Below are 144,179 nucleotides of genomic sequence, written 5' to 3' on the forward strand. Positions count from 1 at the left end.
CCAAAACATACGTTTTTCATATTGAGTGAGGCATGGTGCATGGGGGCTTAATTAAAATAAAATGCAAATAATTTTAATTTTTTGCTTCAGTAGCTGTCTGTCCGATTACGAAGTCTTGTAAACGGTTGGCCCTGACTATTTTTGTACGCAATCTGACTGCATAGCAACAACAACAAAGAATGAAATGGAAATTTTCATTAACGCAATTAATTAATTAAGTCCCCAGCAACTATAAAACCTACGAAACCAAAGCACAAGTATAACTGTTCTGTGTGTGGAAGTATGACTCAACGTACGCATCTGGCACGGTTCTTCTTCAAAAACACAAGAAATTTTAAATATCATTTATACTGAATTAATTAAAGAAAATAAAAATACCATAATTACTCAAGAGAACCAGAATTACACTCTAATCCAAGAACACAAGCCAGATGCTTTGTTGACTGAACCTGTAATGACGCATTATTTAAAACATGGAAATAATGAAAAATAAATCAAGTTTCGTTACCTTCATATATTGACCAAAATCACTCTAATCATTAAAATATATCTCCACACCGACTCGCTATTACCACATCTCAACAAGAACTTTTCTGTATCACATCTCAGCAAGCACTCCCTACTAGCACATCTGAACACGAACTAACTACTACGAGTCCTGGACAAGCACTGCCCACTACGACATCTCAATAATCACTGCCAGTGGAGGCGGCGGAACAATGCTCTCTAGCGATCTCTGGCGCTGTGGCTCAGTGTAGCCACCTTTCATATGCCCTTCCTCCACGGGCTAGAATTTGATGGTATTTTTGCCAGCATTGGTGGTGAAAATACCACCAAATTCGTCAAAAAAAATACAGACAAAAATAAAAGATAATATTAATACGTAAATATCATATAACTAGATAAAATTTTGGCTTTGCACTGACCTTTCAATAACCTATTATATAGAATACAGTAAGCAATACGAATTCTTTCATACATGTGACTTTACATAATAGTTTACACAAGTATTATGTGGTTAAACAGTTCAATCAATAGCGTCAGCAATGACGAATATGTGCAAGTAAGAGTCTCATAATTTTTCACTAACAGTAATTCACAAAAATCAGTTTATACAAATATTCACATAAACGCTTTCCATAGCTCAAGAATAAGCAGTTGACAGTTCCAGCAGTAGCACCCAGCAATGGTCAACAGGTGCAAAACCAACAAGTGACATTTTTTTTAGTAGAAACAGTCCATCAGTGGCACCCAGCAATGATGAGCAGGTGCAGACATCAACAAGTAACACCATTTCAGTAGAAGCAGTTCCATTAGTGGCACCAGCAATGTTGAGCAGGTGCACACAGCAACAAGTGACATCATTTCAGTAGAAGCAGTCCATCAGTGGCACCCAGCAATGTTGAGCAGGTGCAGACATCAACAAGTAACACCATTTCAGTATAAGCAGTTCCATTAGTGGCACCAGCAATGTTGAGCAGGTGCAGACATCAACAGGTGACATCTTTTCAGTAGAATCAGTCCATCAGTGGCACCCAGCAATGTTGAGCAGGTGCAGACAGCAACAGGTGACATCTTTTCAGTAGAAACAGTCCATCAGTGGCACCCAGCAATGTTAAGCAGGTGCAGACATCAACAAGTAACACCATTTCAGTAGAAGCAGTCCATCAGTGGCACCCAATAATGTTGACCAGTTGCAGACAGCAAGAAGCAACATCATTTCAGTAGAAGCAGTCCATCAGTGGTACCCAGCAATGTTGAGCAGGTACACACAGCAACAAGTCACATTTCTCAGCAGAAGCAGTTCCATAAAATTCAGTATCACTGATCACACTGTTCATCAGAGTTTATAAGCAGAAATTAAACATGTCCTAGTGGCACCAATCATGTAGAAAAGGTACAAGTAACAGTCCATAATTTTTACAATCACTGATCACACAGTTCATCAGCAGAAATTAAACATGACTAAATGTCACACATCATGTCGAAAAGTGCAGCACCATCACTAATCAGACAGTTCAGGCATGAACAATAGTTTGAATACACATACAATGCTTTTACACTAAACATACAAATCATAACAAACACACAAATGATATCAGATAATTGTCCTATTAACTATTACAATACACAAATACCAGTAAACCTATAATATTTATGGGTGTCAGTGCAAGCCACTACCAACAAATAAAATAATATTTAGGAGATAGGTGGGTAGGATTAGGAAAGGAAAACACACAAAACACACTCACTCATCTTTCATCCACATTAAGTACTACTGTGTAATTGAATAGTGTTAACTGTGTAAATGTAACTCTGTCCAAGATTTGATGTTCATCATGTGTACCAAGTAGTAGTGGCAGCAATGTATAACAGTCAATAATAGTTAAGTCAACGTCATAGTCATCATGTCAAGACCAATGTTTGCCAAGCCAGATCAAAATGTACGGTTGCTGAACAACTGTCAGTGAGCCAAGATATGCACATGCTTCCTCTCTCAAAAAAAAGTATATACTGCTTAGTGATTTGACAAAGTGTGTGTGTAGACAATCTTCCTTCTACTTGAGTGTTCTAGTCTGCCATCTTCATCCTCCTTGTTCCATATGGACCAACAAAAAAAAATATGCTCCTCACTTACTTTACCTCTTATCCACCAAAACTCCAATAATCATCAGCATAATCTCAATACTTCACTAATACCTCTTCAACACGTCGATACATATAAACCTTATCATCAATATCATTTACCTTACCTCTTGTCCACGAAAACTCCAATAATCATCACTTAATCTTAATACTTCAATAATACCTCTTCACTACGTCGATATATATAAACCTCAGCACCAATATCATTTCACTTCCATAACAACTCTTTCCTCTAGTCAGTCTCTTCGAACAAGTACAGACAAAATCCTAGTGCAACTTCAATTCATCATCCCATACAATCCGAAGACACAGTGTCTACACACAACCTCTGTGTAATCCATCTGACCCAAATTTTCTACTCATTATAAATTATAAGATACATTTTGGTTCCTTGTCCATCATTAAATAAAAGAAATGCATACATGACCTCTAACAGACTTAGTTCGAATAACTCTCAGTAATTAATTACGATTACGGAGTGTGAATGATCATAATATTTCACAGTGTGTACACCACTTCAAGAATCATGGCAGAAGCAAACATGTGGAGTATTTCTTGTGTCAAGTGTCACTTCCTATTTCAATTACTCACGAAAAATGCAGTGTAATAACTGTCGATGGTCTAAACCTAGTGTTGGTATGTCATGTCGTTATCTTCCTTCCTATTAGCATAAATTTATACAGCTTCCATAAAACCTCCAGCTCATGTGACTTCTATGAAGTTTCTCGTACTAATGTCGTTCGTCGAATTATAGCAGTTCATTTTCTTATCTTAAAAATATAAAGCACTGAGCGTAAGCAAAACATGCAATAGCGAGTAAATATACCAGTAGAGAACAGAATGTCAACAAGTGGATGCAGCACAATCCCTACAACGAGGCTCTGCCAAGCAAACAATCTATAATTAATACCACAGTGTAACCTAAACTCTATGTTCGTACACAGTATATCAGCATTTCTATACTCTAAATTAAAGAGTAGTTATGACAACAAAACAGAAGTGTGTAAATATGCAATCCATACGCACAGCAGCAAACATATATCTTACGTAATAAACAAGTCATTAGCATCATTCAGCATACGCAAATAAATGTTCATATGTAATCTTAATAAGTAAACATGAAGGCGCAAGCAGATAAATCACAAAGTGTAACCTACATACCTAACTACAGTCAGCACAATTAATCAGGTGACAATTATAATTTAAATAAATAAGCACAGCAGGCACATAATAGAAAAATATGACATCAGTGAAAAAGCAGTGCAGCCAAGCGATGCATAATATATACAAATAACAAGCCTGTTCATTAATCAATCATCGTCAAAATCAGTTAATGTGCGTAAGCACGTCGCTTCACAAGTAAATTCATAGAACACGAAATTTAGCACAAAGTATGAGTCACGTAATCGCAAGCAGCAAATTACGTCTAAAGTACGTACCTAAGTGGAAATATGTTACCTGAAAAATAAACTCAATTAATCGTTACCTTTTTTGTTTATTACCTTTTTTTTTTTTTAAATTACATTCTTCCTGAAATTTTCTCCATAGCAAGTCCTCTTAACGTCGAACACACACAGAATTTACCTGAAGGTCTCAAATACTTTATACAACCGTATCCTGAAAAATACTGAACGTTAATAACATAATTTATAAAGTCACCATAGCTTTATACAGAATTTATTCGGAGAATTTAGACTGTGTATTTGTTTACGGCTGTCAGTGCATTCGCACTGAGCGCTCGATCAGCTGTAGGCGCGTGACGTAGGAAGTAATTGTTTGCGGTCAACGACTGCCTTGTGCGGCGCGCAGACTGACTGTTGCTTTGAGTATGTGCCGCCGCCACAACACAGCGCGGTATCCTTGTATTCTCCGTGTGTTTACGTAGCTGTTAGTTTCTCACAAGTACGTCATTCCACAAAAATCTTAACGTTGCCTGTTGACATAATTTGCATTTGGCAAGAACAGATCGAATACGTTTTTCCATATTACTGAAGTAGCAATTTTCTCGTAATTTATGAAAGCATTTTCTGGGACCAAAATGTGCATAACTGAAATGTGTAAACGAGGTGTGGCCAAATCATTCAATCTAACAAAGCGTCTAAGAAAATTACAGACACCAAGGAAAATACGAACATCACGTTTTGTGGAAGGAACAGCATAATTACGAATAGCGTCTAGTTTTTCTGGATCAGGAAGAATACCTTCTGTAGAAATAATGTGACCGAGAAATTTCACCTGAGAACGACCAAATTCAGATTTTTCCAAGTTCACTGTCATGCCAACTCGTGCAAAAATACGTAATAATGAATCCAAAATTTTGTTATGCTCACTCCAAGAACGTTTAGCAATAAGAATATCGTCAACATATGAAGTAATATTGTCACGAAGATAAACAGGTAAAATTTCATTTAAGCTACGAATGAATGCTGCTGAAGATACAGTAAGTCCAAACGGTAATTTCCGAAACTGGTAACAGTTACCAAAGGCTAAAAAGGCAGTATATTTTCTACAATCAGGGTGGAGTTCTATTTGCCAAAAACTTGCGCGCAAATCAATCGTGGATAAAACTTTAATTCCATGGAAATGTTGAAGAAGTTCATCTAAATTTTGTGGACGGTCAGTTTCAGGAATAATAATATTATTTATCTGTCTGGAATCCAGAACCAAACGAATTGACCCATCCTTTTTAAGAACAACGTGTAATGGGCTGGTATAAGGGCTGACTGCTGGCTCAATAATGCCCTGATCTAACATGTATTGAAGTTCATTCTTAACCTTGTCTCTGTAAGCCAAAGGAATAGCGTACGTTTTCCCGCGAAATGGTGTGTGTTCTTTTACTTTAAATAAATATTGTAAGCCTTGTATAGTTCCTGTGTGATGACTAAACACTGTAGCATGTGAAGTCAAAATATGGTGCAGCTCTTCTCTTGCAACGTCATCTGGCACTTCAGCTTTTTTAACCTTTTCATTAATTAATTCTTCGCTATTAATTATATCCTCCATCGCGTCCCTGTATCTATTGTCATTGTCATGAATAAACACACTGTCGTCATAATGCTCAACGAAAACATCAGAAGTAAGAAACCTTAAACATTTTGTATCTGATTCAGATCTTGCTAAACACTCGAAAAATTTCAAACATTTCGGCATTCCGGCAACAATCAAATTCACACTTCCTTCTTTAAAGTTCAAAATTGCCTTATGTGTGTTAAGAAACTCCATACCTAATATAATCTGTGTACTGAGTAATGGAACAATAATAAAATTAGCAGACAATTCGTATCCGTGACAAATGAAATTTAGGTTGGTCTGTTGTTTAACTTCCACACCTTTTCCAGAAATCGCTCCTCGAATTGTAGTTTTAGAAATAGGTAACACAGGACAGGCAATAGTTCTTTCACATATACGAAAAACTGATTCACTAATGACGTTCAATGGGCTCCCAGAATCTAAAACTGCAGTGAACTTATTCTTACCCACACATACTTCAATAACAGGATGTAAAAATGCGTCTACATTATTTTCCTTTTCGCCTAGCAAAATGTCTCTCATATCTTCCAGGCGTACGTAGTGTAAAGTTGTAGTGTCATTACTTTCTGAACCGTCTATATTGCTGCCAGAAGCCGAAGCTGCTAGTCATTGTCGATTGTTTGCGTCACGTCTTTGATTATTCCCGACATTTCGCGGATCAATTTCTACTATTTCCACTTGTCTCTCTGAATTTCTGTCACGCGGAGGATGCCAATTAGGTCCTTCCTGTCTGTTAGATGCAAATTCTTGGTTGTGTCTGTTATTAAAATTTCTGTTTTCCTCTCTGTCTGCATAACTACTTCTTGTATAATTTCGACTGTCACTTCTGAAATTATTGTTAGACCTACTACCCTGGTTATTTCTGTAGTAAGAGTTTCTATTATTGTATGAATAATTTCTGTCTTGATGATACCGATTACTGTTTCCGTATGATTGATCATTCCGGTAAGAATTACCGTTATTATAATTGTCTGTGTAATTTCTGTTAGAACGTCTGTTATTGTCATAGGGCTGGTATCTATTGTCCTGTCTGTTACGTCTGTCATTCTCAAAATTACCCATATGACGCCCGTTCCGATCACTATCCCTTTTCTCTGAAAATCTATCGTAATTACTGTTACTGAAAAAATTACAAGAAGTCCCGTCGTCGTTTTCATACTCAAGTTCTTGTAACAAAGTCTTAAAAGTCTCAATGTCGTCTTTACATCTTCCAGCTAAAGCAATTTGTCTTATAGATTGTGGCAGCTTAGTTAAACAAATGCGAATTAATTCAGTCGGGCTATAAGGGTTGGACAGGAACTGATTCTTTCGAATCATGTCTTCAAAGTATTCTGCCGGCGTGCGGAACTCAGACTGTTTAAAATTACGCTGCATAATCAGACTATGTTTGACTCTGTCTTGTGTGTTTTCGGACCAATATGCCGATAGAAATGCATGATAAAAATCATTTAGATTATTACAATCTCTAATGAGTGCGCGCATCCGCGTCGCCGGTTCGTTTTCTAAATATCCACACATAAATTCCAGTTTGTGACTTAGTGGCCAATTTGGTGGGAGTGCGTACATAAATTGATCTAACCATGCACATGGATGTATGTCATTCTTAGAATTGCGGAAGATTTTAAATTTCCGAACAGTCAAAAAGTGTTTATAGTCAAAGTTTTCGCCTCGTGGCGACAAAGACCTACCGCGTCTGTCCCAGTTTGAATGTCGATTATTGTCAAGTTCGCGCGCCTGGCGCTCTCTTGTTGCGTCCCGTAAGTGAAACAAATTATCTTCTTCAAACCCCTCTGGTATCTGTGATTCTAAATTTCTTTTGCCGTCTTTTCCTACGATTTCGCCTTCAATTTGTTTGACTTGCTTTTTTAATGCCTCAAATTCCCTTTTCACGCGTTCATTAAATTTTCCCTGATTGTCAACATGTTTATTTATGTTCTGGTACTCTTCGGTCTCTGCAAATGGTAATGGAGCTGTATCATCCGAATCTCTGTCCCCATGTAAACTAAGATTTGTCAATTTATCTGAAATCTCCTCAACTCTTTCCGATAAGTCACCTATTTTTTCTTTCTATTTACTTACGTCTTCCGTAAGTGTCGCGACTCGGGTTTCAGTATTGACACATTTGGTAGTTAACTGTCCATATTGTTGTGTTAGGTTATTTAATCTGTCATTTGGTACGGATTCCTCGATTCTCTCAAATATTTCTTCCTTATCGTGTGCACGTTGTAAATTTAACTCTGAAAATTTTTGTACTATCACGCGATCTCTTTCCTCCTGTTCTCTATCCTGTTCCCTTTGTCTAATCTCTACTGCAATTAATCTATTATTGTGAGCATTCAAAATCGGTTGTACTTCTTCTCTGATTTCTTTCTTTAATTCATCTTTCATATTTTTGAAACATGTCCCTATTCGTGAATCTAACCGTGTTTCCATTGTTCCCATCTCAGTTTTAATTGTTCCTATTTCTGTTTTAAATTCAGATCGAAACTGCTCCATTGTTCCCATACCAGTTGTAATTATTCCTATTTGTGATCCCTGTGAGTCTAACCGTGTTGCTAAAGTTCCTATCTCTGTTTTAATTGTTTCCAGTCGTGCTCCCAAATTTAATATAGCACTCATCAACTGCTCCGTAATAGCCGGTTCGAAATTCTTTTCGCCCCCAACATTTCCCGCGAAACCAACTTCTTTCGTCATGGCTGTAAAGCTATCTGTGTTCGATACTATTTCAGAATCTTCTGTCGTTAATCTCGGATTCTGTGAATTTTCTGATTGAGAAAAATTTTGAAATGGTTCCGGACTATTTTCCCGACTTATTACATTGTTTTCCACTTCATTATCCATCATACTGTTTTCCTCTGTTGGCGAGTTCGCCATGTTAACAATTTCGCCATTCTCACTATCCATCATTTTCGCCTTTTTCATTGATCGCGTAATCATTTACAAAACATACAAAACTCGTCACTGTACGGAAATTATACACAATGACTCTTTATCTCCAACAATACCATTCACTCGAAATGTTTCCCTCAAACAAGATTAACGAACAATTGAAATAATTGCACTAAATCGTCAAACGCGTATACAAGACAACAATCAAATTCAGAGAAAAAAAAATACCATTAGAAGAATGACAATTACCAAATCTACACATGCAAAATAGACTACAATTACTAAACTACAAATTACTACAACAATACTACTGTCTACTATTTTTACAATCAGAAGAATTCCAAGGGACGATCCGAAGCAGCGGTCGCCACGTGCATGGGGGCTTAATTAAAATAAAATGCAAATAATTTTAATTTTTTGCTTCAGTAGCTGTCTGTCCGATTACGAAGTCTCGTAAACGGTTGGCCCTGACTATTTTTGTACGCAATCTGACTGCATAGCAACAACAACAAAGAATGAAATGGAAATTTTCATTAACACAATTAATTAATTAAGTCCCCAGCAACTATAAAACCTACGAAACCAAAGCACAAGTATAACTGTTCTGTGTGTGGAAGTATGACTCAACGTACGCATCTGGCACGGTTCTTCTTCAACAACACAAGAAATTTTAAATATCATTTATACTGAATTAATTAAAGAAAATAAAAATACCATAATTACTCAAGAGAACCAGAATTACACTCTAATCCAAGAACACAAGCCAGATACTTTGTTGACTGAACCTGTAATGACGCATTATTTAAAACATGGAAATAATGAAAAATAAATCAAGTTTCGTTACCTTCATATATTGACCAAAATCACTCTAATCATTACAATATATCTCCACACCGACTCGCTATTACCACATCCCAACAAGAACTTTTCAGTATCACATCTCAGCATGCACTCCCTACTAGCACATCTGAACACGAACTGACTACTACGAGTCCTGGACAAGCACTGCCCACTACGACATCTCAATAATCACTGCCAGTGGAGGCGGCGGAACAATGCTCTCTAGCGATCTCTGGCGCTGTGGCTCAGTGTAGCCACCTTTCAATGGTTTCGCCTCTCCGGTTACGTGAATAGCCAGAATAGTGGTGTGTGGACTACGGAGAATCCGCATGAATTTAAGGTGTCCCCGCGGCGTCATCAAAAGGCTGGTGTTTGGTGCGCAGTGACTCGTAAACACATCATTGGGCCGATCTTCTTTCTGGACACCATAAATTCTGAATATTACTGCACCTGCATTCTGGAGACCTTCCTAGGTGAACTGAATGAGAACGAAATTGAGAACGCCTGGCTCCAACAGGATGGGGCGACTGCACATACCGCCCACAAGGCGATGAACTTTTTAAAGGACATTTTCGGTGACCGCATCATCTCTCGAGGACTCTGCCCTCCATGTTCACCCGAATTGGCTCCACCGGATTGGTTTCTATGAGGTACGTTGAAGAAAAAGCCCTATGAAGGCAATCCGTACACCAGACAAGAACTCCAAGCTTCACTGACACGTCACATTCGGAACATTACTCCCGATGTTCTGCACAACGTCTTCAAGAACGTACAGTAATGTGTGCAACTGTGTCATCAAGTTCAAGCGGCTCACTTCCGGCATCTCTTATAGCTTCGATTACTTTAACACGGCGCCGGCCGGAGTGGCCGAGCGGTTCTAGGCGCTTCAGTCTGGAACTGCGCGACCGCTACGGTCGCAGGTTCGAATCCTGCCTCGGGCATGGATGTGTGTGATGTCCTTAGGTTAGTTAGGCTTCAGTAGTTCTAAGTTCTAGGGGACTGATGACCTCAGATGTTAAGTCCCATAGTGCTCAGAGCCATTTAAACCATTTTAAACTTTAACACGGCAAGCTGTGAATTGCATAGTTACTCATTGAACGACCTGTACATCTTCTTTACTCCCCAAGCCACCTTAAGGTGTGCGGCAGTGTCCTTTCGGTACCACCATCTAACCCCGCTTCCCTGTTTCATTCGCGAAAGGCGCATAAGAAGAATCCTTCTCGGTAAACTTCCGTATTAGCTTTATTTTCTGGGACTCTCTGTGTACATTTCGCGAGACGTGTGTGGGGGAATAAATATGTTGCGCAACACTTCCCGGAAAATTCTCTCCCCGAATTTCAACATTAAACCTCTCAAGCCCCTTATTTTGCTCTAAGCTCGTTATCATTATTCCTTCCACCCAGTCTTGTGGCGATATTTCATATTTGGCTGCTCAACCAACCCGGCCCCACCTAGCGAGGTGGCGCAGTGGTTAGCACACTGAAGTCGACTCGCATTCGGAAGGACGACGGTTCAGTTCCGCGTCCGGCCATCCTCCGTGATTTTCCCAAATCGCTTCAGGCAAATGCCGGGATGGTCCATTTGAAAGGTCACGGCCGACTTCCTTCCCTAATCCTATGAGACCGATGACCTCGCTGTTTGATCTCCTCCCCCAAATCAACCCAACCCAACGGCCACTGTCTGTATCCCCATCGACATCTAGATACATACTCCGCAAGCCACCACATGGTACGTCGCGGAGGACACGAACGAAAAACGACTATCTATATACCTCCGAATGGGCCCTGATTTCTCGTGTCTTAACTTCGTGGTTTCTACCCGAAATGTAGACTGGCGGCAGTAGAGTCATTATGCAGTCAGCTTCAAATTCCGGTTCTCTAAATTCTCAGTGTTTCTCGAACGGAACGTCTTCTTCCTCCACGGATTCTCATTTGAGCTCCGGCAGCATCTCCGCTGTTTTGCGTGTTGTTCGAAACCAGCGGTAACAAACCTAGCAGCCCACCTCTGAAATGCTTCGATATCTCCCTGTAATTCGACCTGATGCAGATCCCAAACAGTCGACCAGTACTCAAGAATAGGTCGCATTAGCGGCCTACATGCGGTCTCCTTTATAGATGAACCACACCTTCCCAAAATTCTCCCAATAAACCGAAGTCGACACTTCGCCTTCCATACTACAATCTCACATGCTCGTTCCATTTCATATCGCTTTACAGCATTACGCCCAGGTATGTACGCGGCTTGATTGTCAAGCAGTACGCTGCTAATGTTTATTCCAACATTACGGATTTGTTTTCCTACTCATCCCAATTAACTTAAATTCCTCTACATTTAGGGCCAGCTGCCATTCATCACACCAACTATAAATTATGTCTAAGTTGTCTTGTATCCTTCTACAGTCACTCAACTGCGACACTTCTCTTACACCACAGCATCATCTGCAAACAACAGCAGGTTGCTGCCACCCTAGAAAACAGCAGCGATCCTATCAGACTTTACTGTGGCACTACTGTCGAGGACAACGAACTGGGTTCTATTACTTAAGAAGTCTTCAAGCCACTCACATATCTAGGTACCTACTCCTTAATGCTCGTATCTTCGTTAACAGTCCGTAGTTGGGCACCGTGTCAAATGCGTTCCGGAAATCCAGACATATGGAAACCGCTGTTGCTCTTCATCCATAGTTCGCAGGATATCATATGAAAAAAGGGCAAGCTGGGTTTTGCACGATTCTTGTACAGAAGCCTCTTGGTCTAATGGAAATTTATTATATTCAAACTCAGAATATGTTCAAGAATTGTGCAGAAAACCGCTGTTAAGGATAATTTTGGGACAATTCTGCGGGTCCATTCTTTTATCCATCTTATATACAGTACTCACCTGTTTTTTTTTTTTTTTTTTTTTTCCCGAGACGCTTGGGATTTTTCACTCGGTGAGAGATTCGCGATAAATGCAAGCTAAGTAAGGGAGCCAAACTATAGAGTACTCTTTGTAAATCCGAACTGGCATTCCATTCGGACCAGGCGATTTATTTGTTTTCAACTCTTTCAGTTGTTTCTCTACTCCTGGGATGGTTATTACTATGTCGTGCATATGGAAGTCAGTTCGATGGTCCGCTTAGCGATTTTACATGGGATCAGAATTTTCTCGGATTCTCGGCCAGATCTTTTTCTAAGGAATCACTCTGGTAGTTGCTGTATGTTTCGCGCATAGATCATTTCAAAGACGCACAAATCTCTACTAACCTTTGCTTGTCCTCATTTGTTCGTTCTCTTTTGAACCAAGAATGCAACAGCCTTTGCTCATTAGCATTTCCCGAATTTCTTTGTTAAACCATGGTGGGTCTTTAACGAGCTTAATCCGCTTACGAACCACATCTGTCCCCAGAACACTATTTACAATCTGTTTAAATTTTGCCCATAATTTCTCTACGTCCATCATAATGGAAGTAAGTGATGTCAATTCCTTTTCATTGTCTTGTCGATGATACCTAGGGCATTTAGATTGATTTTCTCAGTGGTAAGTAGATTATCGAAGATTTTGGATGTAATAGGTACGAAAGATTTATCATTAACAGAAAAATGACTTATATACAAAACTATAGTAATTTTCGTTTTAAGTCTTCTTTTTATATACTTATTCCACTTAACTTGGCTCTACAGGAATTATTTTTGTACAATGACATAATTATTTTGAAACATTTTAATTGAAAATTAGGTTACAACAAATAGTTTTTGATGCTGAAGGACCACTCTCACAAATTTTACATCAAAATCGATACCCAAACGTATTATAAAAACGTATGTATGTACGTTCCACATCTCCTCCTATACAACTGGATCCATTTCAAGTATAAGTGGTACACATATCATTTACTGTCTGGAAAGAAGCGCTCTGGGATAAGAATCACCTACCTATTATAGGGGTGGAGTGGGGGTCAAAAAGAAGCGTAGCCCACGACGTGCAGATACCGCGGCTTTGTTCATCCATTATTTGGGAAGAAGAATACTTAGAGACTTCCAACAAAATTTACATATAATTTCAAACTTTCATGCAACTTTGCTCCCCGACACCCCCTACAAAATCATGAAAGGGAAAAAGATTATCGGTTACTATACATTTTCGCTGTTCATGCAGTAAAACTGTCGCATCAGGCACGACGTTTTAATTTATTACTTTCCTACCACCAGCTGTATTCACGACACATTTCGCAGACAGTATTCACATATACCACTGAATGTACTTGCAATATTATATCATTGTAAGACACATGGGTTAGGACACATTATGTTACAAACGCTGAGATGCGTTACAACGAAACTGCAGGGCGAAATTCGCTGGAGATACAGGTGAGATATGTATACGAATATGTGTGAAATATTTTGAATACATATATGTGAAATATACGTGACATAGGGGCACGGATAGAAAGCCCCTCCTTAATCCCTGGATCGATTTCAACCTTACTTGGTATACATATTACGTATTATGTGGAAAGAAATACTTTGGGGGTAAGAACCGCCAACCTCCTGTTGGGGTGGGAGTGGAGTGATGGACGGAGATTGGTGGGAAATGAGAGATAGAGAAACAGAGAGTGAGAAGGAGGAGATGGGCAGGTAGGGGGAGGAGAGGTAGATAGAGAGACGGGGGGGGGGGGGGAGGAGAGGTGGATAGAGAGACGGGGAGGAGGAGATAGAGAGATGAGAAGGATGTGATGCACAGAGAAAGGGAGAGGAGAAGATGGACAGAAAGAGAGGGAGGGGGAGATAGACAGAGCGTGTGGAGGGGGGGATGGACAGACAAAGGGGGGAGGATATGGACAGGGAAGGGGAGGAGGAGATGGACAGAAGAGAGAGAGAGAGAGGGGGGGGGGGAGGGAAGACGAAGAGATAAACAGAGAGAGACAGGGAAGACGAAGAGATAAACAGAGAGAGAGAGATTGGAGGGGGAGGGGGCAGGAGGAGATGAACTAACAGATTATTGGAATAAATACATATTGAAGTGTTCTTCCTTCTCCCTCCAAACACTGAAACACTGAGATATTTCAATAGAAAGTTTTCTCAGTAAGTACAAAGAAATTCTGTGTAACTTGAATAGTGCGGCGAGGAAGAGAAAGCCTCCACATGACGATGAATACAATAGTCTCCTTTTAGACAAAATGCCGCGAAATACTGAGTAATCGTATGTCAGCATTAATTTACAAAATAATTCATCGTCAAAAGTAAACCATGAGGCGGGGTAAATCAGACCATCGTTTGTTTACATGGCCATCTTCCGCAGCAACTGTTAAAATCTTTCACAATAGGTTATCCGTCTTTTTAATTAAATTGCAGTCACCTCAACACGGATAACCTATAGTAATAAGTCTCAGCGAGGTTTGTCATTGTAATAAAGAATAAATAATGAAATAACGCGTCAAAAATGTCCAGTCGTTGTATCACTGAAAAATCGGCCTTCAGTCCTTTCGATGCGGCTGCTGAAACATTAGAAAAATACATATAAAATTATATTCACTACACTGGAATCGAGGAATGTAAAGGCGTTTTTAAATAAATTCAATTTTCATCAAGATTACGATAATATAATCCATTTCGACCAGCAAAGGACAGTGCCACTTACGTGTTCACAATTGGACATCAGATAAAGAAAAAGCGCAGATGTGCAGAGTAAGAAATTGAAGATAGCTATTTTCATATGTCAAAAAAAAAAAAAATAGTACGACTTACAGATGCTTCTAATGGTGTGGCTCATTAATTACGGTCCCTGGCCACTATAATACAGTTGTCACTCTGTCAATATTTGTTATTTCACAGAATAAAAAAAGAAAAGAATACAATATATCGAAATAAATGTATAGTCACATGTACTTGTTCAAGTGCTTGACTCCTATATATATCCTATTTCCACATATGTAACATTTAAATACATACTCTGGATACTCATATAGTTAAATCTCTAATGACTTGTATGGATTTGTGGGTAAAAATGGCAAAATGGAAATATTGAGATCAATACCGTTGATACGAACTTACATAGCTTAAATCTATTACAGTTCGCTAAAGTTGAGAAAGGGTTTGGAAGAGAATCAGCCGCGTCCATTTAAAAAGAACTATCCCGGCGTTTGCCTTAAGTGATTTCGAAATACGACGGTAAATGTAAATCTGGATGGCTGTGTCATATCATTGCGCCACTCTCTCCACTCTTGTGGCGGTCTATGGCGAGAGTTTAAGTAGTGTAGTGGTATGCTGAAAAAATAAAGAGAGTGAGTTCCGATGCCAAAACGTCCTCTGTTGTTCTCAGATCCCATTAACGTGGCCTTTGAGCTTAGCGTTATCACTCGAAGAACTGATTACAGTCAAAAGTGTCTCTTGCTCACACTACAGGAGGCTCTGCACAGAGATTGGCGAAGAACATTGTCGCACAATTGATGATCTGGGATTTTACGTCAGCACTTCATCTTCCCCCACATGAGCCATACCTTACTTTTCGCATCACAATTGGTTTCGTGGCAATGATCAGGTGTAAGTGTATATCGAAATGAGCGCACCAGATTACCCCCTAACAGAGCAAAGAGGGTTAGACAAGTTTTAAGAGGCAAAAACGCCTACGTCCTAATTAGGTAAAAGAAGGATTTTCATACTCTAAATCTTCTTTTCGAAGTAACAAAAAAGCTATGCATAATATAGTCGACACTCTCCACAGCGAAGACGACAATGGCCATAGACGAGCCCACGGAACAAGGATGGAGACTATTAACTCAACGACAAAATTCTGCAGTAACGGTAGTGTGAATGTAATGGACACATCATAGGATTAAAAAAATCAATGGCGCTCTATGAAAAGCAATGTGATCAGATCCGTCGCCGTAGACAACAACATAATGCTGGACAGGTCAGCGTGAACGATTTGAAACAGGACGCTAACTGTAACTACAGTCGGATCCACAAACGGTGCGGTTCTCGCGGGTCGAGACACGGACGAGGATTGCTTTGTTGCAGGTTCCAAGCGATAGTTGCGGTACGCACATGCACGTGCTTTGCACCTGATGAAAGTTTGCAATCCTATATGTTGTATCTACCTTCGTATCGTCAGTAAAATGCGTGTAATAAGAGAAATATGTACTATTAGGATCGAAATTAATATGAAAGGCAAAGCAAACACTAATAAGTCGAAAATAGTAGCAATAGGAGTATAATACTACAGGGTGGCGCACGAAAAACCGTCCGCTAGTACAGACAGCCCGCCAGTTACGTACTAATTGTTGCGCGCCACGAGCAGATACAACAAACAGATAAACTCGTAATAATTAGATACAAAAAATAAAAATTAAGCTAATGTAAAGGTCTATGTTTACCTAACTGATCTGGTCTTTTACATTACATTACATTAGGAGCTGAAAATGAACTCATTGTGCTTCAATGAGGATTTGCCCGCGCCCTAACATGTTAACATAATTGTGCGCAACACTGCCGCATCAATTCTCAAAACTTCATTACGAATAATGTCCTTAAGTTTTCTAACGATATTAGGTTATTTGCGTACTTTTCCCCGACTCTCCCCCAAAGATGAAAGTCACAACTGGTTAGGTCCGGCGAAAGCGGCGGCCACAATCCTTCACTAAAGGTTCTTTCTTCTGTGACTTCGTGAAATTGACCTGCGTGAAGTGTGAGGTCGCCTAATCCTGCTGAAATACAGCATATGTACGTTCATGGGGGGGGGGGGGGGGGGGGGGGGTCAACTGTCCTTAAAATTCCTCAAATATTCGCATATACACAAGAATGTTTACTGTTGTTTCAAAAAATATACGACCCACAACCCCAATTAGTGACGCGGCACATCACACCCGATTTTTTCACAGTGAAGAGGTTCCTCATTAAGCATATAAGGACTGTTTGTTGACCAGTATCTTGGAGTTCTGGGAGTTTATATGTCTTGTCAGATGGAATCAGGCTTCATCACTCAAGAAACAATATTCCACTCTTAATTATTTGACATATCCACGTACAGTAATTCACACATTTTGTCTCATCTTCTTCCTCCAGTCCTTGGACATATTACATTATCTAGGTCTCTACCCCTGTGTGGTGTAAAACACGTGGACAAGATCTACACGGAGCGCTCACTTCCGCGTTTCCATAAATAAACTAGAAGACACGTATGCCTCCACTATTGCAATTCTTTCCTGAAGAGGATACATATTGCTGAGATATTTACTTCACGCGTCTTAACCAAGTCGCAACGGTTTTCGTATTGACAATACAAAACGTAGTTGCAATAGCTTTGAAACAACAGATGACATCAGTTTTTCGTGCGCCACCCTGTAGTATTGGCAGCAAAATATTAGTGATAGTTGCTCCTGTAGTAAAACCAAGATAGTAATGGTAATGGGTCTGCTAAAGCTAGCAGTAATAGTAGAAGTAATAGCTGTTTTCATTAATGTTGTTACATCACCAATAGCTCTACGAGATAAAATCAAATTTTAAAGATGTATGAATAGATAAAACATATAGAACATCCACGTCTCTTATTCTGTTACAGGAGAAGGAAACCATATTGGGAACGGAAAATAGTGTTACGGAAAGCCACATGTTCGACCAGTAGTTGAAGGACTAAAATAATATCGCAGAATCAACGTCAAAAACATTGAGGAAATCTTCTTGCTTTATCAGGCGAGTCGTGACGTCACGTTGTCGACGAGTATCCTACTCGTCATTTCTGTCTGAAGATCATAGCGCGAGAAGATTTCATCGATAAAGTTCGCCGAGAAAGCGTGCATTCACATGAAGAATATTGTAAATTTAGATTAAGATTTAGTCCAGAATAACAAAAATATCAAACTGAAAATGTAATATTGACTAGTAAACTGTAACTTTGAACTGCTACTGTCAATATTTTTTTCGGGAAATACTATAGTGAATGACTAAGGAAAGCAGACAATTGTTGACAAAACATAGCTCATGGAAATTGCTTCCGCCATTGAGGAATGAGGTCAGCTATTCAGAGCCAAGGATCCGGCTGCGGGGGAATGATTCTGCTAAATAAAGAAAAATTTGGTTCAAATGGCTCTGAGCACTATGGGACTTAATAACTGAGGTCATCAGTCCCCTAGAACTTAGAACTACTTAAACCTAACTAACCTAAGGACATCACACACATCCATGCCCGAGGCAGGATTCGAACCTGCGACCGTAGCAGTCGCGCGGTTCCGGACTGCAGCGCCTAGAACCGCGTGGCCACCGCGGTCGGCTAAATAAAGAAAGGAAGTCGTTTGCTGTTTGTAATTCTTCAGAGCCTGACCAGCCAAGGTATTACTGGAGACGATACATTCTTTCCTACCTACAAGCTGCGAAGCGGCTCTCGTAGTTAATCACATGGGGAGAGAGAACAAAAATAGAACAGAAGGGGGAAACAGATCTTATTTCTATATTTTTGAAATTTATGCCTGAACTCAGACCGACTAAATGCCCAGGTACTGATGAAATATCAGCTAAACATCAGGCTTATGGGAGAAGCGGGAACTGTGCAAGTTCATGAATGAAATTTATGTAACTTTGGAACTTGCAACAGATTTTAAGTTAACAGACTTCAGGAATAACAACAGCTGATAGATGTGAAAATTACATCACAAATAATCTAGCGCTATATGTGACTAAAATTTCCACAAGAATACTTTATCTGAGAATGGAAGGGAAAACTGAAAGCAAGTTAGAAGACCACTGTGGTTTTAATAGAAGTGTGAACACGTAAGAAGTAATGTTAGCATTACAATTAACAACAGAAGGCAAATTTAGGGGAAAAAATTCAAGGAAACATTCACTACATTGAAAGATTTGGAGAACGCCTTTGAAAATACGGAACAGAATAATACTTTTTTCATTCTTAGACAGCGTGGCATCAACCACAAGAACAGAAAGCTCGTCCATTCTCTTAATCTGTAACTACATACATGCTCCGCAAGGCGCCATACGGTACATGGTGCAGGGTACCTTGTACCACTGCTAGTCATTCCCTTTCTGGCTCCACTCGCAAATGGAGCGAGAGAAGAACGATAGTCTGTATCCCTCTGTACAAACCCTAATGTCTCTTATTTTATCATCGCAGTCATTACGCCAGCTGCACGTTGGTGGCTGTAGTAGAATCGTCCTGCAGTCCGTCGCAGATACCATGGAATTCCACACAATCGAGTAGTGCTCAAGAATGAGTCGCGTAAGTGTTTTATGCGCAATCTCCTTCATGTCAGCGACACTTCCCTATAATTCTCCCAAAAAACCGGAGTCGACCATTCGACCCCCGTGCAAGCTGCCTCAGGAGCTCGTTCCATTTCATGCCGTTTTGCAACGTGACGCCTAGCTATTTAATATGGCTCTGAGCACTATGGGACTTAACATCTGGGGTCATCAGTCCCCTAGAACTTAGAACTAACTAACCTAAGGACGTCACACACATCCATGTCAGAGGCAGGATTCGAACCTGCGACCGTAGCGGTCGCGCGGTTCCAGACTGGAGAGACTAGAACCGCTCGGCCACACTGGCCAGCAGCTATTTAACAGACATGACTGTGTGAAGCAGGATGCCACCACTAATACTGAACTCTAACACTGCAGGATTGTTTTTCCTACTCATCTGCATTAACTTACATTTTTCCACTTTTAGAGCAAGCTCTTTTCATTACACCAAATAGAAATTCTGTCCACGTCATCCTGTGTGCTCCTACAGTCACTCAAAGACGACACTTCACCGTACACTACGGCGTCATCAGCAAACAGTTGCGAATTGCTGCTCACACTATTCGTCAGACTGCTCAGGTTCGAAGGCCAGTTAAAAACTAATGCTTCCTATTTTTCTCTCCTCAAATAAAGTTTCTCAAGTGAAAAATTTTAATTTGGCATTATTCCGCAAAGTTTCTTCTCCAGTTCACTTTAGTAGTAACTTTCTGCGTCAACAGATGCCAGTACTGCAGTCGCTTGTAAACCGACCGACATCGATGTCCGTATTAGCGCTCTGTGATAAAATTCTTGAACGCAGGAGGTCAAACGCCTATTCGCGTTCATGAAAGATTGAAAAATGTCTACGGCGATGCAACAGTGGTTACCAGCACTATTAAACAATGGGTTCGACATAGCAGCGCAGCTGAAGGGCAAAAACACCGTTGGTTGACAAAAGGCGGAACAGCAGACCGGTTACTGCAGTGACTCCACGCTACGTTCCGCGAGTCGGTGACATCATTCGTGGTGACGGCGGTTAAATGCAGATGGTTTGTGTTGCGTAACCTCGCTCAGTAAAAGCAGTCTGATGAAGATTATTCAATAACTGGGATATTCAAAGGTTTGTGCAACTTGTGTACCAAGAACGTTAACCGACCAGAATAAAGAGAGACAACAAAAACAATTGCCCCCAACTCTTGCAGTGCTTGGACGGAGACGAGTTTCTGGAAAAAGACGAACATGAGTTCATTTTCTTGAACCAGAATCAAAGAGGCAGTCAATGGAATGACATCACACAAACTCACCGAAGAAGAAAAAGTTCAAAACTGCGCGAGCAGCAGGGGAGTTGTGGCTACAGTATTCTTCGAGGCATGGAGTGAGATCATGGTTAATTTTTCGGAGGTGTCATGCACAGTAAATTCTGTCCAGTACGTGATAACGCTCAAACAGCTTCAGCGAGTTCGCCCAACAAAAGCTATGGCGGATGTTGTTCTGCATTACAACGCAAGAATACACACCAGTCATCACACTACCGAAAAAAATGTGTAAATTGGATGGGGAGTCTTGCGTCATCCGTCATACAGACCTGACCTGGTATCATCAGACTTTTGTCTGTTCAAGCAGATCATGTGAGATTCACAGTGTAGATGGAGAGGCAGTGAAAACGTACGTCGCCAATAGCTTCAGAAGCAGGGCCGTACGTTTTACCACACTATGTTACATGGCCTCATATGCCCTTGTTAAAAGATTGACCAAAACTATAAAAATGGACGGAGGTTATATTGAAAATTAATCCTCAATGTTGTGGTTAAAACCTAAGTAGTTCCATTTTAATTCTTGGAAAATAAAAAAGAAAAAAATAGGAGGAATTTTTGATTGACCCTCATATGTAGACAACAAGAACAGTCCCATCACATTTCCCTGGGGCACTCCTGACGATACCCTTTTCTTGATGAAACACCGCCGTCTAGGACAAGTTACTGCGTTGCATTATTTAAAAAGTTTCGCGTAACTCACATACCGAGAACCAGTTCCATATACTTGAACATTGATGAATAAATAACAGACTGGAGCAGTCACCACGAAAGGAGCGGTACAAGGCGCCAAAATCAGAAAAGGTGTTGGGATGGGTTGCTTAGTTTCAGCACTGGTATTTAATTTTATGCAGGACAGTCAATGCGAAAGGTAAAAGGCCATTTTCATCTCAGAGTTGTTTGTCATGGACAGAAAATCGGCTTGGTATGGGTCGCTTATGACGTAACAGTGGTCAACGAAAGTGAACAGGATCTGACTTTAAAATTGAATTAAGGACAGCGTAAACGCAATAAAATATTTATTGGCAATGGTAACCCGTTTCACATTTTCACTGAAACAGATCACCATTGTCAATAAATATCTTATTGCAATTAATACTGTCCTTAATTCAGTTTTAAAATATTTTATCGAGGTCGTTGATATTCTCCACGAGAACTGTGCTAAAAAAATGAAAAACAGGAAAAAAGCCACATTACTGTACAGGAACTGAGTTGAGTGCTTAATGAAGTGGAGCATGTGCTAGCTAACTGCTAAAATGTGGACACAAACAAAAGGAAACCAAAGGTAAGGTGTGCGTGTAGCAAATGGACATGCTGTATGGCTAAATGTTAAACTTATACAAGAGAAATATTTAGCGTAGGCGGTGCTGTAAGGTTTGCTTCAACGTCAGTAACTGCATCATGCAGTACACCGTTAAGATATTTTTATTTTTACACGCTACTTCGGCCGCATTGTGACTACCCTCAGACCATAAAAACGTGTTTAACTGTGTCTTCCACATTTGCAGCAGCTGATCAAAATCTTGAAAGACTCCATTTTTAGCGTAACTTGTGGCATTACAGTCATGTTCTTCTGCCATCTAATGTAAGCTATCAACGCGTTTGGAAGAGTATTAGTAGAGAAGGCACTAGTGTTGTTCCAAGTGTGTAAACAGCTTCAGTTTGAATGATAATTACTGCCATTGGAAGACAGAAGAACATGATTATGATGTCAGGTTTTATACTGGAATTTAGCAGTTTGAAATGTAATTGCGTGGGGTAGCGGGGGAGGGGGCGAGGGATAAGGGTTGATAAATTTCCATTATGGTGATAGACTGTACAAATGTTTGCAAAAGCTCTCAATTCTAATTTATGTCTGAATTATGCAATACACATGTAGTGACATGTAAGTCATTATTTCATTCAGCATGTGTTGAAATTCATGAAAGCATTCAACTACATCACGTATATTTAAAATACTGGATGAATATTAGTAAAACCTAAAAACTACGGGGATGGACTCCTGACAGGGAATGGAGGGGAAAAGGTCCAATGAACATTTGTCTAGAAATGCATCATTGTCACGGTAGTTGGCGCTGACGAATGAGAGTTCCTGTGCTCACGTGCCGGGTGTTTCCTGTGTGTGGCAAGCCGTGCAACAGAATCAATGGTACGGTGTTCATGTAGGGAAATAGTCGAGATGGTGTCTACGCACGGCCAAGCAGATAGTTCAAATGGTTCAAATGGCTTTGAGCACTATGGGACTTAACTTCAGCGGTCATCAGTCCCCTAGAACTTAGAACTACTTAAACCTAACTAACCTAACGACATCACACACATCCATGCCCGAGGCAGGATTCGAGCCTGCGACCGTAGCGGTCGCGCGGTTCCAGACTGTAGCGCCTAGAACCGCTCGGCCACCCCGGCCGGCCCAAGCAGATGAAAACGGTCGAGAATCAGTATGGTTACACCAAAAGAAGTATCTTCATCGACACCGACGACTTCTCACAATATTCCGCGCCCTTTTCGGGCCTTTGTGTGATCATTAGTGCTTTCAAACAGACGAACGTGCAGGGAGGCGGCGGACTGTGAGTACACCAGATCTGGAGGACCGGATTCCACCTCTCGATCGTTTCCATCTGCTTGGCCGTATACAAACACCATCTCGGTTTGTTCCCGAAATAGATACCGGACAATTCTGCTGCTTACGGAACGCTACGTCTATCACACAGCCCGCAGCACACAAGGAACACACGGTACGTGGTCAGAGGAACTTACTTTCCGAACAACCCCCGTATATTGATCGAGTGAAGCACGAGGACGTCCTTCGACGAGCCAACGGGAAATTATTTCTAGTAAAGAACATAATGTGATAGAATGGTTGGGCGCACACGGTACCTGATGAGAAATGTCCAGATACCCCTATGTAATACGTAATTGACCGCTAGACGTCACGAAAGGCCACCAGTCTAAAAGAAGACCAGAGAGAGATAGTAACAGCAGAATGCACTGGTCAGAGGAGCCGAGCGACATCGAACATCACCTGGGTAACAAATCTGTCGGGGATATTTTAACCATTCTAAGGCTGCCAAAGTCGACTGTTCATGATGTAACTGCGAATGGAAACCCAAAAGCCAACCACGGCTAAATCAAGACCACGTAGACCTCATGTATAGGCTGACAGGGACCGTCGAACATTGCGAAGGATAGTTGTAAAAAATTAATGAAATCAGCAGAAGGAATCACTCGTGAGATCCATAGTGCTATCAGCAGTCCAAGAAGCACAATGACTGTATGTAGGTAGTTAAGAAGAATGGAGTGTAATGATCGAGGAGCTCCTCATAAGCCACACGTCTCTGCAGTCAGTGTTCAATGATGCTTGATGTGGTGTGAAGATCGACTCTGTTGGACAGTGGATGACTGGAAACGACTGATTGGGACTGATGGATCACTCTGATGGAAGGGTTTGGATTCGGTGAATTGTATGGGGGGTCTTTCGTGGTTAGGTTGTGGTGGCCTTATTGCATTTAAGAAAACGCAAAATGCGAAAGGATGTGAGCACATTTTACAACATAGTGTACTGCGACAGTAGAGTAACAGTTCAGAGACGATAATTGTATCTGCAACTCAATGCAGCCTGTCATAAAGCATCATCTGCGAGGCAATGGTTTGTGGACAATGCCATTCCCGCAATGGACTTGCCTTCCAAAACTCCCGATCTGAACCCAGTGGAACACTTTTGGGATGAGCTACAACGTTGATTTAGCTCTACACCCCTGCGTCCACTACCTTCTCTGGTTTCGGCTCATGAGGAAAATGGGCTGCCTTTCCTTCATACATGCTCGGGAATCTCACTGAAGTGTCACCAGCAGAGCCAAAGCCGTCATAAAAGAGAAGGGTGGACACATCTCATGTTAATATCCACTAATGTGTGTCCATACACTTTTTATCAGAGAGTGGTTTGCGGCACGAGTCGTGGCTGAAAGCAGTACTTCTAGTAATGGTGGAAGGAAACAATCGCAGGGGTAGGCAGATATTCAATGGTGTAGAATGCGACAGTCTCGTTGGAATGAAGAAGATAGGTGGCAAGGTACAGGAATGAGGAGCTGCCTCCAACCAACCTCATGGTCCGTGAGCAGTACGTTAACTACAGTTTAGCACGCAGCCCAAACTTTAGTACTGACGTAGGAAAGTACTGTTAGGCATGAAACTCACCTCCAGTCAAGAAGATATATCCTTGCCACCACCAAGAAAGATATTCCAGTCCTTGTTGTTGTTGTTGATTAAAATTTAGGAATGGAATCCAAACATGGGATTGACATAGAAAATATTACTACAGATGAAACTCAACAGCCACAAAGAAATATCCTTGCTTGGCACCAACAAGAAAGATATTCCATTCTTTGTTGTTGTTGTTGTTGTTACATTCTTCAGTCCAAAGATTGGTCTGATGCACTCTCCATGCTAGTCTATCCTTCCCAAGCCTCTTCAACTGTGGATAACTACAGCAACTTACATCCATCTGAACCTGCATACTGTATTTAAGCCGTGGTCTCCCACTATAATTTTTAATCTCCATATTTCCCTCCGTCATCAAACTAACAATTCGTTGATGCTTCTGGTGCCATAAATTTCATTTCCATCAGTCTCATTCAGCACCTCCAGATTAATTATTCGAGCTGCCCAACTCACCTTCAAAATTTCAGAAATTTCTATGGTTTTCTTGTCTGAACTCTTTATCGTCCGCAATCTGCTTAGTGTATTCATCTCTTGGTCTCCCTCTACGATTTTTAACCTCCATGCTGCCCTCCAATGCTAAATTTGTGATCCCTTGATACCTCAGAACATGTTCTACCAACCGGTCCCTTCTTCTTGTCAAGTTGTGCCACAAACTCCTCTTCTCCACAATTCTATTCAATACCTCCTCATTAGTTATGTAATCTACCCATCTAATCTTCAGCGTTCTTCTGTAGCACCACATTTCGAAAGCTTCTATTCTCTTCTTGTCCAAACTATTTATTGTCCATGTTTCACTTCCATACATGGCTACACTCCATACAAATACTTTCAGAAACGACTTCCTGACAGTTAAATTTATACTCGACGTTAACAAATTTCCCTTCTTCAGAAACGCTTTCCCTGCCATTGCCAGTATACTTTTATATCCTCTCTACTTCGACCATCATCAGTTATTTTGCTCCCCAAATAGCAAAACTCCTTTACTACTTTAAGTGTCTCATTTCCTAATCTAATTCCCTCAGCATCACCCGACTTAATTCGACTACATTCCATTATCCTCGTTTTGCTTTTGTTGATGTTCATATTATACCTTCCTTTCAAGACACTGTCCATTCCCTTCAACTGCTCTTCCAAGTCCTTTGCTGACTCTGACAGAATTACAATGTCATCGGCGAACCTTAACGTTTTTATTTCTTCTGCATGGACTTTAATACCTACTCCGAATTTTTCTTTTGTTTCCTTTAGTACTTGCTCAGTATACAGATTGAATAACATCGGGGACAGGCTACAACCGTGTCTCACTCCCTTCCGAACCGCTGCTTCCCTTTCATGCCCCTCGACTCTTATAACTGCCATCTGGTTTCTGTACGAAATGTAAATAGCCTTTCGCTCCCCGTATTTTACCCCTGCCACCTTTAGAATTTGAAAGAGAGTATTCAAGTCAACATTGTCAAAAGCTTTCTCTAAGTCTACAAATGCTAGAAAAGTAGGTTTGCCTTTCCTTAATCTATTTTCTAAGAAAGTCGTAGGGTCAGTATTGCCTCACTACAAAGCTACACTCCAGGCAAAACCTTCAAAAAAAACTTCCTAAGGCTTAACTTATAATCAATGTTAACAAATGTTTCTTTTTCGGAAGTGGTTTCTCGCTATTGCCAGTCTGCGTATCATATTCTCTCTACTTCTGCCTTTATCACCTACTTTGCCGCCCAAATACCAAAACGCATCTTCTAGTTTTAGTGTATCTCTTCCTAATGTAATTCCTTCATCACAGTTCGCTTTAATTCGATTACACTCAATTACCCTTGTTTCACTTTGTTTAGGTTTATCTCACAACCACTTTTCAATACAGTATCGGTGTAGTTACCTTTTTTTTGTGGTCTTTAGTCAGAAGTCTGTTTTAATGCAGCTCTTCACGCTAGTTTAACCCGTCCAAGCTCCTTCATATCTGTGTAACTAATGGCACTACTGAGCTTGTTTACTGTATTCAAGTCTTGGTCTCCCTCTGCAATTTTTACCTCCCGGACTTCCCTCCACTACCAGTTTACAATTCTTTGATGCCTCAAGGTGTGTCCTATCAACTGATCCCTCCGTTTACTCAATATGTGTCACAAATTTCGTTCCTCTCCGATTCGATTTAGTACTTTCTTAACACCCACCCAGCCAATCTTCAGAATTCTTCTGCAACATCATATTTCGAAAGCTTCAGTTTTCTTACTGTTCGAACTGTTTGTCGATCATATTTCTTTTCCTCACGAGGTTCCAAACAAATATCCTGAGGAAAGACTTCCTAACTCTTAAATGCACATTATATGTTAACAAATTTCTCCTTTTCTGAATAGTTTTTCTTTCTACTGTCAATCTACATTTTATTATCTCTCTACTTCAGCCTTTGCTATTTATTTTGCTGCCCCAATAGCAAAATTTATTGACTGCTTCCGTTGTCTCGTTTCCTCCAGTCCTAAAGATACTAATCTAGAACCTGGGAGCTCCTAAGCTTCATGCCGGATAGGTAACATACAACAAGCTAGAAGAAACACGACACTTCTAGCTGCTAAGACAGCTATATTTAGTTGTGACCTTCCATAAATATGAGTAGTTTTGGAGTCGGCAGTGCTCTCTAATGCTCTCGTGAGGCCCAGCTGCCTGAGGGCCACAGACAGCGAGAGCAAAGCGACAGGATGCAAGGGCCGGATTTGCAGACGTCTTCCGTAGCGCTCATTTCCTGTCCTGCACTTTGCATGGCCTCTGCATACAGCGGACGCAGTCCTGTACCATTCATCACCTCCTGCGCTCTCTTCTCAAGCGGGAATGATCTCAGCAGGTCAAGGACTGCCAAATCCCACGCCGTCTCTGCAGTAGCAGTTGAGAGGACATCCGCCACACACAATCAGGAAACTTCTTTATTATTGTGAGAACTTAAAATTGTTTCGTTTACGGTCATCGTTGTGGGAGAAATGGGGGTCCTCATAAATTTATCAAAGAGGGGACGGGGAAAGAGGGGAGGTAAGATTTTCACTGTGCCATTTATTACATAACTGATTCTGAGTTTGAGGTGTGTCGTGCCACGATGACTAAATTTGGTAGAAAGTACACGAAGCATATTGTATCTTACAGGTTAGATAGTTACCCATTCAGTAGTTTTTGGAGGTACGTTCCATATACGAAGCGTTGACATATTTCATTAAAGTCTGCAAAGTACGTCTGTTTACATTATTAATATATTTACGGATGCCACTTTTCAGCTAATTATCTGAAATTGTAAGAACCTCGTTTATCCGGACTAGATGGAGCTGGATGTAAAGCGGATTACCGAAAATCCTGAAATATTCTACTAAGTGTAAAAACTCTAACAGGTACTACAATATAAAAACCTTTTATTTTGCCACTAATAAGAAAGACCTTTTTGCCACTTAAACTCTACAGTTACTGCAGACTACTCACGTTTATTAACTAAAATAGTGCGTAGGTTTCTTTTGTTTCAAACTTGTGTGGCGTTTGAGAGCAGCGTGATCGCGTATGCGTTTCAATAACATCAGTTCAGCTGTAGTTGTTCCCGGGTGACGTTCTAGGTAAACCATTAAATTTTACATCTTCGGCATTATCTCCGTATGTGGAATATTAAAAGGAAAAGGAAACAAAAAATGAATCCCGATAAACCGGAAATCCAGATTAATGGCAGCCGGATAAACGACGTTCTTGTGTACCTCCTCGCACGAGTGCATGCAATGAATTAGAAAATAAAGCAACAAAATATTCACAAAATATATTTTTGTTCATGTGTGTATGATGTTACGCTGCCACTAGAGATTAAAACTCACACAGAAAAAAACCAGAACGGCTGAGAAGCATCCTGTTGGAAAACCACGACAATAACCAGCAAAAAGATGCTACATACTCAGACTAAAAAAAAAGAAAAAATTAAAACAGCGTGTTCCAGTTTTTTTTCCTACAAAGCATTACATGTTATCATATTAATGAATGTATTCCATTATCTTCGTCTCTTCTATTTTTTAACGTTCTGTGGTGTAATTAAAGTCGAATAAATACGTTTTGAAAGCAAAATCTGTTCACTGTTTGAATAGAGTGTAGTAACCCATGAGCAACATTCGACCAAATGGGTGTGGGAGTACTCCAAATAGTACAGTCATGTTGGCCGGTAGAACCAACTCTTTAATAGCCTCGGACTGAACCAAAACTGTCCTCTTCTCTCCTGTTGAACACCTTACTGTGCAGTCATGTCATCTAATTTACAGATTTTGTAACTGTGTTACTGCCTGTTGCGCTGTGTGCACCACGTAAAGATGGAGAAGGTGCTAAGTTCTGAACAAGACAACTTTTCGACCATGAAGTACTACATTTTTTTCACTCTCCCCTATCACAGAAAGTGATGTTTTCACTTTGTGGCTGAAGAAGCATAGATGAAACCAGCTGCAGTACAAGATGGCCATTCTAACAAAAGATACTAGATCGGATGGATCGGGTAGGCTTTTAGGAAGATGTGGAAGGTTCATGATCTGTGTGCTGCAGCTCGGACTTGTACTACGATTTAGCTTTCATTTAGTTATAATTAATGCAGGCAAAGTACAAAAAAGATAAATATTTTTACATAAATAGGCGCAATATTGTAACGAAAGGTTAGCCAGATTCATAACTATTTTCATTATTTGCTGTGGTGACAATGATACAATCTGTTTTGTAATTTCAAATCATTTAACTAAAATTTTTGTCACTATTATACTGATGTTGAGTACATACACCACCTGACCAAAAGACAGAAGCACTCAGGAGACTTGGCCAAATGTCAATGTAACTTCATGCATACACTGATAAGCCAAAACATTAGGAACACGGCCAACCGTGACGTTATATGCCGCCTGGTGGCGTTGTGTGCACGTGACACGGTAACAAAAGTATGTTAGCAGAGCAGACACGGACGGAGGATCACTCAAGCCAAGATATGGGCTGCAACTGCGGAAATCCATTGAGATAAGCAACTTTGACAAAGGGCAGATGCTATTAAGCAGAGCCTGCGAACGAGTATCTCGAAAACGGTGAAGCTGGTCAAATGTTCACGTGCTACTATCGTGAGCATCTACGGAAAGAGGTAGAAGGACAGTGAAATTACCACTAGGCGCTAAATGGTTGGGCGTCCACAACTCTTCACAGAACGTGGCGTTCGAAGGCTTGTCTGTTCTGTAAAGTAGGATAGATGGTGAACTGTGGCCTTTCTGCCGAAAGAGCACAATGCTGGTACATGGACAAGTGTTGCATTGTTGAACATGGCGCTCCGCAGCAGACCACTCTTACGTGTCACATTTTGACCCTACGACATCGTCAATTACGATTGCCCTGGGTATGGGATCATGCGGATTCTACCGTCGATCAAAGGAAACGTGTCGGCTCTTAGGGTGAATCACATTTTTGCTACACTAGGTCGATGGTCGTCTCCACAAACGCCGTCATTGAGGTGAACGGTGGCTCGAAACGTGCGCCGCGCCACGGATGCAGGCTGGAGGGAGCCGTATTATGCTATGGGAGAGATTGTCCTGCGCTTGAATGGGACCTGTGCTAGTAATGACACACTGGCTCTTGTGAACCACCTGAATCCCTTCATGCTAGATGTTTGCCCCGATAGTGATTCATGTTTCAGCAGTATAATTGTCCGTGTCGGAGTCAGAACCGTTGTACAGTGGTTTCAGTAGCACTACAGTGAACTCAAGTTGATGTCTCGTCGACTAATTTCGCCTGATGTAAATCCTGTGGAACTTATCCAGGTCGCTATCGGCCGCCATCATCGCGTACGCAAATCAGCGGCCCGTTATTTATGTGAATTACATGATCTGTGTGTAGACATCTAATGCCACATACTTCCACAAACTTACCAACAACCTGTCGGATTCCTAGTATGCAGACTCAGTGATGTATCTTGTTTCAAAGACAGACAAACAAGCAATTTAGCATGTGGTCATAATGTTTTGGCTCGTGAGTATATACTCACCATCAGACTTCCGAGAGTTGCAGTTCTCTTTGTCAGATAGAACATGCACCAAAGTGCATTAATGTTGTTCGTGTTCAGTGTTGACAATGGGTTTGGATGGGTTATATAAAGGTTGTGAACAGTGCCAGACATTGATGGATCACAATGAAGTACATGGAGATGTCGCATAATGTGAGAGACACCGCTTTAAGCACCTGACAGAGTTTGGAAGGGGCCTATTGTGGGTCTCCATTTGGCCCGTTGGTCGAATAATGCAATGTTCAAATTTGTAAAAAATTTGGATGTGACACAGCCCGATCTTGTACTGCCGTTGACACATTAAGAACGTATCCCTAAAATCTTAGGAAACAAGCTGGTCATGTCAGAAAACCTTAAAACTCTAACCACATTCATTTTAATGTCACTTAAAGCAGAGGGCAGATCTGTCAGCGAATCTGCCGATGCCCTCTGGTCTGAAAATAAAACACAGCCTAGTGAAATGTGGCGATCAGTGATCTGTACAGCACAAGAACCACACACAGGAGGATCCTCTCACTGGAGGGAGCAGCCATGGGTTATAGGGTTGTGGCCTATCTTAAAATGAGGGAGGAGGAGCTCATCCTGCCTGTATGTCTGGAAGGTAGTGCACTATGATCGTGTTGTGTACCTTACCATACGCAGCATATTGTCTATCACTTCCAGCCAGTCTTCTTCCCATCAACTTATGACTCTGTACCTCAACAGTGAGGTGATAGCATATAGGGGGATGGCACACTGAACTAACTGAGGATCACGACACGCCTTCTTGGCTCCTACATCTGCCCTTTCATTCCTCTTGATACCCAGCGGAAAACAACACCTTCCCCAAGCTTTGTAAATGGAGAAGGGTGTCAGAACACACGAATTTCGGAAGCACGACCCAACTCACCTGCTCCAGCGCCCTCAAGATCGCGGATAATTCGGCATCGAAGACCGTGAGGACTGGAGGCACCTGGATCTTGTGGATACTGCCTGGGGAAACAACGGAGCAATCAACAGAATTCCGGTGTTTAGACCCATTTGTGGATGCAGTTACATAGTTCTGGTGCTCAATTAAAACTTTGGAAAAAATCATACTAACAAGATAAGTAGGAGTGCAGTCTCTCCTGTACTGCACTAAATCTATAATTACTCTGGGCCTCTGCAGTAACCTGGGTGGTAATCGGTTAAAACCATGGATTTGAGCCTGTGTATGCCCCACACCACAGTATTGCAGTTCACGCTTCACACTAATTTCAAATGGTCTCATTGCTCGCAGGAAACTGGAGAAAGGGCGTTCCATAGCTGGACAAACACAGTTTGATAGGCTGGTGAATTTGGAGCAGTGAGAACCCTATATGCTTGACGCACCATGAGCTGTGGAATATTGTCCTGTAAGCACCTGTGGCCACTCTGATCCCTGCATAGTGTATAGTTTCAAGGGTCTTCAACTAAGAAGGTCTCGCTGAGCTGTATACTGTGTACCCACAGCTCGGTTGAGCCCTGTCCACCCCGCAAAACCTGTGACTATAGAACATTCAGTGTCATCTGAGCCTTTGGATTTTGGGTCCTTTAAATGTGGTAACATCAACATTTTGGAATAGAAAATGAGGCCCAGAAACCTCATAGAGTCTAAAAAGTAGAGTTGTGCCCTCCATATGCAAGTCTGGTAAATTGAAATTAATCCCCCGCCACACATACACACACACACACACACACACACGCACACACACACACACACTTATCTGCAGAAAACGTAAAACCTGTCTTTGCAGACCACTCCTCCCAACATTTTCACTGTAAGTTGCAGCTGGTGAGTCGCCATTGCAGCACTGAAGAAGGAACAGAAAACTGCAAAATAGTTCACAAATAAAGAGCATTGTACAGTACCCATTATAGTAGACGCGATACTAATTACGGCTTTGGCAAAGAGTGTGACGCTTAAAACACAACACTGCCCTGAAAAACACCATATTCCTGCACAATATGATCCGACAGCATGTCACTAACTCAGGACCTAAAAAAAGTGCTTGGATAGGAAGGACAGTACAAAGATGAGTAGACGGTCATGAAAGGCCCACTGGTGGAGTCGCCCTACAATATTGTGCCTCCAAGTAATGTCATACATCTCACTGATGTCAAAAACTATACTGATACAGTGATGGATACATAGGAAAGCCTGCTGAATAGTTGCCTGTAGCAGGGATAAGATATCGACAGTGGATCAAAATCTCCAGAATCCACATTTAGAGCAGCTAAAGAATCGGTTGGTCTCTAAAACCCAGACCAGATGACAGTTAACCATTCGTTCATGGGTCTTCCCAATCCGTTCATTATGATGATGTTCCATTAACGACTGACTGGGACACGTTCAGCCCTTTCCTGGTTTGAAGACAGGTATCAAGATGGCCTCTGTCCACGATTGAGGGAAGTGACCTATCTGCCATATCAAATTAAAACCTTCAAGGATGATTTCCTCTGACGCTGCCTGTAAATGTCGAAGCATACTGTACTGGATTTGGTAATGACTGAGTGCAGTGTTACGAGCATCAGACAGTGCCAAATCCATCCCATACATGGAGTAGTTGTAAAACTCAGAATTATTGGATCTGCATTCCAACTGGCCCCTCTCTATGGTAGCAGTGGACTCCTGGATATTGGCTGGCATTGGCAGTAGTAGTTACGAGATACTCTGCCATCGTCTGAATGATGTCTGTAGGATGTTGCTTGGGGACAACCTTGTTTCAGCTCCTCTGCTGTTGGTAAACACCTGTGTTTACTGGAAATCCTTCTGACAGCTTCACATACTTTTGTAGAATAAGTGAAATGGTTGACAGAGTCCACGTACACTTGTCATGACCTTTTCTTGCTCTCCGTAATCATGCATCAAGCTCTTGTGACTCAAAAGGCTGCAAGGTAGTCTGATGTTGGACAGCATTTAAACTATCATAGAGCAGTACACCTGACACAGATTGCTATGGGGCTGTCCACCAAAGTTCAGATTGCCTCCTAAGATGAGTTACAAGGCAGCCATTTCTGGACACTGCCTTGGTGTTCAAACACAGCCAGCTGGCTGAACAGCAGCTAGTTAGCTCTGCCAGATATCCATTTCAGTAGCTTCCTGTTTAATAATACCCCATCCTGTAAGCCGATCCACAGAGGAAAGTGGTCACTGGAATGAAGGTCATCAGTTGCTTCCCACTGAGCACAATCTGCAAGAGCTGGAGAGCAGAAAGATAGGTCAGTGGCTGAGGATGATCTGACAGCATCTGACAAGTGAGTGGGATTTCCCTTGTTGAGGATGCACAGCTTCTGAGACATCATGAGGCCCACCAAAATTCGACGCCTAGGACAAGTCGAGTTCAAGCCCCTTAATACATTATGGGCATTGAAGTCACCCAGTACGAGAAATGAACAGGGGAGTTGTTCTATAAGGTCTGTGAGAGCCTCAGAGTCTATTGCATCCTGTGAAGGTAAATACAGTGAACGGACAGTGATCTTCTGGCCCACATGGACTTCAATGGCTACTGCTTATCGGTCAATAACCAAAGGAAGAGCCGAAGGGTGATGCATGTCAGTTGGCAAACACAGTAATTCCCCCCCTTGGCTCTTTCCTCAGCGAGGTCATCCTTGTGGCGGAGGATATAGCCCCGCAGCACAGAGGCATCAGTGAACTTAAAATGTATTTCTGTTAAACATGAGTACAGGGCGTATGCCTGTGCTAGGAGTTTCAGTTCCTCCACATCACTGAATCCATTCGTGTTCCACTGTAGTACAGGAGCCATTTATCATTGTTGTTCCACTTTCAGCTTGTCTCTCTGACAGGGAGGGGAGCCTGCAATGGGTGGAGGATAAGTCTTTGGGCGATATGGTTGCACTGGGCAAACTTCACATTTCACTGGCTCTGAAGCAGAAGCAGTAGAACCATCAGATCAAATGATGTCAATATGGTCTGATAGTTTACCTCCTGTTCTCACCTGCATTTGCTTTTTTGGCCTGGAAAAGCATTGTATGAACTACCACAGCAGTGGTCATGGCAGTGCTAAACTGTTTGATAGACGCTGCGTCTGGAGGTGCTGGGAACTCTGCAATGTCAGCAATGGGGCTTTTTCTGACGTGTTTGGGGGGAGGGGGGGCTATGGGCTCTAAAATAATGCAGCTTTAAATTGCATTACAATCGCAGTATTAATGCTGACACTAACAACCTCCGTTTCTGTAGAGGCATCAGCTATCAGAAGAGACTTTTTAGGAGCTGAATCGAAAGATGTAGTGAATGTGGGAGGTTGCATGGCTTTACAGGTTTTTGACTTCACCACAGCTCCTGTGTCTTTCTTTCTTCTAGTAAGATACCACATTCCCTACTACAGACAGGGTGATCCCCACAGCGGTTGACACATTATGGAGGAGATGAAGAACTAACTTCTTCAGGAGCACCCTAACCACATTTTCCACCTCTGGCTTCACCCTTAAAACTGAGAGAAGCGTACCTGAAGCACTGGCATTTAAAACAGCACATTGAGTTGGGGATGTAGGGTCATACATTTAAGTGAACGAAATCTACCTTGATATGTCATGGAAGTTTCATGCTGTTGAAAGTACGTATAAATGAGTCTGACTTAACTAGATCACTGTTCACCCTATTCATTACATTTTGCGCATCAACAATGTCATCTTGGACCCACTCGATTTTCAATTCCTCTGTAGGAATATCTCCCAGATCTCTAGATGGCACAATACCTATGCTGTAATTCAAGGTGTTGTGTAGCTCAGTTTCAATTGCTTATTCCCTGAGGCATTTAGCTTTCTAGAGCTTCTGTACGTGTTGGGAACTAGGAGTTTCTACCAACAGTGTCCCATTTCACAATAGCTTGACAGATTTTAAAGTGCCAGCAATGCCCTCTTAAACTTATTGATTATAGAAAGGTGAAACTTTTCCAGAGTTGTGCTCTTTCCTTTTAACTGTTAAAAACACATTCTGGCTAGCTGTATGCACATTGTTACTTAATCATCTTTGAATTAATTCCTGAGTCAGGAGGACTGGCTACATATGCCCTCTTTTTGACGGAGTATTGATACCTGCCAGCAGTACACCCATTCTGCTGACAGTTGATGAGTTTAATTTCAAAGGTTTCATCTCAGTCCCACTAGCAGCTAGGGATATATGGGTCCACTCAGACAGAACCCCACGTGCCTTAGAAAGTCTTATACAACTGAGATGCGGCAGTTTCCCCAGAGGTTGCCTGCTAATGACTACTCCATCTCAACATCCATGCATCTCGTCAGTGCACAGCATACCTTGAGACCAAGGTTGTTTTAATACAGTTTTCGATCATCCTTGCAATCTAGGCAGTCAAGCCAAGATCCCCGTTGTCTGTGGCACACTAGGTTCCAATGCCATGCCATAAAATTGTCGCTGAAGCATGTCCAGAGCACAATGGGCTCTGTTCAACATCCTATGTCACTTCACATCAATGGCTGGAGACAAGCAGCAGCTGGACTAGGGAATTACCGTTCAAGGAATAGGATGCCATTTACTCAACAACACAAAGAGCTGTGTATGGAGTGGTGTCATGACTGGGAAGCATGGACTGCTGATGAATGGTGTCACATTGTGTTCAGCAATTAATTGTAGTCCTGTACTATACTGGATGACCATCATCAGTGAGCATTGCAGCAACCCATGGAGAGATCCTAATCTTTCAGTGTTTTGGAGAGGCACAGTTGTCTTACTCCTGGCGTCATGATGTGGGGAGCATTGGGTATGACTTCTGGTCACAGCTCATAGTTACTGAGGAAACTGAGATGGCACAACTGTACATCATAATATCCTGCATACTCATGTGTTATCTGTCATGCAACAGTATCATGGTGTCATATTCCAACAGGACAATGCTCGTCCACACAGGGAACATGTTTATGTGAACTATCTGTGTAATGTTGAGACTTTTCCCCCTTAGAATATGTGTGCAATCAGCTCAGTTGGTTGATTGGGGGAGGGGACCAAACAGCAAGGTCATTGGTCCCATTGGCTTATGGAAGGATGGGGAAGGAAGTTGGCGGTGCCGTATCAAAGGAACCATCCCAGAATTTGCCTGAAGTGATTTAGCGAAATGGAAAATCTAAATTAGGATGTCTGGACATAGGTTTGAACTGTCGTCCTCCTGAAAATAGGTCCAACGTGCTAACCACAGTAACACCTCACTCGGTAATCAGCTCACATTGTACCTCTGTCCCAATTCCAGTGCCCAGAATATGAAGAACTACTTACTAAAGTTGTGCACCAGTTTAGCTTAGGAGAAGACACAATGAATTTATGACACCCTAATCAACTGAGTCATTACACGCATCCAAGCCGGAGGGAGTGCAACATCATACTGATAAGGGGCGAGGGATCCCACTGACAAGTTTTTTGTAAATTTGGCTCAATTCAATTGTCACTTAAATAACATCACGTACCCACTCAACCCATGAAATTTCACTTCATTGACTCCTCTCCTTCTGAGTGCTTTACTTTTTTTTTTGTCAGGCCATGATGTTAGCCATTACAATTATGGCATTAATCAAAACAAAATCTATAAAAACAAAAACAAAGAAATTTACTGTAACAGAATTGAAAGTAATCTTCTACATGATGGACAAGAGAGCTACAGACTAAAAAATGTTTCATATTCTTCTTGTTTAAATAAAAATGTAATTTAAGCAAATGTAACTACTGTACAACTATGACACCCTGCAAGAACAAACTTCTGTTGAGGAAATGTTGTGTCAGGTTAATTAATGTCTTAAGAGTGATGACATATGCCTCCCCTACCTTACTTCAGGGTCTGTTTGCATAGGTTCAAAAATGTAGAAATTTCTTTGTTTGCAGCAGCTAGAATTTTTAATTCCTTTCTTTTTAAGAGTATAACCACTTTCAAAATAGGCCAACATAATTTCATTTCCAAATGCAGTGCATTGTATCTTTACCATACCCTGATGTGTATGTTGCTCACTCAGTCTTTTTGTGTAGCTTTTACAGTATTTTTTTAAGAAAAAAACAAATAGAGCGCTATACTTAAAAACAGTTCAGTCCAGGCTGAATTACTATCTCATTCTATAATTGTGAAGTGCTTTAAACTCACAGGGTCCATTTCCAAATTAAATACCTATCACTAAGCATATGCACTTTTTAGCTACCTCAATATTCCTCATAGGAATATTATCTCTCAATGTTGTTTGTTATTCAGTGATCACGACTGATTGTCATGATTGCCAGTGGAGAAAATGGCCTCTTCTAATATAAATAAGATGCTGTGTTACTCCAGTTGATGATACTTTCATACATAGGTTTGCATCCACAGTTTATTTTTCTCCTAACACCCTCTAAAATCTCCAATGTTTTTTGGTATACAGGAGAAAACTAATGCAGATGGAACTCTGTGTTCCAAACCATCGTCCATCAAGCCAACAGGACATTGCTTTCATAGATGACATGGCCTGTCTACGTAGCAGCTAGCTCCATCTGCTTCACTGGCAATTGTAGCAATCATTCACAATCACTGAACAGCAAACAACAATGCCAGCATTCTGCCTACAGCCCATCAGGATACAAAGTCATGTTTGCTGCCAGAGGGGTGGCCTAGTGGCAGGCAACAATGCCTGTTGCTTCAACACTCCATAGCATTTTTGGATGATGTTTCCAGACGTGGATTCCTATCCTTGATTTGTTCCTTGAGACACTCTCTACAACCCCTTGAAGTTTGTCACAGCATTTCTGGGACACCTTGTGAACTGTTCATCAGTTCAGTTAACAATTACACATCCTCCATGTTGCTGCCTCATAAGGTAATAAGCTTATTTGATTTTCTGATTGCATGTTCATGTTCCCAAATTCTAATAAATCTTTATTTCTATTTTTCCTTTACAGATCTGCTGATGGTTGCAAAGCTGAAACAAGTTATCTGTAGTCTGTACTGATATAGCAATATGTGACCAGGACTGTGAATTATACAGTGTAGAACAGACTTTCCCACAGAAAAATATATTTATTAAAACTACATTTTATTAATCATGATTTTAAAAGAACATCCCAAGACAATACAGTAAGTGTCATCTAAGAACACTGGATATTGTATTACTAGACTAGTTCGTGACTGAAGTTCCTCTGTAGCATCTCACTCTTGTAGTTCCTTGCTGAAAAGTGTTTGGATTTTCAACTAAATTGAACAATAACAGAGGTGACATCATTGATTTAAAGTTGACTTATTTCCACATTTATTGTTGTCCACACACACATATACTGGCAATGATCAGCTTCTTCTAGCAATTTAGTTCATTTATTACAAAGACCAGGCTAGTACACACGCACTTCATAATTGTTGGCAGTTGCAATTTGTTCAGAACACTCTTCTATAATGAAGTAACTCATGTCTCTGTGACATAAATCTTCACCAAATATAAGTTGAAAGAAGATGCATGATTACAAACATTTCTTAGTAATGGTTAAGAGGCTTCAGTCATCTCACAGTGAAAAATTTTATGCAGACTACTGCAGCCAGGCTACTCCAAATAGGTCCATGACATAATTGCACAAAATAATTAAGATTGTGTGAATAACTAAGACCCACATTTACATTCAGAACATTACATGTTGGCGAAATGCGAACTTTTCCATTAAGAGTAACATTGGACTGTTGACTTATTGTCTGGGAGAGGTATATAAAGACCAATGCATTAATAATTTCTGAAATCAGTAACTATATTATATTTATACATGGGTCAAATTTAATAATGGTGTCATTCTACTAAATAAAATAATTTTGTTTAACTGTATATTAGATAAATGCAAATGTAATAGACAGGTTAGCTATTTGGTAGATATTATATGCATATACACAGTGGTTTACTCAGTTTTTGTGTAGCAGTGTATTTCTCAGGTTCATAATTTTCTTAATTATTAACTTCTTAATTAGTACATTATTCAGATAGTCAATTGTATTACCTGGCTCAGAAAAATTAGAGCAACAAAAGTATAATGTGAGATCTGGAATATAAAATATATTAAAATTTCAAATGACAAAATATTTTCTGGTGATTTAAAACTTTAATTATGGATCATATTTCAGGCAATGACTTTTCAGATAAGGAAATCCAATTACTGTACAAGGTGAAATAAGGGCTTTTGAATGAGCTAGGTTTCTTTGGAAATAAACAGTTATTACATGATCATATGCCAAAGAAACACAGTCAGTTTTTAACAAAGCTGATCCATCTATGCCGTGACGAGCACTTTTAACTCTTTATGAATTATGCAAAATTGTATAATCTAACTGGATAGATAAAAAATCTGCTCAGCAAGTGGTGGCAGAACACACACATAAAAGAAGTTATGATTATGGAAGCTTTTGCAGCCAGTGGCTCCTTCTTCAGGCAGAGAGGTTGAAGGTGATGGAAGAGGTGTGAAGGAAAAGGACTGGGGAGGTCTAGGAAAAGTGGTAGATCTTGGAAAAGTCATCCAGAACTGCAGATCAGGGGAGACTTATCGGACGGGTTGAGAAGGAAAGACCTCTTGTTAACCAGTGTCTATTCTCACGATTTTCATACAAATTTTTCTGATTTTTTCCAAATTTTTTCTTTTCTTTTCTTCTGTTTTTCTATCTTTTTATCGACCCTCTGGTTATCTCTTTTGCCACCCCCACGCTTTCTAACACTCCAAACTGTCCTCCCATTATACTTTACATCCATTCTTGAGTCTTCCCTTCCCAACCCATCCGATAAGTCCCCCCTGACCCATGGTTTTGGGTGACTTTTCCAAAATCTACCCCTTTTCCTAGACATCTCTAGTCCTTTTCCTTCACCCCTCTTCCTTCCGCGTCAACTTTTCTGTGTGTGTTCTGTCACCGCTTGGTGAGTAGATTTTTTTATCTATCCATTTACACTATACTGACAAAAATGGACTGTTTCCAAAATTATTTGGGCCACACTAACCGTTTCTGCTGACATACACATTTTAAAAAATACATAAAAGTGTTAAATAACAAATAAACAGGCCAATAATAATTCTCATAGCATAGTGCAGAAGAGGAAAGGAAGAGGAAGTAAATGAAGATGAGAAGAGAGATATGATATTGTGAGAAGGATCTGACAGAGCATTGGAAGACCTAGGTGGAAACAAGGCCCCGGATTTGATTACACTCCTTCAGAATGACTAAGATTCTTGGAAGAGACAGCCATGTGTGAGGCAGGCAGAATGTCCTCATACCAAAAAGAATGGAATAATTCCATTCCAGTTCCAAAGAAGTCACATCCTTACAGGTGTGAATACTACCAAACCATTAGTTTAACATGACAGAGTTGCAAAATACTGACATGAATTACTTACAGAAGAATGGAAACAGTGATAGAAGCTGACTACATGGAAGATCATATCACCTTCTGGAGAAATGGAGAAACACTTTGGGCAGTACTGCCCCTGCAAGTTACCTTAGAAGATACTACTTGACAAGTGGATTACCACTAGAAGCACCACAACACACAAAAGGCAGGGCCCAGAATCCAGGGAACCAGCTAGCAAGAAGACACCACCCACACCTCAAAACAAGGAGGATTTTTTACAGCTAACAATACTAGATGTAAAAAAGAGGTAAGTGGTCAAGCAAGACACAATATAGTCCCTACTTCATACTTTAAATTGTTCCATCAGAATGTTCAGTCTCTTTCCAATAAACTGAATGAAATACAAATCTTGTTAAATGATATGAGTTATATTTCTGTTTTATGCTTTACTGAGCACTGGCTAAATAAAGACATGATAGAACTAGCACACCTACCTCAGTTTAAATTAGCTGCCACATTTTGTAGAGAAGTGCTAAGGTATGGTGGTAGCTGCATATATGTTCGAGAAGATATAGACTTCACTAACATAACCAAATTTGATAGCTTACCTAAAGAAAAGGACATAGAACTCTCAATAGTAGAACTGCCAACTAGAAATTCAGTTATCATCTGTGAATATAGGTCACCAGATGGTGATAAAAAAGTTTTTTATAATCATATGGAAGAGCTGTTAGAGGATTTCAACACCCTCAAAAAAATATTATCATATGTGGAGATTTCAATGTTTATTTCTCCAAACCCAGTATATTTAAAGATGAAATCAAAGACTTACTGAAGTCCTTTAACCTAAAACCAACTATAACTAACCCAACTCGTATAGCCACTACTTGTGCAACAACCATAGATCAGGTGTTTGTAAATACAGATAAATATATCTGCAACACACAGACTGCAAACATTGGTTTTAGTGATCACAATGCCCAAATACTAACACTTGCTATTCCAGGAAACACACAAGTCCATAAAACTAGAGCTATTGTCAGGAAGTTTAATAATGAAAACACAGATTACTTTTGTTCTCTCTTGAGAAGAGAAATCTGGACTGATGTTTACATTTCAAACAGCACAGATGACAAGTTTGATAAATTTATGGCCACGTACAAACATTTTTTTGAAATAGGCTTTCCTAAACATACATCACTTGTAAATTCTGTACACAAACCAAATAAATGGATCACAACAGGAATAAAAATAACATGCCAGAATAAAAGGATCTTATATGAGCACTCAAAGCAAAACACAAATCCTGTATTTATCAACTACTTTAAACAATATAAACAAATACTTAGACAAGTTATAACAAAAGCAAAGAAAATGTAAAATGACATACAAATAAAAAATTCCAGGAATAAGACTACAGCAACCTGGAGTATCATAAAAAGAGAAACAGGTACTACATCATTAGCCCACAAAAATATAGAACTTCATGAAAACAACAATAATATAATCAACCCCACAGTAGTGGCTAATAAATTTAACAACTTCTTTTCTAACGTGGCACATCACCTGATTACAAAACATTACAACTCACAACCAGACAGCAATACACTCCAGTCAGATATAAAAATTCTTACAAGAACCCTATTCATGTCTCCTACAAGACCTGAGGAATTAGCTGTCATTATAAAAAGGTTACCCAATAAGTATTCAGCAGGTACTGATGAAATACCAGATATTATTATCAAAGCAAGTGTAACATCTATCGTACAACCATTAACGGATATTTTCAATTTACCATTCGTGAGTGGTATATTCCCGAAAAATCTGAAAATGGCAAAAGTGATACAACTGTACAAGAAAGGGGACAAACATGAAGCTGCAAACTGTAGATCAGTATTGTCAGGCTTTGGCAAAATTCTTGAAAAACTATTTCTTAGAAGGCTAACAGCCTTTCTAAATAAAGTAAACATAATAAGTGATGCGCAACACGGATTCAGAACTAGCAGATCAACACAGTCAGCATCGAATTATTGGGACTCTGTGATCCGGGAAGCAGTCGAAATTAGACTTAGCGATAATAACTTCAACAGAGACAACGGCTATGCACTTAGCAACACTTGGAAGAGTGCACTGGATAAAGAAAAATCACAGAGAAAAACTTCCCACACTTTACTTCCTAATTCAAGGGATGATGCTGCGAGGAACGTACGCGCCATATCGCTGTTGCTATGACGTATTCCAGCCAATCAGAAGCCGTCCTTGGCATATAAAAGTGGGAACCTCGCTAGTTCACGACAGTCACTTTTAGCCCTGACGACGACCGTGGAGCTAGTGGTCGAAAGCTTGGAGTTTTATCCTGTATTGACGCGGCATGTACACCGAGAGATTTTTATTCAACACAGTCCGCTATTTATACCTTCTTAAATGAAATTCTAACTGCAGTAGATAATAAGCAACATGTGTCTGGCATATTTCTTGACCTTAGTAAAGCCTTTGATGTAACTGATCATAATACTCTGTTGCAGAAGCTAGGTAATTATGGAATACGAGGCCTGCCAAACAAATGGATACATTCCTACCTTCATGACCATCAACAGATCACTCAAATAAAATACAAAGACATAAAAACACAACAAATTTGTAATTTTTACAGTAATGCACAAAACATTACATATGGAGTTCCTCAAGAGTCAGTCCTTAGGCCAATTCCTTTCAGTCTTTATGTTAATGATTTGTCAGAAAAAATTACTGAAGGGGCAACAGTACATTTTGCAGATGACACAAATATCCTAATCAAATCATGTGATGAGGAAAGCCTACAAAAAAAAAACAGCTACAGGTAAAATACAAAATTTAACACAATGGTTCAGAACAAACAAGCTAATAATAAATAATGAAAAAACAGTGACAGTCAATTTCCACAATTCACAGAAACTACATCCTGCAAGACAGATTTTTAAAATTGATGGAAAAACTGCCTCATCTGTGAGTGACACAAAATTTTTAGTTATACATATTCAGCAAAAACTAAAATGGGAGACACATCTTAATCATGTACATAAAAAGTTAAACACACTTATGTATGCAGTAAGAATCCTCTCACAAAATACTAGCCATGCGTCAGTGATCACAATGTACCATGGCAGTATTCAGTCACTGCTGATGTATGGCATTATCTTTTGGGGGAACTCTGTAGGTACAAACAAAACAGTTAGGCTACAGAAAAAGATTGTTAGAATAATAAACCATGCTAAATAAAGTGACTCCTGTAGACCAATATTTAAAAATCTCAATATACTACCTCTTCCTTGCTTATATAGGTATGAAATACTAAATTTCACAAAAGGAAGTATTTTAAAAGATGGAAATATCTTCAAGTATAACTGTGATTACCACCCTCATGATACTAGGCAGAAGAATTGTTTGCATGTCAATACAGTAAGTACAAACATTTGTAAGAGAGGAGTGTATCATACTAGCATAATGCTGTACAATCACATGCCATCCTATTTGAAACAGATGCAAATTTTACAAAAGTTTAAAGTGAAACAGAAAGAGTACTTGCTTGACCAGAGCTTCTATTCTGTTTCCGAGTTTTTAGAGTACCAGAAAAGTATAGTGTAACTGCTCAAATATTCTTAACCAATCCATCATTTTATTTCATTATATTAATTTTGTCATCAATATGCAACATGTATTGAATAATTTTTAATTATTTATCTTCTCAAAATAACAATGTGTATGATGTATATACTGTACCAACCTGACTTGTCCTACACCGTTTGTGCAAAATATGTACCTAAACATGATTTACAGGACCAATAAAGAAATACAAATACAAATGCTGAAGAAAGGCAAACCTACATTATATCATTTGTAGATTCACACAAAGTGTTTGACAATATGATCTGTGCTACATTAGTTGGCATTTTTGAAGGTGTCAGGAATAAAATACAGTGATAGAAGCTGATCATGTGGAAGATCATATTACCTTCTGGAGAAATTGAGCAACACTTTGGGCAGTACTGCCCCTGTTAGTTACTTTAGAAGATACACTGAATACAGGCAAACCTACATTTATAGCATTTGTAGATTCACACAAAGTGTTTGACAATGTGGTCTGTGCTATATTATTTGACATTTTTGAAGGTGTCAGGGATAAAATACAAGGAGTGAAAGATTATTTACAACTTGTACGGAAATCAGACTGTGGCTATAACAGTTGAAGCACAGGAAAGGGAAGCAGTGGTTAGCAAGGGAATGAGAAACTATTGGAGCCTATCCTCAGTATTATTCAGTCTGTGAATTGAGCAAGCAGTAAAGAAACCAAGGGGAAATTTGAAAAGGGAATTAAAGTTCAGGGAGAAGAAATAAAGACTTTGTAGTTTGATAATGACGTTTTAATTCTTTCAGAGGTGGCAAAGGACTTGGAAGAGCAGCTGAATGGAATGGCTTGTGTCTTGAAAAGTAATTACAGGATGAACACCAACAAAAGTAAAATAAGGGTAATGGTACGTAATCAAATTAGATAAGGCAGCGCTGAGGAAATTGGATTAGGAAATTATATGCTAAAAGTACTAGATGAGTTTTGCTGTGTGGGCAGCAAAATAACTAATAAGGCTGAAGTAAAGTGGATATAAAATGAAAACTACGAATAGCAAGAAAATAATTTCTGAAAAAGGTAGATTTAGTAACAGCTAATATCAATTTAAGTGTTACGAAGTCTTTTCTGAAGGTCTTTCTCTGGAATGTAGCCACATACAGAAGCAAAATGTGGACAACAAATAGTTCGGACAAGAAGTGAATAGAAGATTTTTAAATGTGATGCTACAGAACAATGATGAAGATTAGATGGGTGAATTGTACAACTAATAAGGAAGTACTGAATCAAACTGGAGAATAAAGAAATTTATGGCATAACTTGACTAAAAGAAAGGTTCGGTTGGTAGGAGACATTCTGAGGCATCAAAGAATATTCAATTTAGAAGTGCAGGAAAGTGGGGGAAGTAAAAATTGTAGATTGAGACCTATGCATGAATGCAGTAAGCACATCAAAACATATGTAAGTTGGAGTAGTTATTTAGTGATGAAGCAGCTTGCTTGGGATAGATCAGTGTGGAATACTGCATCAAACCAGTCTTTAGAATGAAGACCACAACAACACAAAACAACATCAGTACAGCTACATTATCTGTGACCCACAAATACATCCAACTGCTCTAAATCTATACTGTAACATAGTGAGAATACTCTGATACAAAGTGAACAGGTCAGCAGAACACATGCACATGAGATGTCAAAGTTTGCATCATTTACCTGAAGACCAATGGTGAATCATAACAAATGTTCTGATTGGTCAGAGGCTGTGGCCTCAGTAGTGTACTCTATATCTGTTCACTTCAAATTTTAAAATATTGCTTCAATCAAAGTTTAAACTTCAAAATTTCTGTAATTGCACCAAAAAGTTATTAAAGAAGAGGTGTACTGCCAGAAAATTAGAGACAGAGGTATCATATATGTACAACTATCTGCACCCCATGCTGTGTGTTACTTACCATTTGTGCACTGAATTTGGCTGAAATTGTTCCAGGGGTTTAGGATGAGGTTTTCACCTGTGACTTTACCCTCCCACCCCCCCCCCCCCCACCCCCCACACACACACACACAATATATTTCAGATGTATTTAAGTATTTTGTACATATTTGTACACATATTTCACCTGTATCTCTCAGGAACTTAACTTTGGAGTGTCATTTTCACACTGCTCAGTGTTTATGATGTCATTATCTTCTGACGTATGTGTCATACAATGACATAATTTTGCAGGTACATCCATTGGTATATATGTGGCTACTGTCTGTAAAATGTATTGAAAGGAAGACTGGGTTTAATGTCCCATCGACATCAAGGTAATTTTGGACAGAGCACAAGCTCGGTTTATGTCAATGATGGGGAGGGAAACTGGCCATGTCCTTTCAAAGGAACCATCCTAGCATTTGTCTGGTACAATTTACGGAAATCATGGAAAAAAACAAATCTGGATGACCGAACACTGATTTGAACCATCGTCCTCCTGAAAGTTAGTGAAGTGTGCTAACCACTGCACCACCACAATCAGTATGTGCAATTTTAGTAACAGAAAATTATTTCTTGCAACTTTAAGATGTAATTATTAATAAAATTATACTGCTTGCAGTTAATCTTTTGAAATTATGAATCAAGAAACATAAATTAACCTAAAGTGAACAACAGTTACAGTAGTTCATTGCTATTAGCACATCACGGAGAGAACGCTGTTCACAATTATTAAATTTAGCGATCAGAAGAGCCTATGTTTCTCTAAAAAGTCTGTCCTGTGTGGAACTGGTAAACTGGCTTCTTTTTACCTTGCGGCCATATTCCATCTTGTGCACACTAGCACATTATAAGCCAGTAGAAGTGCAGTAACATACAATAGTGGTAATCATTCCAGTTTATTTGCCTGATCCCTTCCTTCAGACAAATTAACAAATGAATGTCCTCTCCTTGCAGCACACATATTTTTACATCACCAGCATCTATAATTAGCTATTTGTAGGTTTAACACGTACATTACAGTCATTGCACATTATAAAGAAAACAATCTGAATTGATACACTGCAGCAAACTCCCTATTTTATGTCGTTTTATTTCTCTTACTATCTTTTAGAAAAATCCCATCCAAAAACCTACTGTCTGCTATGTTCAAAACCTACAAAGAATTTTGCCAATGTGCATGTAGAAGATCCGAAATTTTACAGCAATTATATAAATACTACTTGAAATGTAGTGCATTAGTACTGTTTTATGTTTTTCCAACTAATTGTATTTTTCCTATTAAGTCCAATTTTTGAGAGTGATATCTAGCCAATTGTGTAAATTCATGTAATGGGAAAGTGATGAATTTGCAAGTGAGCTAATGAAGAGGATAATGTATTTTCTTGAATGTATTTAATATTTCTCGTATAGACGAATATCAATTAAATTTTTTTGTAAATTTTTTTATGAGTGTTCCATTTTGTATGATTCTTTGGATGAAATTTAAAATGTGACCTGGATACTATAGTAAACTTTGAGTGTTGAATAATTAATCTTATGTCTCTATTAAAGTAAGGACAGGATTGTTTTGTAGTTCATTTAAGTAATAGTGACTTGCCCCAGCTTCAAGTAGGTAGCACTGCATGTCATTGGCTGGAACTTGTCTGGCATAGGGGTAATTTTGTTTAAGACTCACTGTGTAGAGTTATAATTAAAATTTGGAGAAAAATACTAGGTAACTAAATACCATCACTTTCATGTAACTTAAACTGCAAGCTACTGAGCCAACAAGCCCACTTGACTGCAATAAGTTTCATACAAGCTACAGCCACTTCCTGACTACCTGACCTCAGTGCCAGTCTGAAGTGAGCTCCGTTTTCTATATGACTTTTTCCTACCTACAATCTGAATTGATACACTGCAGCAAACTCCCTATTTTATGTCGTTTTATTTCTCTTACTATCTTTTAGAAAAATCCCATCCAAAAACCTACTGTCTGCTATGTTCAAAACCTACAAAGAATTTTGCCAATGTGCACGTAGAAGATCCGAAATTTTACAGCAATTATATAAATACTACTTGAAATGTAGTGCATTAGTACAGTTTTATGTTTTTCCAACTAATTGTATTTTTCCTATTAAGTCCAATTTTTGAGAGTGATATCTAGCCAATTGTGTAAATTCATGTAATGGGAAAGTGATGAATTTGCAAGTGAGCTAATGAAGAGGATAATGTATTTTCTTGAATGTATTTAATATTTCTCGTATAGACGAATATCAATTAAATTTTTTTGTAAATTTTTTTGTAAATTTTTTTATGAGTGTTCCATTTTGTATGATTCTTTGGATGAAATTTAAAATGTGACCTGGATACTATAGTAAACTTTGAGTGTTGAATAATTAATCTTATGTCTCTATTAAAGTAAGGACAGGATTGTTTTGTAGTTCATTTAAGTAATAGTGACTTGCCCCAGCTTCAAGTAGGTAGCACTGCATGTCATTGGCTGGAACTTGTCTGGCATAGGGGTAATTTTGTTTAAGACTCACTGTGTAGAGTTATAATTAAAATTTGGAGAAAAATACTAGGTAACTAAATACCATCACTTTCATGTAACTTAAACTGCAAGCTACTGAGCCAACAAGCCCACTTGACTGCAATAAGTTTCATACAAGCTACAGCCACTTCCTGACTACCTGACCTCAGTGCCAGTCTGAAGTGAGCTCCGTTTTCTATATGACTTTTTCCTACCTTTCCCAACATAACATTGCTACAAAGTACCCTCTCCCATGTAACATAGGAATGAACCATCCTCTGACACGCAACACTGGCATGAAGAAGCTTGAGACAGGAAGGGGCTTTAATTCATCAAAGTTCAGCCAGTTTGCATGAGATAATTGTAAATTATATAAAGAAACCTTCTGGTAAGTTAATCTACTTATTAGTGAGAACAACATCCTACAGTAGTTTCTGAGATTAGCGCAACATACAAACAGAACTGAGCCGAGAGACTTCAGTATATACACAATCCATTCACATTAATGGGATCAGTGTCTATGTTCGAAGTCAGTATGCAGAAACCACACACAGATGACGGGTGGCTGCACTAGCAGTGGAAGGTGTATAAAGGTTTTCGGGGGACATGAAAAATAGTGCAGTCATTATCATAATGCAGAAACAGAGCAATTGATTTGACATCCACAAGGTCACTGTCATTGGCTTTTGGGGCAAGGGTTGAAGCATTTTGGAAATGGCTAAGTTTGTAAACAGTTCATGTGCCACCATGGTTAAAGTATACCATGCACAGCAAAACTGCACCGAGGTAACTGTGGTATGCCATGGGCCATGGATGACAAGGGTGGCCAACACCAGCAGAAATGTGTATGGGTGAGTAGACATGCAATTGAGTCTCCAGATAAACCACAGAGCTACAAACAGTGTCTCCTCAACAACCATTTCACAAGTGCTGTTGCGTATGAGCCTCCACAGCAGGCATCTCGTTCATGCACTCATACTGAATGCTACTCATCGGTGATGAAATTTGAAATTTTCAAGCCAGCACCACAACTAGACGACAACTGAGTGGCAACAGGTGGTGTTTTCTGGTGAAACACATTTTATGATCCATTATCATATGTCCATTGGTGTGTACAATATGAAATGTCTGAAAGCAAACACCCTACAACGATCATCAGAAGGGTCCAGGCTGGAGGGAGAATTATGGTCTGGGGAATGTTGCTGTTACATTCCCCTGGGTGGTCTCATCTTTCTGGATGGCACAGTGGATCAGCCCAAGTATGCATCTATCCTTGGGGACCATGTCTACCCCCACATGCAATTCAATTTTCCTCAGCACAATGACATCTACCAGCAGGGCAATGCATTGTGTCACAAAGATTGCAGTATCCTTGCATGGTTCAAAGAAAACCAGGATGAGTTTACCATATTCCCCTGGCCATACATACCTCCATCAGGTTATTCATGTCATGGACCCTCAAACGACATACCTAATGCAACTTGCCACAGCGGTGGAGTTGGCATGGCTCCACATCCCTGGCGGTACTTTCTAGAACATCAATGAAACTCTTTCTGTATGTCTTGCAGTGATCCATGCTGCAAAAAGTGGTTTTTCAGGCTTTTGACTAGTGATCACATTAATGTGTCTGGACAGTGTATATGTATAGGTAGAAGAAGTTTTTTTAGTTAAGTGTCTTTGAGAAGAGGTAATTATGAATATTTTTGTATGTGGCTGTATATTATTATGATTAAGCTTTCTTGGTGGAAAACCTAGCAAATATTTTTTCGTGCCTATGGTCAATAAGGTAAGGTAAGATAAGGTAAAGATCTGTGTTTTGGTCCAGACAGGCCAATGGAGAGCAACTGACCACCGTGTCTTCCTATGCCAAAGGTGTCATTCAGATTTGGTATGGAGGTGCATGGTGTCACCACACTGCTCTCCCAGCCGCTGTTGAGTTTAAGATAATGTGAAACTAATTACAAAGGAATCGTGTTGTGTAAGTTGATGTATAACAGAAACGTTTAGATACCTGGGGAAGGTATTTATATAGAGACGAATGTAAATTTTTTGTTGATATTTCATCTTTACTTACCTTTAGTGTAACTGAGATACTGCTATTCTTAAGTTATGTATGAAGTTAAGGATTTTTTGAGTGACTTTATTTGTGGGCAAATTTTGCCTGGATGTGATACTTTGCACATTGTATAAGTTGTGTTCCTTGAAGTGTCAGGGTAAAATTCAGAACAGACTGCTGGAGAAGTGTAAATAGAGAATGCCATTGATTGAGTATTTCCTAAAATGATACAGAGTGTGATCCTTGAGAAAATAAAGGGGCAGGTGAGATGAAATAAGGCATTTGTTTGTTGAGTGAAAGACTCCCACAATTTCCACTTGAGGACAGCATTTGACTACATACCAAAAATGAGTGGCCCGTTAGTATCGAGAAGGTGATAGGTAGACTGGACTATCAAGAGAGAAAGAGAAGGAGAAAGAACAGTGAGTTGTTGGTTGGACATTGGAAAGAAGACACATATTTATAACCAAATGTATTTCCTTGACATTACTGATAACATGGAATTAATAAATTCGATTTTGAAGTTCATGAGCAGCAGCTTCTTGTGCGCAACAAAGCTACTTAATATTCTCATCCTTTTGCAAAGGAACTAATAGTTCAATATAATACAGACATGCAGGGACTTAAGTGGTTTTGTGGGAGTTGGTGATGTGTGTTGGTTATTGTTTTTTTTTGTGTGTGTGTGTGTGTGTGTGTGTGTGTGTGTGTGTGTGTGTGTGTGTGTGTGTGTGTGTGTGTGTATGTGTGTTTGTGTGTGTGTGTTTTGATCTGGTGTATTTTGTACATTTTGCTATGCTTTTATTATAAACTGACTATAAAATTTTTTTCAAATTTTTGTACTGATGGAAGTAGGTTTACAGGTTTGGGTATAACATAAATCAACTGAATTACTTTATTGTCAACGACTGAACTCCCGAGTAGTCTGTCACAATACAGACTTAAAAAAAAATTAATACATAAAAATAAAATATGACCTAATTAAAACTTTGTAAGTGATGGGCATGACAAAACATTACTAAATGCTGTCTCTGAAAACTACTGTAGAACAGAGAGTTTGTAAGCCCACTCATGTGAGAAATACAGGGTCTGCCAGAAAAATGTATACACACTTTAAGGAACAAAAAGTATTACTTATGTGTTTATTTTACATTTAAGATTTGATCACATACGTTGTATAACCTTCAGTTTAGCACAATGTTACTTTAAATGTTCAAAATGTTCACCGTTGGCAGCTATACACACAACAGGATGACAAGTGGTTGCCGTAACTATCTCAGTCAATGTGACAATGGAGATCATTGCACATGTTGCTGTAATGTCCTGGCTAAGTTCCTCCAGCATGCATGGCTTATGTTGACAGAAATTATATTTCACAGTTCTCCACAAGTAAAAGTCCATAGGTATTAGATCTGGTGACCGTGAAGGGAACTCAGTGGGCCCTCTTTGTCCAATCCATTACCCCAGAAAATTGTCATCCAGGAAAGCTTGTATGGCTAGGTGGTAGTGTGGTGGCACCCTGTCCTGTTGGTAGAAGACCTATTCATCAGCTCCATAAAGTGCACGTATACCTGGCAAAATTGATGTGTGTAACATTTCCAAGTACACTTTGCCAGTGACGGTAGCATCAAAGAAAAAGGGTCCTACTAAGTCCCTAGATGATAGTCCACACCACACGTGAACCCCTGGTAGATTCACCAATTTATCCACATAGACATGCAGATTTTCTGGTGCCCTGTATGCACTGTTATGCCGATTCACAGTTCCATTAAGTTTAAATTGTGCCTCGTCACTCCACACTACCTTCATCACAAATCATCAGTTACCATTTGCTGATACCATTTGCAAAATTGCATTCAGCAATCAGGGTCATATCATCATCATTAGTCATGTGCAGTAATCATAGAATGTAAACTTTTTACTCTGCGGCTTCCAGAGTTCTTCGTACACTTGTACAGCTAACCCCCACATCACGTGCACATTGTGTAGCAGAGTTTTGTGGAGAATTAACAAACTTTTCCAACATGAGATCCAGTGAAGCATGACTTGCAGCAGTACTCTGTCTTCCTGATCCTCTTCTGTGAATATCACAAATCGTTCCATGCAATTCAAACTTGCCAATGGTGCATTTAATTGTTGGGCAGGTTGACGGTTCTGTTTCAAACTCCCGCCTCCACTGACTTTGCACTTCATTGGTATTATCAAACTCGAAAAGCCACTTCACAAAACATTTTTGTTGCTCGAATGTCAAGTGTGCTCCAGCCATCTTGTTTTCTCAATACCGAGATGAAAGTATCAACATCTGTTGAGCCAAAGATCATACTACAACAGACTTGGAACTCACATGATATCTCGATAGAGCCTGACAAAGAGTGTATACATTTTTCTGGTGGACTCTGCGTATTGGATCTAATGGTAACAAAATTAGATCTGACCTCTTTGAGGATGTCCACACTGAAACTAAGATCAGTGACCATGCGTTAGTCATAGCACAAATAGCTTAGCAAAATACAGAAGATGACTGAAACAAATGGAATAGTTCATATGTTCAACAAACTACATAAAGTGGAAGTAGTGTCATTTCTCAATGAGGAATCTGAAGCTTTTATCTGTGGACAGTAGAATGTTGAAGAAATTTGGGTCAAGTTTAAAGGATAGATTATCATGCACTTCACAGACACATGCCTAGCAGAACAGTTCATAATGGGAGGGACTCTTCTCAGTACACAGTCACTATAAAGAAACTTCTACAGAAAATGGAATTACTGTGTAATATATGTAAAACAAAACACATGGATACAGATCTAGAAATGTTGAATGAGACAGACTTGGCTTTTAAAAGGGCCCTCAGTGACAACCATAGTAGAATATTATTGAAAGATTTCTTGTCATACGTAAAGGCCATTAGTGTCATAAAAGTTAGTATCCAGACACTTAGAGGCTAGATAGGAACTGAAACTGAGGGTAGCAAAGAAATTCCCATGCCCATTGGTTTGAAGAAATCACAGGTCATACTCAGTGACAAGTAGGGTAGCAGAAGTGATGCACAAAACTACCATTCACTATCTTGACATATATTTGCTGTAGAATCTTTGAACATGATCTGAGTTCAAATGTAATGAAGTGCCTTGAACAGAATGATCTCCTACATACCAACCAGTACGGATTCTGAAAACACCAATCACATTAACCTAGCTCATACTTCTGTCACATGACACCCTGAAGGCTATTGATTTTTGAAAAGCATTTGACTTGGCACCACACCTACGAATTTTATCAGTATTGTCATCTGGGTATCAAGAGAAATTTCTGAGTGGAGTGAGGATTTTATGGTCCAGAGGGCACAGCATGTTACCTTGGATTGAGAATCATCAAAAGATGTAGAAGTAACTTCAGACATTCCCGGGAGATGTGAGTTGGGGTCCTTGCTGGTCATGCTGTCTACTGATGATGTTATAGACAATATTAATAGTAACCTCAAAATATCTGCAGATGTAATGAAATGTCGTCTGAAAAAGGCTGCACAAATATTCAGTCAGATCTTGAAAAGAGTTCAGAGTGGTGCATAGATTGGCATCTTGCTCTAAATATTGAGAAATGTATAATTTTGCGCTTCACAGAAAGAAAAATAATTGTGTCCTATTACTACAATATCAATGAGTCATGACTGGAATTGGCCAACTTGTACAAGCCCTTGACTGTAATTATTCACAGAGGTATGAAATAGAATGAGCACATAGGCATAAAACAGGTGGCAGGCTTTGGTTCATTGATAGAATAGTAGGGAAGTGTAGTCAGTCTACAAAGGTGATTGTTTACAAAACATTCATGTGACCTATCCTAGAGTACTGTTCGAGTGTGTGGGACCCATTCAGAATGGGACTAACGGAGGATATTGAATGTATATGAAGAATAGTAGCATTAATGGTTAAGGTTTGTTTGACCTATAGGAGAGAACCACAATGGTGCTGATAAACCTGCAATGGAAGACTCTGAAGATACACCAAACTATCCTGTGAAAGCACTTACAAAGTGTCAGGAACCAACTTTAAGTGATGAACCCAGGAATATACTATAGCCTCTTACATTTACTTCCATTCATTTAATCAAGACAAATAGACTAATTAACACTGCAATACATAGGTGTTTAAGCAGTTATTCTTCCCACATTTCATATATGAATATAACAAAAAGAAGCTCTAATAACTGGTAAAATGGAAACACCCTCTTCCATGTACTTCACAGTGGTTTGCGGAGCATAGATGTAAATATATACGTAGATGTAGGTGGCACTGGCAAGTGGACGATTCAACCAGAAAGCTGAGTTCTGTCCACACTACATTCAGAAATTTCTCTCACTGTGTTGACCTGCATTGCTAGTATACTTTCATTCAGTTCTACCTATGGTATTAACTTTCAGGGGGACTGCGGGTAAGGTGAAAAATTATTTATTCTACGGAAACATCCAATAACAATATTGTGAAAATCTGACAGCCAAGCATTTTGCAGGAGCCTCTCCAGTGGCTCAAGGATTCTTACAAATACATGCCAGTACAATTTTTAGTTAATAATAACTGTGTATTCAGGATGATCTCAACAGTTCATAGTAATAATATTAGCCTAAAAACAATTTCCATAATGACTATAAATTTACTCTGTAGAAATCATAATGATGTTTCATATTCCAGTGGAATGGACACTACACACACACACACACACACACACACACACAAAATCCTCACATATTTAAAAATAAAGTAAAATGACACATCCTTAGCCACGCTCACGATTTATAAGAACACAGGATTCAAGAAAGCAAGTTCACTGTAGTTCTAACATATTTTTTGATAGATCCTTAATTTGTCAGTATATAAAGATTTACTTTTACATGTCAGCTCCAAAGTCCACTTTGTAAAATGAAGAAACTGCACAACTGTTACTTAATCCAAAATCTTTTATTGTGTATGTAAGCTTTTATGGTATCTATGTAAGTAATTCTAAGCAACATGTGATTTCTCTCTTCCCCTCCCCCCCCCCCTCACCCTACCCTCATTATTCCATTTTAATTGTTTCATAATTTTGGCGACTTTTGATGTCGAGTCGTGATACCTGTTTTTTTTTTCAGATTTTTCTAGTTATCTTATACCCTGTTTACCTCATGACCTTGTATTGGTAAGTGATATTATTTGTAACATCTTGTTCTTTCTTTTAATTTATTTTAATTCATTTTAGAAATTTTAGCCACATAGTTCCTTATATGATATTTCAGACTTGAAGACTCCCTTGCATTGTTGCGTTACACAATATTTTCATAATTACAGTTTACACCACATGATGGAACTTTCAGTGCTCCAAAATCAGTGGTGTACACAATAAAAGAGTGTAGATCAAGCAACCGTTGTGCGGATTCTTCATTTAAAAAAATGTCAGTATATGATAACAACAGCTGAGTAGTAAAGGAAAATGAGCAGTACCTCTTTTTCACAGTAGCTGTTTTTCTCCTCACACATATAGTTATCTGGAAGTAACTGCAGTAATTATTTTTTGAGAATATTGGTGCTAAACATAATTTGTTGTTAGTATACTTGACAGAAGTAGCCAGCAGTGGTTGCTTCTGCCTGTTAATGTGTAATTGGACTATTTTCACATGCCTGAAGGCACTCCTTCATGATGTGTGATCATGATATGTGAATGAATAAATGAGCTCAGCAGTTAGAATTAGACACCAGAATAAACTATCATATAAATCATGACTGTTATAGCACATAATTTTTATTGCTAAATTATAGTTTGTTCTTTGCCTAAATGGTAACTCTTGTGCTTCTATTGTATCTATAAACAATTGAACTTTCAGTTTCGTTATTTAGAGTTTATCTAGTTTAACTATAGCAATGTTCAGGCATGTGTGTGGGATGTGATATTGCAAGCAGGCATTATTGTTTTTGTAAATCACATCACAAGTGGGAAAAATAGATGTGAACAAGTCAAAATATCTTATCTACAATGAATTGATCCTGCTCATTGCTTTAAAAGTTGACTATCAGTACAGATAAGCAGTTAATGCTGAGTATTAAAGGTATTTGTAGCTTTCTGTTTGGGCTTGAAAGACTACATTCTTGGCAGAAAATTCAGTAATTTTGTAAAAGTCTCATTTCCTATTGTTTATTCATCTGCAGCTCATCTGCTACAACATACTTAACAATTATGTGAGTATAATGATTGCTGCTGAAGAACAGCATTTGTTACAGACTGTAAGATGGATGCTTATTTACAAGTAACCTTGTTTCCTGATGTTCTAATGAGCATTTGGAGACTCAGCATTCTTACAGCTCACTGAAGAAGTGTGTCTTATTTCTGTGAAAAATTTGTCAAAACTTTGGCAGTGAAATTGAGGGGGTCAGTGCAACAGGGGTCTGACTCACTTTTTTAGATTGGAGGAAAAGCAAGTTAAAAGTTACATTACTGCGCTTTTTCTTAAAACTTGAAAAATCCAATTCTGTTGGTTGTAGTGGGTATGTTGTATGATGTTTAGTCAATTTAACTATAATCATACATGAATTTTCATGGATTAGTTTTAGATATACTTCAGTTAATGATTGTGCTACAGCACTTTTTCTTAGCTAGATCACAACTATACTGGAATTCTTTATATGTAGGAGAGGAAAAGAATTTTTTTTAATGGAAAGTTGGGCTTTTTACATGAAATGAAACAATGTTTACTGCTAACACTTTCATATAACTTTTGCAAAGAGATTTTCACAAAAAAAAAGTTCATTAATGTAGAGCCCAGTGGCAGAGGGAGTTATCCCAAACACATGAAAATGATAATTTTTTACATATAAACAACTCACTCCCTGTTCTTTATGTGATTAAAAAAACTTCTACTAAAAAGGGGCATACAAACTGCCTTGTATGTCAAAAGTGCTTACAAACTCCTATGTATCTGGTTTTGTACTTGGTGGAACCTTTGGTAACAGATGTATTATATTCCTTCATTGTTATTACTCTGTTTATTAGCTTACACATAATCAGTTAGATCAGAAAGAACATCTTCATCCCTAGCACCTCCTGTCTCACCTACCTGGCTGACTTTGGATTTATAGGCCTTGGTTTGCAATATTTTTGTGGAAGGTCAACATATTGTAGATCTAGTGTGTTTCTCTCTTCTCCTTAGTCCTTTTAGAATATTTACACAACTACATGATCTTTCTCTGAATGTTTATTTATTTATTTTTATTTATTTATTTTCTGTCCTTATAACAAAAAGTGTTTGGACATTGTCAGGAAAATTTAGATTACATTACACATATACAGTAAAGTATTTACATTATATCTAAAAACAAAGATGATGTGACTTACCGAACGAAAGCGCTGGCAGGTCGATAGACACACAAACAAACACAAACACACACACAAAATTCAAGCTTTCGCAACAAACTGTTGCCTCATCAGGAAAGAGGGAAGGAGAGGGAAAGACGAAAGGATGTGGGTTTTAGGGGAGAGGGTAAGGAGTCATTCCAATCCCGGGAGCGGAAAGACTTACCTTAGGGGGAAAAAAGGACGGGTATACACTCGCGCACACACACACACACACGTATCCATCCACACATATACATCCACATCCATCCACACATATGTGTGTGTGTGTGTGTGTCCGCGAGTGTATACCCGTCCTTTTTTCCCCCTAAGGTAAGTCTTTCCGCTCCCGGGATTGGAATGACTCCTTACCCTCTCCCCTAAAACCCACATCCTTTCGTCTTTCCCTCTCCTTCCCTCTTTCCTGATGAGGCAACAGTTTGTTGCGAAAGCTTGAATTTTGTGTGTGTGTTTGTGTTTGTTTGTGTGTCTATCGACCTGCCAGCGCTTTCGTTCGGTAAGTCACATCATCTTTGTTTTTAGATATATTTTTCCCTTGTGGAATGTTTCCCTCTATTATAAAGTATTTACATTCTTTCATAACAATATATTGATCAGACACATGTCTGTGCACATTATTTTTCAAAAGGGCACTACAAGTAGATTCCTCTATAGTGTAACACAATTTAGCTTATATTTATAATATTGCAGTACACATAATACAGTGTATAATTACATTCTTTCATACCACTGATAGATCGGAGACATTGTCTATATACACTGTTTTCCAAGATGGCACTACAACTTAAAGTCCTCTATAGAGTAACAACACTTCTCTATTAATAATTGCTTCTGTCTGCTCTTTAGCATATTTAGATTTACTTTCTTCAGTTCACAGGGTAGTGCATTGTAGAAAATTGCTTCCATTCTGTGTGGGCTGTGGTCCGTTGCCTTTTTATTTGTCACAATTCTATGAAAATTTTCCCTTCCCCGTGTATCATAGTTGTGTACGTTACTGTTTCTCATATTAAATTCAGGATTCTGTTTCACGAACATGACTGTCTGCAGTATATAATTGGAGTACACCATAAGAATTTTATATTTTCTAAATATGTCTCTACAAGGTTCTCTCTTCTTTGCCTTGGCTACCATTCTTACTGCCTTTTTTTTTTTTTTTTAATCTAAAAGGTCTATCTATATGAACTGCTGATGCCCCACCCCATATCTCAATACCATACTGAAGGTGCGGATGAATTAACCCAAAATATATTTGCCTTAAAGTATCATGGTCCAAGAAGGCTGAAACCCGTTTCAGTAGATACATGTTGCTACTGATTTTCTTGCAAATATTATCTACATGGTCTTTCCATAATAAGTGTTCATCAACAACGATGCCGAAAAATTTATGTGAATTTGGAAATGCAAGACCCAATGGGGATGTAAATACAGTATGAGTTATGGCAGCATTATAACTATGGATGAACTTCATTATTACCATTTTGTCTTTATTTACAAGAAGCTCGTTTGCTGTAAGGTATGCGGACAGAGTATTGAAACTGATCTCGGTACTGTTAGCTGCAGACTGCATATCACTGCCACAGCTGATGAAGGATATGTCATTGGCATAGCTTACAACCATGCAATTTTGGGGTTCAAATAAGTTATTTACATATACAAGGAACAGAAAAGGCCCTAGTATACTTCCTTGAGGCACGACACATTGAAGTGTCCTGAAGTTTGATTTGGTTGTTAGGAGCTGCTCATTATTTTGATAAGTTAGCTTTACACACTGTTTCCTGTCTTTTAAATAGGAGGTAAGTAGTTTCAAGGCTAGTCCTCTCAACCCATACTCTTCTAGCTTACACAGAAGAATGGTATGATTCACAGTATCAAAGGCTTTACTCATATCTAGGAAAGTGCCTATTACCTTTTCACTTTTGTCCAGCTTATTTAATATTTCATGTATAGAAGATGCTACTGCTGTTGTAGTAGATCTCCCTTTTCTAAATCCATGTTGTAGGTTGTTTAACAGTTTGTGTTTGGTGAAATATGATTCAACTTGATTTAGTATTACTCTCTCTAACAATTTGCCTAGTTCTGAGGTTAATGATATTGGCCTGTAGTTTTTAGTGTCACTTTTTAATCCCTTTTTATGCACTGGTATAATTTCAGTAATTTTCAAAAGGTCAGGGAATACTCCATTTCTGAGGGAGGTATTTGTCAAGTGAGTCAGGGGTTTCACTAATTCATCCCTGCATTCCTTTAGCAGTTTAGGTGAAATGTCATCCCAGCCACAAGACATTTTTGGTCGAAGTGCTGATATGATTGCTAGGATGTCCCTCTCAGTGACGCCGTGGATGTAAAAGGACTGGCTGGTTTTTCCAAGACTAAAATTTTGTGGCTTGGCATGAACTTCATTTGTACCAACTGTACTTAACTTTTGTATAAATTTCTCACACACCTCTTTTGGGTCATTTATTTCTTCACCATTTTCTTTTAATGTTATGTTGCTGTGTTCATAAGAATTTTGTTTCCCACTTTCTTTATGCATTATTTTCCAGGCAGTTTTGCTGATACAGCTAGAGTTTCTTATTTCAGAGGTATATTTATGTGCTTTTAGGTTAGTCAAGGACTCTCTGTATGTTTTTCTGAGCAGTTTATATTTTGTTGAGAAATATTGTAGTTTAGTATCTCTAAAAAGTATATAGCAATCTTTCATTTTCTCCCTAATTTCAATAATTTCAGAAGGGAGGTTCGCAGCTTTATGGTTTACAGCTTTATTTACTTTTTTAACTAAAGGGCAGGTTTCATTTAAAGTGTTACTGAATAACTTATAAAAACATTCCCATTTTTCATCACTACAGTTGCATTGTACACTGGTTCCCATTTTTCATTCCCTAGTGCCATCTTAAGTTTAGAGTAATTAAATTTTCTTTTATATATAACTGTATCACTTTCAGTTACATCTATGTTCCCTACATCAATTTCCATAGTAAGGGCTCTGTGACCACAAATGTAGTTTTCTAAGGTGTTTACATTTACTTTCTCTTTTCCTACATTTGTGAGAACATGGTCAATATATGTCTTCATATTTGCAGTGACTCTTGTAGGTTCTGAGTTCATTTGTTTAAAGTTATAACAGTATAATACATCCATATAGTGCAAATAGTTAACACTATAATTTAATGAGTCTATGTTGATGTCTCCAACAAGCAACAAGTGTTTTTATACATTGCTGTCCCCTCCAGCAAGTCTTATAGGCAATTTAGAAACTCCTGTTACTTCCAGGTGACCTATACAGTGCTGCTATAATAAGGCTGTTGTTTCCATACTTCAGGTTTACTGCTGCAACCTCAAATACCATTTCAGTACTCAGATCATCTATCCATTTAACTTTTTCACATTTTACATCATTTCTACTATAAATGCCTACCCCACCACTTTTGTGTGTCTTTCTTCAGTACAAGTTTATAAGTTTGTAATTTTTTAGCCTGTAACCATATGCTTCCTCTTCCTTGCATCCCAATTCACTTGCTAGGAAGAGGTGTGGCTTAGTTTCATTTACGTAAACACTCATCTGCTCTGTAAAAAAAAAAAAAAAAATAAAAAAATAAAAAAAAAAAAAAAATCATTGTCTACTTTGTGACTGAGAATTCTGTTTAAATCGTCTTTTTCTTTGATAATTTCCCATATTTTGTCACACAAGAATTTTTTGCCTTCAAAATTTAGGTTCATACCATGTCTTTTCAGTTTGCCTATATCTAATATTTTACATTTGCCAAAACGAGCACACATTTGTTTCATTTTAATGTTTGTTTTTCGAATCAACTTATTTACACGTGAATTTTACATGAGATCATACCTGCGAGGCAGCATTATAATAATGGTGTTTCGTAATTTGTGAATACTTCAAGCAGTATTTTGATGGGTAATCAACAGATAGCTTGAAGAGAATGTTGTAACTGAAAGCAACTGCATTTTTGTGCTCAGCTGATTTGCAACTAATTATTTTATCTGTTAAAAGCTTCGTGCTTACAAATATCAGTGTGTTGCGTCTCAACAACATTAATTTTTTTACCTGTCCTAGTAACTTTAATAATCTGTGACCACTTAGTAGGTGTACAAACATATTTTTGCTCCCTCTTTTTCTCCTCTATTAGCCCAAATTCCCTCTGACATGGTACATAACTATGGCCTGGAACTAGATATTTCTTTGACAATCAGGATACACAATTCATCTATCAATATCCTGTACATGTTTAGAGGAATAATTAGCTAAAGACAATATTTCTTTCATCAGCATCACACTCAGCAATATTTTCTGGCCATAGAAACATATTTACATTGTCTGTAGTACAATGAACACAAAACTTATAAGTCCCGAGCAGTCTTTCATACAAAAAAGGTGAGAGAGAGAAAATTCAGACCGAAGTATTCTTCTATCAGCATCATTCTCTGCAGCTGAAACTTTTATATATATGCAGAGGATCACAAGCCTTGCAAGTGTCAGTAGATGGGGTGGAAAAGAAGAAATTGAATTTGGTGTTACAAATCACCTTCTAAATATACCTTCTAACAATATTACAGGAATCATGTTCCTGTTTCACACAGCTAATGAAGTTTATACATAATAGAAACATTTAGGCTTTCAGGCAAGTATTTTTTGTTTGGAGCAGAAACTCTACAATAGTGAGAGTCACATAGTGGAAAACTATGTATATGATTTAGACTTATGATTAAATTGTATTTATTGTCGGATACTTTTGCCACAGCCCTGAACTAAAATGTGGCACTTCTTGTGTGTGTTCTGTTCCTGCTTTCATTTCCATTAGCATCATACCTTTTCTTAATACCTTTTATTTTCACACATCCACTTAAGAAGGCATTTTGTATACTAAACTCACCAATATTGCAGAACTGCTTGAACACTGCTTCATGTCCTTCCTTACAAATACATTTGTAACACTAGAGATTGAAAATACCACTTCAGTTGTAAATTTTCTTTATTATCACGACCGGTTTCGGGCTCTCATAAGTCCATCCTAACGTGTCGCAGCTGTGCTGTGACCCCCAAGCACCGTGGTGGATGTGTACTAGGTGCAGTGTGCTACCTATGAGCACAGAACATTTGTAACACCTATGTTCACAACCACATGGCAGACCTTGCTTACCTTCCTTGACTTTCTTGCCAGTTCTACCTATGTACTCCTCTCCTGCACTCCTTTTCTGCTTTTTAATATTTCCTGCTCATGAATTTACATTCCTTGTTCGTTTTCTTGCATGATTCCCAGAATTTTTTGTGTTATTTCAATAATTTTCAATGCTTGAGGAGTCATTTGCCATCCTGAATGTCAGCCATCTTTTTTTGTTGTTACTCGTGATTTGGTTCTCCTTCTTCAATTGTCTTTGTGAGGTTAGACAAGTGTTGCATTCACAGAGGAATGAAATATTTTTACGGCACAGATTAAAAGCTTCATAACAAGAGACATATTGTGAATTAGGCTAACCTGCTTGGTAGGAATATAGTTCATCCCAATGGCAACAATAGAGCCAGTATTTCAATTTTCACATACGCAAGGGTTAAGGAGGGATGTAATGCAAAATGTAAACATTTATTTAAAAAATCATGAGAGCATTATTTATTAATGTATAAATTTAAAATTCTGCATGTGTAAAGCAAAAGAGCTTTGTTTTAATGGAAAAATATAATAAAATATGCAGGATTAATATTTTTCCAGAAATTTGAATTTTTAATTTTGTTTTATTTTGTTTTTTATAAAAAGCCAAACTCAAATTCCAATCATGCATTTAATCTGAAAATTTTATTGCACTGTCCTGAGAAGGTTATAAGACCATTGAATTACAGTTATTAATTTATTGTACAAATTGTATCATTAACAGAGTTTTTAGTTTTGCACATCCAAAATGAACTTTTTTTTTTCTACATACACTCATCTAAAAATCATAATGTAATTGCGGGATCTCATATTTTTTAGTTCCAGGGAGACAGCAACACGTTGTGAAGAGTTCCTGAAAATTTCATAGCATTAGCACATATACTTTTTGAGAAGCAGCTTCTAATAACATAAAAAATGTAAAACAGAGAAAATGAGGTTCAATAGTTTTCTTCTCATACTTTTACATGTAATAAGCTTACCTCAATTTTAAAATCTTCCATACTGATACTCCTCACCCTCCAAGTTTCTCTTCTCTCCTCTTTGAATCTGCCTTGACTGTATTTGCAGGTAAGACACTGATCTGTTAGCTTTCTTGACCCTGCTCTCGTTGATGGTATAAAATGCTTTTGTCGTACACACAGCAGCATATCTACCAACTCTCTTCAGCACTTCAACTCTGTCATTATTTCCATTATTGCAACATAAAACTGCATCACAGACGCCTAGTTTGAGTACTTCAAGTCAACAGGATGTCCTTTTTGAGCATCTAACCCAAATTAAATTACTGAGGATTTCATTTCCATTTTGTGTCTTTCTGTGAAGACACTTCCTTAATAAGTCAGGGTTTGCAAGAAACCTGAATGTGGGCTTAATTGCATTCATAACAGGTTCTGGTAATGAGTATTTATGTGAATACTTCTCATTTCTGTTGTTGAACTTTCACCAATCATCTTTCGAACACAGATTGTGTATTGGTGTTTGGTCAGTGGATAGTTCGTGGAAAAAAATTGCCCACACAACACGCCTCATTGCCTCTAAATTATGTGTGTTTTTCCTGATAGCTCTCCCATAAAATAACTGAAGAGAATCAATTTCTTTCAGAGTAAGCCTGCTTTTTCCTCCTAGTGGTTTTCCATCCTCAAGTACTTCACCTTTCTTCTCTTTCAGCAAGTGACGAAGACTACCACCAAGCCTCTTTTGGATGTGGCCAGCACTTTTCAACTTTTCTATTGTTATATTGTACGGATTTTTTTCTGTTACAGGTGTCCCCATCACCAAAGTATTTAGTATATCTAACAACATACTGGCCCTCAGATCTGGAGAACATCCTCACAACTGCAGCACCCCCCATGCCTCCACTTGAGCCACTATAATTTTTAGAGCATGCTACTGCAAGCTTTTCTTGCCACAGTTTCTCATTGTCTTCATTGTTGGACTTTTTCTTGTTGCACACTGGTGGCAATATTTAGACATAATTTCTACATCTAAAACTTTATCTGAGTCAATACCAATGACATATGCAACTCCATACAGAGATTTGTGGCCCCTTTTCATCCAGGTCCCATCGACACACACACACAGGTCAGTAACATTTGTATGAGATTCACTGTCATGTATATCTACCCCAGGATCTATTTCTTTTTGGTTCCTCCACTGCTATCTTCATAGAAACTTTAATGGTATAGCATACAGCATCAGACATTTCTTTATTTATTTTCTTCAAGCCTTGCACAAGGTGGAGGCATGTTCAGAAAACCACACAATAAATTACCTCCTTCCCTGCCCTGTCCAAGGCATCTCAGAGCATGTGCTAATCTAAAATTGCTTTCCCAGGTACCAGTGTCAGTTTTCTTGGAGGAGGAAAATGAAAATTCAAATTACAAATTAATTTTAAATCGCTCTTCTTTATTCAACAGCAATCTTGCATTCAGTGTTTTGCAGCTAACACATGAACAAGAAAACTTTATAGCCTGGCAGAGAAGCTCTAAATCAATAAGTCTGAACCCATGTCAACATCATTCACGCACCTGTACAATTCTCCTGTCCCAAGTTTCGATGCAGAAGCTGAGAGCTTATGTTCTTCATTTTGAGCTTTCCTATTTTTTTGTTGGTAAACCGATTTCCATGAAGCCTACGTTTTCTAAACACAGTTTTTCCACCACCGATTGTGCATAAATTTTGACTTCCAAGTAAAGGTTTGTGAATTCAACATTCCACCTACTAATATGTATTAGTATTGTCAAAATGTAAATAAACCAGATGCAAGAAAGTTTTCAGGCAAAGATATAGATGTCAGCCAAAGATGTCGAAAAATATAACCTTCACACTGACAAAAATTCCGCTGAAGCATGCAGTTTCCCAAATATCAGAAAAGGAGGGGGTGGCTGCCAGAGCAGAGTTAATCAGTTTAACAATTTAAAGGCATTTCTAAAGCTGCTATCACAATAAAATTCACACACAACACAGATTAAACTGTGTAGATCAAGAAAATAATATTTTTGAAAAATCGATTTTTTGGACCAAAATCCATTACACCCCCCCCCCCCCTTCCCCCTTAAACTTCTGTTGTGCTGACCCCATAAACTACTTTTGTACCTGTTATTACAGTTATGTTTGTTGTAGCCCATTTCAAACCAGTATTAACCGCTTGTTACAACCATATAACATAAAGTACTAAATATTCTGGAATGTGTGTGGTAAGAGTTCTGTTCTACTGAAAGAAGACTGTGGAAGAGATCCGACTGCCAACTGACATAATTTTGTTATTAATTGTTTTTACAGGATAAATGTTCGCTGTCTATAGCTACATTTCCCCAGTAAAATTATCGCAGCATATATTAAGGAATGAAAATATCTAAAACATTCTAATCATTTTTCTGGACTCACTGTAACGTGTTTCTGTGTACAAATGGCATTTAAATGGATTTTTGATCGGAGAATGGGATCATAAGATAATAATACAGTAGATTACAATGAAATCTTAAAACATAATTTCACTGTTAGGTATATCAAAGAAGTCCTTAATGCTGTATAACTGATTGACTGATAGAAATCATTGGCATGAACTAAAAAATTCCCTCTCTCTCTCTCTCTCTCTGTGTTGGGGGGGGGGGGGGGGGGGGGGTTAGTTTGCCTTGAGAGAAGTCCCTTTTCTTGATACCTGCACTTCAAACTTTAACTCTAGTATTACATAAGTGAAGTCCTCTCTAATGTCAGGTATACTGTTTTTAATATCAAGTAACTAAAAACAAATTTATGAATTTATTGCTCTAGTGCACCAAGTGACTAGTCCTATAAATTGCATGAACAATACTTTTCTGCATTTTTTTAAAAATGTTAATGGTAAAACATTACAACCCACACTCAATATCTCTTTTTTCCAGACATTGTTGACATTTTCTTCCTACAGGAATTTTGGACTCAATATGTGTACCTAAAATGTTGACAGATTTAGTTCTATAATCTCTGATTTTTTTACCAGTAATTAATAGTTCTTTCTTTTATAAGCTTGAGCTATAGCATCATCACTATCAGGAGTTCATCTTTGTCTTCTCCTCTCCCGCCCCCTCCTCCTCCTCGTATTTATGATGTGGTCTTTACTTTCAGCATGTCACCAAAGCTTTCCATGAAGTTGGCACATTTTGTGATTTTCCAGCGTTTGTTTTCAATATATGATACATAGTCTTACAAAGTAGCTGCTCAGTGGTGTGTTACACCTATATCTACATAGATACTCCACAATTTGCCATATGACTCATGGCATCATTTCCTTTCCAGTTACACTCGCAAATAGAGTGAGGGAAAAACGAATGTTTATATGCCTTTTTATAAGCCCTACATGGTCCTTATATGCAATGTACATTGGAGGCAGTAGAATCATTCTGCAGTCTGCTTCAAATACTGGTTCTCTACATTTTCTCAATAGTGTTCCTCAAAAAGAATGTCACCTCCCCTCCATGGATTCCCATTTGAGTTCCTGAAGCACATCCATAACACTTGCATGTTGTTTGAACCTACCTCTAACAAATCTAGCTGCCTGCCTCTGAGTTGCTTTGATGTCTTCCTTTAATCTGACCTGATAAGATCCCAAAAAACTTGAGTAGTACTCAAGAATAGGTTGCACTAGTGTCCCATACATGACATCCTTTACAAATGAACCATGCTTTCCGAGAATTCTCCAAATAAACCGAAGCTGACCATTCACCTTCCCTATCACAATCCTCACATGCTCGTTCCATTTCATATCGTTTTGCAATGTTACACCCAGATAGTTAAATGATATGACTGTGTCAAGCACAGCACTACTAATGCTGTATCCAAACATCACAGGTTTGTTTTCCCTACTCATCCACATTAACTTATGTTTTTATACACTTAGAGCTATCTGCCACTCATCACATGAACTAAAACTTTGTCTAAGTCATCTTGTATCCTCCTATTGTTACACAACTTCAACATCTTATTGTACATCACAGCATCATCATACTGCTGCCAATCCTGTCTGCCAAAACATTTATGTATGTAGAGAATAATAGTGAACCCATCACACTTTCCTGGGACACTCCTGATGATACCCATGTGTCTGATGAACACTCACTGCAAAGGATGACTTTCTGGGTTCTATAACTTAAGACGTCTTCAAGCCACTCACATATTTGTGAACCGATTCCATAAGCTCATACCTTCTTTAACAGCCTGCAATGGGGCACTGTATCAAACACTTTCCAGAAATCTAGAAATATGGAATCCGCCTGTTCCCCTTCATCCATTGTTCGCAGCATATCAATTGAGAAAAGTGCAAGCTGGGTTTCACAGGAGCAATGCTTTCTAAAATCATGCTGATTCATAGACATAAGATTCTCAGTCTCAAGAAAATTTATTATATTTGAACTGAAGAGTGTGTTCAAGGATTCTGCAGCAAACCAGTGTTAGGTATATTTGTCTGTAATGTTGTGGGTCAGGTCCTTTTGCCTTCCTTTCTCATATACAGGAAGTCAACTGCACTTTTTTGCAGTGAATTGGGACTCTGCACTGGGCGAGAGACTTGCAATAAATGAAAGCTAGGTAAGGAGCCAATGCTGTAGAATACTCTTTGAAAAACCGAATTTGTATTCCATCCAGCCCTGCTGACTTATTTGTTTTCAACTCTTTTGGCTGTTTCTCTCTGTCAGGGATGCTCATTACTATGTCATCCATACAGGAGTCTGTTCAATGGTCAAACAATGGTATGTTTGTATGATTCTCCTGTGTGAAAGATTTCTTAAACATGAAATTTAAAATTTTGACTTCATTTTGCTATCTTCAGCTGCTACACAGACTGGTCAACAAGTGACTGGATGGAAGCCTTAGACCACTGAGCGATTTTACATAGGACCGTAATTTTCTCAGGTTCTCTACCAGATATTTTGCTAAGGTTTGATGATGGTAGTTGTATGCTTCATGCACAGATCATTTCACAGATGCACAAACCTCTACTAACCTTTGCTTTTTGTCATTTGTGCACTCTCTTTTGAACCGAGACTGCCATAGCCTCTGCTTCTCAGTATTTTCCAAATCTTGCTATTAAACCATGTTGGGTCTTTTCCATCCTTAATCCACTTACAAGGCACGTAATTCTTCAGACCATGATTTACAATCTGCCAAAACTTTGCCCATAATTCCTCTCTGTCCATCTTATTGGAACTAAATGATGTCAATTCACTGTCTAAGTGAGAAGCTAACAACTGTTTAACTGCTGCTAGCAGAAACACTCTCCTATGCTTCTTAACTGCTTTATTAACTTCTGTTACTATAGTTGCTATAATGACATCATGATCACTAATCCCCATTTCTATACTGACATTGTCAACAAGATCCAGCCTATTTGTAGCTACTATGTCTCAGATACTTCCATTGTGTGTAGTGCAGCAACTTGACATGACGTGGACTCAATAAGTCATTGGAAGACCCCTGCAGGAATATTGAGCAATGCTACCTCTATAGCCATCCATAATTGCGAAAGTGCTGCCGGTGCAGGAGTTTGTGCACAGACTGACCTCTCAACCACATTCCATAAATGTTCAATGGGATTCATATCAGGCGATCTGGGTGGCCAAATCATTCAAATTGTCCAGAATATTCTTCAAACCAATCACAAACAACTGTGGCCCTGTGACACAGTGCGTTGTCATCCATAAAAATTCCACCACTGTTTGGGAACATGAAGTCCATGAATGCCTGCAAATGGTTTCCAAGTAGTCAAACATAACCGTTTCCAGTCAATGATCAGTTCAGTTGGACCAGAGGACCCCGTCCATTCTGTGTAAACATATCCCACACCATTATGGAACCACCACCACCTTCCTTGTTGACAATTTTAGACCATGGCTTTGAGGGTTTATGCCCCACTCAGACCTAACCATCAGTTCTTAACAACTGAAATAAGAACTCATCTGACCAGATCATGGTCTTCCAGTTGTATAGGTCCAACTGAAATGGTTATGACACCAGGAAAGGCACTGCAGGTGATGTCATGCTGTTAGCAAAGGCACTCACATCGCTCATCTGCTGCCATAGCCCACTAAAGCCAAATTTTCCCGCACTGTACTACCGATAAGTTTGTCGTTTGTCCCTCATTAATTTATATAGTTATTTCATCCAGTATTGCTTGTCTGCTTGCACTGAAAACTCTGGGATAATGCTACTGCTCTCAGTCATTAAGTGAAGGATGTTGGCCATTGTGTTGTCCATGGTGAGAGGCAATCTTGAAAGCTGGTATTCTTAGCACTCTCTTGACACTGTGGATCTCAGAATATTGAATTCCCAAATGATTTCCAAAATCTCCATTGTGTGGCCATAATCACGTATGTAACCTCTTCACACGTACCACACCTGGGTACAACTGACAGCTCCACCAACACACTCCCCTTTTGTACCTTGTGTATGCGATACTACTGCCATCTCTATATGCGCCTATCACTTTTGTCATCTCAGTGTAGATTTCATGGCCAACATGAGGTGAACATTGTGTACATTTCACCAGATGATGTTGCATTCTGAGCAAGGATCTTTTTCTTCAATTCAATTACAGTGGGCTACTGATGTCAGGCTATTCTAAATGTTCTCTTACAGTAAGTAATTCTGGTTTGTCCATTTTACAGTTTATCTAACTACATTCATTTGCGTGATGTGCTGATATAAAATGTTAGTTTCAGTTAGACGGATCAGTGGCATGGTACTTTCCACATTATGATTGAATACTAGATTTCAGATTAGGCTTTGATTCTGCTTCCATACTTCTTTCTTTGTATGATTAATTAGAAGTTTTTACAGTGCCAGCAGGAGGTATTAATGTTAGTTCTGTATTACATACAAGGTAACTGGATAAACCTGTTCAGTGCTTTTCTTAGATGTGACTGGTGCAAGTGTGTTTTATTTGTATATTTCTGTTATCAATATATGTTGTAACTCTCAAAGCTTTTGTGATGACTGTAATAGACTTGAATGTAGGTCATGAACAAGAACTGTTGAAGTACTAATTCCTGTGAGGTGTGTTTGAGTTTCCTCTCATTCCAGTTCTACTCCTGTGGTGCTGCCTGTTGGTGTAGTCAGAAGTTCCCTGTTACAGAGAGAAGTTTCAAGTGATACAAGTGATGTACCTTTGATGGCATAATATGTTAAATTCTTAGAGCAGTTTCATGAAATAGGTGATCAAATATCTTCGCAATGTCACAATAAAATGCCAATAGAACAGTTTCCATGCTAAACTCTACCAGAAGTTCATTATCAAGATAAAAAATAACTTTCCCTGTAGAGAAGCCATTACAGTGGCAAACTGAGAGATGGTTTACAAATTATTGTCTGAAAACTGGATGTATATTAAATAATAACGTACTTTCTTAACAACAAAACTGTGTGATTTCTATACTCATCTTTTATAACTGGATGATAGTGTTTCACATTTAAGCCCTTCAAAAAACACCATTTGAGTAACTGATTTAAAGATAGCTCGTGAATAATCCAATCAAATTACCTCATGGAGTCTGTATGTTGCTAGCCTCATAACTATGGACAGCAGATTATTGAAATGCTCTGCTATTTTGTAAGGAATCATCATGAGCTCTAATCCATGCCCCCCAACTTTCCTCATGACATTCTGATGCCATGGAACAAGGTACTCAAGTAAATACAATGTTTCTTTATTTATTAAGAAACATGACTACCACAATGTCTCAAGAATCACGATCTCTTGTATTAGAGTAAATAAACAAACACCATCTGGATCACAACGTTTTATTACCGACTACTGATATAAATCTGCACTGAGGATCATCTTCAGGTCTATGTTGCGACAGGAAAAAGGATAATAAAGACTAAAATTACAGAAGAGTGATACTACAAACGCTATGCTCAAAGGTTGTACAAATGACAACAAAATATTAATTCACACATATGTGGCACTTCAAAGTGCAGTTTGTCAACAGTGGTTCAAAACTAATGTAAATTCATGGATATGACGGGGAAAAAATGTTTGAATAGTCAAATGACATGTGCAGTAGTCACAGATGAGTACATTAAAACAGAGTAAAAGGGATTCCTGCAGCATAAAATAAGATAATTGATAATAATTAAGAATTAAGAGACACGTTAATATAATACATTTCAGCATGTGTGATGCATTACACAGTAAAAGTAAATAAAACAAATGCAATACACAACCTCACAGTACACTGTGCATTGTCTACTTTTATTCTTGTTCATATATTTCAAAAGTCAGTGCCAACTTAACAAATATATGTAATTTGCATTGCTTGGATCTTCTGTTTGCTAAAATAAAACTTTAATTCTAGCTCAAAAGAGGATTCATGTGAAAGCTAGCAAAGTTTTCATTATTTTTTTGCCTGCCTGTCAACAACTCAATGCTTCTTATTATCAGTTTTAAAGTGGTGCAAAGACTGGTAACTTGCTTTAAACTTTCACAAATGTAAACTTCTGCACTTCACAAAATGCATAAATGTTGTATGTGACAATGATATCAGAGGGTCACAACTAACCAACATGGCCTTGCATGTTGATATTGCAAACAGTTGGAAGCAAAGGGAAACTATGGCTGTTATTTTTCCTAACAACATACAGCTTAACTGTGTGCCTTAATGATGATGGCAACATTCTCCTGGGTAAAATGTTGTGGAGGAAAGTAGTAGGAATACGGGTTTGCCACTGTGAACTGCGTGGTGAACACATTATAGTATCCAAGATAAAATAAAATGCCAACACCCACCACAAAAGTACAAGTTTATAAGTCTAATAGCTCTGCAGATGACAAAGTGATTGGAAGAATGCATGATAAGATTAAAGAAATTATTCAGATAGTTATGGGAGACTAACATTTAATTGTGATGGAGGACTGGAATTTGGTTGTATGAAAAGGAAGCGAAGGAAAAATTGTGTGGGAGAGAAATAAAGGTGGAAGCTGCTTGGTAGACCTTTGCTTTAAATTCATGTTGATTCTTAAAGTGGAGATTTTTAGTGTCAAATAAGATCATAATACACTGAACATAAAACATAGTCCATAATTTGATAATAAATTGTTGTCAGTGATACCAGTCTATAATTATACACATGTTTTATGACTACAAAAATATGAATTATGGTTTTTTCCAATGGCTTGGATACTTCCAGCAACCTAAACTAAACTGATGCTATACAAGGAGAAAGTTGCTTTGCATAATCTATTGAAAATTATACAGGTATCTCAGCAGGCTCAGTTGCCACCTCTGTTGAATGATTTTAGTTGATTTTCTATAATGTCATCAATAACCTTAATATCAGACTTTGATTTTCATCCAGTGATTGAAAGGAGACATCACAAAGCATGATTCCTCAACTTTTTAAAAATTTGGAAAACATAATTCCATATTTCAGCTGTCTCTTTGTCAACCTCCCATTTCAGTGTAAATGTGATCACTGAGAAACTGTACAGATGAGTTATGTGTATTTACTGACTTTATGTAAGATGAGAACATCTTAATATTTTTCCACCAGATTAATAAGAAAATATTTTTAACACACTGAATGCTTTTTGCTGATCTTATGATGCTCATTTTGGCTTCATTAGGCTTTTTTAAAGTAATGATTTGCCTTCATTTAAATCTGTGATGAGGTTCTCTTTGCTTTCACAGACAGTTTTTGACATAGCTCTTGAAATAAGTATACTGTACAGTCATTTTATTCATTAATCCACACACACATTCTAAATTGTAAATCTTATCATGAAGGAAAGCCTTTAGGGCTGTGGAACAAATAAATTTCTACTATTAACTGGCAGAACCATCCACTGCTTGTAAAGTGTAACAATAACCAATTACAACTTTATGTTTCCAGAATAAATTTTCACTTTGCAATGGGTGTGTTATAGTTCTCGGTATTATGAACAGTAACAGCAAAATAAATATTTAGAAATAAAATCACTGATATTCCTCTTACACTGTATAGCTGCTGTTTCCACTTAGTACTAAATATTAAGTATTTACATAATTTTACTTTCTTCAAAGAACACTTTTGGCTGTCCATAAGATGTAAAAATTAAAAACCTGTTTAATAAAAACATGTGTTAACTGGAATTTGCATCCCATGTTCAAATATTATGATAAATTATAGAAAGTACTGTTTTGCTTTAGTTTAAAAGTTTGGAGATTTCCAATATCCAGCCTCATTTTTACTGGCAACCTGCTAAAAATATTTGCACCAGTATATAGAACTTCATTGTGAGCTACAGACAGAACCACACAATCTATATGGAAATTATTTGTAACCATCATGCAGTTGCTAATTTCACAATTCATTTTACATTTTCTTGTATTGTTAACAACACATAACTCCCATCAGAAGTAAATGTATTGATATGTGACTTTAAGAATCACATGATCCCTAAGGCACTTTCTGAAAAAGGTTTGATTATCAATTTTCAAAGAATGGAAAATCCAGGATAGAATAATGACAATTATGAAAAGGATAGATTGCTACGCACCACACACAGGTGATGTTGAGTCACAGAGAGGCAGAACAAAAGGACAGCTACAGACGCGAGCTTTTAGTCAGAAAAGGCCTTCTTCTAACATAAAAAACACTATCACATTCACACAAGCACAACTCACAAACACATAATCGCTGTCTCTCACCACGAAGAGTGGAGTTGGTGGCCAGAGACAGTGGTCATTTGTGTGCGAGTTGTGCTTGTGTGAATGCATGTGTGTTTCCCACATTAGAAGAAGGCATTTTGGCCAAAAGCTCTCATTTATAGCAGTCCTTTTGTTGTGCATGTCTGTGATTCAACATCTCATCTACATATATGGTGAACTGAGGTTACCAATTTAGCACAACATTCTTATGGTATGCATCTGTAGAACAAATCTTTTTTACCTTTTGCCCCAGAAAATTATGATACAGGACAGCATTGAGGGAAAGTATGCAAAGTCTGTGCCAGCAATCCTGTCTGCACGTGAAAACAATAAGAGAGATTTCTAAGCGCAAATCAGGTAGAACTGAGCTTGCTGATGAACTTATTCTTAAGCTGGTACCAACTCAATTTTTTGTCCGTTCAGAAACATAGGATTTGCTCACAGTTTCATTTAGATCACTCCCCATTAATTGTTACTTCTAGTAGACGTACGCCTTCTTCGTTTGTTTGTTCTGTAAGGCTAAAAATTAAACTCTTTCGTGTGACATAAGTTTAATTCTATTGCTCTGATGTCTTGGCTGTATCTGGTATGTGTGTGTCTGGGGCCTTTTATTAGTATACAGTAGTTGCATTTGAAGCATAAATCATAGTTTTTAAAATTCCTGCAATGTTTTTGGTAAATCATTTACTTAGGTCAATAACAAGACTGGGCTGAGGCATGAATCTCACAAGACACAATATTTAATGTTTCCTCACTCTGAATATACTTTCAGCCCTACCTTATTTGTTATTATAATTCTTTATTCTCTGTTATAAAGATAATATGTCATAAGTTCAAGGGAGATGCCTTTAACATTACACTGGTGCCTCTATCATCCACTGGTGACAGATGATTGTAGAAGTATCAGGGATCAAATTTCATCCTGTGCAAACAGACATTTTCGTATAAATACCTCCACCATCATTCATTCATTCACACATTGTGCTATGTCAGTCCCATCATGAAGGACAGCCTTCAGGGATGTGGAACGAGTCAAGTTATACATTAACAAACAGAAGCAACCACTGCTGGCTACTTCTGTAAAGTATAACAACAACAAATTATGACTAGTGCTAGCCTAATCAAAGTGTTAAATATGTTAATTACTTGTAGATTACTATATGTATGTATGTTAGGAGAAAAACAATTACCAGTTGTCAGCTGAAATCAGCAGCTATCTAGTGTAATTAGGCAGAACTTACATTCTGCTGCATGAATGGTGCACTTTTGGCAGGTGTGATGCATAAATTCACATTGGTTTTTATGTACTTATAATTTGCTATCAACATGTACCAATGAGTACCATGACTCATCAGTTCTCCCAGTTTGGGCACCTAATGGCACTGATCCTGTGGCCATGCTCAATGGATCTGGGAGGAATATGGTTACTATACCTGTCTGAACAACCTTTTTTAGGTTTTCCATATTTTTCTAAATTGATTAAGACACATTCCCAGATAAGTCCTTTAAAACAAATGGCATTTCTGTTTTTCATCTTTGTGTGCTCCATCTCTAATGATCTCATCACTTCTGATACTCACCCCTCATCTTCCTTTTATCTTTCCCTGCAACAAGGATGGTATGGCTGCTCACAATCTTTGGCCATTCAGCATTGAACTGGTAAGTGATTTGCTATACTGCAGCTGGTCTACCCAATACTGTGTCTCACAAAATTTGATGGCAACCACTGTTATCAACACATTGTTCCCAATGGCACAGACTGTAATCACAGCAGTTTCCATGAAATTGAAATATCTGTGATGTACACTTGACACGATAGCAGTTGGAAAGCCCAGTACGAGCATGACTTGGGAGATTGGGTGACTCGTGTCAGGCACACACAATCTGAGTATAATCAAAGGCACTAGTACTGACTGATAACATACCAGTCATGTGAAATGGTGAATGTTTCATCCACTGTGTGGGTATTCTATTGACACTGGCGAGCTTCTGGATAGAAATAACCAACAGTTACAATTAAAGCTCTTTATTCGTGCACAACAAGCAGCAAAACAACACATGTTGAGCGAATACAAACACAATCCACAACAAGATTCAGAGCTCACTAAATCCTAAGATAGAGCACTCCTTATTCTGCTGTTATTGGTGATCTATAGTTGCCACAAAGCTACACCCCCCCCCTCCCCCTTCAGCCCCTAGCAGTGTGGAGCACTGGGAAAAGTAAGTGGATGTGGGTGTTGTCAAATACAAGGATGTCAAGGGCCACTAAACAGGTGTTGGCTGATCATGCAAGGAAGCATAATCAACCATACCATGGCTGGTTCGAATGGGAGGCATGGGTGGACCATTTCTTGTGGAGTTGGGGAGGTCCATGCAGGATGGGCTAGAGAAGGTATAGTCCACCATCCAGAAAGGAGGGCGGACTGGTCACCCTGCATGCATGAACTGTACTGGCATGGGAGGTGACAGTGTTGGAGTAGCAGCGAAAAGGGGGAGGCGTACCTTGAGCATCACTGTTATTCCAGCGGCATCCACCTCATCTGGAATGGGAACTGAGCAGAGGATGGTTATATGTGAAATGGGTGTGGCCTTGGGTGAAGTGCCCCTTGTACGAAGGATGAAGAGTGATCCATCTTGGAACTGTGTAAGGGAAGTTCATCATGTGGGCACCCAGAAAAATCAAATCTTGTTGGTGGCGGTCATAGGTGGCACTGAAGGAGAAAAGGGGGGGGGGGGGGATATTGTAGCTCAGGAGAAGCACTAGAGCACATTGAGGGCAGCATTTGTGATGATGGGATGTCACACACAATGTGTTTTTGAACATCAGGCAATTGATCATCACACACTGAGTCCATGTGAGGCAAGGGAGGGAAATCATAACATGCAACCACTGAGCGACTGATAGGCATAGCCTCAACACATGCACAATCAGGTTGATGCACAGGTTGAGGGGTAGTATGTACTGGTTCAGGGTCATCATGCGATGGTGTGGAACTCAACTCAAGAGGTTGTCGTGGGCAGATTGCTTGATTATCCAAGCTGGTTTAACCCACTGAAATGAAACTGTCTCACACTGGCCATTGATGAGGATGTCCACAGCATTAGCCATGAATGCCAATACCAGAGTAAGGCGACAGTAGTGCTGATTTGACAGTGTCATCCCATAACATAATAAATTCGCATGAGTCCAAGGCCAAGTGCAAGAAAACTGGTGGTAGGAGGGGGGAGGGGGGGGGGTTAGGTATACATTGTGGGGGTGGTGTACGGATCACAGCTATGTGCGACTGGACAAAGTTGACAAGAGTGGGGAGACCAGCTAGATAATTGACAAACTCAGTTGGGAGGACTAATCTCTCACCACACAGGACATCTGCAAGTGACACCTGGAAGTCTGCCTTATAATCCTTGTGGATTTGCAACATGACCCAGGGGAGACCATAGAACCATTCACTGCAGTGGCACATGAGGGCCACTTTCTGAGCCCTGTGCCAACACTCAACGAACCTGTTACTCTCAGGGTGATATGCCGTAGTGCAAAATTTATCCACGCCACAGAGTAGGCAGAGTTGTTAAATAACAGTGACTCAAACTGTCTATCTTGATCAGTTGTGATGGAAGTAGGGCACCTGAATCTAGCTATCCAGGAAGATAAAAATCTTGAGCTAGAGAATCCATGGAGGAAAAGTAAAAACTTTAAGGTTTGCCGATGACATTGTAATTCTGTCAGAGGCAGCAAAGGACTTGGAAGAGCAGTTGAACGGAATGGACAGTGTCTTGAACAGAGGACATAAAATGAACATCAACAAAAGCAAAACAAGGATAATGGAATGTAGTCGAATTAAGTCGGGTGATGCTGAGGGAATTAGATTAGGAAATGAGACACTTAAAGTAGTAAAGGAGCTTTGCTATTTGGGGAGCAAAATAACTGATGATGGTCAAAGTAGAGAGGATATAAAATGTAGACTGGCAATGGGAAGGAAAGCGTTTCTGAAGAAGAGAAATTTGTTAACATCAAGTATAGATTTAAGTGTCAGGAAGTCGTTTCTGAAAGTATTTGTATGGAGTGTAGCCATGTATGGAAGTGAAACATGGACAATAAATAGTTTGGACAAGAAGACAACAGAAGCTTTCGAAATGTGGTGCTACAGAAGAATGCTCAAGATTAGATGGGTAGATCACATAACTAATGAGGAGGTATTGAATAGGATTGGGGAGAAGAGGAGTTTGTGGCACAACTTAACTAGAAGAAGGGATCGGTTGGTAGGACATGTTCTGAGGCATCAAGGGATCACCAATTTAGTATTGGAGGGAAGCGTGGAGGGTAAAAATCATAGAGGGAGACCAAGAGATGAATACACTAAGCAGATTCAGAAGGATGTAGGCTGTGGTACGTACTGGGAGATGAAGAAGTTTGCACAGGATAGAGCAGCATGGAGAGCTGCATCAAACCAGTCTCAGGACTGAAGACCACAACAACAACATGTGACAGATAATAAGCTATCACATTTTAAAAGCCATGAATATGTCAGATGTTCTTTGTGTATAGCCAGATGAAATCCAACAGCGAAAACTTGCGTGTGTGAGTGTCAATGGCAAGTTTGCAAATGGCATCCATGAGGGGATGATGATCGGTGAAAATTGTTACATTCTCCCTTCGACGTTTGCGTGGAAATGTTTAACGGCCTCATACACTGCAAAAAGTTCTCTGTTGAAAGCTGATCACTTCCGTTGAGCCACAAATACGTTTTCTTTTTTTAAAAAAAAAAAAAACAATTAAAAAAAATGGCTTGGCTGATTTGTGTCACCAACATGTTGTTGAAGAACAGCACCTATCACAAAATCACTTGCATCTGCCGCAACAGAGATTTGAGCATGTGGCAAGGGGTGGACACATTCTAGAGCTGTCTTGAGAGCCTCAAATGCTTTTATCATACTGTCAGACCACTATATCCAGTGATTATCAGAAGTTTGTTTGCCAGCTAATGCGTCCTTAAGGGTGGCTAGGATAGCTGCCACCATCAGCAAGTTACGCCTGTAAAAACTGATGGTCCCCAAAAACCAGTGCAATTCACGAAAAGTTGCAGGGAGTGGCAGGCTGCGAATGTGGTTGATCCGATCTTGTGAAGGGCATATACCATCACAGGAGACTGTGTACCTCAGAAAGATAACAGAGGTACGTCGAAGCTGTGATTTATTGTGATTAATCTTATCTCCGTTACTTGCCAGCAAGTCCTGTATCATGACCAAAAGATGTGGCTTATGTTCCCCATCAGAGGAGGGGAAAATGAGAATATTGTCTAGGTGTGTGTAGCAGTAATAACAGTTACAGAGAAGTGAGTTGATGAAAAATTGCCAAGTTTCAGCCACATTTTTGAGGCCATATGGCATGTAACAAAATTTATGATGGTTGAAGGGGGTGATCAAGGTTGTTTTGGGTATGCCACTCTATTCCATCGGTATTTGTAAATATGCCTTGCGGCAGTCTGAAACACTGAAAATGCGTGCTCCACTTAATAGTTGGGCGAAGTCCTAAATATGTGGGATAGAATAATTGTCTATTATGGTATGCACATTAAGGCAATGATATTCACTACAGATGCGCAATGTGTCATCCTTTTTGGGAGACTAAGTATATGGGGAAAGACCAGTTACTGTCCAACAATCGAACAATGCCTACCCGCAGAAGTTCATTCACTGCAACTTTAGCCACACCTATTTTGTGTGGAGGCAGGCGATGTGCTTTATGACGCACTGGTGCACCATCTGTCTTGACAGTTTTATGTTGGCCACATGGAAAGCCCAAGCGAACAGTGCACCAGGGATGAGTTTAATAGGTAACACAACCATGCCGTCGACACAAAGTGTCAATTTATTGTCCACTTCAAGGAAAAGTTTGGATGGTGTTACATCCGCTACAGTGAATGAGAGTGGAACAATGTTAACATCAGCTCCCAAGTTGACAAGGAAATGATGACGCGAGCATAAATACAAGGCATATGGATGGCCTTGTGCAGTAGAAGGTTGAACAGGGTGCATTGTTGGTAGGCACCCTTCCTCACTGTTTCCTCATTGTCATGATCTGTGGCCCATGTGAAAAGTTTGGGAATGCACAGGGCAGTTGGCAGTTCAAGTGGCGTCTCCAAAAGTTGTGTAGAACCAGCTCAGTGGATATACTGGGTGGGGGGCTGAGCATGAGTCAGCTGGGACTTCTACTCATCCTGTGGCAGTAGCTGAGGGTAGCGGATGGGGGACATGCTCTGGCTCGGCTGCAGTCGGTGAACTTCGGTGAGAAACAGCTGGTGGTTCATGTTGCTGACTACTATGTACCTGCAGTTCATTACATTGCTCAAGCTGAGCCTGCACCTGACCTCTACCAACTGACAGAGGAAATATAGGCACTGGCACCCAACCTAAGTACGAGGGGTGTTTAAAAAGTCCGTGCAAAGTCCTAGAGACGGCACCACTGGTACGTATCCAGGTCATGTTTAGTTAGTAGCATCTTTGGAAAGAATGCACACGAAGTTTCAGCCATATTGATCTATTTCTTTGTGTTTGGGATTCATGTGATTCAAGGAAATCAAGTGATTGTCAAAAAATGGATGAAAAAGAATTTCGTGTGGTGATTAAACATTACTTTATGAAAGGAAAAAACGCCTCAGGAGACTAAAGAGAATCTTGATAAACATTACGGTGATTCTGCACCTTCGATTAGAACAGTTTATAAGTGGTTTCAAAATTTTCGGAGTGGCCATATGGGCACAAGTGATGCTGAACTTTTTGGACGCCCTGTGGAGGTTACGGCTCCAGAAATCATTGATAAAATCCATGATATGGTGATGGAAGACAGAAGAGTTAAGGGGCGTGAGATTGCTAGTGCTGTGGGCATCTCAAATGAATGGGTACATAATATTTTGCATAAACATTTTGACATGAGAAAGCTATCCGCAAGATGGGTTCCGCGATTCCTCACATTTGACCAAAAATGGAATCTGCAGGACTTTAAGCGTCGTTTCGTGACTGTGGATGAAACATGGATACTTCACTATACTCCTGAGACCAAACAACAATATAAACAATGGGGTACCAAGGGAGACTCTGCACCAAACAAGGCAAAGACCAGTCCCTCGGCCAGAAAGGTTATGGCGGCTGTCTTTTGGGATTCGCAAGGGATAATCCTCATCGACTATATGGAAAAGGGTAAAACTATTACAGGTGAATATTATTCATCGTTATTGGACCGTTTGAAAACTGAGCTGCAAGAAAAACGCCAGCGATTGGACTGCAAAAAAAGTCCTTTTCCATCATGACAATGCACCAGCACACACCTCAGCAGTTGTGGTTGCCAAATTAATGGAAATAGGATTCCAACTTGTTTCATATCTCCTCTATTCTCACAGCTTGGTTCCCTCGGACTATTATTTGTTTTCCAATTTGAAGAAATGGCTGGCAGGACAAAGATTTTATTCAAATGAGGAGGTGATTGCAGCAACTAATAGCTATTTTGAAGACTTGAACAATTCCTATTATTCGGAAGGGATCAACAAATTTGAACAGCATTGGGCAAAGTGTATAAGTCTAAAAGGAGACTATGTCGAAAAATAAAAAAGTTTACCCCAAACACGTAAGTAGTTTTTATTTTACCATAGACTTTTCAAATGCCCCTCATAGCAGACGCTGCACTGCATGAGAGAAGTAGACAGCAGTGTCAAATAATGGTGTATGCCTGGTCAGCTAATCATAGTTTACCCACGCAAGATGATGAGGTATGAGGAAGCAATTGTAGTCGTAATTCCTACAGCAGTTCAACTAACCATAACGCCCAGAGCAATAAGTCCGGCGTGACCTTTGTCGTGACATGAGTACAAAGGTGTCAACCCAGCTGGGATGGGTTCTGTCGCTTAAACTTCCATCGTAAATGATGCTGTGGATTGCGTATAGTGGCATACATGAAGGACGTTCAAAGAGGAGAGCATGAGCAGAAGTGTATTTATTACACTTGGGTGGGTTTAGCAAACAAGTCTCTAGTAAGATGGGGTGGTGATACAAATGGTTCATCAAACAAACAGACTAAGTGCTCTTGTTAATGATTCCGTGTATGTCCAGCAAGGTAAACATGTCACGGAGTTGTCCTTCTTTATCAGTAGCTGCTTCAGAAAACTGCCTGGAGGCAGAGCTTCCGCACCGTCGGTAGGGCGCAGATAGTGTGATGGTTTGGAGAAGTGACATCTGCTGGCATCGACTGTGCAGCAGTGACAGGAGCGATGTTCTGATGAAAGCCTGGTACTTGTGCTGGCACAATGTAATGCCCAGAATTCACACATTGTGTGGAGAAAGGGCCTATATTGCCACATGACAAACACATCATGGCCAACGCAGAAGAATCATGAATGGTGAAACGAAAGCAGTGGTGCTGAGATATTGTGCTGGTGATCCGTTGTCCTTGCTCTGTGCAGGATGGTTCAGCACATGATGCCAAGCAAAGCCCGATGTGGAAGTATCGACAACCGACACTGGTGGATTCCCACAGAAAGCTGCAAAATCGGAATCGGGTGCCGAGTGGCGGGGCAGAACCACAGCTGGTGTGACGCCCAAGATCTTTACTTGCCAGTGCATAAGTGGGCACATATATGGCATAGCAGGATTGGTGAGAAAGTTGGTGTAAAATGTGTGCGATGTCTGTAATGGCAGGTCACATGGGCACAGGTAAGATATGCATGTAGGCCCTGAAACTGTACCACTATGTGGTCCGTAGGAGAATGAGGAAGATACTCTGGAGAGAGGAAACTAGAGTCTCATGCAAAAGAACTTTCCTGGCAAACATAGAAACCAGTAGAAGGCATCATTGCAGGTTGTGCTGCACCTGGTGTGGCGTGACGTTAAAAAAGGTTAGAGTCATCTGTTCAGGTGGAGTAAACACTGCAGAAACAAGCGTTCTCATTGTGTGGCAGTACCAATGAAAAAATGTTGTGCTTCACAGTCAAAAGTCATTTCTGTGGTCGTGACGTCCTGTACTATTGGGAAGGTTGGATGTTGAGCCATTGTTTGAGCTGGCACGAAACCGATGATAAGTGATGCACAGATTGAAATGTATTCACACGATACACCAATGTGGGTATTCTGTCAACACTGACAAAGGTTCCAGATAGAAATAACCAACAGTTACAATTAAACACTCTTTATTTGTGCACAACAACCAGAAAAATAACACAAATCAAGCAAATACAAACACAGTCCACAAAAAGATCCAAAGCTCACTAAATCCGAAGACAGAGCACTCCTCATTCTATTTGTCATTAGCAGTCTATGGTTGCCACAACTGTAATGACAGGAGTGCTGTCTCTGCAACACAGTAGCTATCTGTCATTCAACTGCTCACCACTGCAGAGCACTGAAACTCAGATGCACTGAAGATTTTTTGGTCAGGACAAAGGCTTTGCCTGTTGCGTGTAAGAACTATTGTTCAACAAATGTCCATTAATTTAATTATTAAAATACTATATTTCTCAGACATCAGCCTTAAGAACAACCTTCATGCATGTGAAACACATAATGATAATGCCATCAGAGAGAAATAAACTATGTCTGCAAGCCTCAATAATTGTTTCACTTAATTTTTGTATGTTTCTGAGATATTAAAATGAAGAATTTACTACATTCTGTTTACATTATTGAAGTTCAATAATGTACCTAGAATTCTTTTTTAAAGGAAGGTCCTAAGTAGAAGCCCCTGGAATAACACTTTTGTAACAACAAAAACAATCAATTTTTGACAAAATAAGGTGACCAGATAGATAAAAAAAATCTACTCACCAAGCCGTGACAGAACACACACATAAAATATTATAATTAGGCAAGATTTTGGAGCCAGTGGCTCCTTTTTCAAGCAGAAAGGTTGACGGGGAAGAAAGAGGGCTGAAGGAAAAGGAATGTGAGCGGTCTAGGAAAAGGGTCTTTCCTTCTCATACCGTCCGGTAAGTCTCTCCTCACCCATGGTTCAGGGTGACTTTCCTGAAATCTTCCCCTTTTCCTAGACCTCTTCAGTCCTTTTCCTTCGTCCCTCTTCCTTCCCCTTCAACTCTTCTGCCTGAAGATGGAGCCACTGGCTCTGGAAGCTTGCTTAATTACAATCTACATCTACATATACACTCCGCTAGCCACCAAGCAGTGTGTGGTGGAGGGCACAATTCGTGCCAAAGTCATACTCCCCCCCCCTCTCTGTTCCACTCGCGGAGGATCGCGCGAGGGAAACACGACTGTCTGAACGCCTTAGTATGAGCTCTAATTTCCCTTATCTTTGAATAGTGATCATTGCGTGATTTGAAAGTTGGTGGTAATAATATATGCTCTACATCCTTGGTGAAGATCGGATTTTGGAATTTAGTGAGCACTCCCTTCCTTTGAGCGCACCGTCTATCTGCAAGTGTGTCCCACTTCAAACTTTCTATGAGATTTGTAATGCTCTCGTGATGGCTAAATGTACCAGCCACGAATCCTGCCGCTCTTCTTTGTACCTTCTCAATCTCTTGAATCAGACCCAACTGGCAAGGGTCCCATGAGACGAACAATACTCAAAGACTGGGCAAACTAACGTACTGTAAGTAATTTCCTTTGTTGAATGACTGCATCACTTCAGGATTCTACCAATAAACCGCAGTCTAGAGTTCACCTTACCCGTTACTTGTGTAATCTGATGATTCCATTTGAGATCATTTTGAATAGTCACACCCAGATACTTTATGGATGTTACTGCTTCCAAAGACTGGGTATTTATTTTGTACTCATACACTGACGGGGATTTTCGTCTTGTTATACACAGTAGGTTACACTTACTAATATTGAGAGATAACTGCCAGTCATTACACCACACACTTATTTTCTGCAAATGCTCATTGATTTGATCACAACTTTCGTGTCATACTACTTTCCTGTAGACTACAGCATCATCGGCAAACAGTCCAATGCCACTGTCAATACCATCAACCAGATCGTTTATGCAAATCATAAAAAGCAATGGACCTATTACACTGCCCTGGGGCACACCTGAAGTCACGCTTGTTTCTGTTGAAGTCACCCTACTGAGGATGACATACTGCTCCCTGTCTGTTAGAAAACTTTCTAACCAACTGTATACGTCATCGGAGACCATAAGTGAGCACTTTTTGGAGCAAGTGACAGTGCGGAACTGAGTCAAACAACTTTCAAAAGTTGAGAAATGTGGCATCAACCTGGGAGCCGGTATCTAGAGCCTGTTGTATATCATGCACAAAGAGGGCCGGCTGTTTCTCGCATGACTGCTGTTTCCTAAAACCATGCTGGTTTCTGCAGATGGGCTTCTCAGAGTCTAGATAAGTCATTATGTCTGAACACAAAATATGTTCCATGATTCTACAACAAATCGATGTCAGTGAAATTGGCCGGTAATTATGTGCATCTGATTTTCTATCCTTTTTATAGATTGCTATGACCTGGGCCTTCTTCCAGTCCCATGGAACTTTCCGCTGTTCCAACGATCTCTGATAGATGATGCATAAGAATGGTGCTATATTTGTAGCATATTATGCAAAATGAAAGCAGCTTCAGAAGGACAATGAGAGATTCTTTTAACGAATTTGAAAGCAATATTTTATCTGCAGATTCTAAAAATAATCTCAAAAATTTTGGTCGTACATAAAATCTATGAACACTGCAAATAATTCAATATCTTCTCTTGCTGACAGTATGGGTAATGTAACTAATGATAAACAGAAGGCTGTGGTTCCCATTGACTCTATCAGCAGGTGGGACTATACTAGGCATGACCTTCACCTCAACAAGAAAGGGAAGGGAAAACTGTCTGGGCTAAGAGCAAATAACTTAGGGGGGAGGGGGGGGGGTGTTGGTGCTGTCACAAATGGTAAAGTACCAGTGGTTACAAGAGACAGATCAGCAGTTTTTTAAGGCAGGGAGGGCAGAAACAAATGACATTCAGAGACCGACTGGAAATGACATTCACATTGATAAAACAGGGAGCCAGAAAGCAAATTATAATGTACACAATTCATGCAGACAGCCTCTGACTGAAACCAGAGATACTCAAAAATTGGCAGGAAAATTAGGTTCATCCAGTTGTAATTCAGCCACTGCAAAAAATCAGTTATCATTATTGCATCAGAATATCTGAGGACTAAGGGGTAAGCTTAATGAGTTGCTTATTTGTCTTAAAGAATTAGAGTTGAGCTAACCAGTTGATATTATCTGCCTCTCTGAACATCATGTGATCACTGGTATAGATATGTTAAACGTTACAGGATTCAAGACAGCTTCTTATTTCTGTAGAGAAAATATGGAGAACCGAGATGTTGCCACGTTTGTCAGAAACTGTTTTGGTTTCAAGACTAAGGATATTAATAAATTTTGCTCAGAGCCGCACTTAGAAGCTTGTGCAACAGAAGTAGTATTTCATAATGAGCCCTTTATAATAGTAGGTATATACAGATCCCCTTCAGGAAATTTTAGCCTCTTCATAAAAAATATGGAACCTCTGCTATCCCATCTCATGGTAGAAAAATGAAGAAATAGTGGTTGCTGGTGATTTTAACATGGATTTATTGAAAAACTCTGTCAATGAACAATTATTGCAGTCAGTAACACTATCATTCAATTTAGATCCTACTGTGAACTTTGATACTAGGATATGTAAATGCTCTGAGACTGCTACTGATAATATCTTTGCAGACAATTCTAGGGAAAAAAGTCATATAACAAAACCAATAGTAAATGGGCTATCTGATAATGACATGCAGCATCCCGTGTTAAATGTTGAAACTTGTCGGGATAAAAAATCTATTAAATCTGAGTCCAGGAGGATAATAAATAAGTCAAAACTTGAGAAATTCAGGAAATTGCTCAAAGACATGAACTGGATAGATGTTTACAATATTTCTGACTCAAATGGAAACTACAAAGCATTCATTAATAAAGTTACCTCCACTTTTGAAAACTGTTTTCCCCTAAAGATAACTCGTATCACACAGAAGTCAAAAAATAAACTTTGGATTACACAAGAAATAAAGATATCATGTAGGACAAAAAGGAGACTGTATCTACTACCTAGGAACAGCACTGGTGTTAGAATTGTAATGTATTACAAAGAATACAGCAAACTATTGAAGCATGTAATCCAGAAATCGAAGCAACTTTATTGTGAGAAAATGATAATTACATCAGGCAACAAAATAGAAACTGTATGGGATATAGTGAAGACAGAGACAGGTGGGGCCAAAAACGAAGAGGAACAGAAAGCTCTAAAAATAAATGAGACTTTGGTAACAAGTACATGTAGTGTTGCAAACCTCTTAAACAGGTACTTCATTTCTGTTACTGACAGCTTGGAGTTATCAGGTTCGGTGAACAGTGCAATGGAGCATCTGAGACCAGTCTTTAAAAATAACTTCAGTAAAATTGGAATGACACTCACATCTCCCAAAGAAGTAGCATCCGTCATAAAATCCTTAAAATCTAAGTATTCCAGTGGGTATGATAACATATCAACAAAGTTATTCAAAGAGTGCACATGTGAGTTGAGTTATATCTTAAGTTATTTGTGTAATCAATCTCTTATCAGCGGAACATATCCAGACTGGCTAAAATATGCTGAAGTTAAGTCTCTTTACAAGAAGGGGAATAAAGAGATACCCTCAAACCATCGATCAATTTCATTTTGCCAACTTTCTCAAAAACATTTGAAAACGTTGAGTTCAAACATCTCCTTAAGCATCTGACTGCAAATAATATATTATCCAAGTCACAGTTTGGATTTCACAGCATTCTCTTAACTAAATTAGAATATTATGGCGTCACTGGCAATGCTGCAAAATGGTTTGAGTCTTATCTATCTAAAAGGAAACAAAGGGTGTCGTTGCAAAATACCTGTGCAGTAAGCAGTCAGTCTTCATCTGGCTGGGAATTACTTACATGTGGTGTTCCTCAAGATTGCATCTCAGTTCACTGTTTTTTCTTGTGTACATTAATGACATCTCATCTGTTACGTTGCCAGATGCTAAGTTTGTTTTGTTTGCAGATGATACAAACATTGCAATAAGTAGCAAGTCAAGTACAGAATTAGAAATAGCTGCTAATCAAATTTTCACTGACATTAATAAGTGGTTTAAAGCTAATACACTGCCATTAAACTTTGAGAAGACCCACTATATGCAGTTCAGAACTTGTAAGAGGTTTCCTTCCAGCATGTGTATAACATATGAAGACATGCATATCGAAGAGGTTGACAGTGTTAAATTTCTGGGATTACAACTCGATAATAAATTCAGTTGGGAAGGGCATACCACAGAATTACTTAAGCGCCTAAACAAGTCTGTATTTGCCGTGAGAATGATGTCAGCTGTAGGAGATACAAATATAAAAAAAAAACTTGCACACATTGCTTACTTTCATTCTGTTATATCATATGGGATCATATTCTGGGGCAACTCATCACACCGAGCAAAAGTTTTTAGGGTGCAAAAGAACCATTTGTGGTGTAAATTCAAGAACATATTGTAGAAACCTGTTCAAGGAACTTTGTATTCTAACCAATGCTTCTCAGTATATTTATTACTTAATGAAATTTGTTGCAAGTAATACATCTCTATTTCCAACCAATAGCTCAATACATAGTATCAATACTAGAAATAAGAACAATCTACATAAAGACCTAAAATCCCTTACCTTGGTCCAAAAAGGGGTCCAATATTCAGGAACACACATTTTCAATAAATTGCCAGCAACTATTAAAAACTTGGTTTCAGCTAAAGCACGGTTTAAACAGAGTTTGAAAGACTTTTTGATAGGCAACTCCTTCTACTCCATAGAGACCGTTAAGCCAGCTTAAGTAAACATATCTGTTAGATTTCAGTTTTGACAGCACTTGGTCAGTCAAGATTAGGTATTTTGTGTATGATAAATTTATTAACAATGCATAACAGTGTTTCATTCTGACAGCATGTTAATTCTGTAAATATTAGCTGTTCCAGCTTACCGTATTGTATTCACCTATATCGACAATTTCCTGACAAACGATCAGGGTAGTAAGTATAATACTCAAATGTTTTATGTTATACTTCCTGACATGTTCCACACCCATGAGAATCATCTCATTTTTTGGGTCTAAGGAACAAAAACTGAATCTAATCTAATCAAAAATGCCATCCTGTGTCATTTACAGGTGTACTAATCATTCTGATTATTGTCTGAAGTGTAGAGAAATCACATTTCATCTGTAAGTGGACTCATTCAAGCAATGTTTTCTTTTATACACATTAAGTTTGGTTGCACTGTTTACCTTTACTGCAGTAGTTTTATTACTGTCATTTGATTTTTGATTCTATATTGGTCCAATTCGAAAAGCTCTCTGGGTAAAAAGGACGAACACTGACCAAAGTAATGTGTTAGGGAATACTAACAAAGGTACACAGCTGTGGACTGTGGGATGGAAGGAAAGCCATTAGGCAAAATCAAACAGTGGAATATCCAGGATGGAATACTAACAATGTGGAAAGGATAGCCTGTTACTCATCACACAGGGGAGGCCTCTGTCACTGGCAGGCACAATAAAAAGGACTGTTAATCATTTAAGCTTTAGCACAATTTTCTATTGTGCCTGTCTGCAACTCAACGCTGCCTCTGCATGTTGAGTAACAGGCTATCGTTTTCATATTATTGTTATTCCATCCTGGACTTTCCTTTGTTTGATTACATTTCTCTTTTTGTGATTCAAATTCAGATGGAGTTTCTTTATTAGTCGTTCAGCATTATTACATGTAATAGTCTTCATCAGTTCACTTCACCCAGGCCTATTAATTTTATAAAATATATTGATATTGGGCATTTTTAAAAATTCTTCTAATGAATAGAATGGGTTAATTAACAAGAAGTTATATAACTTTTCCTTAAATACTTTGATGGGTATGAGTGAGACATGTTTAAAAAATTTGTTATATATTTTAATTGCCATGTACTTATGACAATTGTTAATTTTTGCCGATCTATTTTGTGGCAAGAGCAGAGAAGTACAGATTCTTGTATGTAGTTGTGCCTTTGATTTGTTACACCTAAATTTGGTAGTTCAGCAAGTATATGGTTAACATTATCAAGAATATACAGATTAATAACTGTTAAAACTCTATATTTAATGAACAATGTGTCCTATTATCTACCTTTGCCTTTACTCTGATTGCTTTCTTCTGGATCAACAGAATTTCACATATTCTTTTGCTGTATTCCAGAGTATTAACCCATACCTTAAAACAGATTGGAAAAAAAAAAAAAAAAAAAAAAAAGGATTCTACCCTTACATATTCAAATGTCGGACAGCACATCAGTCTCTTCAGCAGATATATAAATCTTGACAGCCTAATCACTGTGAGTTCAACATGAGAGTTCCATGTTAGTTTATTGTCAAGTATAATACCTAAAAATTTTGTATTTTGTTTTTCTAATAGTCTTTGTAGACTGAACCACATATTCCGGGTCTTTTTTATTTAATACACATTAAACAGTGATATTGCATTTCCTTTTGCCAAATTCATACAAAGTTTACAGACAGAAAAGTTGTATCATATGCGTCTATGTTTCCAGATAAGTCATTTATATGTACAAGGAATAGAAGTGGTCCTAATTTAGATCCCTGTGGCACTCCATGTTGAACCTCGATTGTGTTTGAGAGATGAGTTCCTGAACTAACCACTTGCTTTCTTTTATTGAGGTATGATATGATGAGTTTTAAACTTTTGTCACTTATTCCATAGTACTCAAGTTTAGAAAGAAAAACAGAGTGGTCAGCACAGCCAAAGCCTTGCTCAGATCACATAAGCTTACCTGTATATGAGCATGGCCCTCCAATGCTGCTAAAATGTCCCTCACTAGGAGTTCTATGGCATGTATAGTTGACTTTCCTTTTCTGTAACCAAACTGTGATGTACTAGCAATATCATTTAGTTAGTGAATTGTGATTTATTAGTCTCATAACATACACTTACAAATCATGTGATTATGGTACAGGAGACACATCAAAAATTACAAACTACAATCTGATATAAATTTTTAAAACTATATTTAGACTGTGTAGCAGTATCTATATTTTTTTTATTTTCCAGCATAGGTACAATTATTTCTTGATAATGGACAATTTGTTGTTTTTTTTCCACAATATAATGCTAATTTGCGGTTGGATTCTGCTCAAATTATCAGATCATCTTCCATGAACTCTTCTAATGAGTAATAACATTTGTGTATAAGAATTTCATGTAACTTTTTTTTTAGTATCCCTAGTTCCATGTTTAGAATGTTTTTGCCTTTAAGTTTGTTGTAGACTTTCATGCCCATATATTATGGGGTCTGAGCATATAATTTCAATCTATAGGCAGGAAGCATAAAACTTGTACTGTATGGATGATCAAATCTGTTTTTAATGAACAATTCCGGTTTGTTGTGTAAAAATATCATTAGCTCGTATATGTATAGGGAGGGGACAGTCAAAATTTTTAGTTTCTGTAATAATGGACAACATGATTTTCTTTGCTGTTTAGTGCACATATTTCTGATAATTTTCTTCTGGAGCTTCAGTACATGAGATATAATATTGGAGCTCCCCCAGAAAATAATGCCATATCTTATCACTGATTCAAAGTAACTTAGATATGCTACTTTGTGAGTGCACATGTTAGTAGCCCTTGATAATATATGCATGGCATATGCAAAGCTACCCAGTTTGCTGCACAGGTACTCAATATGTGTGTTCCAGTTTAAATTTTTATTGAGGGGTAGACCTAGAAATTTGGCAGACTGCACTTCTGTTAATTCTTCACTTTTATGATTTATACTAATTTCCTGGTCTTTTGACTGTTTGGTTCTGAATTGAATCAAGTTTGTTTTTGATGTGTTAAACTTCAGACCATTTAACTGGAACCACGACTCTAGCCTGTCTAATGTACCAGTGACTATCAGGAATCATTTCTGTTTCTTCGCTTTCTATCAAGACAGTCGTGTCATCAGCAAACAGGATGGATGGTGAATTTATGTTTAATGGTAAGTCATTGACATACAATAGAAAGAGAATTGGACCGACGATCAAACCTTGTGAGATACCCTGTGTTATTGCTTTCCAGTCTGAATGGTAGTTTACGTCATTTGAAGAGATGATTGTTCTTTGTTTTCTATTAGATAAGTAAGAAGTAAGCCACTGAAGTGTTGCACCCTTAATCCCATATTTTTCTAGTTTGTGGATTAGCAAGGAATGATTTACGGAATCGAAAGCCTTTGTCAGGTCGCAGAAAATTCCGGCTACTTTATCGTTTTTGTCTAGAGCTGTGCTAATTTTTTCTATGAAATTATTTATAGCATCTGTTGTATTTTTCCCTTGCTGGAAGCCAAACTGACTGCAAAAAATAATACCCTGTGATACAATAAAGTTTTAGATTTGAATAGCAGCTACTTTCTCGAAAATTTTTGACAGCACTGGAAGGAGGGAGATAGGACGATAATTCCCCATATCTTCTCTTGACCCTTTCTTAAAAAGTGATTTTATTTGTGTGTGTTTTAATGATTCTGGAAAACAACCTTCTTCAAAAGATTTGTTGATTAATTCAGCTAGGGTCGGACTTACTATTTTGTACACTGATTTAATTACTTTCGCAGGTATCCCATCCCAACCCACCAAATTTTTATTTTTTAGTGATAATATAATGTCTTCTATTTCTTTCATTGTAATATTTCTAAATTTCATGGGAGATGTATTTTTCGATCAAGCCCATATGGACAAACATTTTTATTGTAGTTTGTAACATTAATGTTTGATTTTGTCACAATGATAAAGAATTCATTGAAGTGTTCCGATATTTGAGCAGGATTTACAATGGTGTTGTTTTCATGCTTTATTTTACAAATTTCATGGCTGCCGACTTTTAACGTCAAATTCTGATTTAACAACAGGCTAACTGCTTTTGTTTTATTCTTATGATTTGAGATTAGTTCACTGTTAAACAAGGTACCCCTATATCTGCTGATACATTATGCCTTCAAAGGCTTTGGCTGGTACTGGAATTGTCCTTAAACTTGTTGGCTCAGATTTGCTACCCTACTTAAGGACTGGAGTCACTTTGGCTAGTTTGAGAGCATCGGGAAAAGCCCCTTCTATGAGACACAAGTTTGCTGCAGTGTAATATAGACAATTTTAAGGACTTCATGTTGGCATACCACTTTGCAGTCTTTCAATGAAGGTCTGGCCTGATTATTTGAACATATCTGCTGGTATTGGAACTTTGTTATCAAATTTTCTTATTGCACCTTCAACAGTATGAGTTACTGACCAGGCTGTTTTGCACTAGTTTTTAATGTTATCCATGAGATTAGTGTTGTATCTCTGTTTAGCCACTTGTAGCTCTTTGTTATACGGTTTCTTATTTCAAGGTCCTTAATTTCATTAGAATTATTTAATTTGCCAAGGTGCTTGAATAGCAATAGTTTTTTTTTTTTTTTTTTTTTTTAATTATACAACTCTCAGGTGTACCACAATTTACCCTTTCTTGTTTTATGATATTTCTTTGGAACAAGATGAGCTTTTAATGTACTTATTAAGTAGTTGTAGAATGTTTCATAAACTGTTTGTTCATTGGAATCACATGTTTGAAATAGTTTGTCCCAGCTGGTGTGTAACTTTTCTGAGATTGTTTTTTGTTAGTATTAAGGTATTTTGGTAACTTTTGTGCAGCCATGTTCCCATCCCCTTTTTTATAAAAATGTCTTAACTGTGCTGTTAACAGAGAGTGGTCTGAGAAACCAAATTCCTTTACACTGGTGGAGTACATATTACGAGCACAGTTGACAAAAGCATTATCTAAGCATGCTTTTACTCTTGTCGGTTCTGAATTTACATGATTGAAGTTATGCTGCCTTAGCATATTTCGTAACTTATTTATGCTGGGTTTGTTACATATTAATCAAAGCCGGAATTATAGACTCCCTCAACTATAGTTACATATTGTAATTTCACACTGTCTCTCTGCACATGCCCAATTAAGATCTGACACTCTAAACTCTACTTCATTAGAAACATAGATAACAGAACCAGCATTACAGTACTAATATCTGCAAAACCTGTTTCCATGTTCTGGTACATAGTATTCTATTTGTCCCAGTTTAAGCCAATGTTGAGAAACATAGGAGAGAATACTTATTGTGTATTTCAGCTTTATTGCCAAGATCCTGAATGTTTAAAAATACAATGTTACTGTTACTTGTGAGTGAACTGCAGGTTGATTTTTCACATTTTTATTTTCTTTCTGGCTTGAAACCATAAAAAATTATCACCGAGTGACACAGATGTTTTTTGGCTTTGGCTGCTCCTTAAGCCTTGCTGTACTGCTGCTCACGTTGTTGTTGGTGCTGTTGTTGCTGCTACTGCTTATGATGCTGGTGGTGGTGGTGGTGACGATGACGACGGCGCTGTTTCACTTTATTTCTTGCGTTTTCTCTTCCACAACTACTGTGCTCTTCTGTGAGCTGCTTGCACTTGGAATGTTCGATTGCATTAACAAAATCTCACTTTTATCTTGGAGGCGTGTAGCTTCACTGACAGCAGGTTTCACATTTAAGTCTCCAGCTAACACACATTTCTCGTCCATGAGAGGTGTGGCTCCTATATCATCACACTTCACATTGGAGATTTTATTTACTACATCTAAAATTACTGTTACTATACTGTCCTTTCCAAGTTTATTTAGATGAAACCATGTGTTGTATGGAATCTTTTTCCAACTTGCTGATGTTCACAAATGTTACATTTTCAAACTGCCTGCAAATATTTTGAATCTCTGTATTTGCATTTTCAATGTCTTTGTTTACACAGGACCATTCTCTCAAGTCTTAATGATGTGGCACTGAGAAAACAATAACGTTTTTTCCTCTCAGCTCACACCATTTTTTAACAAGATTAAGAGATCCTTTTTTTAATTCCTTGCAACATCATTTGATCCTGCTAGGAAAATGGAGAAGTACTTTTTGCTCAGTGAGGAAATTTTTTCCTAGCTCACTGGCGTAACAGCACTGAACTTCACTCCTAGCTTTATTATGAAATTAAAGTTCTGACTGCTTGTCTAGCAAAATTCAGTGGCTATGCTTCCCCCTTGGCTATCTGCATACAATTCAGTTTTACATGTACTTGCTGTTCAGAGCTTACTGATTTTCTGCCATCCTTTGATGTGCACTATTTATTTTGTTAACAGAAATTAATAATGTCTCAGGCATACAGCTTATTGGTTGTATATTTTCTGAGAGCACTTTCACATATAATCTTTCACTTACCTGCAGCTGAAATATTCCATGTTCTATCTCATTCACAAAGTCGTTTTGTTTCCCACGTGTTACACTCAAACTGTCAACAACACTATTCACAGTCCATAGTAGAAAAAGCTTGAAAGTGATTTTCATGCACTACATTTATTCAAAATGCATAACAAAAAGAAAGTTACAACAATGAGGCAAAATGGCTCTTATTACTTGATCAAAAATACACAAGACTAGAAAAATGTCTGAAATTGACTTCCTCATACTGTGTTGTTCATGAAAGCACCATAACATTTTCTATGTAAACAACTGTTCTGTGGATACAACATAAATTAAGACCAAGAAGCAATTATTAACAGCAGTCTGCTAATGTTTTGGCGCATCTAACATGGCAGTAACAGCCTCAAAGCAATCTGCAACGTAAGTTTGTAGTGTCATCTGCCTTATTATTCCTCCATTAATGTAACCTGGCTGCATGTATATAAATTGGTTTCTAAGATATTAAATTTTTATTTTTGATATGTTTCAAGTGGACACCCAGTATAAAACAGCTGTACAAAGGAAATAAACTTAAAAGTAATATTATAACAGGCAAGAGGAAGTAAATGAAGTACACTGACAGAGTTAAGAATAAACAAGCCCCCTGGTGTAGCTGACAGAATTATTCCATCTGGGGTGCACAATATATGAGACAGGAAAAATACCCCCAGAGTTAAAGGAGAATGTAATAATTACAATTCAAAAGTATGCACATGCTGACAGATCTGAATATTACCAAACTATCAGTTTAATAAGTCATACTTGCAAAATACTAACGAAAATTATTTACAGAAGAAAGGAAAACCTGGTAGAAGGTGACCTCAGATAAGATCAGTTTGAATTTCAGAAAAAATATTAGGAATACACAAGGCAATATTGACTATGACTTATGTTAGAAGACAGGTTTACCTCTGTTTACAGCATTTGTAAAATTAGAGAAACCATTCAACAATGTTGACTGGAATATGCACTCTGAAATTCTGAAGATATGAGGGATACAATACTGGGAGTGAAAGGTCATTAACAGCTTGTTCAGACCCCATGCTGCAGTTATAATAGTTGAAGGACATGAAAGGGAAACAGTTGTTGAGACGATAGCGAGATAGGGTCCCCAATGATATTTACTCTGTACAGTGAACAAGCAGTAAAGGAACCAAGTAGAAATCTGGTTAGGGAATTAAAGTTCAGCAGGAAGAAATAAAGACTTTGAAGTTTGCTGATCATGTAGATACTATTTCAGAGACAGCAAAGGAAATGGAAAAGGTTGATTGGGATTAATAGTGTCTTGAAAAGAGGTTTTAAGATGAACATCAACAGAAGTAAAACAAAAGTTGTGAAGTCATTTTGGTGATGACAAAGGAACTGAATACCAAAATGAGATACTAACAGTAGTAGATGAGTTTTTCTATTTGAGAAGCAAAATAACATGATCACTGAAGCAGAGAGGATGTAAAATGCAAACTGACAGTAGCAAGAAAAGTTTTTCTGAAAGAGAGTAATTGGTCAACATCTAACACAAATTTGTGTGCTAAGAAGTCTTTTCTGAAGGTGTGTGTCTGGAGTGCAGCCATGTACGTAGACTGCAGTAACTATTTGGAGATGAAGATGCTTGTGAAGGATAGACAAGCATGGAGAGCTGCATCAAACAAACAGTCTTTGGATCGAAGACTACAACAAAAGTCTGCACTTATCATTAATCGTTTTGGTCTCAAGTTTAGCAGCTGGTGCTTTTTACAAAAAGTCATTAGCCGTGAGTGATTTCTGCTTCTATATCTTTCTTGCATCTTCCTCCATCTATTCTACTCCCAAAATAGAATAATTAGTCCACCTCTTCCTGAGTCTCTTGTCCCAGTCTATCATTTAACCTTCCAGTTGTCCATCTGCTGTGCACACTGTTACATTAGTTATCTTTTTTATTTACAGATCTACAGCAGCTAGCACAGGTTCCTATTTACTTTCGGCTACTACTGCCATATCATCGTCAAACTATATCGCACTGTTTTCTGTCTGTGTCCAAATTGACTGACCCTTGAATATGCATACCAAACATCAGTGGTGTCAAGAGAAGCTGTGCCTTATACTTTTCTTGATTTTACCCTTTTGCATCATTCCCCATTAGTTACAGGAGTCTGCAGAGTGGGGAATCCCTCCTTGTACTCTTTTTCACTTGACCTGATTCCTCCGTGGCAACTCCCCAAGTATTGATTTCATCTTATCGCATTACTTTCTGCTTCCGCTGGCCAATTATCTTTTTCATCTCGAATAATGGTACTCATTTTGTGCTCTCTAAAGTAATTGTTTATTAGCCTATGTGAAACATTTATGTTATCATTTTTCAATTTTGTATCCATTCCACAACATTTTTCTTCACTCATTCTTCTTCACCTTTCTTTCTAAATTTCCAGATAATTTAACTTCTGTGTGAAGTGTGTATTACAACCATGTTCCAGTGTCCCATTATGAATAAATTCTCATCCCCTTTACATACTTTACAAGTTCATTAATATTTCTGTACCTTCAATATCTCTACCATCCTAATCTGTAAATAACTATTCAATTTGACTATCAATGATCTTTCTGTCTGCTCTGGATAAACCTTGGTTCTGTTACTAGTTACCTTATTCATTATTATTCTTACTCCAGCTCTACCATTGCCTGGCCCAGTATGAATAATTCTATGACCCCTACTCCTGGCCACTACATCACACTTACTCCTAAAATATTTATCTGCCTCCTTTCTTGACATTTTAGATTTTTTTATTTGTCACTTTGCTTTAGCATAGTACGAGGGTCACTCCAAAAGAAATGCACACTATTTTCGTAAAAATACAGTTTTCATTCTGCATGTGTGAATGTTTTACAGTCTGTAGATACATCCTTCCCACTTGTTTTCATACTTAGTTCAACCTGTTCCCATGAGTGGCGCCGTCACAGCATGCCTTCAAGACGGCTGCTACACTTGACGTTCATCAGAAGCAAGGTGCTGTCATAGAATTCCTGTGCTGTGAAAACGAGACAGTAGGAAACATCCACAAGAGATTGAAAAAGGCATCTGGAGATGCTGCTGTCAATCGTAGTGCAGTTAGTCGGTGGGCAAGCAGGTTACGAGATGAAAGCGGTCATGGCAATACTGAGGATTGTCGTCGCAGCAGCAGGCCTCGTACTGCACACACTCCAGACAATGTGCAGAGACTTAACAAATTGGTGACTGCTGGCAGACGCATCACAGTGAATGAATTGTCACACTACGTTGGGATAGGGGAAGGAAGAGTTGGCAGAATACTGAAAGTTTTGACGTTAAAAAATGTTTGTGTAAGGTGGGTTCCCAGGATGTTGACAGTGGCTCACAAAGAAACAAGAAAAACAGGACGCAGCAAACTTTTGGAACAGTATGATAATGGTGGAGATGAATTTCTTGGAAGAAATGTGACAGGTGATGAAACATGGCTCCATCATTTTTCACCAGAGACGAAGAGGCAATCAATGGAGTGGCATAATGCACGAATTCAAAACCACACTTTCTGCTGGAAAAGTTATGGCTATGGTGTTTTTCGATTCTGAAGGACTCTTGATTGTGGACATCATGCCAGGTGGAACCACCATAAATTCTGATGCATATGTGACGACACTGAAGAAACTTCAAGCTCGACTGAGTCGTGTTCGATCACATTGGCAAATGCAGGATGTTTTGCTTTTGCACGACAATGCATGGCCACATGTCAGTCAAAAAACCATGGAAGCGATCACAAAACTCGGATGGACAACACTGAAACACCCGCCTTACAGTCCTGACCTGGCTCCATGTGACTATCATCTCTTCGGGAAACTGAAAGACTCTCTTCATGGAACAAGGTTTGAAGATGACGACTCCCTTGTGCACACTGCAAAACAGTGGCTCCAACAGGTTGGTCCAGAATTTTACCATATGGCTATACAGGAGCCGGTACCAAAATGGCGTAAGGTAGATGAGAGGGATGGAAATTATTTGGAGAAATGAAACTATTGTTCCTAAAGGATGTATCTACACACTGTAAAACTTTCAAATATGTAGAATAAAAGATGGATTTAAAAAAAAAAGAGAGAGAGAGAGAAGAAAAAGAAAAAAAAAAGAAAGAAAGAAATAGTGTTCATTCCTTTTGGAGTAACGCTCGTATCATTCCACATGCATGATCTAATTATTATTCTCTTTTTGTCTAGTTCCTCAAAAGTATTTCCTGTCCAGGGATGCAAACAGAAGACTGTTTTATCCAGGAGGAAGCATTATGACTTATTTAGAGAACTGCACATACTAGGATAACAGAATGTGGTGATTTCCCATTGCATTCCAGATTACAGCACTGCAGGTAACATAACAACTGCTGAGTGTTGTAGCTTTCAGCTTAAGTCTACAAAGAGGGGCCCTTACTAGGTACTATCAGCTTGGTAAGTTGAACCACGTTTTTAAGGACCTGTTGCTTCTTTATCATTCCCTTTCACCCTGACTTGTCACAGGTAGCCTACAGCTTCAGAGAGGGACCAGGCATATGGGTTTCCATACAACTGAAAGTAATGAGAAGTTTCCATAAAATGTTAGAATATCTGCATTTTGCGATACTGGATGTGGATTAATCATAATCATTACCTTGTTTACAATTCAAGTAAAGACAATCTCTGATACAAGTTTTAAGAAATTTTAAAGAAAAACAATGTCATTCAATGTGCAAAAGTCTCTCTCTCTGACACACAACCACATAATGTAGGTTCACAGAGGACAGAGAGAGAGAGAGAGAGAGAGAGAGAGAGAGTGTGTGTGTGTGTGTGTGTGGGGGGGGGGGGGCATGCGCTTGCATGCAAGTTTTCTTTCTCTTTGGTGTGTGATGTTTGAAGACTCGAAGCTTCTGCTATTCACTCCTTTACTCTTATACCATTTTGCACTTTTTTGTTTGTTGATTTGTGTAACTTAATTGTTTTGGGTTACCTGCTTGCAGACTGCAACTAAGTGCAGGGTTTACAGTGAATGGAAACTGTAGTGTCACTCTCAAACCATGCAATCACTTAATGCTTTGTAGTAATTGAATCAGTCATTTTAGAAACAGCAGAACTCAATACATGCATATTTCTCAGGAACATAAAAAACTATTTTTAAAAAAGTTACACAGATATCAAAAGTGGCTTCATCCTTTTTAAATAGTATAGTTAGGTGAGTTATTGAACATACAATATAATCTCCAGTTCCTAGTATATCCAGCCACAACAATGATCAATGTGACTGGACTTACGTGTTCCCCCTCCCCCCCCCCCCCCCCCTGTCTCCTAAAATTAACTCAAGTGCTTGTGAAAATTTACCACTGAAACATGCTATTGTAATCAATTTAATAATAATTTTACTTAAAAAGCTATGAAATGCATAAAAACTTATTTATACAGCAAACTTACACAAATGTATTTCATTATTAACATTAACATTAATTTGAGGATATAATTTTCTTAAAATAATTATGCAACAAAAATAATCTTATAATGTTCTGATTTGTCAACACAAATGCAAGACTGAAAACAATTACTTCAAATTATCAATGATTGTCCAAAATTTCAGGGTAAAATTGCTGATATTCTTCAGGAATATACTACAAGGTGATCTTCATATCAACATGTTTAGCTCCAGTGACTGACAGCTGGCTGGTGTATGCCCTCGTTTGCAGTAAAAACATTTTGTTTCCCAGTACCCCAAAAAATATGCTGTGTTGATGAATGGTGATGCAACTACGAGCCATGGATGCCGAGGTGAGTACCTGAAATACCTTAACATGGAATGCAGTATGCTTGTCTCTTGAAAGTTGTTCACTGTCCAGTTAATTTACTATCTTCTTCTATAGAGGCGGCCACCAGTCCTTGAAGTTAGTTACAACTTCAATACCAACCATAGTAACCACGAACTTCCCACGGAGTCTTGACTTTACTATTATCTCACATAGTTCTTTTGGAAGATAAATTTGGTCATGCTTTGACAAAAGCCTCTCCACAACACCAAAATCACAGTATTGTGGAGAAAAGAATGTCCTCTCAGGGGAAAGAAGTGTTGGATTTCATCAAAACATTCTGTTTATAAAACTGCCATTAAAACCCTTACTATGGTGTGGTTTCTGTTTTGACCACCGCAGCTGAAATCAGACCTCATTCCTTTCATCACAGAGTATGATTAAGTATTAAAAACTGCAACTACACTTAATGGATGACATAATTTTAGACAGACAAGGTATTTGTACACTGTTACAGGCAATGAGATCTTATAAGTGTACAGTTATCCTGTTCATCTTTGCTCTTGAAATTATAAAATTTATCTAACAAAGATGTCTGATAAAATATATCAACATTAGCAAAACATGTGTTTTCATCTGTTTATCTTCCAGAATTGCTGTTCCTGAATAGTTTGTGTGTTCACTTCCTTAAACACATGCTCTTTCAATTACCTCTCTTTATATTCTGCTTCATTCCTCAGACCCCTCTTTCATTTTGTGAAGTTTTCCATTATTGAGGAACTTTAAAATAAAACTGTTATCACCCTCCACATTGTAATTACATAAGATAACCAAGACCAACAATGGGTTCTGTTCTGTCTAAAAGACAACCAACTCTTCAGTAATGACAAATCTTTTTCTACAATAAACAGATTGCACAGCACTGGCAACAGAATCAACAGTGCTGCCATGTTAAGGTTAGAAACACCAGCACTCTAGAAGTTACATTGTTTCTAAAACTAAAACTTATCAGACACACAAAACATACGAAGGTAGATGGAAATTACACCATTTCTATACAGAATGCTGTTGCTACCCTTAAAGAAGGCCTGGACATAAATAAGTCATTCTGCATAAAATGTGGACTTATGTTATCACCGATTCAACTGTGATCTTACCCAAAATGAATATCTGTACTGTCGGGGAACATATTATATCCAAATATCCAAAGAAAGCATCTCTCTCTCTCTCTCTCTGGGTGTGTGTGTTTTACTGCACCTATTGGTTTGTGTTGCATTGGTATTGCACGTACCCCATTACATAGTTTACAATGTCCACTTCAAGATATTTCTGGATTGATTGAATTTGAATTTATAATTTTGCAGCACCATAAAGTAGATTCTCATCCTGTACATTTTTGCTTGAGCCTAATCAGACTGGGTTAAAGCTTCAATCCAGTACAAGTGCCAATTCAACAACATTCCAGAATGTCTCTACGGCCCTTGCAGCAGTGGCACAACTCTGGTCTACAAAACTACATGACGTAGTTTCAAACTCGAAAAAGTTTCACTGATCACGGCATTGGCCACAAAATATTACTTTCACACAGTATTAATAACCTTCCCATTCTGTCAGACTCTTTCATAACCTGGCAAGCAGCTGTATTATGTTCTCCTGTATCAACAGCAATATGAGTAGTAAATAAATTGGAGCAAGATATCTTACAGCTATCAATCAGAGCTGTCTGAAGTAAAATTTACATACATCCCTTTAAAGTGTAGCTCTTAAATTACTTACTTAGGCTGTATGAATTGACACAGGAGTATGTTAAACTGTCTGCATGCTGGCATCTTGCACAATGAAAAACTACAGCAACTACTATTTTTTCAAAGAGGGCAGCATTTATAGTCCAATCACAAAAGGAAAATGGTGGGATTGGAGGGGGAGAGATGGAGGTCACTGTCCTACATTTTTCTTGATTATCTTGAGAACTGCAGATTCTAGCGAAAATACTTTCCAGTACAAAATTAAACTACATTAAATTTCCCACAAACAAGGTCCTATTCAAATTTTCCCTAGGACTAATAATTGTAATGTTGCAGGGGCTGAATAATCAAAGATTATTAAAAGTTGTGTTTTAATGGTGTAAAGTTGATGTTTACTGTTGAGTGAAGTGGGTAATGAACTAATATTAAATGTGTGTACCATATCTATGTGCAATACAACCATATTGGGGGATAAATTGTATTCTGGGGTTGTATCAAGGTGGAAAGGAGGGGGGGGGGGGGCAGTAGAGGTTACAAGCGTGAGGGAAGGTACGTCACTGAATTGTGGTCATGTGCTTCCCTCCGTCGTAAGTCTGCAAAATGAGGAGTAAGCAGGCAATTTCCCATTATCTCTATCGCCCTATACTACAAAATGCACCTACTTTCATTCACCTTATGAATTACTGGCTACACAATATGTAGGCAGGCCCGGAGGTGTTTATTTTCCACAAAGTATATTAACACTGTATGGGAAACATATGAATTACTAATAATACTAACACAAGAAATTCATATGGACAAAATTTACATAAAACAATGCAAAAGGGAAATTAATTCTTTGTCATCCAGTACAGCAGCTGTATCGTTCTTATGGGAGAGGCAACTTCTACCATCAAACATTCTGATCACTTTTCAGTTTATAGACAAACTGTACCTTCCCAGTTTTTCCTGTCGTTCCCTCATGTGAGTAGGAAAACTAACTTCTCTGAGCTGGTGTTTATATACTGGAGTTATTTTCAGTTTAGTACTTGAGTATTTATTACAGTTGTTAAACGAGCTCTCATATAAAAAAGCTTGACAGCTGGAACTATCAATTATCTACCACACTACAGAGCCTGTTCCAAGTGGAACATGCCATCAATACATATTTGACAATGTCAATTGCTTTCACTATCAATGACTCGAATACTTTTCGCAGCTTGAGGGTATCAAAGGCATAACCCCAGTCCCAGCTCATCAATCTTCTGAAGAGGCCCAGAGGCTTACATTGGCTCTCTGTAACAGCAGTCACCAAGTTGTATAGAACTTCACATACTTCAACGCAAATCAAGAAATGCATTACAGCAATTTCTGTTCAAAATTTAAACATAACCAGTTATATTCCATCAGACACATTGGCATCCACCCCATAAGATATGCTGTGTATATGTAGTAAATGATCCACTCAGTGCAGTGCACTTTGTAAATGGCAGCAGCTCCTGAATGGACGAAATTTACAGTCAGGAGTGCTCCAGGTCAGTGTGATAGGACAACTATTATTTATTATATACAATAATCCTGTAGGAGGATACAAGATAGCTTAGACAAAATTTATGGTCCAAGTGATGATGGTGGCTAGCTCTAAATGTAGAATAATGTAAGTTAATGCAGATGAGTAGGAAAAACAAGTCTGTAATGTAGGGATACAACATTAGTAGTGTCCTAGCCTACTTGACACAGTCAAATTGTCTGAATAGCTGGGCATAATGTTGCAAAGCAGTACGAAATGGAATGACCAAGTGAGGATTGTCGTAGGGAAGGCAAATGATCAACTTCGATTTACTGGTGAAATTTTGAGAAAGTGCGGTTCATCTGTTAAGGAGACAACGTACAGCACACTAGTGCAATCTATTCTTGAGTAAATTGGGATATGTACCAGGTTGGATTAAAGGAAGATATCAAAGCAATTCAGAGGAAAGCTGCTAGATTTGTTACTGGTAGGTTCAAACAACACCCAAGTATTATGGAAGCGCTTCAGGAACATAAATGGGAACCCCTGGATGGAAGGCAAAATTCTTTTCGAGGAACACTATTGAGAGAATTTAGAGAACCAGCATTTGAAGCTAACTGCATAATATTTCTACTGCCGCCGACACACATTTCGCATAAAATAATGGTGGTCACCACCACGCGAGAACAACACAGATACACGACTTTACAGTATGCTATCAATGACAGACAGTGGAAAGATTACACATTCACCAAACCCTTTACCACCAACACAAGATAAATCACTGCCAACACCATATATACAAATTCAGCCCTTTTCATGAACTGCTTATAGTAATGTATTTTACATGGAATATCACTCAACAATTAAAAATAAGTATTTGCTTAACTGAAAATAACTTCACTACAGGCCCATAAACATGAGATCAGTGGAGTTATTTTGTGTACTTACATCGGATAAATGGACCAGAAATGCTGGGTAGATATAATCTGTCTGTAATCTGAAAAGCAACCAGCACTTGTGGTGGAGGAAGGTAGGCTTTTCCTGGAAGAATGCTACAACTGCTGTACAGGACGACTTAGAATCAATTTCCCCTGTAGCAGGGCAGAACAGTGTGCAAAGTTTTTTCACAGAATCTGTCCACATGCTTTCCTTGCATTTGTTTCATTAGCAACTCATGTCTGTGTTCAATGTAGTGTTAGCACAATTTGTAGAAAATGATTGGGGGATAAATAAAAGTACAGAGGAAATACAACTTGTGTTTATGAGAAACAATGATATTCTATATTTCTGTTACGTAAAGTCAACTGTTCTCAAGGTGCAGAGTAAATCTTTAACAGCATCACAATACCGGGCAAAACCTGTAATGTTTTCATGATAATGGTACTATCTAAAGCAGCTACCCATATACATGCATATAGGTTTTTGTAACAATTGCATGTCAATGTCTGTCAAAACATGTTAAGCCTACAGATTTTTCCGAATTTGAAATGACACGTTCATTTTAATTAACACTTCATACTGTAGACAGAGCGCACTGCTATCAAAAGTGACTCACTCTGAAGAAAGAGCCAGTTACTAGTACTGGCAATGTTCCAGAAATGGTATGTTTTCTATTTGCATACTATAACACCTGATAGTTTATAGATGTAGTCTAATTAAGTCGGGTGATGCTGAGGGAATTAGATTAGGAAATGAGACACTTAAAGTAGTAAAGGAGTTTTGCCATTTGGTGAGCAAAATAACTGATGATGGTCGAAGTAGAGAGGATATAAAACGTATACTGGCAATGGCAAGGAAAGCGTTTCTGAAGAAGAGAAATCTGTTAACATCGAGTATAGATTTAAGTGTCAGGAAGTCATTTCTGAAAGTATTTGTATGGAGTGTAGCCATGTATGGAAGTGAAACATGGACGATAAATAGTTTGGACACGAAGAGAATAGAAGCTTTTGAAATGTGGTGCTACAGAAGAATGCTGAAGATTAGATGGGTAGATCACATAACTAATGAGGAGGTATTGAATAGGATTGGGGAGAAGAGAAGTTTGTGGCACAACTTGACTAGAAGAAGGGATCGGTTGGTAGGACGTGTTCTGAGGCATCAAGGGATCACCAATTTAGTATTGGAGGGCAGCGCGGAGGGTAAAAATCGTAGAGGGAGACCAAGAGATGAATACACTAAGCAGATTCAGAAGGATGTAGGTTGCGGTAGGTACTGGGAGATGAAGAGGCTTGCACAGGAAAGAGTAGCATGGAGAGCTGCATCAAACCAGTCTCACGACTGAAGACCACAACAACAACAACAACAACAACAACAGTTTATAGATTTGGAGACAGACAGGCAATGCACGTAAAACGAGAAAAAGACAACTTTAAGTTAACTACACAATACATTTAAGATGCTGCTGTTGTAGTTTTCAGTTCAAACACTCATTTGATGCAGCTCTCCATGCTACTCTGTCCTGTGCAATCCTCTTCCATCTGCAAATAACTACAGCAAGCTACAGTCTTCCAAATTTCCTTAATGTGTTCAGCTCTTGGTCACAGTCTACGATTTTTACCACAGACACTTTCCTCCAGTACTCAAATGATGATCCCTTGATGTCTCAGAATGTGTCATAACAATTGATCTCTTCTTTTAGACAAGTTGTGCCACACATTTCTTGTCTCCCCAGTTCTATTCAGTACCTCCTTATTAGTTACTTGATCCACCCATCTAATCTTCAGCATATGTCTGTAGCACCAAATTTTAAAAGATCCTTTTCTCTTCTTCCATAAATGGTTTATTTTCAATGTTTCACTTCCATAAATGGTTGCACACCATACAAACACTTTCTTAAAAGATTTCCTAACACTCAAATCTATATTCAGTATCAACAAAGTTCTCTTCTTCACAAATGCTGTTCTTGCAAATTGCAAATGCCATTGCCAATGCCAGTCTACATTTTATATCTTGTGTAGTTCAATCATCGTCAGTTACTTTTCTGCCCAATTAGTTGAACTCACCTCATAAGAACTCATTTCTTAATGCAGTTCAAGCATCAACTGATTTGATTCCTCCACATTCCATTATCCTTGTTTTGCTTTTGTTGGTATTCATACATATCATAAATTGGTATTCTTTGATTAGAGGAACTACAATATGTCTAATCAAATAAAGACACATTAATACCACTCAACTTGAAAATGTTGAAGGTTACAGACTATAATAAAACTGTCAACTGTTGATAAACGTGACATATTGGACCCCCTTGCATTTTTAAGTGTGGTCCAGATGTAACCAGTAGGCTTCATTACTTGTCAGTTTGTTACCACAACAATGTTTTCCACTTCCACGTTCATTGGCTTCGCCAACTCAACCTTTCCTCATTGGAAGTTCTTTCTACAAGTCAAAGAGTTTCCCTTTAATGCAACAAATTGGAAACAAAATGTTAGTCATAAAATATGTCGCAGCAGGTTGCATAAGATAAAGAAAAATGTTCTTATGAACTGCGTTACTGTATTTAATGATGTTGGTGAAATGATGAACTATCGAATGATAAAGTATCTCGTGTTCAACATCAGAAATCTTGCAAAACTGACACGTCAAATATCCTGAAGCTGTTCCATATTACACATGCTTCGTGTTAAGCAGTTACATATGTATGTGCATAATACCACTTGCTATAACTGGTGAAAGCAATAACACCACGATTAGTTTTGGCTGACACTATTACCATCCAATTCGAGTTTGCGTGTTTTTGGTACAATCCTATTTAACGTTACTGTTATTTACTGTCGACACGTCATTAGACCAACAACGTCTACAAAGTAGCCGTTGACATGACGTTTAATTAAGGCAACACAAAGTGTTTAATACATTTTTCACATGACACGGCTTCTCTAGTCAACGGAAAACTTGCTGAGTTTTCTGCTATTTCTAGCAATCTAGTGTTCCACTAAACTTGTGCAAAAAAACTGACACTAAAATATAGTGAGAAGCCAGAGGCGTCGTATCGAGTATAGGTAATTTAATTCAGGTAGCGTAAACAGTAGAACGTAACCTTTATTTCTTGTAACAAACGTTCACGCACACACTGCGGGTAACTACTAGGACATTTAATTTAAAATCGCTCTTGTCTTCTTTCATATAAATCACGCTTATTTCTACACCTTTTGTATCCACATCCACTTTGTCTAAGGAAACGATTGTCATTTGTTAACTTTTTTTCGTGTCTGAAGTAGAACTTCGGAGTCCCCATCTAGCTGCAAATCCATAAACTAATAAAATCACGAAGCACTCAATAGAATTACCAAAAAAAGCTTTTCTCCCTAGAAGCAAGGATAGTTTCCGTTCTTAGCATTGCTTTTTAGTATGAAATTGACAACTTAACTGATATCAGTTTGTTAAAAAAAAAACGAGTAACAAACAGAAATTAATGTGAATACTTACTCAAAGACTAGAGAAAAATACATCAAAAAATAAAAAAAAAGGTACAAAAATTTAGATTAAATGATGCAGTTTGGTGGTAAAAGCAAACAAGGTTAACTCACTATACAAACTGTATCTATGAAACAAACATTTAAAGAGTATGAAATACCAAACAATTTATGTGCTCGTACATACTTCGATACCATACTTGTGTGTTATATAGCGTTTAGTTCCCACACAAGTTTCGTGTTGTATGAAAGGAGAGACGGTTAGCACTCCCCTAGACAAGGATGGAACACATATAAGGTTGAGGCACCGCTGAGTTATCAGCGCTTGACCCATTTTTTTATATTATAGTAGCGCAAAACGCTTAAATAAATGTCAATTTAAGCTTAAATATTACACAGCTCATATAGTACGGGTACATCATTTAGTTCACATTATAGGCCTATTACATGAATTCCTACATATTATAGTAGGCCTTTCTTTCAAGCCAAGATTCCATCAACATTTTAAATTTATTGTGTGACATTTTCTTTACACTTTGTGGTACTTTGTCCAGCAACACCTTCCCAATATGTGCAAAATATTTTTCCTTTTCTTTTTTTTGATTTGGACAGTCCAGTTCTGGAGACATTTCTCAAGTTTCTGCTCTTGGTTTTATAAGCATGGACACTACAGATAATTTTACAGATATGGCCATTCTGTTTGGCATAGAGACAAACTTGGGAGTAATACAAGCTGGAAACAGTTCGTATTCTGTATTCAGTTATATATTTTTTGCGGGAAGTTGTGGTTGGTAGACCAACAATGCGTCTTATTACATTCTTCTGCCAGAAGAAGACGTTCTTAGCCCCGAGTTTCCACGAATATTAGCCCATATTCAAATTTGTATAGAAAAATGCATAATAGGCCACAAGGAGGAAGTCTTGACTGACAGCTTTTTAATTTTCATGTAAGGTACACTACTCTCAATATTTTATCGCGAGCTTTTTCTGTCTGGGTATTCTAATGTAACTTCCTGTCAAGACGAATACCTAACAATTTGACTGAATTATGGTTTATTAGCCTCATAATATGCATAATCTAAATCATATGATTCAGACACCAAGCGAAGTGGTGCAGTGGTTAGCACACTGGACTCGCATTCGGGAGGATGATGGTTCAATCCCGCGTCCGGATATCCTGATTTACGGTTTCCGTGGTTTCCCTAAATCGCTTCAGACATATGCTGGGATGATTCCTTTGAAAGGGTACGGCTGACTTTCATGCCCACCTGCCCTAATCCGATGAGACCAATGATCTTGCTGTTTGGTCTCCTCCCCCAAATCAACCCAATCAAATTTGATTCAGGCATAAAAGACACATCAATATTGTGGTAAAATTTCACCAAAACCATAGAACAGCTGATGTTAATAAACAGCATCATCATAATAATAGTACAATGTTGTTATGTATACATACAATAAAAAATCTAACACTGAGTAACACTTTGCTCAAACTAACATTTCATCTTCTATGAATTCTTCTACTGAATAGCAGGATTTCTCTCACAGAATCTGCTGTAGCCTTATGTTTAGAATCTCTGGCTTCATATTGCCTATGCGCTGGGTTGGATTGTTTGGAGGAAGAGACCAAACAGCGAGGTCATCGGTCTCATCAGATTAGGGAAAGACGGGAAAGGAAGTCGGCATTTGCCTGGAGCGATTTAAGGAAATGGATGGCCGGATGCGGGATTGAACCATCGTCCTCCCGAATGCAAGTCCAGTGTGCTAACCACTGCGCCACCTCGCTCGGTACATATATAACCTATGTTTCTGCCTATTAACTTGTTATATAGTGTCATCCTCATAACTCATGTTCACCAACATGAAACGTGATGAAAGTGTTGTCATATTCATACACCACTGTTTTACATGGTACAAGACTTGTCAAGTCATTTACATGTACATAACAAACAGAAAGGTTCCCAGCACACAACCTTGTGGCACTCCATATCTTAACATTCAAAAAATCATATTTTTGTTTGGATTTATAAACACATTATTTTGTTTTCTATTAGCTAACATATGATTTCAGAAGTGCTAGTTTATTGGCTTTCATTCCATAATCATGTAGTTTGTTTATTCAGATATTATTGTAGCAATGTCAATGGCCTTGCTAAGATCCACTAGAGTGGCTTGAGTGTGTTGTCTATTTACAAAGACATGTAAGGCAAATAATACAGCATCCTGAACTGTCTTGAAAGTAAACAGTCCATTTCAAAACCCCTACCATGCTTGCTTAAGAGATTTTTACTTAAAAAATCATTTAGTTGGTTATTTTTACTATGACACTGTTGAAATAGCCCCATAGTTTTCAAGTGAATTTAAGCCTTCTTTTTATACAAAGAGTCTGTGAAATCCATCTTTCCATGAAATACGTAACCTTGCCACATTTCGATTATTACCATGTATGGTATGGTACATTGAGATGATAAAAGTCCTGGGATATCTTCTAAAATCATGTCACACCTACGTCTGCCCAGCATAGTGCAGCAGTTTGATGTGGCATGGACTCAACAAGTCATTGGAAGCCCCCTGCACAAATATTGAGCCATACTGTCTCTATAGCCATCCATAATTTTGCACAAACTGACCTCTCAATTATGTCCCATAAATGTTCAATAGGATTCATGTTGGAAAATATGGGTGGCCAAATCATTCGCTCAAATTGTCCAGAATGTTTTTCAAACCAATTGTGAACAGTTGTGGCCCCGTGGAATGACGCATTGTCATCCATAAAAATTCCATTGTTGTTTGGGAACATGATGTCCATTAATGACTGCAAATGGTCTCCAAGTAGCCAAACATGACCATCTCCAGTTAATGATACATTCAGTTGGACCAGAAGACACATGTAAACACAGCCTACACCATCATGGAGAAACCATGGTACCTTGTTGAGCACTGGGGTCCTTGGCTTTGAGAGATCTTCGCCACACTCGAACTCTGCCATCAGCTCTTACCAACTAAAATCACAATTCATCTGACCAGCTTGTCTGTTACCACTGACAACTCCACACAAATGCTGCTGCTCATAGTCATTCAGTGAAGGCCGTTGGCCACTGTGCCGTCTGTGGTGAGAGGTAATGCCTGAAATTTGGTATTCTGACGACACATTTGACACTGTGGATCTCAGAGTATTGAATTCTCTAACGATTTACAAAATGGACTGTCCCATGAATGTAGCTCCAACTACCATTCCATGTTCAACGTCTGTAAATCTTTGTTGTGCAGCCATAATCACATCAGGAACATTTTCACATGAATCACGAGTGCAAATGACAACACTGCCAGTGCAGTGCCCTTTCATAGCTTGTGTACACCATACTACTGCCATCTATACATGTGCATATAGCTATCTGATCACTGTAAAATAAGATGAATCTTGTCAGGTGGTGTTAATCCAATCATTTACCTACTTTCCAGCCTTTGGCTATCTGAGCATGCTTCCTAACAAGAACATCACAGCTGCCCATTGTTGTGAATTGTTGACTGATTTGTCCATAATAGTGGCGTCTTGGAGCATGCAGTACTAACAAATGGCTCTTTCAGCAGATGTGTAATTTATGCACTGCATTCGTGAAGTGAATACATAGTAAGAAAACTTCTGCTGCACCATGTACTCCCGGTGTGTAATTTGTAATCTGCATTAATTTCTATTTGCATGTGCACATCTCAAGTGCTAATGTTTTATCTTTTGTTCATTATTTATACATTTAGATGCTGTGTATGCCTAATTACTAAAGTGTCTTTTTGTGGGTAAATCTGATTATGCTAGTCTACAAGAAGTTTCTAGGAGCAACCCAGAAATCCAGCTACAACCCAGGAATATGCATGGCTACGGGAAATATGTATGAAAATGGGGGGCTTTTGGAGAAAAGAGAAGCAGCTGCATGATTATCAAGAGGTCATATGGTAAGCCACTGCTAAGCAAATAAGGGAAAACAGAAATGTGAAAGGGAATATGTAGACGGTCTATGCAAGAAAAACAAACTTGAGGGCAATGTTTTGGAAAGAGAAGTGGAAGTAGGTGAAAATGGAATTGTAAAAATGTTGCTTTGAGAAGAATATGACAGAGCACTGAGCCTGCCATGACAAATATTTTGCCTGGTGTGTAAGATATGCGAGATAGTGGAAATACTCAGACTCCAAGAAGAATGTAATAGTATCAGTTCCAAAGAAGGCAAGTGGTGACAGGTGTACACAACACCAAATCATCAGTTTAATGAGTCATGGTTGCAATTTGTTGACACAAGTTATTTACAGATGAATGGAAAAACTGGTAGAAGCTGACTTCAGTTTGGATTCCGGAAAAATGTAGGAACACATGAGGCAATACTATCCCTATATCATATTTTAGAAGACAAATTGAACAAAGGTAAACTTTTATAACATTTGCACACGTAGAGAAAGCTTTTACAATGTTGACTGGAATCCTCTTTTCGAAATTGTGAAGGTAGCAAGAGAGCGAAAAGCTATTTGCAGCTTGTACACAAACCAGACTGCATTTATATGAGCCAAAGAACAGGAAAGGGAAACAGCGGCTGCCAAGTGATTGAGAGAGGGTTGTAACCTATTCCCAATGTTATCCAATCCGTACACTGAGCAAGCAGTAACTGAAATGAAAGATAAATTTGAAAAAGAAATTAAAGTTCAATGGAAAAAAAAATCTTGGAGGTTTGCTGATGATGTTGTCAGTCCATCAGAGGTGGCAAAGGGCTTGGAATAGCAGTAAAATGGAGTGGATAATGTCTTGAAAGGATACTATAATATTAGTGCCAAAAAAAGCAAAACAAGGGTAATGGAATGCAGTTGAATTAAATCAGCCAGAGCTGAGGGAACTGGATTGTGAAGACACTAAAAGTACAGCAGTAGATCAGTTTTGCTATTTTGGCACTAAAATAACTGATGAAGACAGAAGTGGAGAGGATTTGAAATGCAGAGTGACTACAATAAAAAAATCAGTTCTAAAAAGGGGACTTTGTTAACAACTTACATAAATTTAAGTGCTAGAAAGTCTTTTCTAAAGTATTTGTCTGGACTATAGTCTTGTATGGAAAGGAAACATGGGCACTAAACAGTTCAGCTAAGAAAAGAATAAAAGCTTTTGAAATACAGTCCTATAAAAGCACGTTATAGATTAGATGAGTACATTGAATAACTAACAAGAAAGTATTAAACCAAACTGGGGAATAAAAGAAATTTATGGCATCACATGGTTAAAAGTTAGTTTGGTAATAGAGGAAAGTGGGGGGGGGGGGGGGGTTGTAGAGGAAGACCTAGACATTTTTAGAAGTTATTTAGAGTTGAACAGGCTTGCACAGGACAGATTAACCTGGGAAGCTGCATCAAAGTAGTCTTCACACTGAAGACCATAACAACAACTATAATGTCTTGCCAAATGAATAAATTCATTTAATGGGAACATGATGAATTTGCAGATGAGTTAATGTAGATGAATGAAAAAGTATTCTTCTGAATATCTTTGATATTTATTATAAAGCCAAATATCAGTTCAACGATGAAATGTTTAATGCGACAAGTACACTAATGTAAATGCAGAGTGCTGAATAATTAATCTTACGTTATTATGGGCTGTAATTGAGGAGAAGAATATCTTAAAGTTTACTTAAACAATGGAGACTCCAGGAATATCAACAATGTAGGAAAGGATATATTGTTACTTACTGTGAAGGCGACACATTAAGTTGCAGACTGGCGCAATTAAAAGCTACTTACACATAAGCTTTCGGCCATAACCTTTGTCAGGAAAAGACAAACACACAGTCATTCACACAAGCAAGCACACCTCAGGCACACGTGACCGCCAACACTGGTAGCTCAGGTCAGAATGCCATTAGCAAAAGATTAATACTTCTTATAGCCTGCACCTCACAATAAGAGTGAGATCTCATCTGCATATTTTACTGGAAGTAAGTTGAGGGTTTATGCAATGTCATTAATACGAAGTGTGTCCTTGGACTTCCTTGTTAGCCCCTTTTCTAGAAAGTGGTGCACTCAAATTCTGAGTCTGCAAAATGAGACTTCTTACAAAATGCTCATGCAACTCATTCTATAATATTGCTGAAATGTGTGGGACTCATATCAAATAGGATGCACAGGTGATATTGAACATATACAAAGAAGGGCAGCACAGATGGTCACAGGTTTATTTGACCCAAGGAAGAGCTTCACTGAGATGCCGGAAAATCTGAACTTAGAGACATCTGAAGATAGCTATCCCACATAAGACTACTCACGAAGTTTTAAGAAACTGTAGTAAGTGAAGAATCTAGGAATATACTACAACCCCTACATATGACTTCTAAAGGAACTGCAAAAGCAAGATTACATTATCTACAGTGCACACAGAGACATTTAAGCAGTCATTCTTCGCACTTCCATTTGTGAATGGAACAGGAAGAAACTTTAATATATGGCACAATGGGAAGTAACCTCTGCCATGCACTCCACAATGATTGCATAATATAGAGTCAATGTTGATGCAGGCAAGCAAGTACACTGTTACTGAAAGAATTATGTTCATCATCAAGAGCTATCATGGTCTAACATCAATATCGCTGAATAATACTTATCGTTACCCTCAGGCTGAAGGTATGTGGTCTTCCTTTGCCTTCCTTTGACCTTTAACTGTTGAAATAACCATCCTGGCCAAACAGGCTGAACAGTGGTAAAAGTAAGAATTCGAAATTTAGGAGCATGAGGAATGTCTTTAAAAATATTTTTTAATGTTTTGGTGAGGAAAGATATGGTTTGGATATAATTAAAGGAGTTAATTAATTAATTAGGATTTTTGCCAGTTGCTCATTCACCACAGATAATTTTATAATGATATGAGATATGTGGGTTTAATGCAGCAATAAAAGATAATTGAAAATTTAGAAAGATGCAGGCACATATTCTGATGGAAGAAAGTCATAGAAATGGAATAAAAAAGTGCACAGTCTCCTTGATGCAGATATTAATAGAAATCAAGATCTACTTATCATAGAAAAACAGATGAAATTTCAGAAAGCCACCAACCATCAAATTGGACCTAGAAAAAAGAAGATTAAAAGGAAAGATATTTCAAACAGTCACTGAAATAACTAATACACTAGGAGAAACAGAAACTTCTGGAAATATTCATGATTATTTTAATAGGTCTATGGATACTACAATAACAAATAAAGAAGAATCAGTGGGATTTATTAAAGGAAATGTAGGAATATCTGACAGTTTACAGGCCATTAATAACAAATATCTTCATAAAGTAGCTAGCTAAAGGTTTAGTTAGATTATACAGACTTCACTGGAGGTTCTTTGTTTCTGGAAAGTTTAGTGTCAATTTTCTGTCAGGCACTGATAGTTGTTGACATACAGCTTTGGATTATTTCCCACAGTAAAATTTCTGAAACAACTGGCAGACAGGGCATCTAACCATGCTGGTCAAATTAAAACAAAGTAAACTGAACAGTTTTGTTCACATAAACCAAAATATATTTATTTCAATTACAGCTAAAATTTGGTGCTCTTATTAGAGCAATTATATTATTCTTCCCATTTTCCACACCACTTTAGAAAAAGAAGATTTAAAGTGAACCACATTCTTGAAGCTACTTGTTGCCAAATGGCACTGGAGGCCTGTAATTTTTCACTATAAGGCCTTGAAATTCATTGCAAAGAAAGTCTTCTCCTGGTCCATAGCACCACAGCCTACAAAATGCTGAAAGCTGACTGCTATATACTTGAACTGACTATTTTGAGATAATGCATACTACACTTTTATTGCATGGTGGGGTTGTCATGAAGCCCTCATAAGTCTGGTACTGACTACATCAGCTAACAATTTGTTGGGATCCGCAGGATCACTTAGTTCAGACTTCTGACCTTTAACGGTCATCTTTGGCAGAGCATCAAACATCTTTTGGTGCTCTTCCTCAACAAATATTCCAAGAACATTTAATCCATCTGGACATCTGGCAGCATCATTGAAGCTTCTGTATTTTCTCATGTTCCACTAAACAGTATGCAACTCGCCTGCATACCAGTGGCTGTCGACAGTCTGTTCAGAGCAGCCCCAGTGGCAATGGAACTGCTGAAGCACATAGATATCTAAGAGAAGTCATCAGCTGAGCTCAGAACCACAGTAGTCAAGATCAGTGTGCCAACCGTGGCCCATGTTGATGAGAACAAAAGTAAAGAATGGGTAGGGCCAGATGAGCCACTGTGGATTCTGTGGCACATCGACTGGGGTCCTGCTGGTGTAGGTGTAGACAGGTGACTGATATGTGCCCACTGCCAACAGAAATTTCTCTGGCCTTGTTTCTGGTCCATTCCTCTATGTATATACCCAAAGATTCATAAGGCAGGCAGTATAGATGTTCTTAAACATTTTCCTACATCACTTTGAGACTTGTCTCCTAAGACATACAAGAGTAAAACTGAACAGAAGCAAAGATACGGAACAGAAACTCCTGGGATTAGAAAAGTCTTGTGCTAGGAGGAAAGAGCAACAAGTTGTAACACCAGTGATATGTACACATGGACAATTGCATAGTATAATTATTTCTGATCAACAGTAAGATATGGCACTGTTTTTTGGATCAGCTTTAGTGATGTATCCTGCCTATTGAAACTCCAGAAAAAAATCAATCAGAATTACGTTCTGCACATCTCTGCAAGAGCTGATAGTACTGCAAAATCCTCCGTGTTACTAAGCAAGCAAAACACATGCACTCTGCTCAAAAAATGGAACACCCCAATTATAACTCAGTAACTACATGGATTACTATCAAACAAGGAACAAACAAAAACAACAGTCCAAATAAAACTGATCTCTGGCAAGACAGTAACACTTTCAGAATGCTGGACACTGAATTCACTGATTTCTCACAGTGATTGTAAACTTAGTACCCAATAATAAAGATGCACTAGACTTACTTTTGCAGACACTGTATACACCACCAATAAAACTTTCAAAGACATTTCAATAATTGTAAATATGGATCAAAAACTGCAATATTATGTGATTTCAAACAAGCTAAAATGGCTCCTTGGCACCAGATACAGACTTCAATGGTCATACACTAAATGCAATACTGTGTGTAAAATTTATTGATGTCCAGCTGGATAACAAATTAAAAATGAGTCAACACAGACAGATAGACTTAATCAATAAGCTCAGTTCAGAGTCTTATGCCCTTAGAAGCAGCTTTAGCTGTGTTGACCTGAAGCCAGTCAAACTAAAACGAATAAAATGTTTATTCGATAAGAATTTTTCACAAAGTAGATACCTACATATCTTGTAGAACCCTTATTAGGGATCTTGGAATTCTTACACTCACTTGCCAATACACATTTACTCTTTAATGGTTTTTGTTGCTGATAATAAAAAACAGTGTCAACTGAACTGTGACTTACACAGTCACACTACAAGACACAAAAATAATTTTCACGTGTACTTTACTTCCTTGTCTACACTATGTGATCAAAAGTATCCGGTCACCCCCAAAAACATACGTTTATCATATTAGGTGCATTGTGCTGCCACCTACTGCCAGGTACTCCATATCAGCGACCTCAGTAGTCATGAGACATCGTCAGAAAGCAGAATGGGTTGCTCCACAGAACTCATGGACTTTGAACTTGGTCAGGTGATTGGGTGTCACTTGTGTCATACGTCTGTATGTGAGATTTCCACACTCCTAATCATCCCTAGGTCCACTGTTTCTGATGTGATAGTGAAGTGGAAACATGAAGGGACACGTACAGCACAAAAGCATACAGGCCGACCTCGACTGTTGACTGACAGAGACCGCCAACAACTAAAGAGGATCGTAATGTGTAATAGGCACACATCTCTCCAGACCATTACACAGCAATTCCAAACTGCATCAGCATCCACTGCAAGTACTATGACAGTTATGCAGGAGGTGAGGAAACTTGGATTTGATGGTCGAGCGGCTGCTCATAAGCCACACGTCATGCCACTAAAGGTCAAACGACGCCTCAACTGGTATAAGGAGTGTAAACATTGGATGATTGAACAGTGAAAAAATGTTGTGTGGAGTGACGAATCACGGTACAAAATGTGGCGATCTGATGGCAGGGTGTGGGTATGTCGAATGCCCATTAAACATCATCTGCCAGCGTGTGTAGTGCCAACAGTAAAATTTGGAGGTGGTGGTGTTATGGTGTGGTCGTGTTTTTCATGGAGGGGGCTTGCACCCCTTATTGTTTTGCATGGCGCTATCACAGCACAGGCCTACATTGATATTTTAAGCACCTTCTTGCTTCCCACTGTTGAAGAGCAATGCGGGGATGACGATTGCCTCTTTCAGTGTAATTGAGCACCTGTTCCTAATGCACGACCTGTGGCAGAGTGGTTACATGACAATAACATTACTGTAATGGACTGACCTGCACAGAGTGCTGACCTGAATACTATAGAACACCTTTGGGATGTTTTGGAATGCTGACTTAGTGCCAGGCCTCACCAACTAACATCGGTACCTCTCCTCAGTGTAGCAGTCCGTGAAGAATGGGCTGTGATTCCCCAAGAAATCTTCCAGTACCTGATTGAATGTATGCCTGTAAGAGAGAATCTGTCATCAAGGCTAAGGATGTGCCAACACCATAATGAATTCCAGCATTATGGATGGAGGGTGCCACAAACTTGTGAGTAATTTCCAGCCAGGTGTCCAGATACTTTTGATCACATAGTGTAGGTATGAAAATGGAGTTATGTTCGCTCTCAACAAGTTCCCATCTAACACAAACTTGGGAATCCCCTCCAATTCAAAAGAAAATTAAAAATGTAAACATTTGCCACTCTTTCTATAAATTATTTGAATACCTAGATTCAGGAATTCAAAAGTTCTGTTAACTGCATGGAAACTATCAATGTTTGTTATAAAGTTGTGTGACAAGTATTGGTGTACTGTAAATAGGACACAGTATTTACAAACACAAGAAAGCATTTTATTTGCAAAATACCACTGTAGTCCAGTAAATATTTATCTGCTAACAGCAGACAAACAGCAACTACATACCAGTAGTAAAAGTGAGGAGGTAGCACTTTTGTTTATAGTAGTAGCTTTCCCTGCTATTAACTTGACTTAATTCAGATAGCATGTGTGTGAACAGCATTAAGCAGTTATAGGCAGTGTATAGATTAAGTTTCTATGATGTCCTTGTTTTGTTACAGATACCTTGTAGGTTTTTCTTCTTGATGGGACCCATGGAGCATTATTATGAATGAATGAAAGATTGAAAAAATGCAGTCGTCAGCTGATAATAACTGGAACCAATGAGAATAGTAAATTTGTTGGTACACTTATTAAACAGGTTCAAAAAGTGAAATCTCAGATGATAGAAGAAATGCTAAAAATATAAGTTTTACAGTTCTTGCATGAGAATTGTTCTGATGCGAGAGTAAATGGAGGATGAGCTGAGCCTTGCCAAAACTTATTACCTAAAACAGAAAATGGTGAGAAAATTTTAGACAGAATTATTACTAGTGAGAAGACTGGGTGTCTTGCCTGTGATCCTGAAACAAAGCATCAAAGTGCTAAACAGTTTGTCAAAACAAATTCAACACCAAATCCAACTGCACTTTCAAACCGGTGAAGACTATGTTGATTGTGTCTTTCAATAGAAGTAACAGTATTTGCAAATAATATGTGCCTCAAGGTAGTACATTAAATACAGAATTCTATCATATTACAATGCTCAAAAGCAATGAGTTTAGCCAAAACATATTCAGCTCTTCTTTTTTCTGCTACATGACAACATCCCCAGCTCATTCAGTGAACAGAGCTGCCAGTTCCTTGGTGAAACATAAATTTTACCAATGCACCACTCACCATATTCAAGACATTAGTGAAATGAAAAAATCAACAGCAGCAAGACTCAACTAGAGTTATGAGATCCCAAAGCCTGTGATCAGTAAACTCCATAAATATACTTCCAAGAAGCCTCGTGCTGAGAAATAAACTGTATTTAATTGAATCTAATTCAGTAAATAAAATATCAAAACTCATACATTTCTGATTTTTAATTAAATATTGTTTTCATCCATGAACTTGTGGATGACAGTGTGTACAACAGTAGCACCACTAATATAGCATAATATCTGAGTTTCCCTAACGAAATTGAATGATCGACTATCTGGATTGATGCAACATAAGATTCCCGTTGGCACAGGTGGATACTCCAGAGTTAAGGATACAGGACACCTCTTATCAGCTATTAAAACTTGCAGCCTATATTCTTGGTGATGCAACATTAATATCCAGCCCACAGCTTACTTGATATACACCCAAAGAATAGGATATAATTGGTCTGGTGTTCTTAATATTTGCTCAGCAAGGGTGATAGGATACAAATTTCAGAATGTCTCAGCAGTCAGCATCAAATATTTGGTGATGAGGACGAAGATGTGGAGAACGAATGGAAAAAATTTAAGGGCATCGTTCGATATGTCCTAGGTAAGTATGATCCGAGTAAGGTTTTAAGGGGTGGGAAAGATCCACCATGGTCTAATAGCCATGTTAGAAAAGTGATACGTAAACAAAGAGCACTTCATCTCAGATCCAAGAGAAGTAAAAACCTAGCTGACAAACAAAAGCTGAACAAAGCGAAAATGAGCATAAGGAGAGCATTGAGAGAAGGGTTCAATGATTCTGAAAGTAAGACATTGTCAACCGACATGAGTAAATCTCTTAGAGTTTGTTCGTATGTAAAATCAGTAAGTGGGTGAAAATCATCTATTCATTCTCTCAGTGACCACACCAGCACCGAAACAGAAGATAACAGAGAGAAGGCCGAAATACTGAATACAGTCTTCCAAAGTTGTTTCACCACATAAGATCGTAACACTGTCCTTCCTTTCAATCGTCAAGTGAATGTCGAAATGGCAGATATTGAGCTAACCGATCACAGAAGTGAAAAGCAGCTACAATCGCTTAGTAGTGGAAAGGCTTCATAACCAATTGAGATACCTGTAAGATTCTATAAAGATTATGCGAAAGAACTTGCTCCCCTTCTAAAAGTAATTTATCATTGATTGCTTGAGCAATGAAAGGTACCTAACAACTGGAAAAAAGTGCAGGTCTTTCTCATTTTTAAGACAGGGCGCAAGACAGATCCACACAATTACAGACCTATATTGTTGACATCAATCTGTTGTAGAATTATGGAACATGTTTTATGCTCAAGAATTATGACATTCTTGAAAAATGAATATATCCTCTATAATAATCAACATGGATTCCGCAAACAGAGATCCTGCGAAACTCAGCTCGCTCTATTCCTCCATGAGATCCACAGCGCACTGGACAACAGGGCTCAGGTTGATGCCATGTTCCTTGATTTCAGTAAGGCATTTGACACTGTCATGCATTGCTGTTTAATGAAAAAAATATGAGCTTACGGAGTATCAGAGCAGACCTGTGATTAGATTCAAGACTTTCTTGCAGACAGAACTCAACACATCACTCTTAATGGAACTAAATCAACAGATGTAAAGGTAATATCGGGAGTACCAAAGGGAAGTGTGATAGGACCGCTGCTGTTCACAATATATATATAAATGATGTAGTAGTATGTATCGGATGCTCTTTAAGGCTATTCGCGGTTGATACAGTTGTTTATACCAAAGTAGCAACACCAGAAGATAGTAAGAATTTGCAGAACGACTAGCAGAGAGTTGATGAATGGTGCAGACTCTGGCAGTTGATCCTAACGTAAATAAATGTAACATACTGTGCATAGATAGGAACAGAAATCCACTACATACAGCTACACTATTGATGACAAACAGCTGGAGACAGTGTCTGCCATAAAATATCCAGGCACAACTATCCAGAGTGACCTTAAGTGGAATGACCATATAAAACAGATGCTGGGAAAAGGAGACATCAGACTCAGGAAGAATCTCAAGGAAATGTAACTCATCCACGAAAGAAGTGGCTTATAAGGCACTTGTTCACCCAATTCTTGAGTATTGTTCATCTATTAGAGCCAATACAGACACTTACTGACAATAATTCTTTCCATGCACTATTCATGAGTGGAACAGGGTTGGAGGGATCAGGTAGTGATACCGAAAGTACCCTCCACCACACATCATTAGGTGGCTTGCGGAGTATGATGTAAATGTTAACCACATCTATAATGGCAGACTGCATTGTGTCTTTTTGAGTGATCTGGATGTGTTTGTACAGTTAACTGAAGGATTGTTTTGTATTTAAGTTAGAGATATATAATTGCAATGTCTCCATAGTAGAGATAAACAAACTGTAGAATCAACCACAACAGAGGGGAATTTGTGGAGAGGCCAGACGAGCTCGTGGTTTCTGAAGAAGGGCAGCAGCCTTTCCAGTAGCTGAAGGGGCAACAGTTTGAGTGATTGACTGGTCTAGCCTTGTAATGTGTCATTAAGTTTTATTTCACAGTTTAACTGCATTGCCATTTACACTGTCCTGTTCTAATTATTATCACTGTTATGTGTAGTTTCTAATTAATTCAGTTCTTTACATGTTACATGTTGTGCTTACTATTGTTAATGAATTTGTTTTCTCTTTTGCATAGTAGTGCTACATATATATGAAGAAAGAGTAATCACTGGAATGTGGTAATAAATAAAATAAGTACATCTCAATATGCTCTCATAATCTGTTAAATACATGTAGATCTAAGTATCTGATCTCTTCCATTACTAAAGTTAAAATGTGGATGTCTTTGTAAAGATTGCATTTAGATATGGAACTGAGGTGGTGCTTTGTAATATTTTTGGAAAAAGAAAAATATTAATAACAGAAAAGAATATTAATTAATAAAACAGTAGTCAAAATAGCAAGCTTTTGATTAGTCTGGGGGATGGGACCAAACAGCAAGGACATCGGTCCCATAAGATTGAGGAAAGATGGGAGAGGAAGTCAGCCATGCCCTTTCAAAGAAACCATCCCGGCATTTGCCTGAAGTGATTTAGGGAAATCACAGGAAACCTAAATCAGGATGGCCGGACATGGGTTTGAACCATTGTAGTCCCGAATACGGGTCCAGTGTGCTAACCACTGTGCCACCTCACTCAAGTCAACAGAAAGTAGTTCTTGTAACAGTGCTCTCTCCACTGACATGTCATTTTTCTCTATGTCTTGTAGTTTTCATGCAGGTTACTTCTGTACAAGAGTGTGCTTAAAAGTATTGCCTGTCTACATATTTTTTTCTCATCGTAGCCATCCTTGCGATGAACACATTTCTCCCAATGAGAGACACCCATAAATATATATAGCAAAAACAATATCAAATTCAAATATAAGACATGTGCGGAATTTTCTTTCCTCAGTCAAATTCTCCTGATAAATCAAACAATGGAAAATCCAGGAAGGAATAATGACTATACGATGAAGAGGATAGATTGCTATCCACCAAGTAGACGAGATGTTGAGTCACAGACAGGCACAACAAAAAGACTGCTAAACATGTCAACTTTCAGCTGAAAGGCCTTCTTCTAAAGGAGACAACACACATGCTACATTCACAACTCACACTCACATGACCACTGTCTCTGGAGGCAGTGGCCTCAGTGGCCAGAAATAGTGGTCATGTATCTTAGAGCTGTGCCTGCGTGAATGTGTGTGTGCTGTCTACTTTATGAATAACGGGTTTTGGGTGACAGTTCAAATGTTTAGCAGTCTTTTTGTTGTGCCTGCCTGCGACTCAACATCTCTATTCTGATAAACTGTTAGAGGTGTAGCTAAAGAGTTATTATTTTACTTTCGTTTTGAATATTTGCCTGCTTTCAATTTACTATCTGTTGTCCACCCGTGACATGTAATAGACTTTTGTATTAGAATGTGAAATTTCATACTGAGCCGTCGAAAGGGATGCATTGTCTTTTATGAAAATTACTTTTAATTCTAGACGAATGGTTGTGAATCGGTAAGTTCATTCTAAATTCACTGTTGTTGTTAACCACAAATATGTATACATAGTATACGTATTGACACATAAGTGTAAACATTCCTACTCCCCTGAGCAGAGACTCTTGTAAGATGTTCAGTTACAACTTCACCGAATATTCTTATTATATGCTTCTGCAGAATAAACACTATTTTCACCATAGATGCATTTCCCCAGAGGGTTATGCCATTAGACAGTATTGACGGGAAATATGCATTTTGTCTGCAGGTCAATCAATGAGAGATGTTTCTGGTGGAACTCAGATTGCACTGAGCTTTTTGGTTAACTTGTCTATATGTTTGTGCCACCTCTGTTTATTATTCATCTGGATGCCAGGAAAACTGACGTTGATCCCCAATCCAGTGTATGCCCATAGATCTCTACTTACAGTAGGTCAACCTGAAAGTCATCTTTATAGTTTATAATTGCCTAACATGAGATTTTGTAAGATGTGTGAACCAGTTTTAAACCTGTACCATTACTCTCTTGGATGTGCTTGCTAAGGATCTATTTGGACCCTTCATGAATATAATTGTGTAATCTACACACATTGCTGTTTTTGAAGAGTCTTTCAATGTCCTGGATAAATAATTTATGTAGAACAATAACAGGAGCAGGCCAATCACAGTACCAGTACCAGTGCCATATTTAAGGTTTCCCCCACTCAGAATTTAATTTTATTTCTGTCATGTCATTTGCTTATGTAATCCTCTGTTTTCTATCATTAAGATAAGAATCTGTCAATGCAAAGGTAAGTTATTTAATGCCGCATCGTTTTCTGATCTACACAATTAAAGGCCCCATAGCCTTAAAATCTGATGCTGACCTTTTAAGTTGAAAACTGTTTAATGAAATAAATTAATACTATAAGCATCCATAACTTTGTGCTTTTCTTTTACAACAATCAAAGGCCTTGGCAGGACCACAGAAAATGCCAATCAGGCAGTTTTTTGTGTAGTTCTACCAGAATTGAGTTCATGAGATCAAATGTTGCTTTTTCAGTACAGAAGCCTTTATGGAAGTCAAACAGAACTCTCGTGAAAAGGTTATTTGATCAGCATGACGATTCAATATTCTGTTGTAAGCTATGTCACAAAAAGTTTTGGAAACACAGGAAGAAGAGAGATGAATCTATAATTAAAGGTCAGTTGTTTGTCTACACTTTTTACAAATTGGTGTTACTACTACATACTTCAGCCGTTCAGATAATACATCTTGACTAATTGATTGTTTATAGAGATAAAGGAATTTAAGGAGATGGGACCTGGATAAACTGAAATAACCAGAGGTTTTAAAGAGTTTCAAAGGGAGCATTAGGGAATGACTGACAAGAACAGGGGAAAGGAATACAGTAGAAAAAGAATGGGTAGCTATGAGAGATGAAATAGTGAAGGCAGCAGAGGACCAAGTATATAAAAAGACAAGGGCTAGTAGAAATCCTTGGGTAACACAAGAGGTTCTGAATTTAATCAATGAAAGGGGAAAATATAAAAAATGCAATAAATGAGGCAGGCGAAAGGGAATACAAATGTCTAAAATGTGAGATCAACAGGAAGTGCAAAATGGCTAAGTAGGGATGGCTAGAGGACAAATGTAAGGATGTAGAAGCATATCTCACTAGTGGTAAGATGATGCTCCATTCAGGAAAATTAGAGAGACCTTTGGAGAAAAGAGAACCACCCATATGAATATCAAGAGCACTGATGGAAAACCACTCCTAAACAAAGAAGGGAAAGCAGTATGGTGGAAGGAGTATATAGAGGGTCTGTACAGGGGAGATGTAATTCAGGGCAACAATATGAAAATGGAAGAGGACGTAGATGAAGATGAGAAGGGAGAAACGATACTGTGTGAAGAACTTGACAAAGCACTGACAGGCTTAAGTCGAAACAAGGCCTCGGGAGTACGCAACATTCTGTTAGAGCCACTGATAGCCTTGGGGGAGCCAGCCATGACAAAACTCTTCCATCTGGTGAGCAAGATGTATGAGACAGGTAAAATACCAGCAGACTTCAAGAAGATTATAGTAATTCCAAATCCAAAGAAAGCATTTGCTGACAGGTGTGAAAATTACCGAACTATCAGTTTTATAACCTACAGTTACAAAATACTAACATGAATCCTTTACAGAAGAATGGAAAAGCTGAGCCGGCCGAGGTGGCCGAGCGGTTCTAGGCGCTACAGTCTGAACTGCGTGACTGCTACGGTCGCAGGTTCGAATCCTACCTCGGACATGGATGTGTGTGATGTCCTTAGGTTAGTTAGGTTCAAGTAGTTTTAAGTTCTAGGGGACTGATGACCTCAGCAGTTAAGTCCCATAGTGCTCAGAGTCATTTGAACCATTTTTTTGGAAAAGCTGGTAGAAGCCAACCTCGGGGATGATCAGTTTGGATTCTGGAGGTACAGGTGAGGAAATACTGACCCTACAACTTGTCATAGAAGATAGGTTAAGGAAAGATAAACCTACATTTATAGCATTGTAGACTTAAAGAAAGCTTTTGACAATGTTGACTGGAATAATCTCTTTCAAATTCTAAAGGTGGTAGGGGCGAACTACAGGTACTGAAAGACTATTTACAATTTGTACAGAAACCAGATGGCAGTTATAAGAATCGAGGGACACAAAAGGGAAGCAGTGGTCAAGAAGGGTGTGAGGCAGGGTTGGGCCTATCCCCGATGTTATTCAATCTGTATATTGAGCAAGCAGTAAAGGAATCAAAGGAAAAATTTGGAGTATGAATTAAAGTCCAGGGAGCAGAAATAAAAACTTTGACATTTCTTGATGACATAGTAATTCTGTCAGGCACAGCAAAGGACTTGGAAGAGCAGTTGAATGGAATGGACAGTGTCTTGAAAGGAGGATACAAGAGGAACATTTTGTTTATTAAAAAAAAAAAAAAAAAAAAAAAAACACGAGGATGCTGAAATGTGGTTGAATTAAATCTAGTGATGCTGAGGGAATTAGATTAGGAAATGAGACCCTTAAAGCAGTAGATGAGTTTTGCTATTAAAGAAGCAAAATAACTGATGATGGTTGAAGTAGGGAGGATATAAAATGTAGACTGGCAATAGCAAGAAAAATGTTTATGAAGAACAGAAATTTGTTAACACTGAGTATAGATTTAAATGTCAGTAACTCCTTTCTGAAAATATTTGTATGGAGCGTAGCAATATATGGAAATGAAAGATGGACGATAAACAATTTAGACAAAAAGAGAATAGAATCTTTTGAGGTGTGGTGCTACAAAAGAATACTAAAGGATAGATGGGCAGATCATCTAACTAATGAGGAGGTACTGAGTAGGATTGGGGAGAAGAGAAATTTGTGGTACAACCTGACTAAAAGAAGAGATCAGCTGGTAGGACACATCCTGAGACATCAAGGGATTTCCAGTTTAGTACTGGAGGGAAGTATGGCGGGTAAAAATCATAGAGGGAGACCAAGAGGTGATTACGGAAAGCAGATTCAGAAGGATGTAGGTTGCAGTAGTTACTCGAAGTTGAAGAGGCTAGCACAGTATAGAATTGCATGGAGAGCTGCATCAAACCAATCTTTGGACTGAAGACCACAACAATAACAGAGATAAATCAGGTTAACATACAATTTTAGAACTTTGGCTGAGATATCATCACAGCCAGAAGAGTTACTCCTTCCCTGTGTAATAATAAAGGTTTTTTGATCTCTCTGATGATTTTACAAAATAGATGTCTTGTCATGGGGTACGTAATACCTGTCTACTTGTAAGTAAACCTAAAAGATACACTTTTTTTGCCCCCATGTTTTCAGCTACTGAAGGAAGAATTCACTGAATTTTGTGGCCAATCATCTGAACTTCATGTCATTCACCTCACTACTTGTCTTCTGAGAGCTGAACATCATTTGTGTTATGAAGTTTATTTGTTTTGTCCCCAATAATACTGCTAATTGTCCTTGCCTTGTTCCTGTAATATTGATTTTTCTGTGCAAAGTACACAGTTTTTGCCTTTTTGAAGACATGCTAATGAGTTTTGCAATACTGCTTTGGTGCATTTTTAGGTCTTGATTAGAACTAGTCCTTTGCATTAAATAAATTTCTCCCTTCCTGCTGTAAAATATTTTGATCCAAGATGTTAGCTAACCTTTTTTCAGCTTCCACTGTAAATGTCCCTGACCTGCTGTAAATGAAAACTGGATTCACAATGCTATAATAATATTTGTAGGAAATAATTTATTGTGTAGTGTGTGTCCTTGGTGAACTCAATTAGTTTTTTTTTATTTGTAAATTCTCACTGAACTATGTAACTGAATCAAATTTACAATTATGTGAAATTTTCCTTTTCCTTTTTTAGTTAATCCTGATTGATGCATTTACTTTACTGCTGCCATTTGACCATCATAACCAGATAAACCACTTATAATGGGACTCACATCTATTTCTTGAAATATAGTTGGATTTAGAAATATATTACCCATTGCTATTGCACTGTGTCCTTCTGCTCTTGATGGCAACATTACTGTGGCAGTTAAACAAGTGCTGGTCATCAGTAAGTCAAGGTTCCCTATCAGAACTATTCCAAGATGATATCTATATGGAAATGTCCACATGCAATTGCTTCCCAATTATTTCTAATAAGTTTTATAAGTATTCTCTTTAAATGTTTAAAACCATTTCCTGTTAGGGGCCCACAAACTGTCGGAACTGCTATCTTGTACACAGGGACTTCAAAAAGCAAGTCACACATGCCATTCCACATTAAGACCAGTGCTCAACAAGAGTGGTGTATTGCCGGAAGAGAGTGCATGTTCCCAGTCTCCTGCAAACACAGTTCTGCAATGGTATGGTTAATAGGTGCATCATAGTGTGCAATTGAAAATAAATGGCAACTGGAAACATATTTCAAAGTAGGTAGGACAGTACAATCTTTGTTAGCAAAAACATCTAAATCATGCACAAATTCACAATGAAATTCTGGTGTTATATGGAAAAAACACAATGCTGCATTCAGCTGTAATGTAACAATGCCGACAAATTGACCAATGCTGCACAGACACAGATGATACTGATTGGGAAGTCCATACCTTCCACCACATGATTTCCAACTTTTTGACAAAATGAAGGAACATCTGGGGGAAAGAAATTTTCCAGTGAAGAGGATGTACACATAGTAGTTCTTGAATGGCTCCTTGGCTGAGAAGTGGATTTCAATCAATGACGAACTGAATGACTGGTAGAATATTCTAATTATTATTTACAGAGACTTTGTGACTATGTTAAAAAATAAAAAGCAGTGTCCAGTATCTGTGTCACTTTGATGTGTAGTGCAGCATTCAATAAAAGTTCCTTGACATAACATAATAATGTGTATTGGTATTCCAGGAACTTACTTTAAGAAGTCATCTCATATGTTTCCAAATCTGTTACTGGAATATACCTGTAAAATTCAGTATTTACTGAGGTCTATGAACTGAGACTTTATTTCACTTTTGTATATATAGGTACTACCTGTTTGTTCATATTACGCCTACAGTAATATGATACTAACCTGTATTCATCTAAGTGCAGTTTCTGTGACTCCGAGTGATGATCTGTTATGTAATGCACATCTGTAGAAATACCTTCAGATTTTTCAGTGTGACCTGTATTGATGTGAGAAGCTCATCTTTCTTAACTTACTGAACAGGCTTCTAGTTTGATCGTCAAGTCCAAATGTATTATGACTGCCTTCCTTTGATTGGCCATCCTGCCATTTATTTATCCTCCATTGACTATTGCAACTGCAGCTATAGTTATTCTGTGGAAACAAAAACTTAAAAAGCATGTTAATTTTGGAAATCACAGGGAATGGGTAGACAAGGCACTGAGTACTTCTGGAAATTAGTTGAGCAAGTAACTTCTTACCAGACACATTCATATGCTGACCACATTGTGTGTCTTGCAACAGTGTGTGTGGGTGACAAAACAGTCACACTTCTGTATGATTGCTCCATTCTGATGAGAGACTCTTGAAGCTCTGCATTTACATATTCAAAAATCACTCAGAGATTAACATAATTTTCATATTTCTATGAGAAGCATTCCCAGTGATTTACCTGATGTGAGCCTCAATTGTGCAGTTGTAGTTATGGTCCAAACTCCTTTTGGCACTCCAAATAATCATTACATAATTTTTTATTAAAATCACTCCTGAGGCAGCCTAAATCGTACCTGACATCACTGAGCCCTGTATTTAGCTTAAAATATGAGTTACTACTCAGGGAGTTCTGTACTTTTTGAGGAATTCCCTTCCCATGACTACTCCCAATCAGATGAACATTTTTGGTCTTTTTAAACCTCTGACTACTATTACCCGTAATATTAGATTGCCCTTTCTTCCCTCTCTTTATCAGTGTGTTCCTGGACTTGTTGTCTGCATACTCTTCTCACCACAGGTTACAGAACAATGATCCTGTTGGAGACATGTGGGCCCTTGTATAATCTGGCAGTATCAACCACAGTCATCTATTTGGTACCCTCTTCCTGACTTTACTGCTACCAACTGCTGCTTCCAACTACTCTAATTCTGCTTGTGATGCTGCCAGACTAGCTTTGAGATTTACGATGGGCAGTATAATTGTGGAGTGATAAGCACAACCATCACAATGCCAAATGGGTATCCAAGCTGACTGATTCACAGCATCCAATATGAAAAAAGTGTCGGCAGGCTTCACACTGTCAACTATTTCTCAGTACTCTTGGCAGTGTCCATCTTTGACTACTGTCATGATAGTTCTTTTGGACTGGACAGATTTTACATCTGTGGCGACCATCAACCGCCAGTAACTGCCACCTGCAAAGTAAATGGTCTTTGGGACTCGTTCTTTGGAGTGGTCTTGGGGATGATGTTAAAGTTGTGATTTACTGTATTGTTTTCCTTGTGTCTTGTGTAATTATACGAGCATTAATAAAAGTGCCTGATCGTAATAAGCTGGATTTTTCTGTGCGCAGTCAGTTACTATAGCTATAAAATCCATACAGTAATAACTGTTCAATAGCTGCAGTTCTATGAAATCAAAAAGACTCACTTATGATACCTATATGTAATTTATGGTAGAAATACATGTATTTGTAGGGTTACCATATTTTAATGATCAAAAACTGGGGAAATTCAGACAATGTGATTTATTTCACATATTTTTCATTTCCTTGAACCTGTTTTAGGAAATATATTTTTGAGATAATTCTGTAGCAGCACTTAGCACGTTACATTTTTCACGTTGTACAGTACAATCAACTGTTTGACATTTTCAACAGTAAGCTTATTCTGCTCATCTGTCTACTCAACATTTATCAGCTGCATTATGTGCAGGTATATCAAAATAGCACTATACCACTTTCAACAATCCAGTCTTGTAATAAACTTTAAATTTGCACTTAGTTATCTTTCGGCAATGTGATTCCTATAACAATACACTGTATGTCTTATAATACCATAGTTGTTTCACACTCTTAGAATATGTAGGTCCATTAAAAACATTACTGTGAGGATTCTCTTGTTTACTATATCTTCACAATGTGAAAGGAAAAAGAGTAGAGAGATGTAGTGTTGTAAACTTTAAGCAGAGTTAAGCAAAGACACACTAGAGAGCAAACAAATCATAACAAAATACATCTACAAAACAATTGCTAATGAATGGCTGTTGCCAGGGGCAGGATTCAAAATAAACTGCCGTGATAAATAAGTAATATATTTTCATCGTATGCTAAAAAGATTCCAAAACTGGGTGGGGGATCGGGTAAGTCAACAAAAACAGGTGGCCCCTGGTGAATATGAGATATACGATAATCTTATGTATATGACACATAAACGTCACTGAATCATCGCAATGTTAGGTTACTAAATATGTTTCTTGAATGCGATTTAACTGTCAGCAGAGATTCTGATCAGATTACGTTACGCTCCCTACACAATTATAAATTGAACAAACTTTTTAGTAAAATATAGCAATGCAATTTGTTATTTTTATCATCTGAATTGGCGCTTGGCTCATAACTGTTCTACATAAACAGCGCTTTAGAAAATATTGACGGTATTGTTTGCAACAAGTCATACTACGAGGGCGTGCTGAAAAGTAATGTCCCCAATTTTCGATATGAAAACTCTTAAAGATTTATACACACAACAGACTTTATTAACATTTTACACCTTTATTCTTCATGTCTACATTCATCTTTCTCAATACACGTCACCCTGTCGACGAACACATTTCTCCCAGCGGGAGACCTATTTTGATGCTGTCACTGTAGAATGATCGACTTTCTTGGTGGAGCGAAACCTCATCTCTGCTTGCACCGCGTCATCAGTATCATATTCAAGTCCTAGAAGGCGGCCTTAAATTTCGGAAACATGAAAATCGGTTGAGGCCATGTCGAGAATGTATGGAGGATGATCGATGACAGGAAACCCAAAGCTGTTGGAGATACCGCAGCGCCCCTATGTGGTCTGTTATTGCCATGCTGAAGGAGAGAAGGCTTCATGTGTGGAAAAACTGTTCAAATTCGTAATACGATCATACCACACTGTTTGTCATACACAGACTCAGTTACGTTACACACCGCCATGTTACACTTTAAAACTCGGCCCTTCTAGCAGCAGTCGGCTGCAAATACGTAGACATGAAGAACAGAGACGTACAATGTTAACTAAATATGTTTTATTTAAAAAGATTTAAGCGTTTTCACATAAAAAAAGTTCGTAGGCATTGCTTCTCAGTACGCTGTCGTATTATCACTGTTCCACAGTTAGTTATTGTAAATACATGGATGCTAACACTTCTGCTGCTGCACTAAAACTGAACTTCTAATTAACTATTATCAACAATTCTTAATCAATACAACGTATAATTTAGCAGCACTTGCAACTTTTCGCGGTGTTCTTAGCGTCAGTGACACCAACGAACTCCAATGACCCGTCAACAAAGACAGAGATTCTTGTATTCAGAGCCAAGAAACGGTTGGTATGATATCCAGTCGAAAATCTTGTTTAATTTGAAATGGGGTACCAAAGTGCTGAACATTTTAACGAAAATGACCAGCGTTGTCAATAGAGGCAATCTAAACATACGATAGTGAGCGCGATTAACAGGATCCTGCAATCGTCAGAAAAATAAGAGCGACCAGGTTTGTGAGTCGCACGATTGGCAAAAGTGATATAGGAGCAGCATCAATTTTCTTGAGATACAATGACTAGGAGAAGAGCTGCCACCAGTGTTGCCAACTCGAAGTTGAAGAACTAGGCAAGTTCATCGATCAAAATAAGCTAAATAGAAACTGAAAAAAGCTAGAAAGAAAGGCAACAATTTAACTATTATTGTTTAGTATGCCCTAAAACAAAACATAAATTGGTGTCAGGTATTAACTACCTCTAGTACATTTACCTTTGTGTTGGTAACAAATGGTATCACGGTTACCTGATTTAGATGCAGAACTGCTTTCTTCTGGCTCATTGGTGTCGACTTTTTGGTCTTTAGGAAATAGAAGTGAAGAAATTCCATGTTTCACTGGTATTTGTGATGAAGTATGTTACGAAGTGCTTGGCCTGTTGTCATTTGATCCCTCACAGGCCTTGCTATATGCAGCCAGTGTCCCTACCTCAGCCATCGCTTTGGGGGGAGGGGGCAACTGATTATTTTTGCAACACTCCCCCATCCGACGTAGTCCTGACCTTCTCGTTGTAACAGTATTTAACATCTGTATTCCCATTCTAGTATATAGTTTGGTTTTTATGATATTTATCATTCTACGAACTCTCTCGACCTCAGTATGAAACCATGGTAGAACTAGCAAACAAACTGCAACCTCAGCTAACTCTTGAAAGGGATTAACATCTGATGCATATTTATGATTTCCCAATTCACGAAAGAAGCGCAATGTTTCTGAAGTTTCTTTCCAATTTATAGATGTTAAATTCTGCCGCTGATACTCTGTTATTTCTCAGCAGGAATCTTCAAATGTGCAATTATTGGATTTAGAGACTCCTTCATCATCCCCAAGGAATTTTCGACTGACAAGATCGATATTTTCCGTAGAATTCCGACATTATCTGGAAGCCTTGCCTTAAGTTCACAATGCCGTTTCAACAGGAAACAAAACAGATGTTCCAATTTCTGGTTTGATCAGCACAATGGCTATTTCTCTTCACTTGAACATAAGAAGTAGTCAGTTTCATGCTCATTCTAATATTTCTGCTTCTCCTTGCCCGCGCAATAACTCACCCAGTCCATATTAGTTGAATATTTTGAAAACAAGACGTAGCCCGACAATCCAGGCACGGTTCAAAAACGGTTGTGCGCTTACACGGGAGCGAAAATCGATTGTGGAAGTGGAAAACCTACAGCTAGAAACGGATCTCCAGAATCGATTTTGGAGTGTTTACATGACCACCCAGCAACGGTATTGTGGAAGTGGTTTACGAAATCCGTTTTTGGGAGCTCCACGTAAATATAGCATATGTTCTACACGCTCTGCCGCCAGATGGGAACTGCGTTAGACCTCCTTTGTTCGTGGTAGATGACATTACACTCGCTTAACGTGTACATGCATGATAGACAAAGAGAAAGTTTGTTGATGAACAAGTTTAATGCAACTTACCTTAGCGATACTTATTTGGAAACGACACATTAACTGCAATTACTATTTAAGAAATACTTTCACTGCAGTCCTCGATATTGCAGTAAAATAGCGCAAATGAAGTTTATACCACTAAATAATTCACTAATGAACACCAGCACAAAAGTACTTCTCTATTCCTAACGTTGTTTATAACTTGTGAGTTATATGTCATTCAACTAACGCTACCAGTCGAACCACTTTGAGGTCGCTTCGGGAGTAGGAGTCGCTCCAGCGGTCTAGTACTCGCCGATTTTCTGCGAGAGTGGCGAGGTGGGTGTGGGCGGCGGAGGCGTTAGCGCGTGCGCTGCCCCTCGGACTCTGCGGTGTCGCTGTAGTCGTCGTCGCTGGTGGTGCTGGTGGTGGTGGTGGTGGCAGTGGTGGTGATGGCGGCGCGGCCCGTGCTGCTGCGCAGCGAGGAGCCCGTTCGCGTGGGCGGCGGAGCGTGCGACAGCGTGACTGTGACGCTGGTGGGCGGCTGACGCGCCAGCGACAGCGGGGTTGAGCGGAAGCGCGCCACCGTCGTGGGCTCAACGTCCGGCAGAGTGGCCAGCGGCGGCACCTGCCACACCCACACTCTCTCTCCTGGTGTTACACATTCCTCACACGGTTCCGCTGTACGAGACTATCCTACAGCCGTCGGTACATGGACCATACGTTCGAACGTTTAGCGTTGAACGTGCCGAGTTTCTGACGTCATAGTGTGGAAAAAGCAAGTTGTACAGTCCTTCCGAACGTGTACAGAAGTTAGACAATCTGAAGTGCGTTTGAAAATACGGCATATACCTTACATCACACCCTCTTTTTTCTGAACAAAGTCGCGGGTCGTCATATTGCCTTTCAGTTGAAGCCCATTTGTATATAGTTACATTGACGGAAAAAAATCGCAGCAACAAAATACAGGGTGGTCCATTGATCTTGACCGGACCAAATATCTCACGAAATAAGCATCATACGAAAAAGCGACAAAGAACGAAACTCGTCTAGCTTGAAGGGGGAAACCAGGTGGAACTATGGTTGGCCCGCTAGATGGCGCTACCATAGGTCAAACGGATATCAACTGCGTTTTTTAAAATAGGAACCTCCATTTTTAATAACATATTTGTGTAGTACGTAAAGAAATATAAATGTTTTAGTTAGACCACTTTTTTCGCTTTGTGATACATGCCGCTGTAATAGTCACAAACGTATAAGTATGTGGTATCACGTAACATTCCGCCAGTGCGGACGGTATTTGCTTCGTGATACATTACCCGTGTTAAAATGGACCGTTTACCAATTGCGGAAAAGGTCGATATTGTGTTGATGTATGGCTATTGTGATCAAAATGCCCAACGGGCGTGTGCTATGTATGCTGCTCGGTATCGTGGGCGACATCATCCAAGTGTCCGGACTGTTCGCCGGATAGTTACGTTATTTAAGGAAACAGGAAGTGTTGAGCCGGATGTGAAACGTCAACCACGACCTGCAACAAATGATGATGCCCAAGTAGGTGTTTTAGCTGCTGTCGTGGCTAATCCGCACATCAGTAGCAGACAAATTGCGCGGGAATCGGGAATCTAAAAAACGGCGGTGTTCAGAATGCTACATCAACATCGATTACACCCGTACCATATTTCTATGCACCAGGAATTGAATGGCGACGACTTTGAACGTCGTGTACAGTTGTGCCACTGGGCACAAGAGAAATTACGGGACGATGACAGATTTTTTGTATGCGTTCTATTTAGCGACGAAGCGTCATTCACCAGCAGCGGTAACGTAAACCGGTATAATATGCACTATTGGGCAACGGAAAATCCACGATGGCTGCGACAAGTGGAGCATCAGCGACCTTGGCGTGTTAATGTATGGCGCGGCATTATGGGAGGAAGGATAATTTTATCGATGGCAATATAAATGATGCAATGTATGATGATTTCCTACGTAATGTTCTACCGATGTTACTAAAAGATTTTTCACTGCATCACAGAATGGCGTTGTACTTCCAACATGATGGATGTCCGGCACATAGCTCGCGTGCGGTTGAAGCGGTATTGAATACCATATTTCATGACAGGTGGATTTGTCGTCGAAGCACCATACCATGGCCCGCACGTTCACCGGATCTGACGTCCCCGGATTTCTTTCTGTGGGGAAAGTTGAAGGATATTTGCTATCGTGATCCACCGACAACACCTGACAACATGCGTTAGCGCATTGTCAATGCATGTGCGAACATTACGGAAGGCGAACTACTCGCTGTTGATAGGAATGTCGTTACGCGTATTGCCAAATGCATTGAGGTTGACGGACATCATTTTGAGCATTTATTGCATTAATGTAGTATTTACAGGTAATCACGCTGTAACAGCATGCGTTCTCAAAAATGATAAGTTCACAAAGGTACATGTATCACATTGGAACAACTGAAATAAAATGTTCAAACGTACCTACGTTCTGTATTTTAATTTAAAAAACCTACCTGTTACCAACTGTTCGTCTAAAACTGTGAGCCATATGTTTGTGACTATTACAGCGCCATCTATCACAAAGCGAAAACAGTGGTCCAACGAAAACATTCATATTTCTTTACGTACTACACGAATATGTAATAAAAAATGGGGGTTCCTATTTTAAAAAACGCAGTTGATATCCGTTTGTCCTATGGCAGCGCCATCTAGCGGGCCAACCGTAGCGCCATCTGGTTTTCCCCTTCAAGCTAGACGAGTTTCGTTCTTTGTAGTTTTTTCGTTTGACGCTTATTTCGTGAGATATTTGGCCCGGTCACGATCAATGGACCACCCTGCATAATTAATGCAGAGAAATGACAATGCAAGACTACATTTGTCTGGGTAACCTTGCAAGATCACAGGTTAATGTAAGTGCAAATGTGAAATGCTGATACATTAGTAACCTGTGTACCCGCCGAAACATGCAAACGTGCACGGAGCGTGTTTTACAGGTGCTGGATGTCTGCTTGAGGGATGGAATTCTATGCCTGTTGGACTTGGTCGGTCAATACAGGGACGGTTAATGCTGTTTGTGGATTCAACCCGACCTGTCGTCCGATGATGTCCCACATGTGCTCGACTGGAGACAGATCTGGTGATGACGCACGCCAAGCCAGCATGTCGACACTCTGCGCAGGATATTGTGTTACAACAGCGGCGTGTGGGCGAGCGTTACCTGTTAGAAAACACCGCGTCGATTTCCGTCCATGAACGGCAGCACATTAGATCGCGTCATCAGATTTACAAACAAATTTGCGGTTAGGGTGCATGGGATGACCACGAGAGTGCTCTTGCTGCAAACGAAATCGCACCCCAGACAATAACTCCATGGGTAGGGCCAGCGTATCTAGCGAGCAGCCAGGTTGGTTGCAGGCCCTCAACTGACCTCCTAACCAACGGACGGCTATCTCTGGCACCGACGCACAACCTGCTTTCATCTGAAAACACAATACTTTCACCACACCCTCCAATGAGCTCTCGCTTGACGACTTCGAAGTCTCAGATAGCAGTGGTCTGGGGTCAGTGGAATGCACGCCACAGGACGTCTGGCTCGGAGCTGCCCTTAAAGTAACTAATTTCTAACACTGAATTTTTTCATTTTGAGAAGACAGAAGGAGCGATCTGTTTTACTTGCTAAAAACTTTCTGGAGTCAAGATCGTGGTTTCGACATACTTTACTGTCATAGCAAAAAGATTTTTAAGGCCTGACGATGACAGCAAAATGTCTGTCGAAACAGGTCGTTTTAAATAAAGAAATATTTATGTGATCTTGGCTTTAGAAGGTTTTTAGCGATTTGTGATAGTTCGTTGTGTCACTGTGGTGCCAGCTGCTGCTCAGATTGCTGCTGCAGATGCAGTACGATGCGCCAGAGCCATACGCCGAACACGATGGTATCCCTTCTCGGCAATGTCACGTGGCCGTTCGGAGCCCGAGGAAGTCGTTTCTGAAAGTATTTGTATGGAGTGTAGCCATGTATGGAAGTGAAACGTGGACTATAAATAGTTTAGACAAGATGAGAATAGAAGCTTTCGAAATGTGGTGCTACAGAAGAATGCTGAAGATTAGGTGGGTAGATCACATAACTAATGAGGAGGTACTGAACAGAATTGGAGAGAAAAGAAATTTGTGGCACAACTTGACTAGAAGAAGGCATCGGTTGGTAGGGCGTATTCTGAGGCATCAAGGGATCACCAATTTAGCATTGGAGGGCAGCGTGGAGGGTAAAAATGGTAGAGGGAGACCAAGAGATGAGTACACTAAACAGATTCAGAAGGATGTAGGTTGCAGTAGGTACTGGGAGATGAAGAAGCTTGCACAGGATAGAGTAGCATGGAGAGCTGCATTAAACCAGTCTCTGGACTGAAGACCACAACAACAACGTTCTTGTGACCACCGCTACCAAAAATACTGTGCAGTGGCGACATTCCTGCCAAGTCTTACTGCAGTATCGCGAAAGGAGCATCGAACTTCTCGTAGCCCTTTTACACGATCTCGTTCAAACTCAGTGAGGTGTTTATAATGGCGTCTTTCTTGCCTTAAAAACATTCGTGGATAACGCCAACTCACCAAATCCAGTATCAAAGGTAACTAACGCTCACGACCTTTACAGTGTGTATTTAAATCAAGAATGCTGAGTAAACCTGATTTGCATTCTCATAGTGACGATACTAGGGCCACCCTGATGCGGCTGCCGTGAAATTTTAATAGACAGATGTAGAAACGCGCCTACCAAATTTGGTTGATGTCACACAACTCCTTCTTGGTGCTGCGATTTTTTTCGGTTAGAGCACGTGCCGTTTCTAAGCACCAGCAAATTGACGATCTCTTGAAAACCAGTCTTTAATACATATGATTTGTTCTAATAAAATGACGGATGACGGGGAACGTCATATTTGTGATTAAAAAATTGTTGTAACTTGCATGTTACGAAAGTATGCCGTTTCAAGGCAATGCCTCATTCAGTATCCATCAAAAACGCATTGTTCTCGGTACATTTTCTTATAATTGAGTGGCAGTCAGTAACACATCTACGATTAAAGCTTTCAGGAGGCGATAAGATGGAAAGAAAAGTCGAAAATCATTCGTGACTGATGCAGCGTGGTAAACAGAGATGAAGAATTGTATACTAAAAGGTGATCTGTTGCTGGTTTGCTTCTCACTGGTTTCCAAACTTTTTTTTACTAACCTCCACATTTTCTAACAGGTTCTCGTAGTTTCTTATTAGTCTAAGAGAAAAACATTCTATAATATTCCATGTCATGTAAATACAAGTGCGCTCTTTCTGTACAGTGAACTTGGTCTGTTGGCTTTATCTACAAGAAAGTTTGCACTACTGCCAGTAAGAAATTTTGCACTCCCTTGTGTATTTCACAGTTTGTAAAGATTCTGCTTCTGAATAGGAACTGTGATCAAGTATGAATGAGCTTAGGGTTTTACTAAAAAGTGTGAATGATGAAATAATTTTTATCTTACGGGGAGAACGACTGTAAATTTGTACTACACAATTTGCAAAGGAACTTCAATACGCCGATGATATCGAATGGACACTGTTCTTCCTTTTTGCCTTATAGCATGCTGATAGATATTGAAGTTTTTGTTTATGAGTACTACAGACAGAACAACATGAACAGCTTATGGATAAGAGAGGAAATCAGCGTCTTAATAGAGGTAATATAGGAATTTTACGTCCGTCTGTTTCGTACACAGTACGATTTGCAAGCCAGATATAGCTGTCAACTCCCGCTGGAGAGCGCTGCGATCAAGTATACCATATTGGCGCGTATGTTTTGTTTGCACCAGCTCCATCAGTTCTGAGCATTCAGCAGCACGTTTAATTCGGCACGCTCAATGTTGAGGTTCGAAAGCACGGTCCGGGTACCGACGGCTTAATACTCGAGGAGAATGATCAGACCGACATCTACGTCAAAATGGACTTGTACAGTTATATGGGGTCATATCTTTGCACCTCCGGGACTTCAGAAGACAGCTGCGCGTACGGAAAAATGACACGTATCAGTGGATGCAGCATCTCTCCATGTCTTAAACCCTCATCCCAAGTGCTCAGTGTGAGCATAGCGTGTGACGTAGCGCAAGAAAAGCAGCCCAATTCGAAAATCTGTTTATTGCGTTGGTTATTTGGATGTGCGAACTAATTCGATGTGATAAAATAAGCAGCGTATGAATTGTCTACATGTTCTGACACACCTATCCCCTAGTGGTGAACCCTGTGTCGAAGTATTACGAATCGAAACATTCAGAGATGCACTATCCACTGAAGTGTGTCATTTTGTTGTTTGTATTGTACGTTTTGCACGTTCGTCTCACGAAACCCGAGATACTTCTGAATAACCCTGTGTTCACTGACGAGCCAAAACATTGTGATCACCTGCTTAATAATATGTCAGTCCACCTTTGGAATGCAGAAGCAGCGGTTCTACATGACATGGATTGGACAAGTCCTTGGTAGGTTTTTGGAGGTATGTGACCAAGATGTAGATGCATAGGTCCTGCAGTTCCCATGTTGCCCAATTGCAGTAGCCAAGACCTTCCCCTGCGACCACGGCTACCCGCGTTACAGACGTGATCGGCAAGTTGCCTGTGCGTATGCACTGCAGCAAATAATTGAGGACGTAGGTTGCAAGTGCTACTCTGAGATGAAGAGGTTAGCACAGGAAAGGAATTTGTGGCGGGCCGCATCAAACCAGTCAGTAGACTGATGACCAAAAAAAAAAAAAAAAAAAAAAAATGCACTATAGGGGACACTACCTTGGCAGGCCTGCATGTCAACAGTACTGCAAGCACTACGTATCGACCGCAACAAGCTGGATTGTGTTCGAAATATGCCAGTCTGTTTTGAAGCTGAACTCCGGTACCATGTAAACAAGCGGCATTCGCCTCTTCACGAGGGGCGCGACGCTACCCTGATAACAGTGCCACACTCGGGAGCACTGTTTCGCATCCGCAAATCACGTGCTATCCAAGCATCAAGCAGGTCTTACTACGCTGGTCATGTACTTAGGACG

The 144,179-nt window shown here is 38.8% G+C and overlaps 1 non-coding gene across 1 annotated transcript; it reads left to right on the plus strand.

The window, feature by feature from the left end:
• The first annotated feature begins 110,771 nt into the window (after positions 1-110,771).
• On the plus strand, positions 110,772-110,874 carry LOC126237760 (U6atac minor spliceosomal RNA). The gene has a single exon (XR_007545204.1). It is a non-coding gene; the product is annotated as a U6atac minor spliceosomal RNA (small nuclear RNA).
• The last annotated feature ends 33,305 nt before the right edge of the window (positions 110,875-144,179 follow it).

The sequence above is a fragment of the Schistocerca nitens genome, chromosome 2 (genome assembly GCF_023898315.1).
Source record: "Schistocerca nitens isolate TAMUIC-IGC-003100 chromosome 2, iqSchNite1.1, whole genome shotgun sequence".
In the NCBI taxonomy this organism is placed as follows: domain Eukaryota; kingdom Metazoa; phylum Arthropoda; class Insecta; order Orthoptera; family Acrididae; genus Schistocerca; species Schistocerca nitens.